Genomic DNA, 144,179 nt, shown 5'->3' on the forward strand with positions numbered 1-144,179 from the left:
GATCTCATCGGAAGCCTTTACCAAAGGCCGTTTCTGTGCCATGATGTTTCCTGAACCCAAACTGAGTATCATCTAATAAATTGTGATGGTCGATGAACTCAGATAATTGCCGGTTCATAATTGACTCAAATATTTTGGCCGGAAAAGGGAGGCAAGCAATAGGCCTGTAGCTAGCTGAGTCAGTGGGATCTAGAGATGGTTTTTTCAGTAATGGTTTAATTACTGCCTTTTTCCAGACTTCCGGGTAAATGCCTGAATGGAAAATGGAGTTACAAAGATCCGTGAGGGGAGGTGCAATGACCTCAGTAAGAGTATTCAATATCACGGGGGGACAAGGGTCAAACGGAGATCCGGACTTGATGGAGGTAACCAACTTACTAATAAGTTCATTTGAGACCGGACAGAAGTTGGTAAACTCGGGCCTAGGAGAAAGAAAATCAGGGGTAGATGAGCGTGTAGGGAGGGAAAACGATGAGTAGATCCTGGAGACCTTAGTAAAAAAGAAGCTGGCCAACGCATTGCACAGAACTTGAGAGGGTTCCGTCGGAGGGCCTGTATGGGGATTGGACAGGATGTCAACTACCTGAAACAGCTTTTTGACGGAATTTTGAGCTGATTCAATTTGGGACAGAAAAAAGGTACTTTTACATTTCACAATGTGTTTTTTGTATAGTGCCAAGGCATCTTTATAAGTCTGTCTATCAACAGGATTATAGTGCTTTCGCCACCGCCTTTCCAGGTTCCTACAGTGTTGACGCTGTAAGCGGAGATTGTCTGTGAACCAGGGAGCAGATGGTAATACCCTATTTGAAATAAAAGATTTAGTTTGGACCACATGGTTCACTGCATCAGAAATCCATTCCTGGTATCTGCTGGACGTTACTCTGGGATTAAGGGAAGCCTTGTACCGGGAGTCTACTAGAGTCTGGGAAAGAAGTGAGTCGTCGAAGTTTTTCCAGGCTCTAGAGCTGATGGAAATACGGGGCATAGGTTTGGAGAGATTGGATGTAGGCGGAATTCCCCCTCGATGCGGCAAAATTTGTTGCATGCGCAGAACGGACGGCTCCCGGCCATCGACGCAAACGCCCACCGTGACGTCGGACGGCCGGGGCCGTCTGACGCATCCAAAGGGTTAAACATACTCCAAACATTCATTTATTCATCCAGTCTGGCAAAACATACAGCAAACATCCAGTAAAACCCAGACTAAGACACAACAATATTCTGTGCTTGGGCAGTTTGTTCTGAGTATTTATGCATGTTTGGAATGTTAAGGTTTTCATTCTAATTATGTACATAATATTGGCCTCCATGCCTTTCTATAAAATCCAGTGTTATTGGTGGTTATTGGGATTGGTCTTGTGGGCAAAAGGTAACAATTCCATACATTCACTGCAGTTTAGATTAAGTTAGGTTGTGTATGACTATTGGGGGGTGGAGGGGGGTTAGAGTGGTATGTGAGTTCATGCAAATGTTTGGATGAGTTGATTGATGAGCTAGAAGAGATAAGGTATTATGTTGCAGGGTATGCGTTTCAAAAAAGGAGAGGTTGTGATTTTTAAAATGAGATGTAGACAATTTGCAGAAATACTTTGAGTTTAAAGTAAATATGTATGTAACTTAGAGACGGTTGTGTTCAAGAAGAGTCAGGCTTAACTTAAGAGGCTATGTGTAAAGTATGTGTGCAAAACTTCAAACAGTAAAACTGTGAAAACACCACACAAAAAGATACCACACCTGAATAGAAAAATAGAGCTCAATTTATTGAACAATATAAGACCAAAACGACAAAATCTAATAAGTAGAACAGGCGGTATGATTTTTTAAAGAATATATGCACATACAGTGCTTAAGAGCATAAAGCACCAACCAGGGCTATCTGGTCTTGCTTAACTGGGTCAAATCCAAATGTTCAGGCTTACTGCGATGGAGTGCGGGTCAGATACAGGGACCAGCCTTGTCCCACTGAAAAATTACCTTGTTGCGCTGTCGATGGGGCCCGATACGTGGAGCAGAGGAGGCGATGCATTGTCGTCACTCCCTCTGGATCGAGATGCGTCTGCAGACGCTTTTTCCGCTGTAGGCAATTCATCGTCATTGAGCCATGCAGCCAGTGATGCAATGTCCTCAAAGCAGGTGATGCTTCAGTGCAGAAGGATTTGTATTGGTTTCAACCAGCACAACAGTGGTGATGTGTGGATTTTGATTGTTGCAGCACAGGAAACCCTCTTCCAAGGGCCCAGCACTGGATTGGCACTACTTAGCAGGGCAACACTCACAGTTGGCAGGTACTGTAGCAGGGTTGTTGGAAGTCTTTGATAGCCCTGAGAATTGAGAACAGGAGGCAAGCCACCAAGGCCTTGTTGTCACTCCGGTTCTGGGGTTAAGAGGTGAAGGTCCTGTCCTTCTCACTCCCAGGCAAGGAGAGCAGCAGGGCGGACACACAGGGCAGAGCAGGAGCTATGCAGAGTGACAGTCCTTTCAGCAGCACAGCAGTCCTTCTTCCTGGCAAAGTATCCTCCAATCTAGAAGTGTACTGAGTAGGTGGTGTCATGGGTCCACTACTTTTACCCAGTTGTGCCTTTGAAGTGGAAGAGACTTCAAAGAGAGTCCCCAGGTGTAAGTGCGAGCTCCTCCCTCCCATCCTGCTCAGGATGGCCCATCAGTATGTTGATGGCCCATTATTCACACCTAAACTCCATTTGTGAGTGGCTGTCTGGAGGGAATGCACAAACCCAAGCTGTCACCCACCCCAACATATACAATTATAGAGAGGCAGAAGGCACAGAATTATGCCAACTTTCTAAAAGTAGCATTTTCAGACTTGCAACTTCAAATCAAACTTTACCATAAGTTGTGATATTAGATTGTGAGTCCAGAGACACCAAACTTGAAAAGACTATATTTCCCCAAAGTGTAATCAGGTAATCCAAATGTTAAACAATGGGAGAGATAGGCCTTTCAGTAGTGGAAAATGAATGTAAGCCTTTTTCACTACCAGGACATGTAAAACTTAATAGTACATGTCCAACTTTTTATATAAGCCTCACCCTGCCCTTGGGGCTGTCCATTGCCTACCTTGGGAGTTACTCAAATGTATCAACAAGGAAGGTTTGGGCTTGGCAAGATGTTTACCATGCCAGCTCGACATGGTAGTTTAAACCTGCATATGCAGGCCCTGCAGTGGCAATCCTAAGACATGTTTAAAGGGCTACTGAAGTGGGTGGCACAATCAGTGCTGCAGACCCACCAGTAGTATTTAATGCACAGGCCCTGTGCACATGCAGTGCACTTTACTAGGGACTTACAAGTAAATTAAATATGCTGATTGTGGATAAGTCAATGTTACTATGTTTTAAGTAGAGAGCACAAGCTCTCTAGCCCTGAGTAGCAGTGTTAAAGTGCCCAGAGTCCTAAAGACAATTATAATGAATTCAGCTAATGGGGAGGAAGAAGACAACAAGTTTGGTGGTCACATCGCACAAAGGGCCAGATCCAACACCATTAATTTCCTTCCAAAGTGACTGAAACGGAGCAAGTCTGCTTCCCAGTTTGATATGGATACACAAAGTGCCTCCGGCAGAACATACCTTGTGATCCTCTAGCCCTCCTGGTCCTTTCTTTCTGTTGCTGAGGGAAGATGCCAGATGTTTGGCATCGAATGCGGGTATAAATCCTCATGAAAAAGATGCTCGAGTGATATCATATCCATGGCTGGGGAACCAACCCAGAAGAGGATGTGGCCTACTGGCTAGAGAGGTCGACCTTGAAGCTGGGGAACCGGGCTTGAGTCTCGGCAAGGACACTCAACATCCTGTGATTCTGGGCAAATCACTTAATCTACCTGCGCCTAGCGAAATTAATGTGTCCATCCGAAACACAACTGGTGCTCATGTAAAGCGCTCTGATACCCTCGTGTTGAGTTTGCACTCTATAAAACTCCCAAAAAAGACACAAAAATTCTTCCAGCCCCATCAAAAACTTCTCTAATATCTTTCTGAATATTATGAATTGAATTGAAGGTTTCATCATATCAGGACATATCTTTAACAAAACCCAAAAAATAAACCATAAGCTTCTGCCCCTGCATTCTTACTGGCACGTTCAGCTAGCTTAGGGTCTATCTTCACTAACGTACTATTTCTTCTTTCCCCACATAGGGCCCCAACAGACATATTGATCTTTGCACCCACTGACGCATTTATGCCTGTATACTGAGATACTCTCATTCACACATGTCAAAAACTTTTGTCAATGGTCCCAACACATCCAGTAATTTGTCCTTTCAGCCTATAAGGCCCTTATCTAAGTCTTACCTAGGATCCTGGCCAGACTTATTAAAGGCCACTAACATTTTGGGATCCAATTCTGGTGTGAATGCCACCCTATTGTCCAACATAGGTCTTGGGCATTCTGACCTCAGCCGTATCTGTACCTCCTTTGGCATCTCAAGCCCAATACAATACCCAACATAGGGGCTGATTACTATGGCGGACGGACGCCATGGTGGTGGTGACCGGGACCGTCCCCAATACATGTGGCGGTCCCGCACACCCATTTAGGATGTGACCGCCACCATAGCAGTGGCATTTTGCACTTTAACGTTGCGGCGGGTGCTGCTGGCTGCAGCACCTGCCGCGATGTTCAAAATGCATGTTGTGCATTTGACTGCACTATGTGGCAGGCACCACACGGTGCCTGTCACTTGGTGAAGTGAAATGTAAGGGGGTACCATTGGTACCCCCAGTGCACAAACACCACCCCCAGACACAAGGGGAGCCCACAATGGCCCTCAAAACCAATCTCTGCCAGCCTCTCAATGGTGGTTTAACCACCACGGAAAGGCTGGCTGAAGACCTGCTAGGCACCACCACCATTTTATGGATGCAGACCACTCTGCCAGGCAATCGTAATAATTGCATGTGGGCGTTCTGTGGCAGACAGTCTTTGCGTCTGCCACGATCGCAGTCTGGATCCCCCCGCCATCGTAATGTGGCAGGGGGAAATTGCGGTCTGATGGCTGAAGGACCGCCACCGCATGGCTGGTGGTGGCGGTCCTTCCGCCATCGTAATGACCCCATAGTGTGTCACATACTTTGCTATAGACCACTGTGGTAATTAGGGATGTTGAATAAAAAGGGGATCAAACGTATGCTTCCCAAAAGGAGCGATCTTCAGCCACCTTTTTTTTCTCACTGCTGTCACTTTGGCCTCACTTTCTCCTGATCTGAAACATCCAGATCAGAAAAGCAACTTAGTTCTATATTACCACTACTTGATGTCTAATCAAAAGCCACCACTTTGTGATGCCTCTTTTTGGCCTTTATAGCCTTCTCTCCCAAGTCCATCTGATTTGACCTAGCAGGGCCGTCATGTCCTATCAAATTATGAGTCTTATCCCTTTATCCATGTGTTTCCTTTTTTGCGCCACCTTGAGCCCCTCCACAGATATGCTTGCCTTAACCTCAGTTTCCTCAACAGCCAAAGCCATTCTTCCTCAAATCCATTATTAGATTTCCATATGGTTGGAAGTCACTTTTCCAAGCTTAACCTTCTCATCTCTGATCTTACTGTCCACCGAATCTTCCATTTTGACCTAAATCCACCTTTAAAATAAATGTACTGTCGCTTTCAACCTCCTCCGTCAATCAATATTTTCTCCCTCAAAGTCCGTCTGTGTTGTCAATAATCTCCTGTACAATGGTCTTTCCTCTAAAATAAGCCTCTGTTCCCAAATATTGCCATCACATTGCTGTGTTATGCATACACCTGTACCTAGTTCAAAATGGCTGCCACATGCATGCATGTTGGATTACGACTGGAGAAGTGATCACGAATAGAGCGCACAATGCAGCCGCACCTTCACACATGCTCATCAAGCAATGCATTAAAAAGAAAACTCGAGTCACCAACAGTAAATTTTACTGAAATGTACCAAAAACAGTTAAATGCTCAGTAAGCAACTCCATATCCGAAAGCTTAATCTGTAAACAGTTTAACCCAAATATAAATCTTTGATTAAAAAAAAAAAAAAATTAACAAAATCTTTCATCTCAGTCAAAACGAAGTGTTTCTAACAGCCAAAACGAAAGCCCCACAGACTAAATGTGGACAGCTAATAAAACCACACTCATCCCTCCAAACCCATTTAATCGTTTGAATGTAGGCGGAATTCCTCCTCGATGCGGCAAAATTTGATGCATGCGCAGAACGGACGGCTCCCGGCCATCGACGCACACGCCCACCGTGACGTCGGACGGCCGGGGCCGTCTGACGCATCCAAAGGGTTAAACATACTCCAAACATTCATTTATTCATCCAGTCTGGCGAAACATACAGCAAACATCCAGTAAAACCCAGACTAAGACACAACAATATTCTGTGCTTGGGCAGTGTGTTCTGAGTATTTATGCATGTTTGGAATGTTAAGCTTTTCATTCTAATTATGTACATAATATTGGCCTCCATGCCTTTCTATAAAATCCAGTGTTATTGGTGGTTATTGGGATTGGTCTTGTGGGCAAAAGGTAACAATTCCATACATTCACTGCAGTTTAGATTAAGTTAGGTTATGTATGACTATTGGGGGTGGAGGGGGGTTAGAGTGGTATGTGAGTTCATGCAAATGTTTGGATGAGTTGATTGATGAGCTAGAAGAGATAAGGTATTATGTTGCAGGGTATGCGTTTCAAAAAAGGAGAGGTTGTGATTTTTAAAATGAGATGTAGACAAATTGCAGAAATACTTTTAGTTTAAAGCAAATATGTATGTAACTTAGAGACGGTTGTGTTCAGGAAGAGTCAGGCTTAACTTAAGAGGCTATGTGTAAAGTATGTGTGCAAAACTTCAAACAGTAAAACTGTGAAAACACCACACAAAAAGATACCACATCTGAATAGAAAAATAGAGCTCAATTTATTGAACAATATAAGACCAAAACGACAAAATCTAATAAGTAGAACAGGCGGTATGATTTTTTTAAGAATATATGCACATACAGTGCTTAAGAGCATAAAGCACCAACCAGGGCTATCTGGTCTTGCTTAACTGGGTCAAATCCAAATGTTCAGGCTTACTGTGATGGAGTGTGGGTCAGATACAGGGACCAGCCTTGTCCCACTGAAAAATTACCTTGTTGCGCCGTCGATGGGGCCCGATACGTGGAGCAGAGGAGGCGATGCATTGTCGTCACTCCCTCTGGATCGAGATGCGTCTGCAGACGCTTTTTCCGCTGTAGGCAATTCATCGTCATTGAGCCATGCAGCCAGTGATGCAATGTCCTCAAAGCAGGTGATGCTTCAGTGCAGAAGGATTTGTATTGGTTTCAACCAGCACAACAGTGGTGATGTGTGGATTTTGATTGTTGCAGCACAGGAAACCCTCTTCCAAGGGCCCAGCACTGGATTGTCACTACTTAGCAGGGCAACACTCACAGTTGGCAGGTACTGTAGCAGGGTTGTTGGAAGTCTTTGATAGCCCTGAGAATTGAGAATAGGAGGCAAGCCACCAAGGCCTTGTTGTCACTCCGGTTCTGGGCTTAAGAGGTGAAGGTCCTGTCCTTCTCACTCCCAGGCAAGGAGAGCAGCAGGGCGGACACACAGGGCAGAGCAGGAGGTATGCAGAGTGACAGTCCTTTCAGCAGCACAGCAGTCCTTCTTCCTGGCAGAGTATCCTCCAATCTAGAAGTGTACTGAGTAGGTGGTGTCATGGGTCCACTACTTTTACTCAGTTGTGCCTTTGAAGTGAAGGAGACTTCAAAGAGAGTCCCCAGGTGTAAGTGCGAGCTCCTCCCTCCCATCCTGCTCAGGATGGCCCATCAGTATGTTGATGGCCCATTATTCACACCTAAGCTCCATTTGTGAGTGGCTGTCTGGAGGGAATGCACAAACCCAAGCTGTCACCCACCCCAACATATATAATTATAGAGAGGCAGAAGGCACAGAATTATGCCAACTTTCTAAAAGTAGCATTTTCAGACTTGCAACTTCAAATCAAACTTTACCATAAGTTGTGATATTAGATTGTGAGTCCAGAGACACCAAACTTGAAAAGACTATATTTCCCCAAAATGTAATCAGGTAATCCAAATGTTAAACTATGGGAGAGATAGGCCTTTCAGTAGTGGAAAATGAATGTAAGCCTTTTTCACTACCAGGACATGTAAAACTTAATAGTACATGTCCAACTTTTTATATAAGCCTCACCCTGCCCTTGGGGCTGTCCATGGCCTACCTTGGGAGTTACTCAAATGTATCAACAAGGAAGGTTTGGGCCTGGCAAGATGGTTACCATGCCAGCTCGACATGGTAGTTTAAACCTGCACATGCAGGCCCTGCAGTGGCAATCCTAAGACATGTTTAAAGGGCTACTGAAGTGGGTGGCACAATCAGTGCTGCAGACCCACCAGTAGTATTTAATGCACAGGCCCTGTGCACATGCAGTGCACTTTACTAGGGACTTACAAGTAAATTAAATATGCTGATTGTGGATAAGTCAATGTTACTATGTTTTAAGTAGAGAGCACAAGCTCTCTAGCCCTGAGTAGCAGTGTTAAAGTGCCCAGAGTCCTAAAGACAATTATAATGAATTCAGCTAATGGGGAGGAAGAAGACAAAAAGTTTGGTGGTCACATCGCACAAAGGGCCAGATCCAACACCATTAATTTCCTTCCAAAGTGACTGAAACGGAGCAAGTCTGCTTCCCAGTTTGATATAGATTCACAAAGTGCCTCCGGCATAACATACCTGGTGATCCTCTAGCCCTCCTGGTCTTTTCATTCTGTTGCTGAGGGAAGATGCCAGATGTTTGGCATTGAATGAGGGTATAAATCCTCATGAAAAAGATGCTCGAGTGATATCATATCCATGGCTGGGGAACCAACCCAGAAGAGGATGTGGCCTACTGGCTAGAGAGGTCGACCTTGAAGCTGGGGAACCGGGCTTGAGTCTCGGCAGGGACACTCACATCCTGTGATTCTGGGCAAATCACTTAATCTACCTGCGCCTAGCGAAATGAATGTGTCCATCCGTAACACAACTGGTGCTCATGTAAAGCGCTCTGATACCCTCGTGTTGAGTTTGCACTCTATAAAACTCCCAAAAAAGACACAAAAATTCTTCCAGCCCCATCAAAAACTTCTCTAATATCTTTCTGAATATTATGAATTGAATTGAAGGTTTCAACATATCAGGACATATCTTTAACAAAATCCAAAAAATAAACCATAAGCTTCTGCCCCTGCATTCTTACTGGCACGTTCAGCTAGCTTAGGGTCTATCATCACAAACGTACTATTTCTTCTTTCCACGGATAGGGCCCCAACAGACATATTGATCTTTGCACCCACTGACACATTTATGCCTGTATACTGAGATACTCTCATTCACACAATGTCAAAAACTTTTGTCAATGGTCCCAACACATCCAGTAACTTGTCCTGACGGCCTATAAGGCCCTTATCTAAGTCTTACCTAGGATCCTGGCCAGACTTATTAAAGGCCACTAACATTTTGGGATCCAATTCTGGTGTGAATGCCACCCTATTGTCCAACATAGGTCTTGGGCATTCTGACCTCAGCCGTATCTGTACCTCCTTTGGCATCTCAAGCCTAATACAATACCCAACATAGGGGCTGATTACTATGGCGGACGGACGCCATGGTGGTGGTGACCGGGACCGTCCCCAATACATGAGGCGGTTTCGCACACCCATTTAGGATGTGACCGCCACCATAGCAGTGGCATTTTGCACTTTAACGTTGCGGCGGGTGCTGCTGGCTGCAGCACCTGCCGCGATGTTCAAAATGCATGTTGTGCATTTGACTGCACTATGTGGCAGGCACCACACGGTGCCTGTCACTTGGTGAAGTGAAATGTAAGGGGGTACCATTGGTACCCCCAGTGCACAAACACCACCCCCAGACACAAGGGGAGCCCACAATGGCCCTCAAAACCAATCTCTGCCAGCCTCTCAATGGTGGTTTAACCACCACGGAAAGGCTGGCTGAAGACCTAATTTGGCTAGTGGTGCCTGCTAGGCACCACCACCATTTTATGGATGCAGACCACTCTGCCAGGCAATCGTAATAATTGCATGTGGGCATTCCGTGGCAGACGGTCTTTGCGCCTGCCACGATCGCAGTCTGGATCCCCCCGCCATCGTAATGTGGCAGGGGGAAATTGCGGTCCGATGGCTGAAGGACCGCCACCGCATGGCTGGTGGTGGCGGTCCTTCCGCCATTGTAATGACCCCATAGTGTGTCACATACTTTGCTATAGACCACTGTGGTAATTAGGGATGTTGAATAAAAAGGGGATCAAACGTATGCTTCCCAAAAGGAGCGATCTTCAGCCACCTTTTTTTTCTCGCTGCTGTCACTTTGGCCTCACTTTCTCCTGATCTGAAACATCCAGATCAGAAAAGCAACTTAGTTCTATATTACCACTACTTGATGTCTAATCAAAAGCCACCACTTTGTGATGCCTCTTTTTGGCCTTTATATCCTTCTCTCCCAAGTCCATCTGATTTGACCCAGCAGGGCCGTCATGTCCTAACAAATTATGAGTCTTTTACCTTTATCCATGTGTTTCCTTTTTTGCGCCACCTTGAGCCCCTCCACAGATATGCTTGCCTTAACCTCAGTTTCCTCAACAGCCAAAGCCATTCTTCCTCAAATCCATTATTAGATTTCCATATGGTTGGAAGTCACTTTTCCAAGCTTAACCTTCTCATCTCTGATCTTACTGTCCACCGAATCTTCCATTTTGACCTAAATCCACCTTTAAAATAAATATACTGTCGCTTTCAACCTCCTCCGTCAATCAATATTTTCTACCTCAAAGTCCGTCTGTGTTGTCAATAATCTCCTGTTGAATGGTCTTTCCTCTAAAATAAGCCTCTGTTCCCAAATATTGCCATCAAATTGCTGTGTTATGCATACACCTGTACCTAGTTCAAAATGGCTGCCACATGCATGCATGTTAAATAGAGCGCACAGAGCAGCCGCACCTTCACACGTGCTCATCAAGCAATGCATTAAAAAGAAAACTCGAGTCACCAACAGTAAATATTACTGAAATGTACCAAAAATAGTTAAATGCTCAGTAAGCAACTCCATATCCGAAAGCTTAATCTGTAAACCGTTTAACCCAAATATAAATCTTTGATAAAAAAAAAAAAAATTAACAAAATCTTGCAACTCAGTCAAAACGAAGTGTTTCTAACAGCCAAAACGAAATCCCCACAGACTAAATGTGGAAAGCTAATAAAACCACACTCATCCCTCCAAACCCATTTAATCCTTTGAATGTAGGCGGAATTCCCCCTCGATGCGACAAAATTTTATGCGTGCACAGAACGGACTGCTCCCGGCCATCGACGCACACGTCCACCGTGACGTCGGACAGCCGGGGCCGTCTGACGCATCCAAAGGGTTAAACATACTCCAAACATTCATTTATTCATCCAGTCTGGCAAAACATACAGCAAACATCCAGTAAAACCCAGACTAAGACACAACAATATTCTGTGCTTGGGCAGTGTGTTCTGAGTATTTATGCATGTATGGAATGTTAAGCTTTTCATTCTAATTATGTACATAATATTGGCCTCCATGCCTTTCTATAAAATCCAGTGTTATTGGTGGTTATTGGGATTGGTCTTGTGGGCAAAAGGTAACAATTCCATACATTCACTGCAGTTTAGATTAAGTTAGGTTGTGTATGACTATTGGGGGGGTGGAGGGGGGTTAGAGTGGTATGTGAGTTCATGCAAATGTTTGGATGAGTTGATAGATGAGCTAGAAGAGATAAGGTATTATGTTGCAGGGTATGCCTTTCGAAAAAGGAGAGGTTGTGATTTTTAAAATGTGATGTAGACAATTTGCAGAAATACTTTGAGTTCAAAGCAAATATGTATGTAACTTAGAGACGGTTGTGTTCAGGAAGAGGAGGTAGACAGTGGATTTAAGGGAAGGAAAAGGCCATTTGAAAGGGAAAAAGAAGTGAGAAGCATACTTATTTTAGAAGGGTAGTTTTTCATGCTGAATCTTATGACTATAGTGAACGCTTTTTGAGACAGAATGCAATCTGAGACTGCAAGACTCTAAAAAGGAAATATTATTTGAATGTCAAGATAGTGTCTGTCCACTAGTAGGCTACCACTAGAACACATCTGCAGCAAGGAGAGCGGACCAGCTCATGGATGGGAAAAACAAAATATTGACAGGACACAAACATGTATACTATATTCTGCAAATGATATACTGAAGCAGATGACTTCTGATGTTCAGACTCAAGTTTGATTAACCATTTTAAATGCAAAGCGAAGTGGGATCGATGAAGGGCAAAGGCAACTTCCCCTAAAAGTGGAAGTGTATTGCCTGCATTCCTGTAGTTGGAAAGTGGTGATACAGACACTGAGGTGAGGAGCATGGTGATGGGTCTCCCTTTAGAATTTAAAGAATATTTTGTTTTCATGGGGCTGCTGATTACACTTAATGAATCACTACCTTTTGGAAGATGGTAGGGGTGGATTCAGAATAATTGTAAAAATAAAGTAAATGAAGATGTCCTGCTCTGATACAACCCTGTAAAACACCTTATCTCTGAAGGCCTAAAGCAACTTTATGTTAGGGGGTGTGACATTCTTATAATTTCCATTTGTGTAATTTTGACGAAATTAGAACAATGTATGCATAATTGCATGTATTCGAAATCCCTCATTTAGTGCTATATTTTAGTGTGAAATGCATTTACATGTCAATTTGTGAAGTGAAGATACATTTTGTGCTAATAAGTAGCTTAAAAACACATGCAGCGAGAATTACAGCAGCTTGCTTTCTGTTGTTTCTGTGCATTTGTGGTTTATTTTTACAGTAAATGTCACATTTGCTATACATTTTTACTGCAAATGATGTGCAATAACATGGTGCAACATTTTGGGAATTGTGTTTAACAAGCAAGCCAAAATTCCAGAAAGTAAGCAAATTACAGTGGCGTGATATACATTTCCCCAGGCCAACTGTATATGTGCATATGGCATGTTATCAGTATGATGAAGCCACCAGTTCCTCTTGATGACAGCACATGCCTCCATACCTCACAATGTACCCTTGATACAGAGACTTGAACTTTCAATTCCTCTCAGATTTCTTTATCAGTTCTGAATGCTTCGACTGTAAAAATCTGAAGCTCTTCAATCCACACTAAGCTACCTTGACAAGAATCTGGAACTTGGGATGTCTGCTTGGAAGTGCAGATATAATCACCTCACCTGTCATAGATGAGTCCACCTGCCCACAGATTAGGATAACTCCTTCATCCTGACATTGCTAGACCCAAAAGCTTTTGAGATAGTTTACCATAGGGGTACGCAAAATTGACATGTTTTGCTTTTGTGTAATTAAGCTTTGAAAATTACAAGTAATACACTAAATGCAAATCTACCATTTTTCACTATGTTCTAGCATGAAATGCATCCTCATGCCAATTTTTGGAACGAATATACAACTAAACGAAACACGTGAATGACAACTGCTTGTGCTCTGTTGTTCCTGTGTGTTTGCACTAAATTTTTACAACAAATCGTGTTTTCACTCTAAATTTGTACAGTGAATGACATTATTTCAGAAATGTTGCTTATCAAGCATAACAGGAAATTTCCAAAATTATGTGAGTTACACCTCAACCTAGAACCAGGAAAGACAAGGGAACTGAGAAGATACACTAACTGTAACACTGAACATGTCATATATCGGGTCATTTGCCATTGTAACCTAACATACATTGGCATGACGAATCGCAAGATCAAAACAAGGATTTGCGAACATCGCAGCACCATACGGTGCAAGAAAAATACAACCAGGATGACGAACCAGTTCCTTGAGACTGGACACAGGACTAATGACATGGGGTTGGTCATAGAAGCACTAGACCCCAATTTACCGAATATCCAGAGCCGCCTACTTGAGAAAGAACAGAGATGGATATGTCGTCTGTCCAGCCACATCACAGGCTTGAACGATAACATCCCCTAGAATAGTCATAGAAGAACATAGTTACCCTGTGGATATACCCAGACTTACGCATCACAGACTTGCGTATCAGATCCAACCTGCGGCCACCACATACCTTTCTTATTTGCCTCTTTATAAACTATGTCAATACTGCAATTCTGTGAGGCCAATATCTTCCTTATGACAATGTACCTTGCCTTAACAGGCACCACGTGTTTGGCCTCTCAGTCATTGGAGCTACCACACTTTACACCCCATAATGAGCTGCAACCATCATTGTCATACTCACATAGCCAATTTCACTTTTTGCTACATTGCCAATATCTGTATGCTCTACCATCTAGCAGAGGTGATATGCCATCTACTTTGCACCAAGCATCCTTTCCATAGCACGAGCACCGCAAATCGCACCATTCCAATATGGCCGATTTCATCACATTGCGCTATGGACACATCTGTGCCGCGCGCCCGATAACAAAGCATCAACATGATGGAAACATCCGTGCGCGCGCGCGTAATGACCTAGCATTCTACAATAACGCAGACGCACTGAGCCCTGCCCCTCTACCCCCATACCGGCACATAATCTATTGATCTCACCGGTATTTAAACCGAGCCTCCACCAGGCCCATTACCAGCCGGGACGACGGGAGACCGCATCAGGTTTGAAGGCGGGTTACGCTCTGAGCTCAAGTAAGGTTGCGCTGCTGTACCACTTAGAGACACACGCAAGGATTTACAATCCTCCTGCTCACATGCCTCTCACTCCGATATTTCTTGCTCCAGAGTCTGACATAGAAGCAAACTGCTCCCGAGCCCCGATCAGCTGCCTAAACTCGACCATAGTGTAATTATAACTCTCTCCAACAGCGTTGCCAATGGAAACGATCACCGCTTCCTTTTTTTAATAGCGCTTATTATTTAACCTGCGCGCTCCGCATGACGGTTTAGTGCCATTTTTTTCACGTGTGCGTTCACTGTCTTAACGCCCACGCACGGCACAGTCACCACTGTGGACAGCCTCCACATTAGCGCGCTCCAGCACTGTACATCACGGTGGCCACAGCCAATATTGTGACAACCGAAGGTTGCCAATCACCTAGTCTCCTCACCACGAGAAGCCTCACAGCTTCATAGCAATTCTAAGACTGGGTGTAATAATACTAGCTGCTGTACACTTCCGCATGCAGCATGCCCACCTTGTAAGATTCAGTGTACAAATCACCAGGTTGGTCAGTTTGCATGACCATAGCACTTAAGTTTGCATTTTATGTTGCTTAAAAATACAGTAAATATGCTGTTAATTTGTTATGTGTATATATATATGCTTAGTGCTGTTTCCTTTCCCACAGGTCCTTTCAAAGTGCCCGTAAGTACATAGACACTTAGTCCACACACCTTAGCGCGTGTGTAGGTACTTTTTTTCAATTTCCAAGTGGCACTACACACTTTGCCACTTACCACTTTCACGGTCCTGAAGAAAGCCCCTTTAACATTTCCCTGCGGGCTGAAACATGTAGACCTATCACATAGACAACTAATAGATAGTAAATTATTTTTTAGTTGCACCACACATAATTTTTAATCATATCCTGAGCCGCCGCTAATAGAAGTTCATAGGCAAGGATTCTAAGAGGTATTTTTAATTCATATCACATTACACACCTGCACCACACCAGCTCCGCTGTAATCAGGTGTTGTAGCACAACCGGGGAGCATTCGGCCACCCGGGTGGGACCCCAATGATGAAGTATGAAACCAGCCAGGCTGGTGTGTGAAGGGTCTTTTAAACAAACTCAGTGGGTCCTAAACACTGCCCAACTAGTGATTGTACCACACACATAATGGGTTCGTCCATCGTTGTTTAACGTAACTTAAGATTTGCAAAGGCCTAATCTCACCCCATCCACTTAATGAGCTATTGAATGGAATTCACTGGCAACGTCATTCACTCATTCGCTTCGTACCTATACACCAGACACCAATGTGGTCACATGGTCACCCCCAGCTCCCGGAAGATCTCTAGCACTTGTGGAGTCAGCCAAGGTTCCATCTTGTCAAGTCATCTTCAACTTCTACAAGGAGCCCATTAGGCTACATTCACAGATAATACCTTCAGAAATTACTTACCAATGATGTACAGCTCTACTTAAAAGTATTCTCCTCTTCAGACATCCAAAACCTGCAACTGTGGCTGCAACCTATTCAGATATGGATAGACAGCATATCCTTGTAGCTCACACGTACTGTGACTGAAAGATCGAAGGACGAAGGAGTTTAATGCAAACAGCTAGAATAGATGAATAGAAAGCACCTTTCTCTGTATTTGGTACTCATTAGATGTAATTCCGTGAATGAATACAATGAATAATTTATCAAAGGAACTCTCCACTTAACCAAATTATGCTACCACAAGTCACTGTATAGTGCAATATAATTCAAATATTCATATGTATCTGAAGTAATTTGAAGGTATATAGTCATTTTAGAGTTCTTTCATGCAGTGCTATAATAAATGTGTGTCACATATACCCTAGAATTGTCTTTTCACCAGATAAGTCACCAGGTTCACATGTTCAGAAATTAACCACCAAAGCAGTTCTAGGATCGCAATGATTATAATATTGTTCTAGACAGATCATCAAGATATTGATAGTTTTAAAAAATTGGTAGGTAGCATTTTAAATGCCCTGTAGCTGTTGTGTGACCCTGAGTTTTTTTATAGCAACACAATGCACCACAGAATGTCATGACACCTTTGAGCACTAGCATAGGCACGTATCTCTTAATTGAACACAACACAATCATTAGATACGAAAATCTGTTGATCACTTTTTATACTGACCATGTCCCTAAATACATCATCTGCATCAGGAACAGTATGTGATGCAGCTAGCAACTATCTTCCCAAAGAAGTATGGTGCAGTGGTAGACTACAAATGCAATGAATGACTCCTCCATTAACAGTATTGTAAATATGGGGAGGGCGTGGTTTGCTGACGATGATTGCGGCAGTGTAATTGATGAGCTCCTGGGCCTGGCAATCTAACTTCATTTACCACTGAGCTGAAGTATCTTGCCTCGCTGATATGCCTTGAGTGACCCTCAGTTGATGCGGCATGACCCCCTGACCACCAACACAGAGCTAAGTGCCCCCCGTTCGAATGAGACCTTGCCATGTGGCGACCAGGCCTGCTGCAGCTGGTTTATCCCGGAAGGGAGCATCGCTGCTGCACATTACAGGCCCTGACTATTGCCCTTCTCAAATCGTTGCTCGCCTTATCGCTGCACAATCCGTTGCCTGCCTGGTATGAGAGACAGGCCAGGGCTGTGAGTGGAGGAGCTGAGGGTGTGGTCCTGGAGGTTCTGGGTGGAGCCTAAGGCCATTGGGCTTGCCCTGTGGCGTTGGCCTAAAAGCCTCTTAAGAGAGGTGGAGGTGAGCCCCACAGCTGTTATACCAGGTCAGCGATCGCAGGCTCATCACCATGCCGCAGGCCATCTAGACACAAGGTGAGGCCGTACGGGGCCATGGTCCTGAGACACTCCACTACCCCGCAGCCTGAAGTTAATTGCTGCAGTGACCCAAACTATTGGCTGGATTCCTGAGAGGGTCTTTGGGCTCCATTGAAGTGTTTCCCTTTTCCAAACTTCTGGATAAAGCACAGAGATGCGTTTATGCCAGCAATGCAGCCGTGGGAGGTGTGGATGGCCCATTACAGCCTCATAACATACAACCAGACCCTTGCAGGCACTGAAGAGTGAACTCTTGGGGGGACTGCATCACATTGGGATTTCACAACCCTTCCCATTGTGGCTCATTCCCGCCACTCCGCGTCTGTCTCCCTAAGCTATCATCACACTTGGAAGTGTGGAGTGGATGGTCCCACAGCTTATTAAGGCCCTTCTATGTAAGCTATCACAACTCCTCCAAAATGGTCTCTTTGACAACCTACAGATGTTGTGCAAAGCGGACCTGGTCTGCTCCTCTACTCTACATTCCAGAACCCATAACCACAACTGAGATGTACGGGTCAGACTGTTGAGTGAACATGCTATCTTAAGCACAATGCTCTTTAACCTGGCTACACAACCGGGCAGGGCAAGGTTTTCCAGACAGTGATGGCACTGTGGTGGTGGGTAGCAGCCCACCCTTGGTGTAACCTCATAGCATAGCCCTATCCAGACAGCTATTACCGAGCCAAACTGGGGAGTGTCCCCTTATCACCTCATACTGTAATCTGGCGGGCCTCTTCTTATCAGTATCCTACCTTCTGTGCTGAGTTTGCCACAAAATCCCACAATTTCACCATACTAAGAAAGCACTGATTTGAGCGCTCCCTCTGCTGGCCAAAGTTCTATCTTCGCAGATAGTCGCAGCTCCTATTATAACTGAGACCTCTGCTACCCTGCAGATGATAAACAGTATAGGTGCTGGTCAGTGACGGTATCTCCTGACACTACCCTCATGGGGCTGAAACTCACATCATCTCATGCACCTGGGGTGGGGGAACAAGTGTCGTGCTCCTGAGTGGCTACTACGTACTGTGCTCTCTACCCACTTGTGGCTTGTCCATCCCAGGACTTACATTCATAGATATCCAATTGTCTGATTCACCTAAGGAAGTCCCCACACCACTACTCCATGCAAAAGCAGACACATTGACTCCATCTCCCTATACCACAAGAGGTGCCGCACTAGCCCCCTGGAAACCAGGAGTGGGCCTCCATTGCTTCGACATTTGTCAATCCAGTCATTAAGGGCAATGTGCTGCACAAGGGCCAAAACGGCAGACCCATCGAGCACTCCCATGCCCAATCTACGACATCTGACTGTCCCCTTATGATGACCCTGGAGGAATGCATCCCACCAATGGTAATGAGCCCATCCATATATAAACTGGATATTATACGACAGGGGAGTGGAAGGCCCTAATGCTACACAATAAATCAAGGATTGGCTCCACAACCGAGTAGCACCAACAGGCCTGACTGGGCTGTACGTGGTGGAGGGGGCACACCGTGTCCCTACAAAGATACCAACTCCGGTTACACCACTATGACCCAGATACTAAATTACAAAGACAGAGACGTGCTTCTTCAAAGAGAAAAAACACACCGATCCTCACGGATAATGCCCAGATCTCCATATTCCTGGATTATACACTTGCAGTTCAACGTAAAGGATCCTCCTTCCAAGTAGAGAAGCAAAAACTACACACATGTCCATTACATTTGCCCTGTTGTTCCCAGCAAGGCTCAGGGGACTCCACGGGCAAAAGGCTCACGTTTTTTAAACTCCTGAAATGGCATAGGATTGGTTGGAGTCACACTTCCCCAACTCCCAGAGACTCAACACATCACAATCCATGACATTCAACAAACCACATTGGCTGCCCACAACCGACGACAGTGGGAACTCACCAACACCCAAAGAGGCATAGTTCCAGCTCTGAAACAAACCCCGGAGGGTCAGAATGCGGCGCTGCTCTCAGCATCTTCCATCGGCATGAGCCGTCCATTCATCAGCCGTAGTCGAATCGGGAGGTAGCGCCACAATATTCCCTTCGTTCCCACCACAGATGATTGATAAACTGCTGGGTTGAACAATCTGTAAGTACTTTGTTCTTTGATGTTGCACAAGAGACTTGGGGTTTCATACAATATTAGTACTTTTGATTGCAACTTCAATGAATTTCTTTTTTCCCATCCTGAACAGATGGGCAGTTTTCCATTCTCACCACTACTACATACATTGTTCACACATGCTCAGTATTCCCATGCTAACTGTTGAATGTTACTTCCACCCTGAATGAGGCCACTCCTCCTCATTTGAATTTTGGCTATTAATTCTTATCTGGATGAGAATAAGCTGCATACTTCCATCTTCTTCATCTGGCTGTGTACAACCCTATGATGCACTCCTTGCATGGTTCACCGTCTTCATGGTGGCTTCCCATTATGTGGTGCTTCCTGATTTCACCTAATGCCAGAGCTCTGTGCCCTGGGTGATAGCAGTCTCAAGTTGAACCACCTCCGCTATCTGAAAGACACCTACAGGCTGTGTGCCATGTACCACAAGGACAATTGCATGAGATGCTTTGGTGTTTCTTGGTTTCTTTTGCAGTACTGGCCAAATACGTTTCCTACTCTGGACCTTGCATTGGGGTTTGTTCAATGTTTATGTTCCTGTTTATAGATGTATGACATTGTCACATGTGCTTTACAGTGATATGGCTACCAACTGCCTGGCTGTCTGATTCTGAATGCTTATGGTTTTTGTAAGTGATAATAGCTGTACCATTTAAGTACTACACTTGACATTACAACACAAACAAAACACAAACATACCGCCGAATTACAGTATTCAGGTAATAGAGGACTTACTAGACACCAGACCTAGACCTGCATTAGTTCCCACTGCATTCATCATTTTCTTACTTAAGATCACCCTAAGATCCAATTACTTTGTGTCAAACGGTGTATGTTATAAACAGTGTTCGGGCACGAGCATGGGAGCTATTTTTGCGCCGAATCTACTAAACATCTACATGGACCATGTAGAACAAAAGTTTGCTCTGAGTGACATGAACCTGTACCGCTCCAACATTAAATGTTGGAAGCGGTACATTGATGACATTTTCCTCATCTGGTCGGGGAGCAGGTCTGACTTTGATGACGTTGTTACTTATCTGAACAATATCCAAAAACACCTCACTTTTACCTCCACCATTGATAAGTCCAATATAGCCATCCTGGACCTCAGTATCCAACACAAGAATGAGGCACTTTACTCTTCTCTCCATGGGAAACCAACAGAAAGAAATACACTGCTTTCCTATAAAAGTCACCACCCCGTGCATTGAAAGACGGTCTTCCATTCGGGCAGTTTTTGCGCTTGAGCAGAAACTGCATGAAAAAAGACGACTACATGAAAGAGGCAGAGATTATGAAATCTAAACTGATCACTAGAGGGTACCCTAACAGGCTTGTTAGAAGGTCGCTCAAACGCGCCTGGTTCTGTCCCAGGGAGGTACTACTGGTTACTAAAGAAAAAGTCCACATACCAACCAGGTACGTAAACTGATAACAAAAAACTTGCACATAATAAAGAGCATAGATTCATCCATTGATGTCTTTATGTTTGCATTTAAGCGTGGCAAGAATATGAAAGATCATCTAGTCAGGTCATCCACGGAGAGTATTCCAAAGACACCCAGAACACTGACGACCGCGTGGGGCCTGCCTGAGGTCAAGGGCAACTTCAAGTGTGGCAACTGTGTGTCATGTACCTTCACTCCCAATACAAAAACATTTGAACACAAAAACATCAAACATACACTGGATTTCTTTGCCAATTGCAACACAAGAATTGTAATATATTGCATATTCTGCCCCTGTCAACTGCCTTATATTGGACAGACACAACAACCGATAAAAGCTAGGATTAGTCAACACCGTAGCCGCGTCAGACACTCTGTAGTCAACGCCCCATTAGTCAGCCACTTCACTGAAAAAAAACACACAGCAGATGACATAAGGTGGCAAGTCATAGACAGAGCCTCCATCCCAGAAAGAGGAGGAGATCTTACACAAATTCGGCAACGACTAGAATGTCGTTGGATAGAACGTACTGACTTGATAGCGCAAGGATTGAATACAGAGGAGGAGTGGTGAGGATTCGTCACTACACTGAGTAACTAACCTCATTAGATCTCAACTAGCTGTATAATTATACAGCACTGTGCTAATTTTTCCCAAACATGTAAATGTACCTATGGCTGGGTAAAACACAAACATGGCAAGTACAATACTGAAAATGGCATGCCAGTGGAAACAGGGAGGTATATTGAACATAACTCCTTGCCAGTACTACTGGTTGTATAACACATAGGCTTCACCACCGGGGGTGGTTAGAAAACACAATACAGGGCACTGGATTGTAACAAAACGTGTAGGAACTCCACCATACTTGTATAGAGTTGTAACCGGCTGTCATGTCACAATTATGCTACCGTACAAATCAGATTGAGCAGACAGTATTCCTGATATTAGAATAATTGTTCATACCTGTTAAACACTCTGCATGCAATCACTACAATGCATATCCAATAAAGCAATTGTTGAATAAGGAAAGCGAAACAATCCAATGTGAGCATTTCGGCATGTCGTAAACAATAAGCTCATATAAGATGAAGAAATTGTACATATTAACAGAATTACATGAGCATTGTATATGATATGACAATCACTTACAGTTGTAAAGTCTTGTGCACTGAGTGGGCCGTCTTACATGAGATATAACGTAATGTTTAGAACACGTAATTTAGTGTCTTGACGTCAAGTACCATTAATGGATTATCGTATGGTGTGCCTCACTGTCATACCAACATATACAGCCACTCTAGGCATAACTGTCTATCGTGTACCCTGAATGCCTCATCACACATGTATTATGAATGCTATAAATGATGTTCTTGACTATGTAAATAATGAGGAATAACTGTCCTGGCGTACAATTCCATACAATGGGCTAGCGCACAGTTGGTGAGCCCATTATACCCACCAAAAAGCATACCGTAGGCATTAGGAACACCTATCGTCTTGGCGTTGATATGAACAAGACATAGCACAGGCCATGTAAACGGCACACGACATCACTGTCCTTTAAAATAATGGGTGTTGGACACAAGTAAGCGCACATTAAAACTAGGACACCCGGCCAGTCCCCACACTCAACAGAATCATCAAATTCATTACGGTATAAATGTCCGCAATCTATAAATAATATTCACCCACAATACATACCCTTTAGAACTTGGATGGGCCTTACACACGCGTCAGGCAGCAGTCTGTTTTTTATTTTCATTACTGATAACAGAAATACAGATCTCATCCGTTGATCACACTCCACAGTCGGGTCTGAACATAGACTTTCAGCGGGAAGGCAAGCCAGTCTTTTTTTTGGTTTCAACCATGATAACAGAAATACAGATCTCATCTGCTGATCACACTCCACAGTCGGGTCTGAACATAGACTTTTGGCAGGAAGGCAGGCCTTTATAAATCCAGAGTAAGCATTGACCCCTTGTCATCGTACCTGAGCAGACAGACACACGCTGTCCTGCTACTTGGAAGGATTGCCAAAGGCTGCAGTTGACTCATTCTCCATAAGAGGTAAGCGGGCACGCGACCTGTTCTTGAATGCTGTCAGCGCGGTGCTATATCACGTTTTCCCCGAGCGCACATTTTTTAATGCATTGACCTCTTCTTTTGGACACCAAAGTGAGAATTTTCTCACCCTCCATATGAAAAAAGTATGGCCTTGTCGTGATTGACGACAGATGGAAGTATCCTGCTTCCATGCATGCGCTCAGAATCGTAACTCGGTAAGCACATATAGGCAGCATATCTTCAGGGCTGAATTGGGCTACCCACCTAACATTGCAACTGAAACCGGCAGCTGACATACTCCTAACTCCTGTCGGTTATAGTCCCACAACACAACAGTGATAAGGCTTCCGACAATGACACATTTACAGTTCACCATGACAATGTCTAGTTCATGGATGGGGGGCTGGGGGTTACTAGGTTGAACATGTCTTTGTTTGTATTTGTGGTTCCACCTCGAAAAATCCCCAAAAGTTATTTTAATGTTGTATTAGATATGCCTCTGTGATGTACGGTGCTTAATGGAACCTCTATTATTGCAGTTTAATATACAAATTTGAACTGCTGTGGTTTATCAGATACTGTTCACTGTGTCTATTAAGAAATGCAATAACGTTTTTAAAAAATATATATATATTGTAAATAGTTACATTGTACAGATGTATTGCAGTCACACCATCAGAATGAAAACATTTAACTCCAGAGGGCCCAGAATTTAAGTTAATTACACCAGGTGTTTCATCCATCTGGATCAGGATTCCTCTCCCTAGTTCAGCCATCTGATACATCATTGTCTTTCTTTCTTTGCTTCTTCTCTCTCTTTCCAAGCTTCAATAACACTGCCACCAGCCCCAACTACACATCAGGCATCAACATTACCCATATTATATGGGCAGGCAACAATCCTTAGACTCAATCAGAAGCGGCCCATCTTTTTTCCCAGCACTTTTCTTATTCAGGTCAAACAGCCAGGAGCTAGACATGCGCATGCTCCTGGCTGAGGATGTTGCCGCTCCAGTAAGTATGACCTCCTCAGCTCAGCAAAGGCCCTTAAGGCCCTCCCCCTGGTACTAGGGATAGCATCAGTGATTGACTTGGATCTGGGTGGAACATGTATGTATGAATGTATGTGTATTTGTTAGTGAGTTTTGTGAATGTGTTTGTTTGGGAAGGCATGAGTGTGAGTCATTCAACTCGCAGAGTTGGAAGAATTTGGTAACTTACGTTCCTGTCAAATTTTGCCAATTTACGCGTAGCGAAATTATTCTACCATTCGAGCCTCGCCATGTTGATGAGAACAACACAAGGCTCTGTAATGCGTGAGCAAGATTTGCCAACCAATAGCACAATTTCCTGTCCCCACAGAGCCTTCCAGTGCCATATTGTGATGCTGGTGATTGTGAGTGCCTGCAGCTGCTTCTTGAGTTGCTTCTCAAGTAGAATAGCAAGGAATTTAAATTTTTTTCATTTGGTAGTGGTGGGTGACCTAGAGTTGCAGTAGAGGCCTATTTTTTTAGACTCAGTTGTTTTAGCTTTTATAAGGGAAAAAGGTCGCACAGTTAAGTACACTTTCTCCATGTTTGTTAAATTTGCACTATTTCTTTATTTTGCTATGATGCTTATTCTGCCCATGGGTCATCCAACCAGAACTAGTCATTAGGTATATGAAACAACTGTTTCTGTGAAATATGTTGTTTTAAAAAATCTATTATTTAGGCCAGAGATGGTATTGGAATAATTGCAAAATGTGTTTTTTTTATTATTTTGTGTATTGTTTTCTATGAAAAGTGTATTTTGGTGGGGTAATATTTGATGCCTTGGGAGGGGTGCGTTGTAAATTTTTTATAGCTGACTTAATTTTTGATTTTGGCATTTGTGAATTAATGGTAGTGTTTTCTTCATTATTTGTCATTTCTGCTTTGTTTGGCCAGTGTGTGTGTGTGTGTTTGCCACCAGTAATTGCTTTTTGTTATATTATTTTATTTTCCCTGCACCGCCTGCCTGCTATAGCTCTCTTAGACAATGGGAGCATCCAAGCATTCACTTTTTAAAGGATTATTCCATGGTTTCCTGCACCCGCCTGCCTGCCACAGATGTCTCACCCTATAGGCACATAAGGCAAACCTTTAAATCTGTATGTTGTTGTTATCCTAATTTAAATATTATTATATGGTTTGGATTGGAATGGATACACGATTGTTTTTATATATTTGGGATAACCACTCTATTGACTGTTTGAATAGTTCAAACTGCAAAAATTCCAGCTTTCACTGAATGTTTTTTGTTTATTTGTTTAGGTGCACAAGAGACATCACCAACAGTACTGCCAGACAGAAGGCCAGCACAAAGTGACACCAACTATACCAATCAATCAATCAATCATCAATCAATCAATCAATCAATCAATCAATCAATCAATCAAGTGTCTTGTAAAGCGTGACTACTCACCCATAAGGGTCTCAAGGTGCTGGGGGGGAACTGCTGATCTGTTGAAGGTGCTGTGGTTCAGTCGAAGAGCCAGGTCTTGAGGTTCTTCCTAAATTGAGGCAGTGACAGTGATTGCCTGAGGTGGAGAGGCATGGTTTTCCATATTTACTGTGAGGTAGGAGAAGGATCTTCCTCTGTCTGTGGACTTGCAGAACTGTGGGACGGTGGCCAGGGCCAGATGGGCAGAGCGGAGGGTGCGTGGCTTGCAAGGCAGTGGTTGAGGCTCGCAGGTCCTGCATCATGTAGGGCTTTGTAGGCGTGTTTGAGGAGCTTGTAGGTGATTCTTTTGTTGACAGGGAACCAGTGGAGGTCTCTAAGGTGGTTTCCCTCAGGTGGCTGGAATGTGGATGTGGTGGGAAATGTTACAGATGAGTCTGCAGTTTCTTGGGGAGTTTCTGGGGGATTCCAGGGTAGACCTCGTTGTCATAGTCATTTCTGCTGCTGACAAGTGTATGGGTGACTGTATTTCTGAACTCGGTGGGGATCTTTCAGAGCAGGCATAGTGTGTAGAAGCAGGATGATGAGATGGCTTTGATCTGGTGGTTCATGATGAGTGAGGAGTCCAGGATGATGCTGAGGTGCTGTGTGTGGTTTGTGGGTGTGAGGGGGTCCCAAGAGATGCGGGCCACCAGGAGTCGTCCCAGGCTGAGGGGGTGGAGCCAAGATGAGGCTTTTGATCTTTTCTAAATTCAATCTATCAGGGATTTGTGAAGTGCGCTACTCAACCAGGAGGGTCTCAAGGTGCGGGGGGCTTGTCATGCAGCTCCTTCTCATCCAAAGAGCCAGGTCTTGAGGCTCCTCCTGAATGCTTGCAGAGTAGGTGCTCATCTGATGCTGAGCGGGAGTTTGTTCCAGGTCTTTGCCGCAAATTTAATAGTAGGCTCTTTCTCATGTTATGGCTCTGTGGATGCGAGGGATGTCAGCCAGGGCAAGATTGGCAGAGTGGAGGCTTCTCTTGGGTGCGTAGAAAGAGTCTCTTTCGTTGAGGTAGTGGGGTCCGGTGTTGTGGAGGGATTTTTAGGTGTGAGTGAGGGATTTGTAGGTGTGAGTGAGCAGCTTGAAGGTCACTCTCTTCTTATTTATTTATTTATTTATTTAGTGTTTTCTATAGCGCGAACATGACCCTGCGTAGGGTATCAGAGCGCTTTACAGCTGTATTTCGGTGAAACAGAACCATATACGTTACAAGTCATTAGATGCCTACCAAGTTTAGAACAGAACATTAGGCAACAAAAGATAATATATACACATATAGTCATCAGTCAACAATTGAATTACCAAGAGTAGTTTAAAGTCATAGGCTACATTTTGAACATGTATATACAAGCCCATATAAGGTTAGTGAGCGGCTAGCGGGCACATGGAATAGTCATGATAGGTTTGTACACAGTGACAAAGCTACTGCTCTATGTACTTATGGGAGAAATTTCCTCATATAAAATGCTTTTGCTTCCTTTTTGAATACCGTGATGGATGGAATTCTTCTAATGTTAGGGGGGATAGCGTTCCAGATTCTCGGAGCTGCCCCGGAGAATGCTCTATCGTAAGTTCTTTTCTTACAAAAACGAGCAGGTTTCAATAGTAGGTCTGCATGGCTCCTGGAGAATCGGCACCCTCCTGATAGCGTGAGTTTTTGTGCGAGGTAAACTGGAGTTTTGTGGTGTAATGCTTTGTGCGTGATGCATGCCAACTTGAATTGAATTCTTGCTTCGAAGGGCCGCCAGTTAAGGGCTTTCAAGTGAGGGGTGATATGGTCGAATTTTTTGGATCCAGATATAAGTCTTGTGGCAGCATTCAGACATGCTTTCAGTGGCGCTGTTGAGATCTTGGGGAGCCCGGCCAGAGTTGTGCAACCATACTCAATCCTTGATATGACCAGTGCCTGAACTGCTATTTTGATATCTGTTTTATTTAGGAATGGTTTTAGTTTCCGCAGGTAACTTAAATGGAAACGGGCGTTTTTTGCCATTGAGTTAATATGTGCTAACATGTTCAGGTTTTTGTCCAGAGTAATTCCCAGAGATTTAGTGGAGTCGACAATCTTCGGAGTACATTTTAGAGCAGTGATAGTGTTGGTCCATTCTACTATATTAGATTTGCTTTTTGGGGTGTAATCAATAGGAATTCTGTTTTCTGGGGGTTTAGCTTCAGGTGGTTTTCCGTTAACCATTGGATGGTTCTCAATAGTGCATGGTTCATGGTCTTCATCTCTTCTGATGATGTGACCTTGATGTACAGCTGGGTGTCATCTGCGTACATGTGGAAAGAAATGTTCGCTTTTTGTAGTATATCCGTTAGTGGTTCTACGTATAGGTTAAATAGCGCCAGAGATAGTGTTGACCCTTGCGGAACTCCGATATTGTTTCTGGTTGGGCCTGAGAGGGTTTGGTTGACTATGAATTTTTGCGATCTATTCTCGAGAAAGGATCTAAACCATTTTAGGACAGTTCCCTCTAGACCCATTCTGTTTTTCAACCGATCGACTATTTTTTCATGGTTCACCGTGTAGAAAGCCGACGACAGGTCCAACAGGATAAGGAGACATGTTTTGTTATGGTCGAGTGCCAGTAAAGCGTCATCTACTATCTGCAGAATTGCTGTTTCTGTACTATGGTTTGGTCTGAAACCAGATTGGAAATCATTTAAAAGATTGAATTTCGAAATATGAAGACTCAGTTGTTGTTGGACACATTTTTCCAGTACTTTGGCTAGCATGGGAATATTTGTTACTGGTCTGAAGTTGTTAGGATCAGATGGGTTCTCTGTAGGTTTTTTTAAGAGAGGAATGACTTGACCAGTTTTTAGGCAGGCCGGTATTTGGCCTTGTGACAATGAAGCGTTTATGACCTTTGTCCATGATGGGATTAGCAGGTGGTTTATCGAAGACCAGCACTTTGCCGGTAGGGGATCGTTGTAGTGATTATTAGGTTTAGTGGTTGACAAGATCTTCGCAATGTCTAGTTCGCTGAAATCCTGACCACTGAGCATTGTTTTTTGGTTTTTCTAGTTCTTGTTGATTCTGCTGTTCCACTGAGAAGTCCTTATCTCTTTCAATGTTTTCGGCTGCTTTTTTGAGCTCCCTCTCCAGTGCGTTGGCTATGTCTGTAAAGAAAACGGAGAAATCTTCACTGTTTAAGGTTGTATTTGTAATGGTTGGTGCCGATTTGGCAGATTTATTAGATTGTTCTTTTAGTAGATCGAATAATTTCCTTGGTCTGTTTACTGCATTATCCAGTTCTTTCCTGAAAAAGTCTTTCTTCAATTTTAGAATGCTTTTATTGTAAGCTTTCCTGGATTGTCTCAGTTGGGTTAAGTGGGGCGACGAAGGGTGTTGTCGCCATTTACGTTCTGAGAGTCTTAGTGACCTTCTTTCTTCATTAAGGGTGCCATTGAACCACAGGTTTTTGTCTTTGTCAGAGATTCTTTTTAGTTTAAGTGGGGCTATGTCCTCGATAATGCTTGACATTGTCTTGTTATAGTGCCGTGTGAGGTCATTGACGTCAACCATGCTCTTAGGAGGCTGCAAATCTATTTCACAGTGCTCTGCTGCATTTTCCAAGTTAATTCTTCTGGTGTCCCGGGTCCATTTTTTTGGTTTAATAGATTGTGCGGTCGATTTGGTTTTTCTGAAGGGAATTTCGAATGAGATTATGTGGTGGTCAGACCAATCACAAGGGGTGATTACAATTTTCTCGATCGCTTTCTCTTTTGCTAATATCCAATCTAGTGTGACAGGGAGCCAATGGAGGTCTCATAGGTTCTGGGTAATGTGGTCTTGTCATAGGATGTCGAGAACGACTCTGGCAGTGGTGTTTCGGATGGTCTGGAGTTTGCAGAATAGGAATTTGTTGATTCCGGCATAGAGGGCATTACCATAGTCCAATGTGCTGGTTATGAGTGCATGGGTGATGGCCTTTCTGGATTCGGGGGGATCCATTTGAAGGTCTTGTGCAGGATGCGGAGGGTGTTGAAGCACGTGGAGGAGACGGCACTGATCTGTCTGGTCATGGTGAGGGAGGAGTTGAGTATGATGCCGAGGTTTGGGCGTGGTCCGTGGGAGTAGGGGGTTGACAAGGGTGGTGGGCCACCAGGTGTTGTCCCATGTGGAGAAGGTAGATCTGAGGTTGAGGACTTCTGTATTCTCCGAGTTGAGCTTCAGGCAGCTGCTGCTCATCAAGGATGCAACATCTTTCATTCCTTTCTGGGCACTGAGTCTGGTGATGTTGGGTTCCTTGGTGAGGGATAGGATGAGTTGGGTGTCGTCGGAGTAGGATACTATGTTGAGTCCATGCTTTTTGACGATGGTAGAAAATGGGCCATGTCGATGTTGAAGAGCGTGGGGCTGAGCGATGATCCTTGGGGTACTCTGAGTTGACCTTGAGGCAGCTGTTCCTCATCCAGGTGGCGACAGTCTTCATCCCATCGTGGAAGTTCTTGGCGACTGTGGGTTCATTAGTGAGGAAGAATCAGCTGGTGTCATCAGTGAAGGAGACGATGTTGAGACCATGGCTCCTGACAATGGCTGAGAGCGGGGCCATTTTGATATTGAAGAGAGTGTGGCTCAGGGTGGAACAGTGGTTGTCTGATTCTCTGTGTTCGGCAGGTGAGGAAGGAGCAGATCCATTCCAGGGCGTTATCGTTGATGCCATTGTCATGCAGTCTTGTGAATAGGGTGCGGTCGGGGATGATATCAAAGGCAGCCGAGAGGTCCAGGATGACGAGGGCTGCAATTTCGCATTGGTCAAAGAGAGTGTAGATGTCATATGTGGGGGTCAGTAGGGTAGTGTCGGTGCTGTGGTTGCTTCGGAAGCCAGATTGGGAGAGGTCCAGTATGTGGTTCGCTTTGATGAATCTGGAATTTCGGCATTGATGGCTTTCTCAATCACCTTGGCTGGGAAGGGTAGCAGAGAGATGGGTCTGAAGTTTTTGGGGTCTGTTGGGTCGGCAGAAGATTTCTTCAGCAAAAGGCTGGTCTCAGCATGTTTCCAGTCTTTCGGGAAGGTGGCGTAGTTGATGGAGCAGTTGATGGTGCGGCAGAGTTCGGGGCAATGGTGGTGCCAGCTCTATTGAAGAGTTGGTGCCGTCAGAGGTCTGAGGGTGCTACAGAGTGGATACACTTCACAATCTTAATGGTGTTGTCAGTGGTGAGGCGAGTCCAGCTGAGCAGGGTCTGCTGGGGTCTGGTGTCGTTGGGTGCGGTGGTTGTGGGTGGGGTGAGAGAGTTTCAGGTATCTAGGCTAATGACGCTGTCATATATTTCCTCAATCTTGCGGCGGAAGTAGGTGTTGAGGTTGCTACTGAGGTCTTGGGAGGGTGGGTTGTCTGCTGTCTCTATGCTGGGTTTGGTGAATTCTTTGACAACGGCAAACATTTCTTTGCTGTTGAGTGTGTTAGTGTTGATCCTTTGTAGTAAGGCCGCTTTCTTAGTTGTTCTAATGAGGTGATGGTGTGCGGTGACAGTGGTTAGGAAGGCTGAGTGGTCTTCTGGGATCTTGCTGCTCCTCCGTCTCTTCTTGAGCCATCTACCCATGCGTCTGGACTCATGAAGGGCAGGAGAGAACCATCTGACTTCTTGGTGTATTGATTGCCTGGGGCTTTCTTCAGAGGAGCCAGTGTGTCAGCGCAGTTATAGATCCATTGGTGGAGGTTGTGTGCTGACGTATTAGCGTCCATGGATATCGGTGGAGGCATTTTGCTGAGGGAGATGGTGAGCTGTTCTTCAGTGACCTTGTTCCAGCTTCTGAAAAGGTAGAGGTGGGCGTGGTGTTATACATTGGGTTTGGTGAAGGAGAAGTGGATGCAGCGGTGGCTGGTCCACAGGAGCTTGGAGGTGTGGCAGAAGGTTGTCGCTGGTGAAGAAGATGGGGTCCAGCATGTGTCCTGCTCAGTAGGTTGGGGAGGTGAGCAGTTGTTTGAGTCTGACAGTAGTGAGGTTTTCCAGCAGTGGCGAGGTGTTCTTGTTATTGGAGTTGTCCAGGTGACAGTTAAAGTCATCGAGGAGGCTGTAGTCTGTGGAGGCAAGAACGTGAGGTGCGATGAAGTCGATGATGGAATCGCTGAAGGGTGTAAGGGGTCCGGAAGGTCTGTAGCTGAGGGTGGGTGGTGTGCAGATTTTCCTGGACCTGGAGGTTCTCCATGTTGGTCGAGTGGTTGTCCGAGTGGGCGGTGAGGCAGAGGGTGCTTTTGTGCACAATGGCGATGCCTCCACCCAGTTTGTTGATACAGTCCTTGTGAGGGATCTTGTAGCCCTCCAGCATTGCTGTGGTGATGTCTGGGGCGGAGGTGGAGTTCATCCAGGTTTCTGTGAGGAAGGTGATGTCGGGGTGGACGGAGCCAAGTAGGTCCCAGATCTCCACAGCCTGTTTGTGGAGGGAGCATGTGTTGAGCAGGATGCAGCTGAGGGGGTCAGGTTTGGTATTCGTTGGTCAAGCGATGGGTCGGATCAGTGTGCAGTGGCAGGCGAAGGTGCGGCTGCAGTTACAGCAGGAAAGTGGGCCCTGGGTGTCATTCAGTGGTGCCTGACAGCAGGTGGTGTGGCATTCGGTATTGAGGACATGGAGGGCGCTTGTGTCATAGCAGTGGATGGACCGAGAACCAGGGTCCATGGTGCTGGGTGCAGTCCAGGCATGGGTGGACTCAGACAGGCGTGCCATTGGTGTGCCTTCGGTGCACCAGCAGCGCAGCCGCACAGTGGCCGCCATTAAGTAGTGTGAGGGGTAGGGCTTGACAGCTGGGAGGCGGGAAAGCAGGAATCAGTGTTGGAGGGTACTGGGCCACAGGAGATGAGATGCAGGTGAGTGCCTGCAGGTGGATGAGGCCCTTGAAATCAGACCAGCAAGGGTCAGGGGCATCAGCTACATCGGTGGAGTTGTGCTGGACGGGAAGAAGTCCATAGCACTTGAGACCTCCTCTGCCTCCTTCTACTTGTGCAGCTAAGCGCCAACTCACAGAACTTGTGGATGGCCTCCAAGAAAGGTGTTCTTGCCAAGAAAGTGGCCATCGAGGAGGAGAAGAAGAAGCAGATTCCCAGTGCCACCACTGCCATGCCACCATTCACTTTTTTCAGGAAACTTGATGTGCCTGATGAACCATCCTCTGGGCAGCAAGCTGGGAGCAACACTCCCACATCACCACCCCAACCTAAGCCCAAGGCCATGTCTCTTAGCAAGGCAGCCGCAGTAATCATGGCGATTAGCAGTGAGTTTAAATTGGATTTGTCTCAGCCACAAAGTACCCAATCATCACAGGACACTGAACAAAGTGGACAATGGATACACAGCCAACAACAGTTCTTCCGGATGTAGGAGCAGAACAGTAGGTTAAGCTCCATGCTGAGCAAGATGTATCTCTTGAACCATTGGCTTCTCGATTTCCAGCAAGAAAAAGAAAGGGTACTCCACCATCTTCATAAGAACACACAAAATCCCAGGGTCTGGAAAACACAAAGGAGAGAAAAAAGAAAAAAAAAGAAGATACTGATAATATCGCACAGATCTAACTGTGGGATAATCCATTGTTAGGATGAAACCCCTCCCACACCGAAGGTGGCATGCTTCATCATTTGGGATTCTCCTCTCAGAGGAAACCTAGTTCCTCTGAGGGCTACAACCCCCTCTCTGAGAGGGAGGAGCGCAGGGATGTTTTAGAGAACTACTGTATCCGGATATACTAAATCCACTCAATGAAAGCAAGGTATGGGTGAGGGCGCAGCGCAAATGAAAACTTAATGTGATGAAGGAAGTTATAGTAAAACTAGCTAGAGATAATACGACACAACATTTATTCATTTATTCATATATTCTCGCTGCCAGGATTAAAAACAGTGCACCTGCGGTATGGATTTGAACCGCATGTGTCAGACGAAAAAGTGTGGTCAACATTTTTCAGCCATAGCAACACGTGGTGTGTCAAGGCTTTCGTCAGAACCCTATTGATGCTGCTGCTAAGTGATGTGTTTAATTATAACTAAATTCAGATACGGAACCAAAAGGCAATTCCAGTTCTTGTTCTCAGCAAGATGACTGTACCTGGTGGAATAAGGATACAGACATATGTGTAATAAAATCAGTGACTTACAAAAACATAAACATAAATCAAATGTAAGTGGGATCAACATAATTCCCTTCCTCACATGAAAACACCCTATGTGTGTATAATCAATAATACAAGCATAAATGCCTTACCCGTAATAACTGGGTAGAAGTTTTACCTCAACCTGGCAACAGCTCAGGAAAGGGGGCTCCACTCTATAAAAAAGTAAGTAGGGTGCACATATCAAGCAAAGTGCTGTTCATGCGTGAGATTATCACACCATATTTATAAAGGTGAGCAAACAGGAGTCAAAAAAGAGAGAAATAAGAAGCCGAATCTGAGTTCATTAAAGCTTCCTCTCAATCTCTGTAAAACAGATACTAGACACCAAATGCTAAACGATGGGGTTATGGTGTAATTTCAGACATTCAGATTTCTTTAATGAGGAACTTAGTCCTGAGGTGTTTGTAAGGACACACTACATGACAAGAAATCTATCTGGTAATGGTAAAGTCAAACAATATCACCCTTAAATCAAAGAGTACACAATAAAACTCATATGTCTTCCAGGACACAAGCCACTATCAAGTTCTGACACAAGGAGTAAAAACATGGATCGAGTCTCCCAACAGCAGTGTATGATCCTGCCCCACTCACCTATCCATCGGTACCCCAATCGGTACAGAGCCTGCGACCGGAGATGGAAAATGCCAAAAAGGTCGCGCCTTAAATATGGTATCAGGGGAAACTAACTCAGAACCCGTGTGTATTGCAATCTATCATTCAAGACAAGGCACATGTGTGTGGCACTAACACACTAATCTTATGCGCATGTGTAGAGCCAATAGTGCCTACCGGGAAATGTAATACAAGGTCGCTGTTTGACCTAATGCAGTGTCTCGTCAAATACGGAACACATTTAAGCAAAGTGACAGCAAACCAGCTGCTCTTAAATACAGGTTGCTCGCTGGTCGTAAAAAACGAGTAGATCTATTAAAGCCTTGGGCACAATAAATACCAATGCCCCCATGTGGACATATCGGCCCAGTTTAGAAACCGGGGATGAAGAAGTGCGTCAGCCCAGGAGTTAAGTCCTAGAGACCTCACAATTGGGAGTCTATAATTTTAGCAACAAAACCATACACTGTTATCAAAAAGCGGGAGACACCGTGAAGTTAGTAAAAACACCCCAGAACATTTCTTAGTGAAAATTTTATGTGATAGAGCAGTACATGAAGGTGGTTAGCTTGAATGCTCATTTGTATGTAGCCAAACTTGCCTGAAATGTATCAACAAATTTACAGGGTGAACAACTACTAGTGAACAGCGTGTGAATGCACAATATTCATTGGGGGGGAAGTAATTAGATGTGTAGTAGTCAGGATAACAGCGTGATAACTCACGTAGTATACCATTCTAAAACTGAATGTCACCACCTCTATAGGATGCTGTCAAAAACCTTATAGGGAAACCCAAGGGATCTCACCATTCAAACCCACACTGTCACTTTTAAACCTGTGAACCCATCGTTGCTCTCGCCTAAAGAGATATATAGAGATGTCTGTAATGTGGGTTGGAATGTGTGGTTTTTCTAACACTGGGAGTTCTACATAGGGTTTTAAGTGTACAGGAAGAATGGCGCTTGAAACTGGTAGCGGTGGGTTAGGTAAAATACAAGGAATTAGTACGGTGCTACAAGCTACAAGGTCAGAGGAAACCCAAAATAACCCCTGAAATGAAGTGGCAAGGGCCCACTTGGTAACTGAAACAAAAGTCCTGTGCACACCTTAGATACGTATTAATAAATGTCTATGAAAAGCATGGTAATGTTCAAGCAAGAATGGAGACAGGGTCAAAGATCAGTGAGCGTTTCTTTTGGGTGAAATGTATTTTAGACCTTCATCAGAAGGGAAACATCAAAAGAAGAATCCAGCCGACATGTGTTTCGTCAATCGGGCAGTCACCCGTGACTCTTCAGGGCTGGGGATAACAAAATAACATGATATAGTACAAGATAATAATTTCAAAAGGATTAATAGAACAGGAAGTGTAATGGCGCAGAAAAAACACCTCCATGTGAGTGGAAACCCTATAAGAGAAGTGAAAAGAACACAATAAAAAACAAGTGACTTCACGCAAATGGAAGATTACACCTGTGGTGCAGTGAGGATTCAAGCTCGGAAAAGGAGAAAAAGGGAAATAAAAAATCTCCTGAAACAAGTATATAACAACTGTAGAAAAATCATATGTAATTATTCCATATTGGAAATCCATAAAAGCGACAATGGTGCGGTGGCATGTGGGTGCGTGCAGGAGGCATCATACAATGAACAATCTACAGTCAATTAAGAGTTTGACTAGTAAACAAGAGTTACAAAACTGAAGCAAAAATTCAACTGGTCATTTAAACAGCAAATGTATAGTCACAAACGGCTGAACTCAAAATATTCTCGACATTCGCACTGGAAAGGTTCATGGTAAATGTTCAAAATAAAAACTTATCTAAACAACCGAAAATCTTTGAATGAGTGGCTTAGAGGCAGTCAAAGTTAAAGTGTTTCACTACAATAGTCATTTTATAGTCGTTATAACACAGGATAGTACATCAAGCGTAAAGGGAGAAAAACTGAAAGGAAGGTATAGGAAGAGGCGGTCCGGCTGAGGGAGAAGACATGCGCAGGAGAACATGCGACAGTCGGTCAGAAAAACGAGATTTAAATAAGAAAAAGTAAATACCTGAAATTTACATATAACGCAAGCAATCTAGGAGGAGAAAGGAATGCAAATCAAGAGGATGGATAATATGAGCCTAAATGTTACGGAGCGATAATATAGGGGGAAAAAAAGCGGGGGGGAACGCACTCACCGTTAGACCGGTGATATTTCCAACCCGGCCAGATCGGGTTAACAAAAATAAGGTGAGGCCAGTAGTGGCACACAAGGATATGGAGAAATGAAGGGAGGACCAATCCGTCACTTCCCTGGGTGGCAGCAACGATAATAGACGGGCGGGTTCAACTGTCACACGGGAATCTAACACAAGTGAAGAGGGAAAGTAACGATGGGGTGAAAATTGTGAAGATTAACCTCTCGTTTAGTCATAAACAAAGTGTGGAGCCTCTAAGCAGCGCTTACCTTCACAGTCAGGGAGATGTGGACACGTTGCTCTTTCCGGTTGCGGAGGGAGCAAAACTGGCTTGGACGTGTTTAAGAAGCAACGAAAAGCGGGAAAGTGAGGCAAATAGACTAGAGCACTAACCAGAATGTAGAAAGAAATGGAAGTGAGTGGAGAGAATAAGCTAGAGCACTAACAGGAAATTTAAAGAAAGCCGGAAGTAAGAAAAACAGCGCGAATCTGGAAAATAAGAAAATCAACAGGCTAGTGGATCGAAAGAAGAGAGGATAGTTTGTAAAAAGTGGATAGAAAAAAAGGGAGTTCATATATTTAGTGGAGGAGATGTTTAAAGAAAAGAAGGCAAGACGATTAAGTTTTAAATCATGCATATCTAGAAGAAAAACATATAGGTGATTTTATTACACATATGTCTGTATCCTTATTCCACCAGGTACAGTCATCATGCTGAGAAAAAGAACCGGAATTGCCTTTTGGTTCCGTATCTGAATTTAGTTACAATTCAACACATCACTTAGCAGCAGCATCAATAGGGTCCTGACGAAAGCCTTGACACACCACGTGTTGCTATGGCTGAAACATGTTGACCACACTTTTTCGTCTGACACATGCGGTTCAAATCCATACCACAGGCGCACTGTTTTTAATCCTGGTAGAGAGAATATATGAATAAATGTTGTGTCGTATTCTCTCTGGCTAGTTTTAATATCAATTCCTTCACGTCAAGTTTTCATTTATGATGCGCCCTCACCCATACCTTGCTCTCATTGAGTGGATTTAGTATATTTGGATAGAGTAGTTCTCTAAAACATCCCTGCGCTCCTCCCTCTCAGAGAGGGCGTTGTAGCCCTCAGAGGAACTAGGTTTCCTCTGAGAGGAGAATCCCAAATGATGAAGCATGCCACCTTCGGTGGGTGAGGGATTTCATCCTAACAAGGGATTGTCCCACAGTTAGATCTGTACGATATTATCAGTGTCTTCTTCTTTCTTTCTTTTTTCTCTCCTTTGTGTTTTCCAGACCCCGGGATTTTGTGTGTTCTTATGTATAGTATTGGGGATGTATTCCTGTGCTGGTCTTAAAAATTCTTCCTAGGACCCTCTTTTCCTAATTTACTGTACTCCGCCATCTTCTACAAGCCCCCCTTATGATAATCAGGACATGGATTAGACCCAGATGGGTCCAAGGCCTATTGCTAGAGATGAGGAAAAAGGAAAGTTCTTCAAAGCATTACAATTTTTGAAAGGGACTGTGATAAACATGAGCCAGTGATTGTCAGCATGGAAGTCTGCTCAGATGACACTGAGATTACCCCTCCAATTCATCCTGTTCAGCGGGGGCCTCGCCTTGTGATGTTTTCCCTGTTAGCAGTAACACAAGAACACTATTGCCACCACCATCAATAGGAATGTCCTTTTGGGAAACCCTGCAAAAAGGTTTCTGTCCACTGAAATATAAATCCCATAATATCTTTTGGGATATATATTTTGACAGATGGGATATCCACCACTGTTGTGACGGATTAACCCTTCCACTGTAATCTGAATCAGGCCTTTAGTTCCATCATGCAGCTTTCCCACAGAAGACACAAATGATTTCACTGCCTGCACTCACTGCAGCTCAGGATTACACTGTGCTGCAATTTTAGGTGGTGAGATGCTGAGGGCAGGGACTGGACTCGGAGGTGATGGGCTGGATGTCTGTCTCACTTAATCAAAACAGTTTTGTTATTAAGAAAGCACGTTGACTTACCACTTGTCCCTGCCACCACTGGGATTTCACCCTCTTCCTGTGATGCCAGCACCTCCACCGACATAATGCAGCTTTTAACAATACTCCATCCCTCTCATGGTATGAGGAACTCTTGAATTTCTTTATCAACAAGGACTGGGATTTACAATCACACTTTGGCGAATGTGGCAGCCTGCTAACTGATCTGACATCTTACCAACAAGCACCCGCCCCTCCCGATGCTACTTTTTCCACCTTTGATCCCATCTCACTGACGGACTCTTTGGCTGCCCTGTCCACTCTCAAATCAGGTTCTCCCAACGACCCTTGCCCGACCAAACGTTTGGCCAGCGCAGCTACAGTGATCAACCCCCACTTGAATCAGTTGATTAACACCTCAATGACATCAGCCTTTGTTCCTCCCTCCTGGAAGCAGGCGTTGGTCATTCCCCTTCTCAAAAAGGCATCCCTCAACCCCAATCTACCAGCCAGCTGCCGCCCTATTTCCTTGCTCCCTGCAGTGGCTAAGGTCTGTGAGAAAATGGTCGATAACCAACTGACCGCCTTTGTAGAACAGCATGGTCTCCTCCATCCTGCCCAATCGGGTTTCAGAACCTCCTACAATATGGAATTGGCACTGGTGGAAATCACTGAGGCCATACGTAAAACCTTGGATACTGGGGCAGGGCAGCTTTGGTCCTGTTGGATTTGTCGGACGCGTTTGATACAGTGCCTCACTTGCTACTCCAAGCCTGCCTGCAGAAGATGGGCATCACTGGTCCCACCAGAAAATGGCTAAACTCATTTCTGGATGGCAGAACACAGTAATTCTGGATCCCCCCTTTTATGTCAACTACCCAGGAGTTACGTACTGGGGTTCCCCAGGTGTCAGTTCTGATCCCGCTGCAGCTCAACGTTTATATGTCAATCCCCTCATCCAAATGACAGAGGACTTGGGCGCTAAAGTTGTTGCATATGCTGACGACACTCATCTTCTGTTCACCTGGGAGAAACATGAGTCATCATCTTCCCATGTCAAAACCTGTCTCACAGCAGTGTTCAATTGGCTCACTACCGCCCAGCTTAAATGCAACAAAGGATAAAACTGAGATTTTATTCTTTGGCAATGTTGCCCCTCTGTTTTGGCACACCTTCTGGCCAGACGAGTCTGCCAGGCCTTCCCCTCGGGGCCTCCCGGTCAAGAACCTCGGGATTTTGTTCTATGAAAAGCTTAGTTTCAGCAGTCAAATTAACAAACTGACAGAAACATGCTTTGGCATACTAAAATAACTCAGAAAATTCCTGCCTCTTCTCCCCTTAGCGATACCAAAGGGGATGACGGAGCGTTTGAGCAAATCAAAAACTCACCCCCAGTCAACTGATCTGGGTTTAATCCATCATCATTCTTTAGGTCACTCTACCACCCCAGTTCAGACATGGCCATATGCAAATCAGTCTGACCCTGTGCCTCATGGGAATCGTCCAGCCCGAACTGCCAAGCCATGTCTTCCCTGGACCGGAAACAAGCATCCTGGGACCGGTTACGGGTTCATAACCCTCATCAGCCAGGCTATCTTGAATCCAGTAGCAAAGTGAGCAAGGGACCCATGTCTGGGCATACCCTGCCAACTTAAGGCGAACAAAGCGATACCAAAGGGGATGATGGACGGAGCGTTTGATCAAAAAATAAACACTCACCCCTAGTCAACTGATCTGGGTTTAATCCATCATCATTCTTTAGCTCACTCTACCACCCAGTTCAGACATGGCCATATGAAAATCAGTCTGACCCTGTGCCTCATGGGAACAGTCCAGCCTGAACTGCCAAGCCATGTCTTCCTTGGACCAGAAACAAGCATCCTGGGACCGGTTTCGGGTTCATAACCCTCATCAGCCAGGCTATCTTGAATCCAGTGGCAAAGTGAGCAAGGGACCCACGTCTGGGCATACCCTGCCAATTTAGGGTGAACAAAGCGATACCAAAGGGGATGATGGACGGAGCGTTTGAGTAAATCAAACACTCACCCCCAATCAACTGATCTGGGTTTAATCCATCATCATTCTTTAGCTCACTCTACCACCCCAGCTCAGACATGGCCATATGCAAATCAGTCTGGCCCTGTGCCTTATGGGAACAGTCCAGCCCAAACTGCCAAGCCATGTCTTCCCTGGACCGGAAACAAGCATCCTGGGACTGGTTTCGGGTTCATAACCTTCATCAGCCAGGCTATCTTGAATCCAGTGGCAAGATTGCTGTGGTCTTGCAATATGCTGATGGCAAGCACCCCAACATTTGGCCTTATAAGTACAGGTGGCAGTTCCCTGGGCTATATGGCTGCGGTGGCCTGGAACACACTCTCATTTGACTTACGCAGCTTGCAGGATCCCAAGCAATTCAGAAGGAGACTCAAAACTTTCCTCTTTAACTGACTGTCTCTCCCCTTCTGCTGAGTCCTTTTTCACTGCCTTTCCACTCTAGGACTCGCACCGGGACACTCTTTTGAGTAGCTGTGCATGTTATAAGCTTATTAACATAACATAACATAACATTTTAGATAACAGATAGCCACCTATGTATTTATGGTGCTCAAGGTACAACAGCAATACCTCACTATAGTTAGGTGAGCTATCTATCAGTATCTTCTTTCATCGAAAGTAATCACTTTGGAATTGTGAGGTTTGTATTATTGTTTCACAACATTTTAAAAAACATGTAGTAATTGAGTCAACCAAAAAATGTTTTCTCCTAATGGAGGAATAGGAATAGGATTAGTTTTCAGGAATAGGGGAATGGCATAAGGTAAGGCTATGAATGGATAAGGGGTAGAAGGGAATGCAAATGATATATGGTGTTGGTTGTGGGGTCTCATTCCTGCCATGCTGCATTGTGATGGAAACTGCTAGTATACATTGGGGGTTCAGGACTCTAGCTCTGCCCCTGTACTTTTTGATTGTTAGGTCAAGAAAATCACCACCATGTTTGGTGACTAGCTTGCTACTTGGGCCTTGCTGCCCGATCCTACTTGTTACCAAAAATCTTTTCCCAGTTTCAGTACTACACAAAAAGACATGGAAGAGAGGGGTAAGGGGAAGCTTATGAAACAAGCATTTGGAATGCAACAGGTCTCGCATTTACGAGAGTTTGAGCTAGTGACATTGCAAATAACAATGCCTTTTATTTTTGTTTTCATTTTTAAAACATGAATAAAAGGCATTGCCATTTACAATGCCAATAGCTTAAACTCGCGTAAATGTGAGACCTATTGCATTGCAAATACTTGTTTCAACTAGGAAACTTCACAAGGCGTTCTGGGGCCTTGAGCCCTTCGAGTGCAGCACTGTGTGTGGTGAATAGACCACAGCTCTGAAGTCTTCACGGGAGACTGCGGTAGGGCAGGGTGGGTGTTCTGGTATGCTAAGTTCTGTTGTGTGAATAGCACTTTCCTCTCCCATATGATCTCTTCAAGGTGCTGTAGAGAGACAGGAACGAGGAAACAGGAGAGAGGAGAGGAGGTGGTCACATTATAAGGATGAAGGAAGAGGGTGCTTCGTGGGTAAAGTGGCCCCCAAAAACACTAACACCACACCGGACAGAGTGACGGAGCGCTGTGTGGGGGCAGTTTTAGGGGCGTCTGGCAGGTAGGGAGAGTGGGAAGAATATTGGGAGGAGAGGGCCTGGGGAACAGAGGGGTTTGTGGGGGAACAGAAGGTGTTGGGTTTTTTCAATTTAGTGAAATTGCGCCGGATTGTTTACACAGGGCTTATCATAACAGCATTTAGTCTGTTTATAAGCACTGCCAGTGTAAGGTCAGACAATAGGAGTGACGGCACTGTTGGGATCTAGTGATGTGTCCAGGATCACAGTGGATTAAACTAGGGTCACAGCTTGACCCCACTCTTTGGCAACCCAGGCAGGAGCCAGTAGCAACGGGGATACATACGTTTCTTGCAGATGCTGAGAGGTCCAGATAAAAACATCTACACAAACAAACTATTGTCAGATTCATTCGCTCAGAGCTCTCCGGGTCCATACACTAATAACTCGTCCAGTTCGGGTTTCTGTTGCTTCACATTCTTGCACATGTATCCCAGAATAAAAATCAGGATTACACGTAGCAGAATGCAAAACAAAAAACCTTGACTGGATAAGCTACTCAACCATGGACCCGGAGTTCTGTTGGACAGACTCGTGAAAACACCCCCCCCCCCCCAACTTCAGATATAGTCAAATTATGTTTAGCAAGAGGAAGAGCATTTCTCACACAGTAGCTCAGTGGGTTGTATGAATGCTTGCATAATTCAGTGCAACCTAACCTTTCATCGTTTTGAGAAGCTTGAAGTGAGTACCGCTGAGCTGGGCAGCAACAAGACCTTTTTTTTAGGTCTACCGGATAACTACAAGTCGGCAGGACATTATTTGTCATTAGTTCAACGGAAGCACACCAAGACTATGACTCCCAGAATACACCTATTTGTACGCTGTAGCTTAGGACTGGAACCACGATGCTTGGCAGACAGAGTATTCCTATGCTCTGTGTAAGTGACCCGTGTGAGACTATATCACCAGGAAATGGCATGACATAAAGCAATGCTCACAAAAGTGCAGCGAAGAAGACGTAATGCGGACTTCTGATCTGTGCAGCGAGTCGTGCCAGGTCAAGGTGCACCACAAACAGCAATGTCTGTTGTAAGAAGACAGCTCTTGTGCGACAATATGTTCTTTCTGAAATCCCAAACACAGGAAAGGTAAGATGGGAATTGAGGTGATAAATGAAGTGGGCCCTAGGCCCACATGCTAGGTGAAGGAGGACACAGGACACATAGTTGGGGATAGTGGGAATGGCCTCGAGCACGTGCGCTCGGCCCCTTTTATTGACAGCGTCACCTGACACAGTGACGTCTGTGGTGGGTGGGTGTACAGTGTAATACAGCAGGTCGGAGCACTAGAACGTGTCCATGCTTGGACACTACATCCCTCCCAATTTTTAATAACAAACCCAAACGTCAAAGTTCAACCTGGGGGAGAAAGAAAGATATACACAGTTGTAATACAGTGACCAAACTTCTGCAGAATCGCTCACGCTTCAGCTGCTTGGAGTCGCAGAAGATGTTCTTCCTGTCGCGGACGATGCTCTTCCTGTCGCAGACGATCACCAGTTCACTGTGGCACCAGTCATGGGTGCTCGATGGATCTAGTCTGTTTGACGGCTCTGCCTTGAAGTTGTTCTCACAGTCTTTCCTTCGCTTTTACTTTCTTGGCGACAAACGCAGTTGAGTTCTTGTGGTTTTACCGCTAGATGTTGCCGTTCGTCTTTTCGTCCAGTCCTTTTCTTTATCTGTGGCGTGTGTTCTGTTTTGCAAAACGGATTGGTTGCAAGACACCCCTCTCACCAGGATGCCTCTCTCGCAGGTGTTCCCCTGCCACGGGATATCCCTGAGGCCCTCTGGCTCGTCCTGAGCTGGGTGTACTGTGTCGTGTTACTCGCACGCCGATCCGTGTGGGTGCAGAGGAGACGACAAGTCTCACCTCGGGTTCTGCAGTCGTGCCTGGAGGGTAGCTGTTGGCTCCTGTCTTCGCACACAATGTCTTCATCCTCCTGGGACCTTTGCTGGAGGGCGGCTGATGACCATCTCTCGTCGCGGGGACGCTCTCTCACTGGCATCCCTGAGGCCTCTGCCCCTGGGTCACCACGGCTGGCGTTGTCCAGTGTCCGTGTGACCCCAAAGGTGGGTGTTTCGAATAGTCCGGCCTGCTCACCCCTGCAGATCCCAGGTGCGCTGAAAGCATCATCAAACAGATGGTCTTTTCTCCGTGCCACGGGTGTTCTTCAGGACTTGCGCACTGTGTTCTGACGCTTGTCACCTTCCTTGTCTTTGAGGTGTGAGTAGTCTTGCCACACTCTTCTCCTTCTTACAGTGGCAACCGTGCCACTCAGATCTTTCTTTCCCCTTTTTCCTTTAAGTGGCAGACGTGCCACTCTGATATCATCTTCCTTCCTGTAGTGGCAAACGTGCCACTCAGACATCTTCTTTTCTTGTCGTGGCAAACGTGCCACTGCGATTTCTTCTTTCTTCGTAGTGGCGGACGTGCCACTCTGGTCTCTTCATCTCTTCGCTTCACGACCTACTCTGGACCGTTCCTGTTCTCTTATCTGGCCAGGCTTCTCCATGCAGCGCGCGCACTCTGCACGTGTTCCCCCTGGTCTTGTCCTCGTCCGAGAACACTCTCTTCATCTTCCTCAGCATTCCGAGTTAGGGTCGTGACCTTCTCTTCATCTTCACCTTGTCACCAGTTACGTCGGTTGAAGTTCGTGGGGCCATGCTCATGGTCCGCTTCGGTCTTCTCCCTTTCACCAGTTGCTTTGGTTCTTCTTGAGCTTCTTTGGACCACTTGACGGTCCGCGCTGCCGATCACTGGCAGGATATCTTCGGTCTTGCGTCAGACCTCTTTGTGCGACTCCAGGCGAGTCGGCTTCTTTGGTGCGACCATGTGGCAGGTCGGCTGGGCCTTTGTGGTGCGACCGTTCGGCTGGTCGGCTTGACCTTTGTGGGGCGACCGTTTGGCAGGTCGGCTTGGCCTTTGTGGTGCGACCATTGGCTGGTCGGCTTGACCTTTGCGTTGCGACCGTTTGGCAGGTCGGCTTGGCCTTTGTGGTGCGACCATTTGGCTGGTCGGCTTGACCTTTGTGGTGCGACCATTTTGGCTGGTCGGCTTGACCTTTGTGGTGCGACCGTTTGGCAGGTCGGCTGGGCCTTTGTGGTGCGACCATTTTCTGCTGGTCGGCTTGACCTTTGTGGTGCGACCGTTTGGCAGGTCGGCTGGGCCTTTGTGGTGCGACCATTTTTGGCTGGTCGGCTTCACGAGGTGTGTCACGTCGTGTGAGTACCTGTGTCCGCTGCCTTGTCAGGCGCTGGTGCGTGCTACTCTTCGTACCGTCACGGTACATCTTCAGTGTAGCGTTGCTCCTAGTATCATGATTACTTGATGTGGTGGCTTCTTGGCGCCACTGGGTGTTGCTCTGCATCCATGGCCGCCAGTGTCGGATACTTGCTGCGCCCATCCTCTTCAGTGGGTTCCTCTCCTGTAGGCGCTGCAGTGTACTGTCCGCGTCCGGGGTACAACTGCGCTGAGTCCGTTTGTTCTCTTGAGGGTTCGCTCCACTTGATGCGGCGACAGCGCAGTCCTCGCTGGGGTGGATGTGGCTCGACACCGTTCTTCTTTCTTCCTCCTTGTTGCTGCGGGATGGCGCTGCATCCCTGTGGCACACCGTCTCTTCTTCCTGTGCTTCTGTCGCGTTCCTGTGCGTCTGGCACATTCCTGTGCGCCTCCGTCGCTCACCGTCGCATTCCCGTGTGCTCACCTTCGCGCCTCCGTCAGACCTTGCGGTACTTGCCTTGCTGCCTCTTCTCCCTTTCCGTCGGTCTCCTGTAGCTGCTGGACTTCCTTGGCTTGCTGTAGGCTTGTTGGTTTCTGTGTGCTGCAGTACCACCAGTGGCCACTGGGTGGCAGTGTTGCTTTTGTTTGGCTTCAGCAGCAACCTTCTGTACTGCCAGAACTCTATGCCTTGTTTTCCTTTTCTCAATTTCCCCAGGCTCCGGTAGAGTGCAGAGGGCTGGAGTGGGGCTGGAGCCAGGCAGACCAGTGAAAGGCAGGACCGGAGCTGGGCAGCAGGTAAGTCTTTATTACTTTACTTTCCATTTACTTAAGAGGCAGGGGGCACCGGCACTGACATTGCTAACAAGAGAACGATGAGGCATCACTGGCAGGCTGGATGAGAAATGCTCTGTCCTCACTGCGGGTAGGCTCCGCTTCATTTCTGCAGCTGCATGGAGGGCACAGGCATGTGGGCTGCGCAGAGGGCGAGGCAACACTCCTTGGGGCATGGTGCCATCGCGCACACAGTATAAGTTGATTTTCGGCGGCGCTGGCCGCTTGCTACTTGCAGTTGTAGGCGCCGACTGGGGGTCCCGCGAGGTGGGGCATATCTCCCATGGCCGGCGGCGGCCGTTCTTTGCCTTCTTGATCGCCCTCCCTGCCCGCGGCAGCTATATGCAGTCCTCGCGCGGCAGGGAGGGGTTAGGGGCCACTCGCAGAGGTTTCCTTTGCGCCGCTTTTACGGGCGTTTTCTTCATTTGTGGAGCGTTGTCAGTACCCTGTGCACCTCCCTCCCGCGGCAGCCTCGCTCCCTTCTCCATACGCTGAGCGGGCGGGGGGGGGAAGAGTAGACCCGGCGTGTTGTGCTGCGGGTGGGCTCCGCTTTCACTTTATGCAAATTCCGCCCCCACTGCAGCAGCGTCTCATAGCTCCCACGCTGCGGGTGGGGGGGGGGTCACGGCATACCTTCAGTCGGCGGGGTGAGCTCTCGTCCGGCTTCCTCGCACGGAGCTCCACTGCACTCTCGGACGCGGGGTGGGCTCCCGCGGACCGTGGCCGTTACTTCTAGTGCGGCTCCTCACCTTTTGGCCGGCGGGCCACTTTTCTCCCGCGGGTGGGCTCCGCGTGGTTTGCGCCACTTGCCGGGTCGCGGCCGATGCGGGTGGGCTCCGATCGGTCCGCTCCATGTTCGGGGCGATCCCCCACCGGGATCACGGCAGCCACGCGACGGGGTCGGGGTGGGCACCCGACTTCCTCGCTTTTCCCTCCAGGGCGGCCTGCCCGCCCGCCGGACTTCGCAGCGGTGGGTTCCGATCGGCTTCTTCGTGCCTGGGGCTCTGCACATGCCCTGCGGCGACCGGGCGCTTGTCGCCTGCTGGGAGCCGTCGCGCCGGCTGCCCTCTCCCCCTCGTCATCAGATGGGCTGCTGCACGCTGGGTCACAGCCCCCTCGTCGCCAGTGTAATGATGGGCCCTAGGCCCACATGCTAGGTGAAGGAGGACACAGGACACATAGTTGGGGATAGTGGGAATGGCCTCGAGCACGTGCGCTCGGCCCCTTTTATTGACAGCGTCACCTGACACAGTGACGTCTGTGGTGGGTGGGTGTACAGTGTAATACAGCAGGTCGGAGCACTAGAACGTGTCCATGCTTGGACACTACAGGGTCCACCGAAAGCCAGCCAGGTGCTCTTTCACATATCGACACTATGGGCAACATGTCTGCGCACCCAGATGAGCATGCTCTAATTATATAAACAACGAAGCGTGTTTTTATAATGACGATTACCCAGTGCCGTATCTATTCTCTGTTATAATGAATACCGTATATAGCTCAAATTTCAATCTGAATCGCCTCCAAGCACTGAATGTTGTGGTAAATGACTAATTTTATCAACCTCAGAAGGATGAAAAACTGATTGAGTCCCACTGAGATTCAATCTTTAAAACTTCAGTTAAGAGAAATTAGCAGTAGGCGCGTTGCTCCACTGGGCTACGGTGGCACTGTCTCAACGTAGTACTCCATGCCTCTCCTCTTGAAACAAGCATTACACAAGACCTATTGCATTACAAACGGGAGCGCAGGCTGGGTGAGGAGAGCGAGAAGGCACAAACAGCAGGGAGGGGGGAGTAATAGAACCTTATTAAAGAAAATAGTGCTCACATTCTAAATAACACATACTGTGCAACACTCAAAGTAAAGGGGCCAGTAGCCATGGAAGGAAACAAATGACGACATGGCCATGATTAGGAGGGACTAACAAGCCTAAAAAGGGAGCAGAAGAAAGATACAGACAGGAGAAAGTCAGCTGTGGAAACAGGAAATATAATAAAAAGACAGGAAAATATAAGGGCTACAAACAACACCCAAAATAAAAAATACTATATAAGTATATACTAGGGCATATTTTTAGTAGTGGGGAATAAAAATGACTTACAGGGGGCAGCAGAGCCATCTGCCTTGGCAGCAGCGCTCATGGTGATGGTACCTTTCACATCCCAGTGGTGCTGGTGGCAGTCTGACCAGATGCCCTCTTACTCTTGGGGGCTTAAGAAAGACGAAAAAAAACATTTTGACAGGCACCGTATTGAACATTTTATATAAAATAGCCTATTTGTTGTTTCATAATCCTAAACCTCAAACAATAACATTTTGAACTATTTATGCATTCCAAAGAATGAGCTGGGCTTCTCCATCCCCTTTTAATGAGTCAAGTCGGTCCCCCTTTGGGTACTGCACATCTGAGAGATTGGGACTATTAGCTACATAAAGCCTATGCAACACACTGATACATTACCATTGTAAGAGTGAGTGACATGATGGGTTGAAAATCCTGCCTTAAATCAGCCCAGGTGAGCACCTTCTTAGCTCAAACTAAAATAGAATCCTGGCAATATCATTCACTTAACTTTTACTCCCCTCCTAAGATCCTACCTCTACACTCTCTGTCAGGCTGGCACTATGCATCGCTACTCTATTAAGGGTATGTGTTGCTCTTGCTGCTAAGGATTCTTTCTGTGCAGGGAGGTGATCTTTCCTGCACAAAAAAGTCCAGGGTGCTGTGCCATATAGTGTGACACCCTTGCACTCCTGGGATCATGGATTTAATGACCCATTTGCTGTAGTGTTCTGGATGCTTTACCCAGAGCAGGTGTGGAGAGGCCCAGACAGGCTTGTTATTTACACGCCTTCAGTATACCGGTGGCCCACACACTGTGCAAAAGCAAGACAGCTGTCATTAAATAGGGCAGACATTCTGCCAAAAATTATTAGACCAATAATAAGAGTGCATGCTGTTGAATAATTGCAGTTCAAGTGTGTAACAGCTAGTAGAGGACAAATTGTAGCATTTGCAAGTCAAAATTAATCTGCAGAAAGTGTAAAGTGCTGAGATTAAAAGCAATGTAGAATAAATGCAGTCCAAAATATCTCAGGTCCCTCAACATTAACTTAAAATTTTCCGCAATTAGGTTTTTAAAACCAGTGTGTGATATTGCCCGCCAATCTGTAAGCTGCTTTTCCTTTTCTGATTTTTGGCACATGTGGCACAGGTCTGATAAACCAAGTAGATTGGCCCCACTAGAGCCTTGAAAAAGGGAAGTTCAAAAATGTTTCACAGCCCCAATCAGTTCTTTTTTTGAGTAAAAACTCTTTTCCATGTGGAACTAACCTGAAATTCAATCCGCATGCAGTGCAACTGCAGTTGGACACTTGTTATCATCGGACCGATTGAAACTCAGGGTAAAACATTTGAAAAAGTTCCCAACCCTGTTTTGAAGCCCAAAAAACAAACCATAGGAGTCACTTCCATGGCCCCAATAAACTCAGGGGAGTACTAGTAAACTCTCAATGTGTTAGGCAGAGGGTAACCGAAAAGTCTAGTCCAGGTTTATTTGTCATTGGTCAGCTGGGATTCCTCACAGGAATGTCTTCTTCAGTTTTATTATGTTCCTGGAGCCACCCAGAGGTTCAGCCTTTTGATCCTTGGAAATTTTTATGTCCCTGGATTTCAAGTGAAAGGGGTCCAACACCCTCTGGGCATTCTCACAGGTCACAGATGCTTAGTGCAGTAGTTGACCTTCCTGGTCAGTGTCACTGCTCTCCCCCATGCAGCTCCACCGGTAAGGGTATGCCCTTGAGTATGAGCTCCCAAGCTCCTCACGAGTAGGTGTTGAAGGCTCTCCTCCACCCACAGGCTCCTGGTTTTGCCTCATCCTTTGTCATCTAGTGGAAGTGCACCCTGCTCTTATGCTATTCCGTTCTGTTCTGTGTCCTCTGCCTTTTCTTTTGCCTTTTTGCTCTTCTGCCTCTCTCTCTCTCTATTGCCTCTTCTGCCACTTTCTCTCTTATTCTCTGTTTTTCTTTTACTTCTTTGACACTCTTTCTCTCGTTCTCCTCTGCCTCTTTTGCCACTTTGCCACTTAGTCTCTTTTGCCACTTTTTTCTCTTTTTCTCTCTTGCCTCTTTTCCCTCATTTCACTCCCTCTTCCCATGCTCCCTGCTGCTGCTGCCTTCGCGGCCCCTCACCCCCAGAGTGTCGCACCTGCATCTCAGCTGATCACCCTGACTCCTACTTAATGGTGGGCGCTGCACCGCCGCGATGCTGGTGCGCCAAAGGCAAGCCTGTTTGTGCCTGTCTGTGACCAGACTGCAAACAGCACCAGGAACCCTGGGCCTCCGAACCCCCGCCGCTACGACCCCTGCACCCTCCATGCTCTCAACCCTTGATGCAACAACAACTGCCAGCTGATGACACCGAGCAACACCCAAGGCCCGATCTCCTGCCAACACTCCCACCACACCTTCACCCACCTCTGGACCCCAGCAGCAGCCCCATGCCCACCATTTGCCAGCGCACACAAACAACTGAACTGCATCCTCCTCAAGGTACGTTCCCTGCACAGACATGCCATAGAAATCTGTGACATCCTCAACACTCACACGCCTGATGTCACCTTTCTCACAGAGACCTGGACCAATGCCAGCTCCACACATGACATCGCAAATGCCACGCCTCCATGGAAGACATCCACTTCCAGATTCAGACCAACCCCAGAAGGACAATCCGCAGAACCCTTGTCTACTGACCGCCTGGCCCCTGTGCTCCATTCACCAACATCATCACCAACCTCATCGCACACCACGCCATCGCCTCCGGAGACTACATACTACTCGGATATCTAAACTTCCACCTGGACAACCACAATGACCCCAACACCACTTCCCTCCTAGAAAACATCACCAATATAGGACTGAAGTAAGTTGTCACTGCCCCCACTCTTCTTCAGCCACACCATGGAACTCCTCCGGACTGACCACCACTGTATCCACATCTCCTTCAGAAACCCCACCGCGCACAACCACACATACCGCCTCTCACGCAGAACTTGGAACAAAGTCTCTGAAGAACACCTCACCTCCGCCCTCAACTACACTACGCCCCCAACTATGACAGACGCCATCTCCGTGGTAAACAACCTCTACCAATGGATTGCCAACAACGCCAACACACTTGCCCCCCCTCGAGAACACTAGAGAACAACACAACAAGAAAGCAAACTGGTTCACCGTGGCACTCCTAGAATCCTACCGCTCCTACTGACAACTGGAAAAGACGTGGAGAAACTTCAAAACTCCGGAAACACACACCACCTACAAAACAGCCACCACATCTCACTACCAACACATCAAATCCACAAAGAAGAACTTTCTCCAAGACAGAATCTTCTCCAACGCCCACAACTCCAAGGAACTCTTCTCCATCATCCAACAGCGAGACAGCAGACGTCAACCCTCCCAAAACCTCTGCAACAGACTCAGCTCCTTCTTCCATCTCAAGCTCAAGACACTGTACAATAACTTCGACAACCAAGACCTCTGCACCACTTCAACCACCATTCCCAGCGACGCCACCCAACAGACCCTATTCCCATGGACGCCACTCACAACAGACGACACCCTGAAGACCATGAAGAGCATTCACTCCTTCAGACCTGTGCCCGCCATGCATCTTCCACAGGCCCACCACAGCCATCGTACATGAGCTACGTCAAACCATCAACTGCTCTGTCAAGACCACTACATTCCCCGACAACTGGAAGCATGCCAAATCAACCCCCTACTGAAGAAACCCTCTGCAGACCCAAGGGACCTCAAGAACTTCAGGCCCATCTTGCTGCTTCCTTTCACAGCCAAGGTCATCGACCCAGCTAGCATACTTCATTGAAGCCAACAACATCCCAGACAACTCCCACTCCGGATTCTGCAGCAACCACAGCACCAAGACTGCCCTCTTCGCTGCCACAGATGACATCAGCGCCCTCCTTGACCAAGTCCAAATGGCAGCCCTCATCCTCCTGGACCTTTCAGCAGCTTTCAACACAGTCTCCCACCTAACACTAGCCACCGGACTTCACAAAGCCTGCATCCAAGGAAAAGCCCTAAACTAGATACGCTCATTCCTCACAGGCAGAACACAGAGAATAAGACTCCCACCCTTCCTCTCAGAACTCTACAAGGGAGGAGCCTCCAAGGGGGATGCTTGCCTGAGTAAGCAGCTCTGTCGTACCTGGGAGAAACGCTGGCGATTCCGAGTGTTGTCGCCAGACAAACTGGGCGAAAATGAGATTGTCGGGTCTCGGAAGGTATGCGGCAGACAACGGCAATAAAAGCGTATGACCCCCGTCGGAAATAAGGGTGAATTTTGCTGAGTTTCCAAGATCTCGGAGATCCCGAGGCTGCGAGGAAATGGTGCCGCAAAACCGAAACTGAAACCGTGAGGAGACCAAGCCAAGCAGAACGTTGAGCCCGAGACATTGGGGAAAATCAAAAGGCAAGCAATGCCACTACACTCGCCACATCACCCTCACCCTCATCCCACCGTGATCATAGAGGTAATACAGTAAACGAGTAGGAGGGAAGGAGCGACGAACTAGGGAGAGCGACCTCAGGGCACGAATTGACAAAGTGACTAAAGACGCCTGGCACTGCTCAAGAGTGGAGAAATGAGACAAGAGCACCCGACCCTGAACCAGACCAAGCGGCTTTGAATGCGCATTTAAGTGTTAAGCTATTCAAGTCGTGGAGCACAAGAAGGGAAATGGCAGACAATGCATAGCGAGCTAAACTGAAACTGAATCGCCGCCATTACCACACAGAGGAGAGACTGTGACCCTGGGCGCAAGAGAGTGCAAGGACCTACACAGATGTGCCGCAGAAGGAGCTCAGAGAACTGATACCCCACCCCAGGGAGGACCATCGCTATAGCGGGAGAGGAGCGGAGCCCAAAGAACCGGGTGAGGCGTACAGCGCTCACCGAACAGGTCTGCTCCCTGTTCACCCCCCGGCTTGGGGTGTACCTCAACTAGTATCGGAGGAGAACCCAGCCCACAACACGAGGAGCGCCACCGCTGGGAGAGGAGAGTGGAGAACCACAGCGCTCGCCAAACAACTCAGGATGCACCATCATGGTAACGGCTGAGCAGCGGAGAGCGGAGAAATGGGTGAGGCACTGCAACTAGAACCGGAGGAGAACTCGGCCGGCAACACGAGGTGCGCCATCGTTCAAAAGGAGGAGAGTGCAGAACCGCAGTGCGCACAGTACAGGTCAGGTCGGCAGCCTAATCACACCCCGGCAAAACCAGCCACTACCCTCAGAGTTTGTATGCTGCAATACAGTGAGTTTCCACCAAAACACCAACCCAACAAACGCCGCAAGTGCACCCTAAACAAGCACGACATACGGTCTGAAGAAGGGTGTGGGCGAACACGATCTTAGTGGGAGAGGAAAAGCTGAATGCAAGGGGGAGTTGTGGTCGAGTTGGAGCTGCCGGGCCTGGATCGGGGGTACGAGAGTGCGTGAAGATACAAGCTGAGGTGAGCGGTAACCCCCCACCCACCTCGGAGCTGGGAGCGAAAGCCAGTCTGCGGGTGTAGAGACTGCTGAGAGCGCTGCAAGAGTTGCAGCAGAGGTGGACGGAGAACACAAGGAGTCCTGGCTGCCTGGAGCGCATCACCACTCATAAAGGGTTAGACCCTTCGCCATCCCCCGAGAACATCCCTGGGTGCCCCCGACCCCCGGATGCCCTCTCGACACTCACCCCCTCCATACTCCCGGCCAGCTCTGGGAACAGCGTGCTGCCTGGCATCAGCCGCCCTTCTCCCCACTCTGAGTCCCTGGCACGGCGATTATCGAGCAGCGGAGCAACGCAACTCGCAAAATGGCAGTGGCGCCTGTTTGTACCAAACTCAGCAGCCGCCGACTCCCTTAACCTGTGGTGCTGTACTCCTCTGAAGATTCGGCATAGCGGGGGTGGGCCAAGAGCCGCGACAGAGAAGACCGGAGGTATGAGCTGCGGAACTAATGCCCTAGTGAATGCGCTCGCCAGGTGCATCATGGACTCTGACGGTAGGAGATCTCCATTCACTGACACAAGCGACTCCTATTCATAGTGGAGACATCCTGGGGGGTAAAATATTTATAAATGAAGACTGAGAGTTCGGGTGGCTGAGATGTGAAGCAGGGGCGCCCAGACACGGCTTGCCTGACTTCCACATGGCGCCCACCGCTAATAATTAAAGTAGCATGCAGGAGTGGAGATCAGGCGGCCAACTAGAGCCAAATTTCAGGGTGGGCTGAAAAAGATTTTGGGGGGGGCTAAGTCTTCCAGCCACAGGCAGAGTGGCTGTAAGAAGGGGTGAAAACATAACAAAAGCCTCATTAACGAGTAAATGGTCTTTTAAAGACCTGTGAAGTACTCGGGTGCGGCTACAATTAGATGGACGCCAGCCCGCGTGGCTGTCTCAGCTGGGCTGACACACATGACGGGGGGGCTGAAGCCCGGTGAGCCCAATGGGTGTTGCGCGCCTGGTGGCGATAGCTATCCCACTGGGAAACTGCCCCTAGGAGCGACCAACGGAGCTTGCAGACGGCAAGCAGTAGATCAGATGTCATTGGCCCTAACAAAAAAGAGTTGTGCTAGTCTGATGTGGACACGAGCTGACCCAGTGCTACAGTGCTGGTGAGGAGCACACACATTGTCCTTTTGGAGGGGAAAGTGCGACCCCAGGGAAATATTGGAGCGCCGCGCAGGATGGAACATCATCTGGGAGACTCCACAAATAAGGGGTGAAGGATCTTCCATCCACAGAGGGAAGAGGTGAGGGGGCTGCACGCTCTGACGCGGCATGGGCTGCAAAGACACAAAGCAACTGCCAATAACTCCAACAACACCACTCGGGAATGGATCTGAACCCATCCTCTGAGATTCCCCAGCGACGATGCCTTAATCGGAGGTGACATCCATGAGCGCCTTCATCAATCTCTATGGTGCAAGTGTTGCGCAAGCCTCTACATAGTGTCCCACTCAAACCAGTCTGAGTGCTGGTGTTACACAATAAATCTTACATAGGATTATTCAAAACCAACGGTAGATACAATCCAGGCAAAGTTCAGGAGCTTTGAAAATGGCAAGCCACACTTCTTCACAAATCCAAAAGAACTCGCAAAACATTTGAAAGAATCTGCAGTACAAGAAATGCAACCTTCTGCAGGGGCCTCTAATAAACGTAAGACTTTAACTATTCATGACCACCCTATACTTTTCTGTCCCTACTGGTTGATGTCACCTATCTTCAAAATGGCGCCGGTCAGACGATTTCAGGTTGACGCCATGTGTGGCCCACAAAAGGTGAGCAGAGGGGCCGACTGGACATCAGCCATTGTTTTCCTCCTCATCTTGTTTTTCAATGCTTATTGAATGGTTGGGCCCCGGAGGATCGGGATCGCCATCGGCGTAAATCCTGAGTAAACCCTGGAATTCGAGCCTATGAAACCAAGCTACTTGCTTCATATTGCTAAATATGATATAATATTATAATATTAATATAATATAATTGCTCCCCCACAGATTATTGTTTTTGGATTTTATCTTTTGCTTTTTGAGGTTTGTGTTTGTTTACCTATTTAATTTGCTCCAATTTTACGATGTAATCTGTTTTGCTACCTAATCTGCTCTTGATTTTTAATTCCTCCCTTGGTTATCCTACTCCCATATTTTATTGTGTTTGTTTAACTATTTAATTTGATCCATATTTGCACTGGAATCTGCTTTTACTATCTTATTTGCGCCTGACTGTATTTCCTCGCCTAATTGCCCCCTTGCTTAATTCATCTTATCTAACGTGCATGTATTACCTTTTCTACCCTACTGAACATCAATGATGTAATTCTGTTTTGCTATCAAATCTGCTTCTGATTTTATTCCTCTCTTGCTAAACACTACCCCCTTATCTTGCCCCCGATTTTTCGACCCCACACTCTCCCAGCGCCCCCTCTCCTCTCCTCCCCTACCCCCATCTCCTTTAACTTCCTTCTCTTTTCTCTGTCTCCCTCTCGCGCCCACCCAAAATGCCCTTTCACAGCACTGACCATCACCCTAAGGATCATACCCTCTCTAAACAAGGCCCCAACTCCTGGACCATTCTCTACCCCCCAAATCTCTCCAAACACGCAAGGAAAAATTTCAAACATAAACTCCTCATCCGCAACCGTTAAACACTCATTGTCGATAACTACCTCAGCCTCACCTCCCCCATTATTACCAACTACATCTTCTACTCCAAACGCCCTTCCAAATGGAAGAGCATCTTCCTCCAACACCTCCCTATCTCTAAATCAATCAATATCCCATATGGATTTAAAATATCCACCGCTCCCTCCCCAGCCTTTCAGGGTGATATTGATATCTCCATCTTCAAAACAGGTAATATCCTTATACAAGCCTAGCCTTCCCACCTCTTTATCTTTGAACACCACTTTAGCACTATGTCTCTCCTCCTTAACCATTCAGCGCCTAACACTCCTCCTCCCCAAACAAACAGTACCCCTCAAACCTCTTCCTCCCACCTTCCCCCCACTCTACCTTCACTCTCAACCTCCAAAAATTGACCTCACCATCTCCCTCCCTTGACCCCCTATTGATAACGACTACCCCCATCCCCAATAACCTACTTCTCGTCCCCCACTTATCTCTCTCTGTCCCCCTAACCCCCTTAACCCTTACTCCTCGGACCCCTCCTTGAATAACGGTAGCCCCAAACTCCTGTCACCTACTTATCATTCCCTACGCATGACCCGCCCTCCCCCTGTCCCCCAAACCTCCCTCCCCCTGACCAAACCACTCACTTACTCCACCATCTTTTCCCCGCAATCACCTATCACAACTCCTCACCCCCCTACCCCTACCAATCCCATACACTCTCTGCTCCTCCCCTTCCCCTCTACCCGCCCCCTCAGACTCTACCTACCCAACCCCCCAACCCCGCACCTCAACCCCCAATAAACACCCATCTCCCTCACACCCCCTCACCCCAACCCTCAATAATCACACATCCCCATCACACCAATATATTTGTTTCTCACTCGCTTCATGCCCTTTTATCCTCTCTGACCACATCACCTGCAGATTTCTGCCCCCTGTTTAACCTAACCCCTCCATCTCACTTAACAGATCCACCAGCCATCACTCCATACCTACTACCCTATCTCCCCCCTCACACAGTAGGCCTCCATCCACAACTAATCACAACCACTCCCTTTCCCCAGACCATTCTCCTCCCACCTCCCACGCCCCTTCATCACTTCCCTGTACCCGGACTACCCCAAGCCTACACAACACTGTACTCGTCCTACCTACTTTAACTTCCAAACCCCTCACTCCTCCCAGCCCCATCACCGCTCACCCCACACCATCTACCACATTTCACCCCTCTCACATTAGTCCACCCTCTGCAAATAACTCAGACCACGCACTCCTGAAACCTCCCCTCTCCTCAATTGCCCAGATCCTAGACAACATTGAATGTGACCTATCTAATTTGAACTACGGCATTTGCCCAACTCAGAAAAGACTTCTTTGTCCACAGCACCAGAACCCTCCCTCACCATAAAACCACCATCCTCCCTCCCTCAAACATCCCCAATAAAAAACACAACCTTTGGAGATAACTCCCTCTCCGATGCCGTAAGCATAGACCTCTCCGCACCTCGAACCATCTCTCCCCGTCTGACCTCGCCGACCTATGTAACTCCTACCTTACTAATCTGCCAACCACCAACCCTCCACTCCCTTATGCCCCCATCCCTGTTATCATAGGGACAAATAGAACCCCCTCCTCCCCCGCTTCCCCCAGACCACCACCTCAACTTTCGCTGATCCACTCTGGCCCACCCTCCATACCCAACCCCACATCACTGAAATGTATGTTAGTTAACTGTCGCTCCGCAGTCCTACACACCACGGAAATCTCGGAAACCATCCTGAGTGAATCCATTGATATTGCATTCCTCACTGAAACCTGGCGAAATGACCACTCAACGAGCATACTTGACCTTCTCTCCCCCCCGGGATCCTCTATTCTTAGAAAAGACAGGCCTAATAGAGTTGGGGGAGGGCTAGCCATTATCTTCAAAAAGGAACTTCAGATTTCCCTTATCACCAACCCAGGCTACTCCTCATGCGAGTACCTGGAAGCAGAACTGTTAACTCAAAACTCCCGCCCAATTCATCTACACAACATCTATCGCCCCCCGGGACCACCACAGCCCTTCATTGAGGACTTATCTGATCTACTGGCGCAATCAGCATTATCCAACTCAAAAAATGTCTTTCTTGGGGATCTTAACCTCCATTGGAATGATACCAATGACCCCACCATCTCCCTCCTCACTACACTTCTTGAAATCAACAAACTCAAACAACTCTGCCAATCTCCAACTCACACTAAAGGATCCATACTTGACGTCATTCTGTCCAACGATGATCTGACTTCCGTTACCAATATCATCCCCACTGACTGGTCCGACCATCACCTTATACTCTTCACCATTGCTACCTCAGCAAACCCCCCTGCCCCTAAAACTACCAGACCTAAGAAATTGACCAGAAACCTAAAAGGAATCCCCCCAGGAGTTCAACAATCGAAACTCCAAGCTCAACTTCTTCTCATTCCCCCCTCCCAAAATGCGAATGAGCTCACTGAACTATTTAGCAATACTGTTACAGATATTCTTGACCAACTAGCCCCGCCTAAACTCAAAAACCAAAGAAACACCCCCTCAAACTCTTGGTTTAATACAGAGATAAATAATGAGAGACGGGCACTCACACTGTCGGAAAGAACCTGGAGACACCATCCCTCACCCTCCCATCTGGCACTTTTCAGACATGCCAGATCCACTTACAAAAACACATCCTCAAGGAAAAGGCATCCTTCTTCTGCACTCAACTTGACCGTGCCAAAAACAGACCCAAGGAACTCTTCAAAATCATCTGAAATCAAACTTCCCCCGCACCTCCAAATATGACAGCCTCATCAGACAGATGTGAAGAAATTGCCCACTTCTTCTCGGAAAAAATTGCCAAAATGGACCAATCCTTCCTTCCCACACAACTATCCTCCAACTCCCAATCCAATCCAGTCCTCAGCTCTAATGCCTACTCCACATCCCCCTTCCAGACGACACACTCTCTCCTCTGCCCTCTATCCTACCGCTCCCCAGTGAGCCTCCTCACCCGCCCATTTCCATACCCCCCCACCTCTCCACAGGCCTCTCACCTTCCACATCTCCAGTAACCAACTCCCCTAAAACTTAAGAACAATGCCTCCTTGCTCAACTTTCTCCCCGTCACTGAGCTTGAAGTCCTCAATATAATTGGCAATCTAAAACCGTCCTCCCAAACAAAAGACCCAATAGCCTCCAACCTTGTCCCTGCCCTTATGCACATCATCACCCCATTCTGGACCAAAATCATCAACACCTCTCTCTCCACGGGCTGTGACCCCTCCTCCCTTCAGCTTGGTCAAATCTCGCCCATAATCAAAAACCCCAATGACCTAAATAATCTCCGCCCCATCACTAACCTCCCCCTTCTCTCAAAGGTACTTGAAAATGTGTCCTACTACAACTAGACAAACACATAGAAAATTTCAACCTTCTCGACCCCTTTCAATCTGGCTTCAGAAAAGGCTGCAGCACCGAAATGGCAATGCTCAATGTCATAGATGACATCCATCAATCACTTGACAATGGCGAGACCTGCCTTCTTATCCTTCTTGATCTCTCCGCAGCATTCGATACAGTCAACCATTCAGCCCTACTTAATGTGCTCAGGACCCGTTTCGGCCTTAATGGCATCTCCTACAAATGGTTCATCTCTTATGTACAACACCGTACTCAGCAAATCAAAATTCAAAACTGTCTCTCTACCCCCACTCCTGTCTCCCTTGGAGTCCCCCAATGATCTATTCTCTCTCCCTCCCTCTTAAACCTCTTTCTGGAACCCCTCACCCTCATTCTTAACCAAGCAGGCATAAATTACCACCTCTATGCCGATGACACCCAAATCTATTACAAGATTAAAACTCATGCTGACATCTTACACCTGAACAACACCCTTACCAAGATGCAAACCTGGTTCCATTCCAATCATCTCAAACTCAACCCTAACAAAACCAAAATCATTCTCTTCTCCCCCAAAAATAACCCTCTACCCGTTCAATCATGGATCCCTGACCTCAATGCACTCAATTGCTCACTCACCCTGTCCAACTCCATCAAATCTCTTGGCATCACTATCGACAACACCCTAACACTTAATGTTCACATCAAAAACTCTGCCAAAGGAGCCCTCTTCACTCTTCGTCACCTCAAGAAAATTAAACCATTCATACCCACCGATGATTTCTAACTCGTAGTTCAGTCGCTCGTTCTGTCACGTATTGATTATGGTAATGCCATCCTTAATGGAATCCTCAAAGTACACCTAGCTCCCATCAAAGCTGTGTTCAACCTTGCTGCCAGGCTCATCACGGACTGCAAATGCTTCGATCATATATCCCCGGCTCTCAAATCTCTTAAATGGCTCCCTATCGAAGGCAGATCTGCCTACAAAACCGCCTGCATTACTCATAAAGTCCTCCACCAAAACACTCTGCATTACCTCTCAAAGAAACTCCACACTGCGGGCTCCACTTGACCTCTGAGAAGCACCAACACCCTACTCCTAATCCCATCTCTGCATAAAAAGAAAGCTACACAATCTCGCTCCTTCTCTGGCAATGTCCCTATTATCTGGAATGCCCTCCCAAAAAACCTGCGCTGTAATCCCTCCTATTCTAGTTTAAAAAAAGAACTCAACACCCACCTCCTCAATTATTATTGGGGTTCCTAACCTCTGTCCTAATCCTGATTTCTTATCTATCACACTGTATTTGTTCAGTAATTATATACACTGTTCTCCTGTTTCACCATTTACCTAATTTCTTAAATGTATAGCTCCTCCCCCTGTTTATTTATCTGGTTTTGTATAATGCTCATGTTGTCTGTACTTTGTAAATTTTTGTTGCACTACCTTTCATATGCTTTTATACCCTATGTGCCTTATACTATCCTTATCTTGTAAAGCGCTCTGATACCTCTGGGTCTAGCCAGCACTGTATAAAACCTTCAACATAAATAAAAAAATAAACTGACAGACCAGAAGCAGAGTTCCCAAGGATCCTCCCTCAGCCCCACCCTCATCAACTTCTACATGGCCCGCCTCGCAACGATCCTCAGTAACCATGGGCTCAACATTGTATCCTATGCCGATAACAATCAACTCAAGATAGAAAACAATGATGGCTGGTACTCTGTACAAGAAACGTTTTGACAGGCACAGGCTCAACAGCCCTGTCGGGCAGAATTTGTCACTTTGGTGTCAACAGTATGCCCATCGCTCACACGCAGTATATTCTATTGCACTCAGAGGCAAGCCTTTTGTGTGCACCTAAATGAATTTAACACCTCTTCCAAGGCTGAGCAAACGCTGGGTGTTGGCACAGGCTAATGCTAATTAGACTGTGGCGGTCTAGGCAGGTAAAATGTAACTTTATACAAGATATTTTTCCTGAATAGTTATCGAACATCCAAAAGTGACATTGAATTGCATTTTAAATAACTATCAAAAATAGTGGTTACATTTTTTTTCAAGTTGCTCCCATTCAAAAATACACTATTAGTATTTTAAACTGTCTTTTGATTTTCTACATTTGCCCGCTAAGCCTGCCACACTGAAAATTACTTTGTAACTGAAGGGACATGGTAGCTGTTAGAAATGGGGGTCTCTAGTTGGCAAGGGCTTGCACCTTTGTCCAAATAGGGACCCTTCTTCCTAGTCAGGATAAGGGAGTTACACTCATAAAATAACCCCTGCTCACCCCCTTGGTAGCTTGGCACGAGCAGTCAGGCTTATCTTAGAGGCAGTGTGTAAAGCATTTGCACTTAACCAACAGTAATACAGTGTAAGCACTACAAACGGACACCACAACAGTTTAGAAAAATATCCAATATTTTTATATACTTAAGACAAGACCAAAACACTACACATCCACCATACAGTACTTAAAAATCTTCAGTTATCAATATAACCTTGTAAAACAGTTCCTTGATGTCGATAGCTCTGTCCGGGGCTATCACGGCGTCGTGAGTAAACAAATCCAAACAGTTCTGGCTGACCGCGGCGTCGAGGGGCTAGCTACGGTGTCGGGAAGACCCGCAAACAGTACCTTTCAGAAATGCAGGGCATCGATGACCTCTCGTTGAACACACGGTGTTGGTAGGTGTCGGTTCCGGAGGTCGGTGCAGGAGTCGTTGGGGCCCTCGAAGTCTCACACGTTGCAAATCGAACCCCTCTTTGTTGAAGTCAGGAGCGCTGACGTTGGCCAGCATCGGGTGCTGCGGTGCGAAGTGCAGCGGTGCGGCATGTGGTGCCCTCAGGTCACGGTGCGAGGAGCGGCTTAGTGGTGGTGTCAGATGACGTCGTCGGTGAGACCAGGGTGAGATAAAGGCGGTGCTCGTCACCGTGCTGGCAGGTCACGGTGCAAGCAGCGGCGTCATCGTGGCTGGAGCGCTGTCGTCGGCTGATGAACTGGAGTCGATGGCACGGGCGTCAGTAGGCCAAGGCTGCAGTGCGGGATGAGGGCAGTGCGTTTTGTAACTTTTATGAGCGGTGCTCTCGAACCACGGTGCAAGCAGCAGCGTTGATTCCGGCTTGGAGCGGTGGCGTCAGGGATACCAAAGCATCGTCGTGAAGCGAGGTGGTGCGGAGTGCGGTGCCCACAGGTCACGGTGCGACAGTGATTCGGTGGGGGCATCAGCAGGCGTCATCAGTGAGACCAGGTCGTGGTGCGGTGTTGCGGTGGTGCCCTCTGCGGTGCCTTCAGGACACAGAGTCGGCAGCGGCGTCGTAGACGGCATCGAGCTTGAAGTCTTTGCTGTTCCTGAGACTTCTTGAACAGGGGGCAAGCTCTACCACAAGCCCTTGGAGAAACTCACAAAAGTAGATTGCAGAATGTTCAGTCCAGTCCTTTCACTGCCCAAGTCAGAAGCAGCCACTGCAGGCCAACACAGCAAAGCACACAGCAAAGTGGTAGTTCGTCCTCACAACTTCTCCAGCTCTTCTTCTGTGCATTCTTCTTGATTCAAAAGAGTTCTGAAATGTTGGGGTCTGGGCCCCAATATTTATACTAGCAAATCCTTTGTCCTCTAAGGCAGAGGGTCATGTACCTAGTTAAAACCAGATCTGGGTGCATTCTGCCAGTGTGCACCTTCTTCCTTTGTCAGTGTGTGCCAGGGTCCTCAGAGGTACCACAGGAGGTGGAGCCAGCTTTGTGGAATGTAGGCACAGCCCTATTCAGACCCAGGTGCTACTCCTCCCACCCATCTACATGCAGATTGGTCTATTCAGCCCTGTGCTGACTCACCCTGTCTCCTGGAGTCTCCCCCAGCCCCTGTTACTCACAAACCAGACAGACAATACACAAGCTAGCAGGTCAGGCTGGATGGTTAGGTAAGAAAATACCTACTTTCTAAAAGTGGTATTTTATTTTCAAACACAAAATGTTAAAACCAACTTCACTAAAAGATGTATTTTATCATTCTGAGTTCAGGCATACTATACTCGAATTTTTACCATGTTCCCTGGGTCAGTTAGGATTATAGGATGTTATAATCAAACTGCCCATTCTGGCATATGGGGAACAGGTAGCCTTGCAACAGTGAAAAACGAAGTAGGCTGTAATTCACTATCAGGACATGCCATTCACACCAGGGCATGTTCTATCTTTCACATACAATGCACCCTGCCCACAGGGGTACCTTGGGCCTACCTTAGGGGTGACTAACATGTAGAAAAGGGAAGGTTTAGGGACTGGCAAGTGTGTGCACTTGCCAAGTCGACATGGCAGCCCCAGGCTGTACACAGGCTCTGCAATGGCAGGCCAGAGTTACACTTTACGGCCTGTTTGCATGGGTGGCACAATCCAGTGCTGCAGCTCACCAACAGCATTTGATTTATGGGCCCTGGCACTCACAGTGCACTTTACTATGGACTGATACATAAAATAATAGGCCAATCATGGAAACACCAATCCATAACACATTTTACACAGAGAGCATATGCACTTTAGCACTGATTGGCAGTGGTAAAGTGCCCAGAGTCCTAAAACCAACACAAACAGGTCAGGAAAAAATAGGAGGAAGAAGCAAAACGTTTAGGGATAACCCTGCAAAAAGGGCCATCTCCAACAGTAACAATAATCTTCTGAATGTCCCACTTTTAAATACCATGCACCTTGCATTATGGGCTACAAGTCAAACATAGGGGTGAGTTAAATATTTTAGGAGAGAGTTTTTATGTGTTAAGAAGGGCTATTTATTATAGGGCACACTATAGGTTTTTCACTGCAGCAATCAGGCTACAATGGTAGGCTTGCAGCCATTCTTTTCTTTTCGCTCTAGTGAATGGTATAAAAAGTGCTGCAGTCTACAGGTGACATTTAACTTTTCTTGCCATGGGTGTAGTTCCACACCAGGTAGTATAGCCTCATAGAAACGTCAAATACATCAATCAGAGATTATCAAATTTGTACATGTTTTATACAATGGGCACTGGACAGCAATGCGCCAATTTACAGAGTATAATAACAAGCAATAAAATCCAGCCAAAAATGGGGGAGACAAAACAAAAAGGAGCATTTTCTCCTGCAGTAGTGAAACATTTTAAATTAGTTCATAAATAATGGATACAAGTTCAAAAAAATGGGCATTTATTTCAGAAATTATGCTGTGAATCTGTAGGAGACAGCACTCCACTGTTGTTTCGGATTCTGATCATGAAGCCTTATTTAGGGTTTTACAAGACTTCTTGATGAGTGACAAAGGTGCAGAATCTTCGAGCAGATGAATATTAATATTATAGACCAGAGGTAATAAAAGTCAGGGAAGCCATGCTGGTTCTACAGCTTGAATATATAAAGATGTCATGTTTCTGCAGTTATAAAACATGAACATTAACAATGTAATGCCAAGCGGGGCACTGGAGAAGAACCAATTTTGTGGTCACTAGCATCAATTTTACATGACCAAAGTTGCAGGGATTGTGAAAAATCCAGACGTCATACAAGAACAATTTTAGCAAATGAGCCACCCCGATTCAACAGGTGAGTGGTAAGGGTGTAATATGCAGCTGGTGGTTCATTTTGGAGCGTATTTTCCGAAATACATGATAAAAACATGATATGGTAGCACATGTAAACTACAGAATGCATATTTTCCATTGAAATGGCCTCTTGAAATGGCCACTAAATTGTCATCTACCAGCAAGTTTTAGTGATAACCCTATATGGCACACACACAGTAAAGTGTTTTGATTTGTTTGATACTATTAAAATATTTGCTTACACCACACTTTAGAATTAAGACAAAAGCAATGTTCCTCATTTGTCATTTCCTTGATGCTAACATACTTTGAAATATTTTTACTGTTCGACTACAAGAATTTTTTATTTTGTTGTGTTATAAAAATGTGACATTTTACGACTTTTCCTTTCTCACTCCTTGTACCCGAGAACAATTATCACACAGTTCACAATTGTCCTAATTTGCAGTCAGAGAAATAAAGAAAAGTAAACACCAATCTCTATGTTAAAAGAATAAACAGCATATTGCCAGAAGACAATGACAGACATTTGGCCTCTGTCTTTAAAGGCACAGAAAGTGACACGACTAAAACAACATTTAAAGGCCTTTTTATTGTTCATTGACCTTCTGAACTCCAGCATGGTTATTTTGGTCGTACAGCATCACCTTCTGCACTGCTACTTTCAACGCAAATGGTGCAGGAGTGGCAATACAACTCACCAGTGGTGTAACAAAACTTGAGTGGGCCCCCTGCAAAGGACATGTCAGGGGCTCCCACGCTCTGGGCCTGTCAAGAACTCTCTGCCGCTGCCGTGCACAGTGCGCAGGCCCTTATCCCCCTTCCCCCACACCCTAGGGGTTGTAGGTCCTATTGTTACGCCACTGTGACACAGCTGCAGCGTTTTACAAACTTTACCGAGAGCTGACACTTATTGTGTAATTTACTAGCACAAAACATGAACAACACTGCTGTTTCTATGTGCTAGAAATGAATAATAATGTAAAGTATGCAGGAAAAGTAATGAATCTAATGAGTTACAGTCTAAAAGGAGTGCCAGATAATGTAGTTTTTGAAGCACTAACGTTGATAGTCAGAATAATACTAGAGGAAAGGCTAAAATACAAACTAAACGACAATATAGACATGCGTCGGCAAAGGCAATCATTTTGTTTTTTGTATAGTGAAAATGTTTTATTCATGTTCATTTGGAAGAAAAAAAACAGTTACCATATAGGTACCATGAGTACAGGATTTAGTCACACATAATCAGTGTTACATGACCAGAAGTAGTGCACAATATAAACACAGTAAGAAATCTGTTTTGGGGGGTCCTCGGTAACCCTGGGCGTAGTTCGTGAAGTAGCGCTACGCATAGCTACGCAAAGTAGCACTTCGCAAACTGGGTAGTACCCTGTTCGCACTGTGCAAGATGCCGTTTTCAATGATTGCACAGTGCAGACAAGCATCCGGCACTGTGCAATCATTGAAAACGGCATCTTGCACAGTGCAAGCTGTAGTTTTCTGCCGCTAGAGTAGATTTTTACTCGAGCGGCAGCTTTCTCAATGCGGACTGGTAGTTTCTAATCGCGAGCGGTCACTCGCAATGAGAAACCTGACCTCCCCACGTTGAGAATCTCGCCGGGAGGTTTATTTTCCACGCTCGCGATCGGCAACTCGATGTTGCTGATCGCGAACGAGGAAAAAGTCTCTCCGGGATGTCATTTTGCTTGCTCGCGGTCGCCAACTTGACGTTGAGGACCGCGAGCAAGCAAAAAATGACCGCTGCACTACGCTACGCGTGTTTGCACTGTGCTACATGCAATTCGCGTAGTGCGAAGTAGCGCAAACTTTGCAATCTACGCGAGCGTAGTGTAGTGCTTTGCCCAGGGTTAGTCCTAGGGTGAAAAGAAATTATTCGGCCCTAATTGAGATAACTGGGATATTTCACCCCAGGTGTCCTGGGGCTCCGTAATCAACAGTGCCACTAAAGTTCTTCCACCGAATCCTCCGTTTACTTATTACAGGATGGGTCTACCTGAAATGTGCAGTGGGCAACATGGTGCCCTCCTTTGGAGACTCAACAAGAAGGCTTGGATCTAGGTAATTCTTGCCGAGCCGAGGGGTCCATCTACATCTCCACATCAATTAATTGATTTTGTGACATTCTTACACCAGTGTGCCAAAAGGTAAAAAGGATAACTTTTCCAGTCTGCACGTGAGAAATTCCATTGAATTAATCTGCAAATTAAGTTTGTTTTGATATCTGTAACTTTTTTGACCTGATGTAGGCCTTCATCATGTGAAGTAGTACCAAAGGAACATTTCTTAAGAATATAATCTACATGATGATGTAAGGGGTCAATACATTGGAGGGTTTAAAACAGGAAACCTGCCACTTTTTTAAACATGTTCTGCATCAGCCAAACTCTAAATGCGACACTTACTAGTATTTAGCATTGAATGTGAGGTGTTTCTAAAGAGTTCCTACACTGATAATGAAAGGTTATCTCACAATATACCCGGTCAGCTGATAAATGGATGTTCACCTGTGTGGGTGCTGCTCGTTGTAGCTTTAGAAATGAAAAATCTCATATCTGATGAAGAAAAGATCTGTTTCAATATGGGGCAAACAATTTCTGAAAGAAATCTTCTTCAGAGCACATTGACACACAAAGCATTTTAGCAAACAGAGGAGGATCCCTTTTTTTGTTGTTTATCAGGAAAAATCAGAGCTATAGCCAATGATATAGCCAATGATAATACAGTTCCATTCATGGCCTATCGTTCTTCCTATGTTAATGCTTGTAAAGCGGTATGGTAAGATCTCCAATGAATTGTAAGCACATCTAAAGCAATAAAATACCCTCTGTCAAATTTGTAAAGTGGATTGCAAGTCACATCAGCAATCCTGTGACTTTTTAAAGGGACTCGGCCTTTGGCCCTATTACTTTTCTTCTAAGTTCCCACAAGGGCCTTATTTTAACCGAACTGCTAAGTTGAAGGCAGCTTTGCTTGGCACAGCCACACATAACAGTTATTTTGTGCCATGATATTATTTTAGAAATACCTGTACATTCAGTTTTTCTTCTTGGGATTCAGTCTGAACATTTTGTACAGGGTCAAACAACATAGTGCCCTGTTTTTCTGTGCTCAGTAAAACAACATCTCCTAACATTTTAGACAAAACACAGAGGCACAGCTGCTATTTTCCAAAAAGGCACTCCCTATCGTATAAACCAAGACATACCCTTTGGAAAACAGAGAGGAGAATTCTAGGAGAGGGGAAAGGTCTTGGATCTGACGCATCAGCCTTGTTCAATGTGAGATGTGGAGCACCTAACTACAAATGCCAGGTGTGGGGTCCAGTGCTAATCCCAGAGATCACAGATATATCCCTGTGCTCACGTAGCGAGGGTAGGCCTACACAGATCTATCATTGACCATGGTAGAGTTTTTCATTGTATACGGTTTGCTCATAATGTTGATTACTTTGTTTAGTTGTGTATGTTTTCTAATCACAGCAGAACTGCTTCATAATAGATAAAAGTAGTTTCAATAAATAGTTTGAATTTTCTTGTGTCATTTTTTGTTTATGTACATGCATGAGTGAGAAACAAAAGGCGACAATCTGATTCCATGGTTCCCTTGAGGACCATACAGTTGTGTTCTAGGTTGTAAAGTCACATGTTAAGCTGGAAAGGCTAGGAGGGCAGGTGAGCCAATGTGAGCTAGTCGGATTTGGGCCCATAGGTACTGATGTGGTATGGTAACTCAGGGTCTCATTACGATGGCGGAGGGACTGCCATCACCAGCTGTGCGTTGGCGGGCTCTCCGCCATCTGACATCGATTTACCCACTGCCCAATAAGGATGGCGGTGGGTACCCCGGCGGATGCAAAGTCTGCCCGCCACTTTACCGCCAAAGGCAATCGTACAGATTGCCTGGTGGCAGTGAAGGGTGCCTAAAATGGTGGCGGTGCCTAGCAGGCACCGTCCACCAAATTAGGATGTTGTTAGGAAACGGCCTTTCCATGGCAGTGATGCTGTCAAAGAAGGGCTATCAGGGATTGGGTTTGGGGGCCTGTTGCAGGCCCCCCTTGTTTTGGGGGGAGGTGTTGCTGCACTGGGGGGGTGCCCATTGTACCCCCTGCATTTCCGTGCACTGCGTGGCAGGCACCGCATGGTGCCTGCCACGTAGTGCAGAGAAATGCACAGCATCACATTTTAACATTGCGGACCGTGCTGCAGCCAACAGCACCATCCGCAATGTTAAATGCCCTGGATGCACCCGCCAGTATGGTGGGCACATCCTTGTTGCAGTGGTGGGACCACCGCACGTCTGGCGGGCGGTCCTAAACACCGCAACGATGCCCGCCATCGTAATGAGCCCCTTAGTCCCTACATTCTAATGTCCTGTGATCCCAGGCACAGGTCTGCTTGTAAGCAGAATCCCTGCATTCTTATGTTGTCACAGAAATTCTCATTGACTTTAAATGTATTTATACTGTACAACAAACATACTTTATGCCATATATTATGTACTTGAAATGCATAAGCTTAATATGGAGGCACATAACAGGATATTGAGGGTATGCACACACATGACTAGGAAGAAGTGTATAATTGGTATTGGGAGAAGACTCTTTAGCTGCATCCTTCAGGCAATAAAGGAGGACTGGATTCTAACATTGAGTTGATAATATGAGTTGAGAATAGTTCTAGTCTGAAGTTGCTGCTCCAGAGAAGGAGCAATACTGCCTGAAGAAAGTTCTAGTAGACTCCATCCGCACCGAAGTCCAGGTTTGAAGGTTTAGTGTGCCTCCGAAGACAGGCAGTTGAAAAGAGTGGTAGAGAGGACTGCTCAGATGTGTTACTTTGGTGCTTGGACAAAATATACATTTTGAAATATCACAAAGCAAAAATATTGGAAATAAAATATTGTGAAATGCAAATGTTGTGATGCATAAATATCGCTGTGAAAGATATTGTTTTGTGAGTTATTCTCATTTTAAATAATCTTGATGCTGTTAATATAGTTTTCAATAATAAATTGTGTTTAAAAATATATATTTTTAATTATTTGAATTTGTTTTTGTTGATATATTAATTGTATATGTAAATATTGTTTATATAAAGGTTATTGTTTTTTAAGTATAGATTGGAATTATTTTAGTGATTTCAAATTCTGTATTTTTATTAATGCTAATTTATAATGTTGGAGTGGGCTGTTAAGTTTATAGGGGGATAAGGTGGGAAGTCAATTAATAAACATGAATTATTTAACACATTTTATTTAATTATATAATTGACATTTATTATCTGAATTATGCAATATTGATTTATTTTCATTATACGTTATTTGTGGGCTGTTAGGCTTGCAGGCATGTAGAGTGGGACGTTAATTAAGTGATAATTAATTCATATATATGAAATTCATTTAAAATAGTTTTTAAATATGTATAATATGGAATACTGATTTTTTTCTACTGATATTTTTGTTGCAGGATGCTAGGTTTTTAGGACTATAGGGTGGTAAGTCAATGGGATAATTATTGATTAAGAATTAGTTAGTATTTGGCAATTCATTATTTAAATGTATTTGAAATATTTAAATTATGGAATACATATTCATTATAATTATAGTTTAGTTGTGTGCTGATAGATTTGTAGGGCTTTAAGAACAATATTATTATGTCCCATAGTCCCTACAATAGCAGTTCCTTCCATACAATGCTACACTTCTTTTGTTCTGAACATTTTATATAAAACACACAAAACAATTTTTAATCCCATTTATTAAGTCACAGAATTTTAGGGTGTGTAGACCTGCCATATGCTTTCTTCAGCAGTTGGTGAATGCTGAATGTTGAATTGATGTAGGATCTTTCCTGAGAATAGTCAGTTAGCCACTTAGCACTATGCATTTTGAGTGATTTTTACCTTCTTGATCAAATTATTGCACATTAATTATTTTCTTTGTATCATTACATGATTTTATATGTATTATTATTTTGTATGATGTTTAAAACTATTGTTTAACTATTGTTTTAATTGGACATATGTACTGCTTTTCCACCCGAATATAGGAATTTCTGATTCTGATTGTATTTTGTGTTTTATATATATCTATATTGTTAGGGTATTTAATAATTTATATGAAGATTTTCATATGTTTTCTACATTCATGGTGTTCCTTATATTTGTAATGTGTTTGAAGTGAAGCACTTTCCTTACTCTTGTTTAGAATGCAGTAGGAACAGTAAATGTAACCTCTTTGCAATTCAATATTTCCCTACTGTTGTGCTATTTGGAATGGTAGTAAAGATTTCACTCCTCCACAATTCAACGATTTCCCTACTGTTGTACAGACTGGAATGGGAATAGTAAATTGTACCCCTCCGAAGTCCAACACTTTCCCTACTGTTTTGCTGTTTGGAGTGGGAATAGTGAATTTCACCCCTGCAAAATCTAGCACTTTATCGATACTTGCACTGACTGGAGTGAGATAGTAAATTGAACCCCTCCAAGTTCAGTACTTACCCTAAAGTTTCACTTTTTAGAGTGGTAATAGTAAATTATATCCCTCCAAAATCCAACGCTTTCCCTACTGTTGAACAGACTGGAGTAGGAGCTGTTGCATAAACTAAAGCAGGAATAATATACCTAATATTTTTAGACTCGAATATTTTTCATAATGTTGGTTAAGTAGAGTTTATAGCATTCATCATTTTTTCGAATATTTTACAATATGTTTTTATTTTCCAATTTGTAATATTTTATTTATTATTTACATGTATTAATATATTTTTTAACCCTGTCGTGCTCTGCTTCGCCCACGGAGTGCACGTAGCGCTGCCTGCTTCGCCGTTTACAAAGTAGGCGTAGCAGGCAGCGCTGCGCACACGCCGCAGCGAAGCAGAGCTGCCCACCACCCGCCGTCCGCCCGCCCTCATTTTAAAATACTTTAAAGAACGTTAAAAGTAAATAAAACACCTTACCTGCAGTGCGGCGTCCCGGGGCACCCTCTTCCTGCTTGATGGTAACTTCTTCACACAAATGCGCATGCGCGGACATCCGCGCATTGCGCATTTCTCGCGAAATTTGTGAATGTGTAAATAGTTGTATTATACATATATATATATATAAATATACATACATTTCTATAGTAATACATTTAATCTAAATAAAAATGTGTTATGTGTGTGTCTATATCTATCTATCTATCTATCTATCTATCTATCTATCTATCTATCTATCTATCTATCTATCTATCTATCTATCTATCTATCTATCTATCTATCTATCTAGATATATAAATACATATCTATCTATATCTATCCATATAATCTATATATATATAAAGATATATAGATATCTCTATATCTATATCTACATATTTATCTATCTGTGTGTGTACCTATAAATATATATATTTCCCAATCGGTGCTCCTTCTGGATCGCTGGGACCCTTGGAAAGTGACCAGAAAGTTGCAAAGTGTAGATAAAATATATTTTCACATTGTAAATATTCATACAAACAAAAAGAATGTTACATATCTAGATATCAGATAGGTCCTACGTAACACAACATCCTTCTGGTCAGGCAAGTAAGGACATAAACAACATAAACTTTTAAAAGTCCTATAATGGAATAAAAAGGATCCATCATTTTGTTTAAATAGTTCAAGCCAAGTTTTCAGGATCCTAGGACTCATACCAGTGTCACATAGTCACAATCAGTTAGTTAAACCAAAAGAAAAAATACAGACAAACATCAATGACATAGTAAATAACTGAAGTTTAAGCAAAGCGGCCATTAGAGGACAAGCCCTGTTCCCAGCCACTCTGCAGTTGGTAAACAGCATCTAATCTAATAACCCACTACAATATTCCATCTATCCCACTGGTACCAGGAGAATTCATAGTGTAACCTTATGAAGTTTGTGCGTTCTCTAATCATGGGACGTTACAGGTTCCCTGCAGACAGCCCTTTCAAGCTAATATCTCAAGCCCTGTGTGGGTACCGTCCAGCGCAAAGACTACATTTTTAGAAAATCCTAATAGTGCCTTACGCCGTCTAGCTTGCATACTGCAATTATCCATTTCTTCCACAGCGGGGTGTATGTAGGGCAAAATAGAAAAAAGTGGTCTTCCATTTCTTTTGTCTGCAGACAGAAGAGACAATGTGCTGGTGAGGAGCCATGTATGAGTCAGAAAAGGGTGAACATTTATGGCTCAAAAACTGCTGTGTTGGACTCCCCCCTGTATGCTCAGACCATATTCGTAGCATAGCATTTTCCCAGTATATTTTTTTAAAGATTCTGTTTAGCACATTTAGCGGCTTCTGCTGGGCTATTCCACAATTCTCCCATTTTCATCCATTCACACTGCTTCTTAACGTGTCTCAACCACGAGGTGCAGATTGTCTATCACAGGAAATTAAATCTGTTGGAGATTCCTTATAGGGAGTTAACTCCAGGGTTGCCCACAGTATATCAGTGGCTTTAGGAAGGACACCATAAAGATGCAATTAAGTGCTAGATCCAATCTCAGGGGATCAAGGGGAGTACTCAGTGGTAAATTGAGAAGACCTCTGATTAATTTGTTCTCTTCAAGTGTGAGGGAGTTGTATTGACATACTCCCAGATCTCTGCCATATAGAAACATGGCGCCACCACTGTAGCTCTATAGATTTAGGAGCTAGTGACACCGCACCTCCTGCAGTTGCCTTATGTTTCCTTCTAATTAGGAGTGCTCTCTGTTTGAGCGCTATTTTACTCTTTCCAATTTGCATCCTCAATTCAAAGTAATCAAAGTGTGTCAACTGTTCTATATGGGAACCATCAAGCCTCATTTTTCCCCTGAAGGACCTGTATGTATTTATTTCCATACATTTTGTTTTTGAAGGGTTTATTTCTAGGCACTGTTTCTGCAGAAGGCAGCAAAGGAATCCAGTTCCGCCTGCAGACCCATTGGAGTTCGTGAAACATTAGAGTAATTTCTGCAAACATTAAATCAGGACAGATATTCCTGCAGTTTTGGGTGAATCACATTTGCATCGAAATACCCATATAACTACCCCATTGATATAGAGGCTAAAAAGTGTCAGGGCATGTACGCATCTCTGCTTGACTCGCCATTTGATAGGGATTCTGTCCACTAAGTCTGCTCCCATATTCCACCTCACATGTGCGTCTGTATTAGTATGAAGCACTCTAAGAATCCAGAATAGATCTCCCGTTAACTCATAGGCATCCAGCACTTTCCTTAAGGTATCCCTCGGTACCAGGCTGAATGCTGACCTCAAATCAATAAAGGCGACATATAGATGGTCCCTCTTTAAGGTGACTTGCTTCCAGCACAACACAGTGAAGCTAAATACCTGGTCTTGGTACTTTCTTTGTTCCTGAAACCTGCCTGTGTGTCTTCAAAGATATGGTTTTCAGATATTCATACTTGCAGCCTTGCGAGGGCTTGACTACAAAATAGTGTTTGGCTATTATCAAGTAGACTAATAGAGCTATGGTTTGATGGCAAGACTTTGCTCCCCTTTTAACAAATTGGGACTACGGCTGCTCTATGCCACAAATGGAAGTTTACTACCCATCATGATGGCATTGGCCAAATGATTCAGGTTAGGACCCAAACTTTATATATGTATAAAGTTAGGGTCCCTACCTTAATCATTTGGTCAATGCCAATACATATATATATGAAGGCAAGGTTCTCGTAGAGAATCCAGCACCGTCCACGAAACGGGGCTGGTGAAGTGTCACGGGTACGGGTCACGTGTAGTACTATTAGAAAAGGCACGCCTTCCTCTGGTTCAAAGGAAGAGCAGAGCTGCATACAGTGTTCTTTAGTCAAGAAAGTTTATTGTGGCAATGCGTTTCGACCAAAGAAGGTATTTGTCACATACAATTACTATTTGTGCACAACCAGCCATAGAAATAAACACTATGGTTATAAACAGTGAAAAAACACTCTAATACCACGTTGCATGGTCTGTGGGAAATGTGAAAAAAGACTGTTAATATTCATGAATTACAATGTGCATAAATGAATATGATATATGTTTAAAATAAACAGTTTCATATGTTCAATAACATAATGAAATATTTTGAAATTTCTGCAAAATAATGGTAAAATAATTCATGTGCAAGCAGATGGACACATAATCAGTTGCCAAATAGTCCCAGAGCTAGAACCAGCGCAACAGAGTTGAATTAAACACAATTGTGCATCACTCTCCGTCAAAAACAACACATGGTTGTCATTTTACTGTTACATTGTTGGTCACATGGTTCACCACATGTAAATACAAACAGCCTGGTCATAAACAATTAACATATTGCAGTCAAGTGACACTTTCATCCAGTTTAGACCCAGACCGGAGCAAGGATTCACCAAAGAATAGTGAGAGAAATGATGGCCAAGTGGCCTGTTGCAGAAAACAAAGATTCAAAACCGTTGTATAGAGTCTCATCTATATATGATAACAAATCCTCACTTTAGGAAAGTACCTCATAAGCCAATGTGTATGTGTAGCTCCTCAATCTCATTCAGGCCTGCAGGGTACTTGCTGCCGAGCAGAATTATCTATTCAGACTCCTTTTGCTGCAACCGCCTTTCCCTGTTGCCACCTCTGTCTGTTTTTTCAATCCTGTCAATTGTAGAGAAAACAAGAAGGTCAGCATTTTGTTGATGATAACTGGCCCAATGTGTTGCAACAGGGTATGTCTGGTCTAAGGTCTTTATAGCATGGTAATGTTCTGTTGGAGGGAAGATTTATTACGGGCCAAGGAAGCGAGGGGCGGTACTCAAAATATAATATACCAAAAATGGAGCTAAGTGAGCCTGTGAAAGACGCAAGACGCAGCCTTTTCCTTCGGGCACTCAAGGCACAACAATAGAACACATCTATATATAGCAAAGAATAAACACATAAATCAGCTAGCTTCCTAACCGTACTCTCCAGCTCAGAATTCCATGCCGCACACACAAGCCTCCCCAGTTAAAGAATGTCCTTAGCGAGACCAACCAGACAGAAAGAAACACTGAGAGAGGGAGTAAAACACAGAGGTCCTCACAAGCGCTCCTTTCATAAACCGTCACCAAAAGTCTCTCACGTCAGGTAGCTTAATACTCACCTGAGTGCCTGTACTCAGAGGCTTCGGCCAGAAAGGAGTCATGAGTGCTCAGACTGCGTCCCCTCAAACCCAGCCGTTCCTGCCCCCGTCTGCTAGCACTGCTACTCCGAGTCATGGCACCAATATGTTGGAGGGAAGATTTATTATGGGCCAAGGAAGCGAGGGGCAGTACTCAGAGCCCCGGGAGCCCCCACAGAACTGAGCAGGAGAGTGAGTCAGGGACAAAAGGGGCACCTTAATTTGAGCCGGGGTGCCTAGGAACGCTTGCTCCAAAAATGAAGAAAACAGACATATGAGACATAAAATTGGAGGCAGAATACAATGGCAGTTTAATGAGAAGATGCAACTTCAAAGAAACCGCAGAATAGAGGCATAAAGTACAAAGTACAGAATCCAGATAATCATACAGCTGTCATGATATTCTCTGTATCTCAATTAATGTACTGACAGAGAGAGAGAGAGAACACATCTATAAATGCATCATGAGAAACAAGTTACACCAAGGAAAATGTTACCTAGGAACACTCACGTTTACTCTTAAAGCAAGCATTCCTGCAATTACAATGCAAACAATTTAAATGCAAAAGTGAAGAATACAATGTTTAAACATACCATGACATTTCATATAGGTAAAATAAAACAAGATACTGCAAGCAAAGCAGAGCAAGACATTTTAAGCAAAGGACGACAAGAGCTCCTAGCTCTTGGGGGAAACCTGCACAACCTGTTATCTACATACAGACGGCGAGGTAGTCCGTCGATATCTGTGGGTGCTCCCTTTTTATATAATTTTGTGGGCTCCTTTGCACGCTACATCTACCTACGTATGCTACCCAAAAAGCTTCGTTTGCAGATTTTACCAGACATTTCGTCATTTACCCACTTAATGCTGACAATGGACCAAATCGCTTATCGTAAGTTTCATAGAGCAAGCAGAAAATAATGGGTATTGTACGGTAATTCAATATATTCATGTATAAAATCTCCTCTGTTCTTTAACTTGACGTTCTGCGGTTGCCACTTCCTTAAAAAACGTGAACCTGCCCAGGAAGCAAGTGCCAGTCCAGGATGCAGCCTACTGTATGTCGACAGCTTCAGGGGGATGTTGAACTCTGATACAGTGAACTGAGCACTCGGGTAGGGTGGGGGCTACTAGTTTGGAGCAGAAGGCCTCGCAGAAAGAGAAGCTGAATATGATTTGGGTCAGACCTGCCTTCCGACTGCTATACAGTAAAATGGCAGAACTATGGTCAATTTAACAAAGAGGCCTACATATTGAACAGAAGGGCCTACACAGAGGTTTTATGCTGGCTGAGTGGTATGGATGTCCCAGGGTATTTGTCATATAGTAACACAGGGCAGAACGGCCTGGGGCCCCCCATGATACAAAATCTACCCTCTCTCAGTTCTAAAATGCGTTTCTTGACAGGGCCTATTGTGCTACCCACATACCTAAGACCACAAGGGCAAACAAGTACATAAATGCAAAAATTGCTTGTACACATCATGAATTTGTTAATGTGGCTTTGATTGTCTGTGGCAATAGTGAATGTTTTGACATTGCTGCTCTTTTTACATGCCTTACATCTACCGCATTTTTAGAAGCCCTTGTGTTCATGTAACCAACCCTCTCTCGTGTTGTCTGCGCCTGTGTTGCTGTGTACCAAAATATCCTGAAGTGATTTGGGCTTCCGATAGGTGATCTGTGGACATTTACTGGCTAATTTACCTATCGTATGATCACTTTTAATCAAATGCCAATGGCGTGACAAGACCTTTCTGACCTCCTGGCTACTGTTCTTAAAGGTGGTGATAAATCGGACCGGTGCCTGGTCTCCTTTCTTTTTCTTCATGCTCGTGGGAAAGCTATCTCTATCTACTCTGGAAACTTTATCAAAAGCAGTTCTCAAAACATTTGCTGGGTAACCCCTGGCTCTGAAGAGACCCAACATTCTTTTCTTTTCTTCCTCAAAGCTGGTTGCCGTATTGCAATTCCTCAGTAACTCCACAGAAGGTATGCTCCACTTAAGGTTCAGGGGATGGTGACGATCAGCATGTAAAATGCTGTTGCCAGCAGGCTCTTTGCGGTACAGTCTGGTGTTCATTTGCCCCTCACTGACATCAACTCTCACATCTAGGAAGTCCATACATGGGGGCCCGTATCTTATGGGTGAAAGCTAGATTCAAATCATTGTGTTCTATGTATGATATAAATTCTTCTAAAACACATTAGGTGCCCTCCCAGATGATGAACAAATGGTCAATATATCTGGTCCACAATATGAAATGCTTAGTCCATTTCTCATTTGCGTCTGTCCACACACAATTAGTCTCCCACCACCCCATGAAGATGCAGGCACAGCTCGGCGCAAAGCAGCTGCCCATAGCAGTTCCAATTCTCGAAACCACAAATCCCTGAAAACATCCCAGTAACATCACTGTATGATCAACCTTAGAGATGGGTTTGTACCTGAAAAAGTATTTGAACACTTCTATTTTTAGGATGTCATCAATGCACGTGTAATAAAATGTCACATCCATAGTGACCAGTAGAAAGTTAGATTGCCGCAGTATGTTTTGCACCTTAGTAATGAAATCGGAGCCAGAACATACGATCTGTTGATCTCTTTCTTTAACAATTTCTCATACATGATCAGTTGTTGAGTTAGTGATTTTCATGTCCCAGCAGTGTCAGGTGATGCTTTCTCAAAAGTATCATTCAACTTAGTCTCATTCTCATTGAAAAGGCCCTTCGGCTCCTCCAGCCGCCTTCTCCGCACCTCACTCATAGTGCTCAGTTTCCCACAAAATTCAAAAGATTAAAGTCACCTGTGTCCTTCACAACAGGTCTTCATGCATTCAGTGTATACGATTCCCTGGCCCCCACCAGAGCCTTAAAATATAATTAATGATTTGACGTGAACGAAAACTCCACACAGTAACAATAGCTCGCGTGGCGCCCTTGGCGAATGCAATTCAGTATTAAAAATGGTGATAAATGCGCACACATCAATGGGAGTCTGCCCGGACAGCGGAAGGGAAATAATCACCGCTGGCGTGTCCACCGACATGCCCACGATGTTACTTACCCCTCTTGAACCAGCAGCTTCAGTGTTTGCTTCAGATAAGCAACTCTGTTGTTCAAAGCAGCACAGTATGTGTGTTGTAATATGATGTTATAGAATTCTGCCCATGTCATGGAATGTAGTGATGCATTGTACGTCATGAATCACTCTTTCTAGGTCTGGACATCTTGCTGTACGGTTAGTGCTGTTACTCCTGAATAAATCTCTTCCTCCAAATTGGTGTCAGGAAGATTTGTATCTACACTAAGGAAACTTAAGACTGTCATTGATTTCCTCAGAGACATGTTTGTATCTGAAGGTGTGCCTAAATTCTTAGTCATGGACATTGGGATGAAATGTGTATCACAAGAAATGTGTATGTTTCTTAAAGATCTTAACATAGTCCACCAGACGATGGCCCTGTATGCACCACAGGCAAATGGTTTAACTGAAAGCATGAATAGAGTGGTCAAAAGTTGTGCTCAATGTGCACTTGAGTCAAGGTTGTCCTTCAGCAATGTATTAAGGGATACATGGTGGGCTCACCATACTGCCCCTAATGTGGTCACGCAGAGGTCTCCTTTCGAAGCATTGAGAGGAAAGAAAGCTTTGTCTAAGTTAAACCCTTCATGGTTGCCTGCATGTAGCAATGTGGGTATTCCTGTTGAGGTGAGACGCTCCAGAATTGGTGATTATCAACAGAAATACAATTTGAGGTATGACTTTTTTTTTTTTTTGCAGAGTTTTATATAGCGCGAACTTGACCCGAATCTAATCAGGTATCAGAGCGCTTTACATAGCACCAGTTACGTTACATGAGGACACACATTCATTTTTTGTTAGGCACGGGGAGATTAAGTGATTTGCCCAGAATCACAGGAAGTTCAGCGTCATTACCGAGACTTGAACCTACTTCCCCAGTTCCGAGGTCGAGCGCCCTAGCCGTTAGGCCAACTCCTCTCCCCATGACTCTAGAATGCATGTCAGAGGTAAACTATGGTGTCATGGTGATCAAGTTCTGGTGAAGAATCCTAGACATACCTGTAAAGGGAATTCAGGTTTCATGGGTCCCTATACTATCATTGCCATCAGGAAAAACATTGTGAAAGTTGACACTGGTTGCTTGTGGAGCATGTCCAGGCTGGTCAGATATACTGGCAAATCTCTGAATGCTCATGCATCCTTTTCCCCTGGTGGTCATGACCCTTGGGATAAGAATACCCGTGACAGTGAAGCTGGTAGTTCTGCTGGAAGGTGCAGAAATGTGCCTGCTAAACTGAAGGATTATGTTTTATACTAATGCAATGTTTTTTCTATCCGCAGGATTTTACTACAATTATTTTGTTTTTACTCTCTTGCTAATTTAACGTGTATTCTCTTCTTTTGTTCTCTTTTAGCTAGTTTAATTATTTTTCTTTATTGTGAAGGGGATGTTTTATAATCTGATGTTATAGAATTCTACCCATGTCATGGAATGCAGTATTGCATGGTATGTCATGAATCACTCATACAAGGGCTGGACATCTTGCTGTACGGTCGGTGCTGTCACCCCTGAATAAATGTCTTCCTCCAAACTGGTATCAGGAAGATTTGTATCTACACTAAGGCAACTTAAAAACGTTCTTCGTGATGCTGGTCGGGGATGAAACTGACCCGGTGGCGGAGACCGGCAATTCAATGAATGGAAGTTTCTCATAGAAAATCCGTCCGCGTCCACCAAGCGGGGGCTGGTGCGGTGTCACATGTACGGGTCCTGTGTAGTACTATCAGAAAAGGCACATTTCCCTCTGTTCTTTCACTATTTATTAGGCCTGGGCTAAATTTCCGTTCCGCTTGCGGAAATTGCGACAATTTGACATTTTCGTGTTCCATGGAGAGCGCCAAAATGTCAAAATTTCCGCATTCCGCAGCTTAGCGATAAATTGTTTCTTGCTCGCGCTGTAAAATAATACATTCTAGCGCGCGCACGCGATCGCCTTACCTGAATCACCGCGTTCGCCGACAGGTTTTCCCGATCCGGTCTCGTTCTCCACAAGATGTTGGATTGTTGGTAGCCATTTGCGCTGTCTCGCGACAGTTCGCGCCCGCAGTAATGTCATTGGTCGCGCGATCACGTCTTTCTTTTCGCAATCATGCACCGCGAGAAGAGTGAAAACAAGATGGCCGCGCCCGCAAGCAACCGCATGGGTAAGTTGGCGAGCCGCGACCATGCAGAAAATACCGCGAACAGGCGGGAAAAAAACTTCTGCATCTTCGCGATATTTCCACGTGTTTGCGGAGATTTGTAACATTTTCGCGATAATTTGCGAAAGTCACTTTCGCAAATTCCGCCCACCCCTACTATTTATAACCCTAGAGGGTACTTCTATGGCTGGTTGTGCACAAACAGTAATTGGCTGTGACAAAGACCTTCTCAGGTGGAAACGCATTGACGCAATAAACTTTATTTACTAAAGAACACTGTGTGTGGTTCTGCGCTTCCTTTGGACCAGAGGGAGGCGTGCCTTTTCTGATATATATGTATAAATATTCAAACAGACAAGCGCTCCTTCTGGGTACCAGGAAAACCGTGGGAGGTGGCGCGCAAACTGGTGAAGCCACCGGTAATAGTCCGTGAAAATGAATGCGTAATTGGCGTGCTCTCAGGAACCAAAACCACAAGGAAAGCAATACAAAAGGGGATTTATTTTGTCATAAATTCAAACTTTGTGTCACGTTTCAACCGTCAAGCGGTCTTGATCACACAAATTAAACAGTGCATACAGAACGTCATAAGTACAAATTCGACATAGGTGTAGGACTAGTGCCTTGTAAACCAAGACATATCGAAATCAACAAAGGACTATACAAAACACAATGTGAGTGCCATCTTGGAAGAGTATGAGAAGAGAACAAGCCATATAATTTAAATCATTCTCTGCATGTAAAATGAAATGAAATCACTCTGTGTCCACAGCACTATCATGCATTGGTGCATCTGTATATTGAGACATTTCTGTAAATTGTACAGTAACGTTCAAAGAAGGATGTTTAAATTTTGTAGAAAACTTAAACTTAAAAAATGGCATAAACTTAAACCCAAAGCTTGATGTCTACAGATCCTGTCACATATAGACAAAGTGCATTTTTCTTAAGCCCTTAGGGTGCTCTGAATTAAATTGAACCTTCTTATTTTATGCGAGCATCATTATACAATTTTTATCCAATTTTCATCATAATTACTGACATTCAAATAGCCAGTTATGCATTGTGAAAAACAATTATCCAACAGAAATTGCCAATATTCAATTCATAATCAGTATTCATTTGGTATGACATTTATTGTACAATTCATTTAAACGTCAAATTCCATAGTTCGTGTTCAGTGTTGCTGTTCCCAATGCATTTCAGGAAACCCTTCGTCAGGGGAACACTATAAATGCAAAACAATACAACATTTCAAAATCAAAATACAATATGCTTTCAAAATAAATCTTAGAACTTTTTAGGACAGAGACCCATGACCCAGAACAATTTAACTAATCAGTTTCTGCATTCAAGCAATTGCTCACAAGATAGTGCAGTCCTTAATTACTGACGTGCATGACAACTACTCCATAACCTCATACCCATGCATGGAAAACCCATGCCATCAATGGTGACCAAATTAACATGTGCCTAATACCTGAAAACAATGTGCCTTGTGTAATACATGAACACCTTAACATTCTGCCTCTTGTGAAAATAAACACCTCTTAAAAACCAATATGCTTCTCACCTACCCGGTCTGTGATAGAGTTAAACTATCAAGAGATGTACTGAAACAAAAATTTGCTTGAGCAAGACCGCTTGACTGTTGAAGCGCGTCATATAGTTTGGATTTATGACAAAATAAATGTTCTTTTGTATCGCTTTCCTTGTGGTTTTGGTTCCTGAGAGCGCGCCGATTATATATATATATAATGTCCCTGTCAAAAAAAGTACATAGGCAGCACTATACATCCCGTTAAGAAGCGGATGTTAGAGCACATGCGAGCGATACCAAAGAGGGAAAGCACCTACCCTGTGGCTCGCCATTTTGAGAAAGCTCACAAACACAATCATGATCTGCTAATATTCTATTGCCTGGACCAAATCCCCAAGAATGAGAGAGGGGGAGATAGAGTCAGGAGATTGTGCTCACTTGAATCCAAATACATCATCGAACTTGGCACTATGGCTCCACAGGGTTTAAATAATGATGAAGAGCTGTGGGCTCATCTAGAATAATGGTTTCATCTAATGATGGAAACATAGTATGTATACTCTTCTACCCAATGCAGGTAGTGAGATGGAACAGCATGTAGAAAATATTCACGTATTAGGGTTTTTGTAGTAATAACATCAATTGGGTATTATGTATCAAAAGATGAGATTGCGAATTCCGCCTTGTGTCATGAATGGTGCGGGCAATGTGTGCGTAGAACTGCTTATACCTTTGCTATCTGTTTTCTTTAAACATCAGTATGAGTTGCCCATACAGGGCCTTATTAAAAGTCAATATAATTTGGTATAACTTGGTTACAATTGGTGTGACTATAACAAGGGCGGGAGAAAAAAAGTATACATGTACATAGGATACGAGTTGCGATATAAATGTTATGAAATCCCAAAAATACCATTCTCATTCTAAATTGATATAATATATTACATGTATGAATATCACACGCAACTGTCTATAATATAATGAGAATACAATGTATTATGTTGATTGATTATTTTCAAATCTTGATTTTTAATGGTGCTACAACAGACTTTAAGATGGCCGCCATGGAATTGAAACATTATACTTGAATTGGGCCATCTTTTATGTCTACCATTCGTTTAATGCACTTTTTTCACTTTAAAAATGGTGGTGCTTTAATTTACAAACTGACATTGACAAAACCGGAGTGATGAAACGCGGATGTCAGCGCTGAGGGGGGTTCTGCACGAATAAAAGAACATTCTATCACAAATTCTCGAGTGTGCTCCTGTGTGTGTCGGCTGACACAATTCTGGTTCACGACAGTGTTTTCATATATATATATATATATATATATATATATATATATATATATATATATATATATATATTATATATATAATAAGTCTCCTATTCATGGCGTGCTTCGGCATTTCCTTCGTGTGGATGTCAATGTAGCTGGACGCTCCGTTCCCGTGGTCCGCTAAGGTACCCATACACGAACTTTGTTTGTTGGATGTTAAATGATGGGAGCATGACCCGCCCGCACCCAAGGATTGCCTTAGAGTCACTCGACTGAAAATTGCAAATGCATGAAAGGAATTGGACTGCCATCTATGTGAGCCCACAGCTGTTAACAAGTGTCTATGTTTAAGGCTAATGAAGCTGAAACTCGTCAGATTTTACGAGTCCTGCCGCCCTTGAAACACAATAAATAAGTCTCCTATTTATGGTGTGCTTCGGCATTTCTTTCGTGTGGGTGTCTATGTAGCGGGACGCTCCTTTCCCGTGGTCCGCCGAGGCTGCCCTGCTGGGTTGGAGGCTCCCATACATGGAGAACTTTGTTTGTTGGATGTTAAATGATGGGAGCATGACCCGCCCGCACCCAAGGATTGCCTTAGAGTCACTCGACCGAAAATTGAAAATGCATGAAAGGAATTGGACTGCCATCTATATGAGCCCACAGCTGTTAACAAGTGTCTATGTTTAAGGCTAATGAAGCTGAAACTCGTAAGATTTTACGAGTGCTGCTGCCCTTGAAACACAATAAATAAGTCTCCTATTTATGGTGTGCTTCGGCATTTCTTTCGTGTGGATGTCTATGTAGCGGGACGCTCCTTTCCCGTGGTCCGCCGAGGCTGCCCTGCTGTGTTGGAGGCTCCCATACATGGAGAACTTTGTTTGTTGGATGTTAAATGATGGGAGCATGACCCGCCCGCACCCAAGGATTGCCTTAGAGTCACTTGACCAAAAATTGCAAGTGCGAGCAAGTGAAACAAGAGGGGCATTGGACCATCTCTTGTTGATTGAATACGAGATCAATATTTAAAAGGGTATAGTGGCAACACCAGCATGTTACAGCACATTGCGAACTGTGTTTTTGCACCACGTTGAACAGTTATGCACTTGCTGAAATTGATACTTACCTTTTGGTGCATTATGGGCATGAAAGGAATTGGACTGCCATCTATGTGAGGCCACAACTGCTAACAAGTGTCTATGATTAAGGTTAATGAAGCTGAACGTGTCAGATTTTACGAGTGCTGCCGCCCTTGAAACACAATAAATAAGTCTACTATTCATGGTGTGCTTCGGCATTTTTTTCGTGTGGATGTCAATGTAGCGGGACGCTCCATTCCCGTGGTCCGCCAAGGCTGCCCTGTTGGGTTGGAGGCTCCCATACACGGAGAACTTTGTCTGTTGGATGTTAACTGATGGGAACACGACCCGCCCGCACCCAAGGATTGCCTTAGAGTCACTCGACCAAAAATTGCAGGTGCGAGCAAGGGAAACAAGAGTTGCATTGGAATATCTCTTGTTGATTGAATACGAGATCAATATTTAAAAGAGGTATAGCGGCAACACCAGCATGTTACAGCACATTGCGAACTGTGTTTTTGCACCACGTTGAACATTTATGCACTTGCTGAAATTGATACTTACCTTTTGGTGCATTATGGGCATGAAAGGAATTGGACTGCCATCTATGTGAGCCCACAGCTCCTAACAAGTGTCTATGATTAAGGTTAATGAAGCTGAACACGTCAGATTTTACGAGTGCTGCCACCCTTGAAACACAATAAATAAATCTACTAGTCATGGTGTGCTTCGGCATTTTTTTCGTGTGGATGTCAATGTAGCGGAACGCTCCGTTCGCGTGGTCCGCCAAGGCTGCCCTGCTGGGTTGGAGGCTCCCATACACAGAGAACTTTGTTTGTTGGATGTTAGATGATGGGAGCATGACCCGCCCGCACCCAAGAATTGCCTTAGAGTCACTCGACCAAAAATTGCATGTGCGAGCAAGGGAAACGAGAGGGGCATTGGACCGTCTCTTGTTGACTGAATACGAGATCAATATTTAAAAGCTGTATAGCGGCAACACCAGCATGTTACAGCACATTGCGAACTGTGTTTTTGCACCACGTTGAACATTTATGCACTTGCTGAAATTGATACTTACCATTTGGTGCATTATGGGCATGAAAGGAATTGGACTGCCATCTATATGAGCCCACAGCTGTTAAGTTAACAAGTGTCTATGATTAAGGGTAATTAAGCTGAAACTCGTCAGATTTTACGAGTGCTGCTGCCCTTGAAACACAATAAATAAGTCTCCTATTCATGGTGTGCTTCGGCATTTCTTTTGTGGGGATGACAATGTAGCGGGACGCTCCATTCCCGTTGTCCACCGAGGCTGCCCTGCTGGGTTGGAGGCTCCCATACACGGAGAACTTTGTCTGTTGGATGTTAAATGATGGGAACATGACCCACCCGCACCCATGGATTGCCTTAGAGTCACTCGACCAAAAATTGCAGGTGCGAGCAAGGGAAACAAGAGGGGCATTGGAACATCTCTTGTTGATTGAATACGAGATCAATATTTAAAAGAGGTATAGCGGCAACAACAGCATGTTACAGCAATTTGCGAATTGTGTTTTGGCACCACGTTGAACATTATTGCACTTGCTGAAATTGATCCTTACCTTTTGGTGCATTATGAGCATGAAAAGAATTGGACTGACATCTATGTGAGCCCACAGCTGTTAACAAGTGTCTATGATTAAGGCTAATGAAGCTAAAACGCGTCAGAGTTTACGAGTGCTGCCGCCCTTGAAACACAATAAATAAGTCTCCTATTCATGGTGTGCTTCGGCATTTCTTTCGTGTGGATGTCAATGTAGTGGGACGCTCCGTTCCGGTGGTCCGCCGAGGATGCCCTGCTGGATTGGAGGCTCCCACACACGGAGAACTTTGTTTGTTGGATGTTAAATAATGGGAGCGTGACCCGCCCGCACCCAAGGATTGCCTTAGAGTCACTCAACCGAAAATTGCAGGTGCGAGCAAGGGAAACGAGAGGGGCATTGGACTGTCTCTTGATGATTGAATATGAGATCAATATTTAAAAGAGGTATAGCGGCAACACCAGCATGTTACAGCACTTTGCGAACTGTGTTTTTGCTCAGTCAAAAAAAGGAGAGGGGGACCAGGAGCTAGTTATGGTCCAATGTCCGTGCTCCACTCATGACAGTTAAATCAATGAGGACATTGTTCCCTGTTGGCGGTGAAACAAAAATGCCGATCACCTGCTCAACATAGGTGAAGATAGAGGGAAGAGTGTAAAAAGAGGGGGGGAGGAGAGGGGGATAGAGGGGGGATGAAAAGAGGCAAAGAGAAATATCCCCAGTCTCAAGGATCCACTCCTGAAGGGGAGGACTCTATGTAGCCTCTCGTAAGCCCTCACACACCCCGAGGGATGTCTTGCTTCATCATTGGGCTTGTTGTTGCTCCTCGTCGGGCCGGCGCTGCAATGCCCGACGGTCCCCCGAAGGGTCTCTCTATCGGAGGTCTTTTAAAGAGAAAAGCCGTCAGGTGAATGCGGTATGTGGGCAAAAAAGCAGTGAGGTGGATCCGAGAGGTAAGTGGTTGAGTGCGTGCAAGGTGTGTGGAGTAAAAATGCCTAGGGGTGTCCAAAAAAGTGAATTTTAATAATATGGAGCCTCTGGCAAACTAAAAAGACCAGAAGGTCACGGGGTCACTAATCAGCGCAAGGTGCTAATGTGACTTTAATAAAAGGTCGACATGTTTCACGCCTAGAATGCCCGGACGGGTCAGTGGCGTTTCATCAGGACCGTGGAGAAGTGAAAGGTAGTGCACGGTGAAGACGGGAGTGCCAGAGATTGGAAGGGTAACTCACGTCTAAGAAAAGGTTAAAAGAGGTACGGGGCTGCGGGGTACAGTGACCTGGTCAGCAAGGACAAGAAGAACGTACCAAACTAGTGTAACCTGCAGGGGAAATAAACGGGAGGGGAGAAGAGGGAAGGGTAGGGATGGGGAAGAGGGGGGGGTAAAAGAAGGAGGGAGGGGTGACAAGACACACATGAATGGTTTAGACAAAACTGGTACATATAAACACAGTTATCACGAGAGAGCACAGCAAGGACCTGTCTGTGACCCCGAATACCATTCGCATGGTGATGGTGCGGTCACCCCGGTGACCATGTCAACAGGAACGTACATAAGTGACGTGTCAGGCGTCCAGTATCAGTCTCATGCACATTCAGCTAATTCAATGGTAGAGTATCTCCCATGGGTTGAGGAGCGGTGCAAGGCGGGGACCAACACTCATTGAGAAAATTTCTGTATAAATCTCAACATTATAGCTGAGGTCAAAGGGAACATAGGTGAGGGTGGCAGTAGTGGCGCCAGAGAGAGCGGCACGTATGTTCGTGGACAAAGCCCAGGCATAGACAATCTATATGCAGCGGGCAGAAAATGAAATAAGAACACACCACATAGCCAGGTAACGGGCCCACTAGATTAAAGGGGGATGGGACGTGGCAGAACCTGACAGCTCAGACAGCGAGCGAACACTCAGTTAAACTAGCACTTGAAAAATAAAGTGTATATGCCAAGAAACGTGAAGATGTACAAATACATGAAATTGGTATAACGAAGAGCAAGGTGCCCCCATCCTTACCCTCGTATTTCTGAACGGGGCTGCATAGGATCCGCCGAGGCTGCCAGCGCCCTATTTGCTGGAGGGACCAAACAGAGCGTGAAAAGGTTAAGGGAGGGAACCCTGCGTGAGGGTGGACTGCGCATACATGATGGTCCCTGTAGGATCCTGCCTGCGAGTACTCACGGTTGCGTCGGGGGCCGGCTCAGTCAGCACCTACCCACTGCCAGCGGCTGCCTGGAGATAGTGTCCGTTGCCAGCAGGTATCAATTTAAGGCGTCGGAAAAGGGGAGTGAACCACTTCCTGTTCGAGGGCCGGGGGCTGTGCGCGTGCCGTGTCTTGCGCATGCGTGGGCGAGTGTGTCCTGGGGTGTGCGCATGCGTAGAGTGAAAAAGTGGGAGCAAGCGAAGTGCGCATGCGATATTGATTCCACATAGTGCCCTGCTCGTGGATGGTTTGTACATAAGTGATTCTAAAGGGCTTGTGGGCCCCAGATGTGCCCCGGATAGGGCCATAGCTGAAAAGGGTGGCATGTACAGGTAACCCGGACAGGGTGTGTCCCGCAATAAACAATGAGGGGACCACGGGCTCCTACTCCTGGAAAAATCCTAAATGGAGAGCCATAAGGATCCTAAAGGTACACCGGTGTAGGGAAAAGTGTCCTCCAGGCCACAGGGATGTATCCTTGCTTAATTGCAGTTCCCCCCTGTGTTTCCTATCACTCGCTCGTGTGTAATGAGGTGTGTCCACCGGAGCGAGAGTGTGAGTCAGTTGTGAGTTACAGTTCTACCCAGGGTATCTCGTCATTGAGTCCCTGCATGTTAGTACGGAGACGGAACACCCAACGTTGTTCCTGGCGTAATAAGGCTTGAGCATTCCAGAAGGGTCTGGACTCTAGTATGGTCCATGCAAGTTGTTCGCTGGTATGCCCATGGTCAAGGAAGTGGTTGGTGAGTTTCGTGGCTGTCCGTCCTCGACGGATGGTACTCTTGTGTTCGCTGATGCGGACTTTAATGGGACGTGAGGTCATGCCGACATACCTTAAGCCACATGGGCATGTAATGAGGTAGACGCAGTTCTTGGTGTTGCAATTAGAGTGTCCTCGTTGTTCCCATGTAAAGTTTTCCAGAGTGAGTTGCATACTGTGCGTGGTCGTAGAACAAGCGTGGCAATTTCCACATGGGTAGTGGCCTGACACAGGGGTCAAGTTCCACAGTGTGCTGTTGGGTTGGTCCTGTCTACGTTGCAGTGGTCGTGTGTTGACCAGTCTGTCACGTAGGTTCGCTGTTCTTTTAAATGCGAAGCGTGGTAATTCTAGGTTCAGTGTGTCGGTGTTCAGAATCTTCCAGTTCCGTTTTATGATCTGTTTGATTTTGTTGGACTGGGGTGTAAAAGTGGTGACGCATGTGATGGACTCGCTGGGTGTCTTGGTTCTGGTTTCCAACAGTGTGTCCCTGTGGTTATTTCGTGCTCTTTTTCTTGCGTGTCTGACTACCCTCTTGGGGTAGTGTCTGTCCAGGAGGTTTTCCTCAAGGTGGTTAGCTTCGTTCTCATAATCCTGACTGGTTGAGCAGTTCCGTCGTATGCGCAGGAATTGTCCGTACGGGAGGTTCTCCCGAAGGGCTTTGGGGTGGTGACTGTTGAAATCAAGGAGACTATTACGGTCTGTCGGTTTTTTGTGTAGTGTGGTCCTCAGGGTGTCGTCCTCGAGGATGATCAAGAGGTCCAGAAAGGGGATGGAGGTGTCACTCATAGTCCCCGTAAATTGAAGGTGTGGGTTCAGTCCATTAACCCATTCCAGGAAGGTTTCGCAGGATGTTCTGGTACCCTTCCAGAAGATCAAAATGTCATCTATGTATCGCTTCCATGTGATGATGTTGTGCTTGTATGGGTTTGTGTCTGGAAAGATGTGGCTATTCTCGAACGAGGCCATGTACAGCCCCGCCAGACTCGGCGCGAAGGTACTACCCATGCTGGTACCTTGTACCTGATGGAAGATTGAGGTTCTATACATAAAGAAATTCTCTTTCAGGGCTAGTGAGATCAGATCCATGATGAAGGCCACTGGTGTATTGGTAAGAGGTTCCATCCCTTGGAGTAGGTCGTTGACTACCTCAATGGTGGCGTCTTGAGGGATGTTGGTATACAGCGCCTCTACGTCCATGGTGAGGAGAAGGTCAATAGATTCCATATTTTCTTGGTTGATTTTTTCTATGAGATTGAGAACGTCTCGTGTGTCCTTGAGGTACGCGGTGGTGTTCTGTACCAGAGGACGAAGAAAATAATCGCTGAATTGGCTCAGTGGTTCCAGGAGGGAGTTGATGCCCGAAACAATGGGTCTCCCTGGAGGTGGGGTGACCCCCTTATGTATTTTGGGGAGGATGTAAAAGTAAGGTGTTCTGGGGTCATCGTTGATCAAAAATGCCGCTTCCTGGGGGGAGATCCACCCCTCTGTGCTAGCCTCGTTGACCAATATCCTGATTTTTTTAGACAGATCTTCTGTGGGGTCTTTGTTCAGTCTGCGATAGTATTTGGTGTTCCTGAGTTGTTTCTCACATTCAGCTTCGTAGTCAGTGATGTCCAAGAGGACAGTTGCGCCCCCTTTGTCTGCCGGCTTTATGATAATCGTCTCATCTCTTCTGAGTGATTCCAAAGCCTGGCGATTCTTGCTAGGGAGGTTGTTATATGTAGGCCCTTTGATAAGTTGAGTCGTCTCTTTCAGTACGGCCTTCTCAAAGGTAAGGACCTCTGGTGGTACCATGGAGGAGGTAGGTGTAAACTTGGATGGGGGTCTAAGGCCGGTGTCATCTCTGTCCTGAGGTGGTTTACCCAAAAAGAATGCCTGCAGTCGAATTTTCCTGAATAGTTGGTGTAGTTCCTGATTCATCCTGAAGTCGTCTTCCTTTGGGGTAGGAACGAAACCGAGGCCCAATTCGAGCGTCGAGGTTTCCTCTGCATTCAGCAGTCTCTTGGAAAGGTTGACAATCAAGGTCTTTGATTTGTCATGCTCCTGGTTTGTCGCTGGGGTTGCTGGTGTTGTGGTTGTCCGGCGTCTTGCCATTGGACCTGCTTCTGACCTCTTCTTCTCCCTCTGCCTCGCCCCCTGCCTCTGTACTGAAAAGGAGGAGGTGGGTTCGGGAAGAATGGTTGGGGGTAGCCAGGCTGGGCATAGCCTGGTTGTGGTCCGTTGAAGGCAGGATACCACATTGGGCCTTGGGGCGGATAGGGGAGATGATGGAAGCCATATGGGTTGGGTGGCACATGTTGAGGCGGTGGGAGAAGACCCTGTTGTTTCGTGGCTCTTCCCCAGCTTCTATCGCTTGAGTTACTGTAGGACGACTGCCCTGAGTGATTAGATGAAGTCGAGCCATTTTCCGAGAGGGCATCGTTGTCTGTGGTTTGATAGTCCTCTGTGATGTACGGGTATACTTTTTCCCTGTCGAATTTTTTGACATCTTTCTGGAGTTTTGTAATTTTTTGTTGTAGCAGGTAGTCACGGTGTTCATTCATCTCGCTATTGATCTCTGCGAGACGTGTTTTGTACGATGATATGTTGATCCCTGTTTTCAACCCATCCTCAGAGATCTTGATCTTGATGATCAGGGCTTCTGACAAGCGTTTTGCTGTGCTGATGATCAGAATGAGCCAATCACGAGTGCACTTCCAAGCAATCTGACTCCATTCCCTCTTGAATACCGGATCGTCTAGGAAGATGCGAGGGGCTGTTCGTACAATGAGGCCATTGGGGGCCGCATTAGCCCTAAGGTATTCGGTCATAATTTGGCCATGGAGAGTAACCTTGACCAGTGTTTTCTTAAGAGTTGTTAGTGAATTCCAGTCTCCTTCGGTGCTGGAACAGGCCATATTCCCGTCTGTGTCGAGTATAGACGGTGTTCTCAGAATTTCAGAGACGACGTCTTCGCCAAACGCGAGACCTAGGGTGTCCCCTATGTTAGGTGTTGACATGTTCACAATGTATTGGTGTGGGGCCTAAAGAAGGGGGGGGGGAGAGAGAGGAGAGGGGTGGAAAAAGAGAGAGATGAGATAGTAGATAGAGAGGTCCCTCGGCTGGGCCGCCGTGCAAATACTCAGTCAAAAAAAGGAGAGGGGGACCAGGAGCTAGTTATGGTCCAATGTCCGTGCTCCACTCATGACAGTTAAATCAATGAGGACATTGTTCCCTGTTGGCGGTGAAACAAAAATGCCGATCACCTGCTCAACATAGGTGAAGATAGAGGGAAGAGTGTAAAAAGAGGGGGGGAGGAGAGGGGGATAGAGGGGGGATGAAAAGAGGCAAAGAGAAATATCCCCAGTCTCAAGGATCCACTCCTGAAGGGGAGGACTCTATGTAGCCTCTCGTAAGCCCTCACACACCCCGAGGGATGTCTTGCTTCATCATTGGGCTTGTTGTTGCTCCTCGTCGGGCCGGCGCTGCAATGCCCGACGGTCCCCCGAAGGGTCTCTCTATCGGAGGTCTTTTAAAGAGAAAAGCCGTCAGGTGAATGCGGGTATGTGGGCAAAAAAGCAGTGAGGTGGATCCGAGAGGTAAGTGGTTGAGTGCGTGCAAGGTGTGTGGAGTAAAAATGCCTAGGGGTGTCCAAAAAAGTGAATTTTAATAATATGGAGCCTCTGGCAAACTAAAAAGACCAGAAGGTCATGGGGTCACTAATCAGCGCAAGGTGCTGATGTGACTTTAATAAAAGGTCGACATGTTTCACGCCTAGAATGCCCGGACGGGTCAGTGGCGTTTCATCAGGACCGTGGAGAAGTGAAAGGTAGTGCACGGTGAAGACGGGAGTGCCAGAGATTGGAAGGGTAACTTACGTCTAAGAAAAGGTTAAAAGAGGTACGGGGCTGCGGGGTACAGTGACCTGGTCAGCAAGGACAAGAAGAACGTACCAAACTAGTGTAACCTGCAGGGGAAATAAACGGGAGGGGAGAAGAGGGAAGGGTAGGGATGGGGAAGAGGGGGGGGTAAAAGAAGGAGGGAGGGGTGACAAGACACACATGAATGGTTTAGACAAAACTGGTACATATAAACACAGTTATCACGAGAGAGCACAGCAAGGACCTGTCTGTGACCCCGAATACCATTCGCATGGTGATGGTGCAGTCACCCCGGTGACCATGTCAACAGGAACGTACATAAGTGACGTGTCAGGCGTCCAGTATCAGTCTCATGCACATTCAGCAAATTCAATGGTAGAGTATCTCCCATGGGTTGAGGAGCGGTGCAAGGCGGGGACCAACACTCATTGAGAAAATTTCTGTATAAATCTCAACATTATAGCTGAGGTCAAAGGGAACATAGGTGAGGGTGGCAGTAGTGGCGCCAGAGAGAGCGGCACGTATGTTGGTGGACAAAGCCCAGGCATAGACAATCTATATGCAGCGGGCAGAAAATGAAATAAGAACACACCACATAGCCAGGTAACGGGCCCACTAGATTAATGGGGGATGGGACGTGGCAGAACCTGACAGCTCAGACAGCGAGCGAACACTCAGTTAAACTAGCACTTGAAAAATAAAGTGTATATGCCAAGAAACGTGAGGATGTACAAATACATGAAATTGGTATAACGAAGAGCAAGGTGCCCCCATCCTTACCCTCGTATTTCTGAACGGGGCTGCATAGGATCCGCCGAGGCTGCCAGCGCCCTATTTGCTGGAGGGACCAAACAGAGCGTGAAAAGGTTAAGGGAGGGAACCCTGCGTGAGGGTGGACTGCGCATACATGATGGTCCCTGTAGGATCCTGCCTGCGAGTACTCACGGTTGCGTCGGGGGCCGGCTCAGTCAGCACCTACCCACTGCCAGCGGCTGCCTGGAGATAGTGTCCGTTGCCAGCAGGTATCAATTTAAGGCGTCGGAAAAGGGGAGTGAACCACTTCCTGTTCGAGGGCCGGGGGCTGTGCGCGTGCCGTGTCTTGCGCATGCGTGGGCGAGTGTGTCCTGGGGTGTGCGCATGCGTAGAGTGAAAAAGTGGGAGCAAGCGAAGTGCGCATGCGATATTGATTCCACATAGTGCCCTGCTCGTGGATGGTTTGTACATAAGTGATTCTAAAGGGCTTGTGGGCCCCAGATGTGCCCCGGATAGGGCCATAGCTGAAAAGGGTGGCATGTGCCGGTAACCCGGACAGGGTGTGTCCCGCAATAAACAATGAGGGGACCACGGGCTCCTACTCCTGGAAAAATCCTAAATGGAGAGCCATAAGGATCCTAAAGGTACACCGGTGTAGGGAAAAGTGTCCTCCAGGCCACAGGGATGTATCCATGCTTAATTGCAGTTCCCCCCTGTGTTTCCTATCACTCGCTCGTGTGTAATGAGGTGTGTCCACCGGAGCGAGAGTGTGAGTCAGTTGTGAGTTACAGTTCTACCCAGGGTATCTCGTCATTGAGTCCCTGCGTGTTAGTACGGAGACGGAACACCCAACGTTGTTCCTGGCGTAATAAGGCTTGAGCATTCCAGAAGGGTCTGGACTCTAGTATGGTCCATGCAAGTTGTTCGCTGGTATGCCCATGGTCAAGGAAGTGGTTGGTGAGTTTCGTGGCTGTCCGTCCTCGACGGATGGTACTCTTGTGTTCGCTGATGCGGACTTTAATGGGACGTGAGGTCCCATTAAAGTCCCATTCGCGGGGTGACCGCACCATCACCATGCGAATGGTATTCGGGGTCACAGACAGGTCCTTGCTGTGCTCTCTCGTGATAACTGTGTTTATATGTACCAGTTTTGTCTAAACCATTCATGTGTGTCTTGTCACCCCTCCCTCCTTCTTTTACCCCCCCCTCTTCCCCATCCCTACCCTTCCCTCTTCTCCCCTCCCGTTTATTTCCCCTGCAGGTTACACTAGTTTGGTACGTTCTTCTTGTCCTTGCTGACCAGGTCACTGTACCCCGCAGCCCCGTACCTCTTTTAACCTTTTCTTAGACGTGAGTTACCCTTCCAATCTCTGGCACTCCCGTCTTCACCGTGCACTACCTTTCACTTCTCCACGGTCCTGATGAAACGCCACTGACCCGTCCGGGCATTCTAGGCGTGAAACATGTCGACCTTTCATTAAAGTCACATTAGCACCTTGCGCTGATTAGTGACCCCGTGACCTTCTGGTCTTTTTAGTTTGCCAGAGGCTCCATATTATTAAAATTCACTTTTTTGGACACCCCTAGGCATTTTTACTCCACACACCTTGCACGCACTCAACCACTTACCTCTCGGATCCACCTCACTGCTTTTTTGCCCACATACCCGCATTCACCTGACGGCTTTTCTCTTTAAAAGACCTCCGATAGAGAGACCCTTCGGGGGACCGTCGGGCATTGCAGCGCCGGCCCGACGAGGAGCAACAACAAGCCCAATGATGAAGCAAGACATCCCTCGGGGTGTGTGAGGGCTTACGAGAGGCTACATAGAGTCCTCCCCTTCAGGAGTGGATCCTTGAGACTGGGGATATTTCTCTTTGCCTCTTTTCATCCCCCCTCTATCCCCCTCTCCTCCCCCCCTCTTTTTACACTCTTCCCTCTATCTTCACCTATGTTGAGCAGGTGATCGGCATTTTTGTTTCACCGCCAACAGGGAACAATGTCCTCATTGATTTAACTGTGTTTTTGCACCATGTTGAACATTAATGCACTTGCTGAAATAGATACTTACCTTTTGGTGCTTTATGGGCATGAAAGGAATTGGACTGCCATATATGTGAGCCCACAGCTGTTATCAAGTATCTATGATTAAGGCTAATGAAGATGAAACGCGTCAGCTTTTACGAGTGCTGCCGCCCTTGAAACACAATGAATAAGTCTCCTATTCATAGTGTGCTCCGGCATTTCTTTTGTGTGGAAGTCAATGTAGCGGGACGCTCCATTCCCGTGGTCCGCCAAGGCTGCCCTGTTGGGTTGGAGGCTCCCATACACGGAGAACTTTGTCTGTTGGATGTTAACTGATGGGAACATGACCCACCCGCACCCATGGATTGCCTTAGAGTCACTCAACCAAAAATTGCAGGTGCGAGCAAGGGAAACTAGAGGGGCATTGGAACATCTCTTGTTGATTGAATACGAGATCAATATTTAAAAGAGGTATAGCGGCAACAACAGCATGTTACAGCAATTTGCGAATTGTGTTTTGGCACCACGTTGAACATTATTGCACTTGCTGAAATTGATCCTTACCTTTTGGTGCATTATGAGCATGAAAAGAATTGGACTGACATCTATGTGAGCCCACAGCTGTTAACAAGTGTCTATGATTAAGGCTAATGAAGCTAAAACGCGTCAGAGTTTACGAGTGCTGCCGCCCTTGAAACACAATAAATAAGTCTCCTATTCATGGTGTGCTTCGGCATTTCTTTCGTGTGGATGTCAATGTAGTGGGACGCTCCGTTCCGGTGGTCCGCCGAGGATGCCCTGCTGGATTGGAGGCTCCCATACACGGAGAACTTTGTTTGTTGGATGTTAAATAATGGGAGCGTGACCCGCCCGCACCCAAGGATTGCCTTAGAGTCACTCAACCGAAAATTGCAGGTGCGAGCAAGGGAAACGAGAGGGGCATTGGACTGTCTCTTGATGATTGAATATGAGATCAATATTTAAAAGAGGTATAGCGGCAACACCAGCATGTTACAGCACTTTGCGAACTGTGTTTTTGCACCATGTTGAACATTAATGCACTTGCTGAAATAGATACTTACCTTTTGGTGCTTTATGGGCATGAAAGGAATTGGACTGCCATATATGTGAGCCCACAGCTGTTATCAAGTATCTATGATTAAGGCTAATGAAGATTAAACGCGTCAGCTTTTACGAGTGCTGCCGCCCTTGAAACACAATGAATAAGTCTCCTATTCATAGTGTGCTCCGGCATTTCTTTTGTGTGGAAGTCAATGTAGCGGGACGCTCCATTCTCGTGGTCCGCCAAGGCTGCCCTGTTGGGTTGGAGGCTCCCATACACGGAGAACTTTGTCTGTTGGATGTTAACTGATGGGAACACGACCCGCCCGCACCCAAGGATTGCCTTAGAGTCACTCGACCAAAAATTGCAGGTGCGAGCAAGGGAAACAAGAGTTGCATTGGAATATCTCTTGTTGATTGAATACGAGATCAATATTTAAAAGAGGTATAGCGGCAACACCAGCATGTTACAGCACATTGCGAACTGTGTTCTTGCACCATGTTGAACATTTATGCACTTGCTGAAATTGATACTTACCTTTTGGTGCATTATGGGCATGAAAGGAATTGGACTGCCATCTATGTGAGCCCACAGCTCCTAACAAGTGTCTATGATTAAGGTTAATGAAGCTGAACACGTCAGATTTTACGAGTGCTGCCACCCTTGAAACACAATAAATAAGTCTACTAGTCATGGTGTACTTCGGCATTTTTTTCGTGTGGATGTCAATGTAGCGGAACGCTCCGTTCGCGTGGTCCGCCAAGGCTGCCCTGCTGGGTTGGAGGCTCCCATACACAGAGAACTTTGTTTGTTGGATGTTAGATGATGGGAGCATGACCCGCCCGCACCCAAGAATTGCCTTAGAGTCACTCGACCAAAAATTGCATGTGCGAGCAAGGGAAACGAGAGGGGCATTGGACCGTCTCTTGTTGACTGAATACGAGATCAATATTTAAAAGCTGTATAGCGGCAACACCAACATGTTACAGCACATTGCGAACTGTGTTTTTGCACCACGTTGAACATTTATGCACTTGCTGAAATTGATACTTACCATTTGGTGCATTATGGGCATGAAAGGAATTGGACTGCCATCTATATGAGCCCACAGCTGTTAAGTTAACAAGTGTCTATGATTAAGGCTAATTAAGCTGAAACTCGTCAGATTTTACGAGTGCTGCTGCCCTTGAAACACAATAAATAAGTCTCCTATTCATGGTGTGCTTCGGCATTTCTTTCGTGGGGATGACAATGTAGCGGGACGCTCCATTCCCGTTGTCCACCGAGGCTGCCCTGCTGGGTTGGAGGCTCCCATACACGGAGAACTTTGTCTGTTGGATGTTAAATGATGGGAACATGACCCACCCGCACCCATGGATTGCCTTAGAGTCACTCGACCAAAAATTGCAGGTGCGAGCAAGGGAAACAAGAGGGGCATTGGAACATCTCTTGTTGATTGAATACGAGATCAATATTTAAAAGAGGTATAGCGGCAACAACAGCATGTTACAGCAATTTGCGAATTGTGTTTTGGCACCACGTTGAACATTATTGCACTTGCTGAAATTGATCCTTACCTTTTGGTGCATTATGAGCATGAAAAGAATTGGACTGACATCTATGTGAGCCTACAGCTGTTAACAAGTGTCTATGATTAAGGCTAATGAAGCTAAAACGCGTCAGAGTTTACGAGTGCTGCCGCCCTTGAAACACAATAAATAAGTCTCCTATTCATGGTGTGCTTCGGCATTTCTTTCGTGTGGATGTCAATGTAGTGGGACGCTCCGTTCCGGTGGTCCGCCGAGGATGCCCTGCTGGATTGGAGGCTCCCATACACGGAGAACTTTGTTTGTTGGATGTTAAATAATGGGAGCGTGACCCGCCCGCACCCAAGGATTGCCTTAGAGTCACTCAACCGAAAATTGCAGGTGCGAGCAAGGGAAACGAGAGGGGCATTGGACTGTCTCTTGATGATTGAATATGAGATCAATATTTAAAAGAGGTATAGCGGCAACACCAGCATGTTACAGCACTTTGCGAACTGTGTTTTTGCACCATGTTGAACATTAATGCACTTGCTGAAATAGATACTTACCTTTTGGTGCTTTATGGGCATGAAAGGAATTGGACTGCCATATATGTGAGCCCACAGCTGTTATCAAGTATCTATGATTAAGGCTAATGAAGATGAAACGCGTCAGCTTTTACGAGTGCTGCCGCCCTTGAAACACAATGAATAAGTCTCCTATTCATAGTGTGCTCCGGCATTTCTTTTATGTGGAAGTCAATGTAGCGGGACGCTCCATTCCTGTGGACCGCCGAGACTGCCCTGCTGGGTTGGAGGCTCCGATACACGGAGAACTTTGTTGGATGTTAAATGATGGGAGCATGACCCGCCAGCACCCAAGGATTGCCTTAGAGTCACTCGACCGAAAATTGCAGGTGCGAGCAAGGGCAACGAGAGGTGCATTGGACCATCTCTTGTTGATTGAATACGAGATCAATATTTAAAAGAGGTATAGCGGCAACACCAGCATGTTACAGCACTTGGCGAACTGTTTGTTTTTGCACCATGTTGAACATTAATACACTTGCTGAAATTGATACTTACCTTTAGGTGCATTATGGGCATGAAAGGAATTGGACTGCCATCTATGTGAGCCCACAGCTGTTAACCCCTTCCATGCCCATGACGGAATGGTTCCGTCATGAGCATCGGTTGAGCTGTGCTCATGACAGAACCGTTCCGTCATGGCCCCGCCCGCGCTCGAACCCTTCAGCACCGCGGAGGAATCCGCGCAGCGCTGAAGGGGTTAACAAGTGTTTATGAATAAGGCTAATACAGCTGAAACGTGTCAGATTTTACGAGTGCTGCCGCCCTAGAAACACAATAAATAAGTCTATTATTCATGGTGTGCTTCGGCATTTCTTTCGTGTGGATGTCAATGTAGCGGGACTCTCCGTTCCCGTGGTCCGCCAAGTCTGCCCTGCTGGGTTGGAGGCTCCCATACACAGAGAACTTTGTTTGTTGGATGTTAAATGATGGGAGCATGACCCGCCCGCACCCAAGAATTGCCTAAGAGTCACTCGACCAAAAATTGCAGGTGCGAGCAAGGGAAACGAGAGGGGCATTGGACCGTCTCTTGTTGATTGAATACGAGATCAATATTTAAAAGCGGTATAGCGGCAACACCAGCATGTTACAGCACTTTGCGAATTGTGTTTTTGCATCATGTTGAACATTTATGCACTTGCTTTAATTGATACTTACCTTTTAGTGCATTATGGGCATGAAAGGAATTGGACTGCCAACTATATGAGCTCACAGCTGTTCACAAGTGTCTATGATTAAGGCTAATGAAGCTGAAACTCGTCAGATTTTACGAGTGCTGCCGCCCTTAAAACACAATAAATAAGTCTCCTATTCATGGTGTGCTTCGGCATTTCTTTCGTGTGGATGTCAATTTAGCGGGACGCTCCGTTCCCGTGGTCTGCCAAGGCTGCCCTGCTGGGTTGGAGGCTCCCATACACAGAGAACTTTGTTTGTTGGATGTTAAATGATGGGAGCATGACCCGCCCGCACCCAAGAATTGCCTAAGAGTCACTCGACCAAAAATTGCAGGTGCGAGCAAGGGAAACGAGAGGGGCATTGGACCGTCTCTTGTTGATTGAATACGAGATCAATATTTAAAAGCGGTATAGCGGCAACACCAGCATGTTACAGCACTTTGCGAATTGTGTTTTTGCATCATGTTGAACATTTATGCACTTGCTTTAATTGATACTTACCTTTTAGTGCATTATGGGCATGAAAGGAATTGGACTGCCAACTATATGAGCTCACAGCTGTTCACAAGTGTCTATGATTAAGGCTAATGAAGCTGAAACTCGTCAGATTTTACGAGTGCTGCCGCCCTTAAAACACAATAAATAAGTCTCCTATTCATGGTGTGCTTCGGCATTTCTTTCGTGTGGATGTCAATTTAGCGGGACGCTCCGTTCCCGTGGTCTGCCAAGGCTGCCCTGCTGGGTTGGAGGCTCCCATACACAGAGAACTTTGTTTGTTGGATGTTAAATGATGGGAGCATGACCCGCCCGCACCCAAGAATTGCCTAAGAGTCACTCGACCAAAAATTGCAGGTGCGAGCAAGGGAAACGAGAGGGGCATTGGACCGTCTCTTGTTGATTGAATACGAGATCAATATTTAAAAGCGGTATAGCGGCAACACCAGCATGTTACAGCACTTTGCGAATTGTGTTTTTGCATCATGTTGAACATTTATGCACTTGCTTTAATTGATACTTACCTTTTAGTGCATTATGGGCATGAAAGGAATTGGACTGCCAACTATATGAGCTCACAGCTGTTCACAAGTGTCTATGATTAAGGCTAATGAAGCTGAAACTCGTCAGATTTTACGAGTGCTGCCGCCCTTAAAACACAATAAATAAGTCTCCTATTCATGGTGTGCTTCGGCATTTCTTTCGTGTGGATGTCAATTTAGCGGGACGCTCCGTTCCCGTGGTCTGCCAAGGCTGCCCTGCTGGGTTGGAGGCTCCCATACACAGAGAACTTTGTTTGTTGGATGTTAAATGATGGGAGCATGACCCGCTCGCACCCAAGAATTGCCTTAGAGTCACTCGACCAAAAATTGCAGGTGCGAGCTAGGGAAACGAGAGGGGCATTGGACCGTCTCTTGTTGATTGAATACGAGATCAATATTTAAAAGCGGTATAGCGGCAACACAAGCATGTTACAGCACTTTGCAAACTGTGTTTTTGCACCTTGTTGAACATTAATGCACTTGCTGAAATTGATACTTACCTTTTGGTGCATTATGGGCATGAAAGGAATTGGATTGCCATCTATGTGATTCCACAGCTGTTCACAAGTGACTATGATTAAGGCTAATGAAGATGAAACCCGTCAGATTTTACCAGTGCTGCCGCCCTTGAAACACAATAAATAAGTCTCCTATTCATGGTGTGCTTCTGCATTTTTTCGTGTGGATGTGAATTTAGCGGGACGCTCCGTTCCCGTGGTCCACTGAGGCTGCCCTGCAGGGTTGGAGGCTACCATACACAGAGAACTTTGCTTGTTGGATGTTAAATGATGGGAGCATGACCCGCCCGCACCCAAGGATTGCCTTAGAGTCACTCGACTGAAAATTGCAGGTGCGAGCAAGGGAAAGGATAGGGGCATTGGACTATCTCTTGCTGATTGAATACGAGATCAATATTTTAAAGTGGTATAGCGGCAACACCAGCATGTTACAGCACTTTGCGAACTGTGTTTTTGCACCATGTTGAACATTAATGCCCTTCTGAAATTGATACTTACCTTTTGGTGCATTATGGGCATGAAAGGAATTGGACTGCCATCTATGTGAGCCCACAGCTGTTAACAAGTGTCTATGAATAAGGCTAATACAGCTGAAACGCGTCAGATTTTATGAGTGCTGCTGCCCTAGAAACACAATAAATAAGTCTATTATTCATGGTGTGCTTCGGCATTTCTTTCGTGTGGATGTCAATGTAGCGGGACTCATCGTTCCCGTGGTCCGCCAAGGCTGCCCTGCTGGGTTGGAGGCTCCCATACACAGAGAACTTTGTTTGTTGGATGTTAAATGATGGGAGCATGACCCGCCCGCACCCAAGAATTGCCTAAGAGTCACTCGACCAAAAATTGCAGGTGCGAGCAAGGGAAACGAGAGGGGCATTGGACCGTCTCTTGTTGATTGAATACGAGATCAATATTTAAAAGCGGTATAGCGGCAACACCAGCATGTTACAGCACTTTGTGAATTGTGTTTTTGCATCATGTTGAACATTTATGCACTTGCTTTAATTGATACTTACCTTTTAGTGCATTATGGGCATGAAAGGAATTGGACTGCCAACTATATGAGCCCACAGCTGTTCACAAGTGTCTATGATTAAGGCTAATGAAGCTGAAACTCGTCAGATTTTACGAGTGCTGCCGCCCTTAAAACACAATAAATAAGTCTCCTATTCATGGTGTGCTTCGGCATTTCTTTCGTGTGGATGTCAGTTTAGCGGGACGCTCCATTCCCGTGGTCTGCCAAGGCTACCCTGCTGGGTTGGAGGCTCCCATACACAGAGAACTTTGTTTGTTGGATGTTAAATGATGGGAGCATGACCCGCCCGCACCCAAGAATTGCCTTAGAGTCACTCGACCAAAAATTGCAGGTGCGAGCTAGGGAAACGAGAGGGGCATTGGACCGTCTCTTGTTGATTGAATACGAGATCAATATTTAAAAGCGGTATAGCGGCAACACAAGCATGTTACAGCACTGTGCAAACTGTGTTTTTGCACCATGTTGAACATTAATGCACTTGCTGAAATTGATATTTACCTTTTGGTGCATTATGGGCATGAAAGGAATTGGATTGCCATCTATGTGATTCCACAGCTGTTCACAAGTGACTATGATTAAGGCTAATGAAGCTGAAACCCGTCAGATTTTACCAGTGCTGCCGCCCTTGAAACACAATAAATAAGTCTCCTATTCATGGTGTGCTTCTGCAATTTTTCGTGTGGATGTGAATTTAGCGGGACGCTCCGTTCCCGTGGTCCACTGAGGCTGCCCTGCAGGGTTGGAGGCTACCATACACAGAGAACTTTGCTTGTTGGATGTTAAATGATGGGAGCATGACCCGCCTGCACCCAAGGATTACCTTAGAGTCACTCGACTGAAAATTGCAGGTGCGAGCAAGGGAAAGGATAGGGGCATTGGACTATCTCTTGCTGATTGAATACGAGATCAATATTTAAAAGAGGTATAGCGGCAACACCAGCATGTTACAGCACTGTGCGAACTGTGTTTTTGCACCATGTTGAACATTAATGCCCTTCTGAAATTGATACTTACCTTTTGGTGCATTATGGGCATGAAAGGAATTGGAATGACATGTATGTGAGCCCACAGCTGTTAACAAGTGTATATGATTAAGGTTAATGAAGCTAAAACGCATCAAATTTTACGAGTGCTGCCGCCCTTGAAACACAATAAATAAGTCTCCTATTCATGGTGTGCTTAGGCATTTCTTTCGTGTGGAAGTCAATGTAGCGGGACGATCAGTTCCTGTGGTCCGCCGAGGCTGCCCTGCTGGGTTGGAGGCTCCCATAAACGGAGAACTTTGTCTGTTGGATGTTAAATGATGGGAACACGACCCGCCCGCACCCAAGGATTGCCTTAGAGTCACTCGACCAAAAATTGCAGGTGCGAGCAAGGGAAACAAGAGTTGCATTGGAATATCTCTTGTTGATTGAATACGAGATCAATATTTAAAAGAGGTATAGCGGCAACACCAGCATGTTACAGTACTTTGCGAACACGGTTTTTGCACCATGTTGAACATTAATGCACTTGCTGAAATTGATACTTAACTTTTGGTGCATTATGGGCATGAAAGGAATTGGACTGCCATCTATGTGAGCCCACAGCTGTTAACAAGTGTCTATGATTAAGGCTAATGAAGCTGAAACGAGGCAGATTTTACGAGGGCCGCCGCCCTTGAAACACTATAAATAAGTCTTCAATTCATGGTGTGCTTTGGCATTTCTTTCGTGTAGATGTCAATGTAGCAGACACTCTTTTCCCATGGTCCGCTGAGGCTTCCCTGCTGGGTTGGAGGCTCCCATACACGGAGAACATTGTTTGTTGGATGTTAAATGATGGGAGCATGACCCGCCCGCCCCCAAGAATTGCCATAGAGTCACTCGACCAAAAATTGCAGGTGCGAGCAAGGGAAACGAGAGGGGCATTGGACCGTCTCTTGTTGATTGAATACGAGATCAATATTTAAAAGCGGTATAGCGGCAACACCACCATGTTACAGCACCTTGCGAACTGTGTTTTTGCATCATGTTGAACATTTATGCACTTGCTTTAATTGATACTTACCTTTTGGTGCATTATGGGCATGAAAGGAATTGGACTGCCATCCATATGAGCCCACAGCTGTTCACAAGTGTCTATGATTAAGGCTAATGAAGCTGAAACTCGTCAGATTTTACGAGTGCTGCCGCTCTTGAAACACAATAAATAAGTCTCCTATTCATGGTGTGCTTCTGTATTTTTTCGTGTGGCTGTCAATTTAGCGGGACGCTCCATTCCCGTGGTCAACTGAGGCTGCCCTGCTGGGTTGGAGGCTCCCATACACAGAGAACTTTGTTTGTTGGATGTTAAATGATGGGAGCATGACCCGCCCACACCCAAGGATTGCCTTAGAGTCACTCGACTGAAAATTGCAGGTGCGAGCAAGGGAAACGAGAGGGACATTGGACCATCTCTTGTTAATTGAATACAAGATCAATATTTAAAAGAGGTATAGTGGCAACACTAGCATGTTATAGCACTTTGCGAACCGTGTTTTTGCACCATGTTAAACATTAATGCCCTTCTGATATTGACACTTACCTTTTGGTGCATTATGGGCATGAAAGGAATTGGACTAACATGTATGTGAGCCCAAAGCTGTTAACAAGTGTATATGATTAAGGTTAATGAAGCTAAAACGCGTCAGATTTTACGAGTGCTGCCGCCCTTGAAACACAATAAATAAGTCTTCTATTCATGGTGTGCTTCGGCATTTCTTTCGTGTGGAAGTCAATGTAGCGGGACGCTCCGTTCCTGTGGTCTGCCGAAGCTGCCCTGCTGGGTTGGAGGCTCCCATACACGGAGAACTTTGTCTGTTGGACGTTAAATGATGGGAACACGACCCGCCCGCACCCAAGGATTGCCTTAGAGTCACTCGACCAAAAATTGCAGGTGCGAGCAAGGGAAACAAGAGTTGCATTGGAATATCTCTTGTTGATTGAATACGAGATCAATATTTAAAAGAGGTATAGCGGCAACACCATCATGTTACAGTACTTTGCGAACACGGTTTTTGCACCATGTTGAACATTAATGCACTTGCTGAAATTGATACTTAACTTTTGGTGCATTATGGACATGAAAGGAATTGGACTGCCAACTATATGAGCCCACAGCTGTTCACAAGTGTCTATGATTAAGGCTAATGAAGCTGAAACTCGTCAGATTTTACGAGTGCTGCCGCCCTTGAAACAAAATAAATAAGTCTCCTATTCATGGTGTGCTTCTGCATTTTTCGTGTGGATGTCAATTTAGCGGGACGCTCCGTTCCCGTGGTCCACTGAGGCTGCCCGGCTGGGTTGGAGGCTCCCATACACAGAGAACTTTGTTTGTTGGATGTTAAATGATGGGAGCATGATCCGCCCGCACCCAAGGATTGCCTTAGAGTCACTCGACTGAAAATTGCAGGTGCGAGCAAGGGAAACGAGAGGGGCATTGGACCATCTCTTGTTAATTGAATACAAGATCAATATTTAACCCCTTCAGTGCCCATGACGAGCTGGACTCGTCATGGGCTGCGGTGGCGCTGTGCCCATGACGAGTCCAGCTCGTCATGAACTCCGCCCGCTAATGGAAGGCGCGGCACTGGGCGGGGAAAGGGGCGGGCATGCAAGGGGTTAAAAGAGGTATAGCGGCAACACCAGCATGTTATAGCACTTTGCGAACTTTGTTTTTGCACCATGTTGAACATTAATGCCCTTCTGAAATTGACACTTACCTTTTGGTGCATTATGGGCATGAAAGGAATTGGACTGACATGTATGTGAGCCCACAGCTGTTAACAAGTGTATATGATTAAGGTTAATGAAGCTAAAACGCGTCAGATTTTACGAGTGCTGCCGCCCTTGAAACACAATAAATAAGTCTCCTATTCATGGTGTGCTTCAGCATTTCTTTCGTGTGGAAGTCAATGTAGCGGGACGCTCCGTTCCTGTGGTCCGCCGAGGCTGCCCTGCTGGGTTGGAGGCTCCCAAATACGGAGAACTTTGTTTGTTGGATGTTAAATGATGGGAGCATGACCCGCCAGCAGCCAAGGATTTTCTTAGAGTCACTCTACCGAAAATTGCAGGTGCGAGCAAGGGAAACGAGAGGGGCATTGGACCTTCTCTTGTTGATTGAATACGAGATCAATATTTAAAAGAGGGATAGTGGCAACACCGGCATGTTACAGCACTTTGCAAACTGTGTTTTTGCACTATGTTGAACATTAATGCACTTGCTGAAATTGATACTTACCTTTTGGTGCATTATGGGCATGAAAGGAATTGGATTGCCATCTATGTGAGCCCACAGCTGTTAACAAGTGTCTATTATTAAGATTAATGAAGCTGAACGCGTCAGATTTTACAAGTGCTGCCGGCCTTGAAACACAGTAAATAAATCTACTATTCATGGTGTGCTTCGGCATTTCTTTCGTGTGGATGTCAATGTAGCGGGACGCTAAGTTCCTGTGGTCCACCAAGGCTGCCCTGCTGGGTTGGAGGCTCCCATACACAGAGAACTTTGTTTGTTGGATGTTAAATGATGAGAGCATGACCCGCCCACACCCAAGAATTACCTTAGAATCACTCGACCAAAAATTGCAGGTGCGAGCAAGGGAAACGAGAGGGGCATTGGACCGTCTCTTATTGATTGAATACGAGATCAATATTTTAAAGCGGTATAGCGGCAACACCAGCATGTTACAGCACTTTGTGAACTGTGTTTTTGCACCATGTTGTACATTTATACATTTGCTGAAATTGATACTTACCTTTTGGTGCATTATGGGCATGAAGGAAATTGGACTGCCATCTATGTGAGCCCACAGCTGTTAACAATTGTCTATCATTAAGGCTAATGAAGCTGAAACTCGTCAGATTTTACGAGTGCTGCCACCCTTGAAACACAATAGATAAGTCCACTAGTCATGGTGTGCTTCGGCATTTCTTTCGTGTGGATGTCAATGCAGCGGGACGCTCCGTTCCCGTGGTCCGCCGAGGCTTCCCTGCCTGGTTGGAGGCTCCCATACACGGAGAACTTTGTTTGTTGGATGTTAAATGATGGGAGCATGACCCGCCTGCACCCAAGGATTGCCTTAGAGTCACTCGACCGAAAATTGCAGGTGCGAGCAAGGGAAACGAAATGGGCATTGGACCATCTCTTGTTAATTGAATACGAGATCAATATTTAAAAGAGGTATAGCAGCAACACCAGCATGTTATAGCACTTTGCGAACTGTGTTTTTGCACCATGTTGAACATTAATGCCCTTCTGAAATTGATACTTACCTTTTGGTGCATTATGGGCATGAAAGGAATTGGACTGACATGTATGTGAGCCCACAGCTGTTAACAAGTGTATATGATTAAGGTTAATGGAGCTAAAACATGTCAGATTTTACGAGTGCTGCCGCCCTTGAAACACAATAAATAAGTCTCCTATTCATGGTGTGCTTCGGCATTTCTTTCGTGTGGAAGTCAATGTAGCTGGACGCTCCGTTCCTGTGGTCCGCTGAGGCTGCCCTGCTGGGTTGGAGGCTCCCAAATACGGAGAACTTTGTTTGTTGGATGTTAAATGATGGGAGCATGACCCGCCTGCACCCAAGGATTGCCTTAGAGTCACTCGACCGAAAATTGCAGGTGCGAGCAAGGGAAACGAGAGTGGCATCGGACCGTCTCTTGTTGACTGCATTCGAGATCAATATTTAAAAGAGGTATAGTGGCAACACCAGCATGTTACAGCACTTTGTGAACTGTGTTTTTGCACCATGTTGAACATTAATGCATTGCTGAAATTTATACTTACCTTTTGGTGCATTATGGGCATGAAAGGAATTGGACTGCCATCTATGTGAGCCCACAGCTGTTGACAAGTGTCTATGATTAAGGCTAATGAAGCTGAAACGCGTCAGATTTTACGAGTGCTGCCGCCCTTGAAACACAATAAATAAGTCTCCTATTCATGGTGTGCTTCGGCATTTCTTTAGTGTGGAAGTCAATGTAGCGGGACGCTCCATTCCTGTGGTCCGCCGAGGCTGCCCTGCTGGGTTGGAGGCTCCCAAATACGGAGAACTTTGTTTGTTGGATGTTAAATGATGGGAGCATGACCCGCCAGCAGCCAAGGATTTTCTTAGAGTCACTCTACCGAAAATTGCAGGTGCGAGCAAGGGAAACGAGAGGGTCATTGGACCGTCTCTTGTTGATTGAATACGAGATCAATATTTAAAAGAGGTATAGTGGCAACACCAGCATGTTACAGCACTTTGCAAACTGTGTTTTTGCACTATGTTGGACATTAATGCACTTGCTGAAATTGATACTTACCTTTTGGTGCATGATGGGCATGAAAGGAATTGGATTGCCATCTATGTGAGCCCACAGCTGTTAACAAGTGTCTATGATTAAGGTTAATGAAGCTGAACGCGTCAGATTTTACGAGTGCTGCCGGCCTTGAAACACAGTAAATAAATCTACTATTCATGGTGTGCTTCAGCATTTCTTTCGTGTGGATGTCAATGTAGCGGGACGCTCCGTTCCTGTGGTCCACGAATGCTGCTCTGCTGGGTTGGAGGCTCCCATACACAGAGAACTTTGTTTGTTGGATGTTAAATGATGGGAGCATGACCCGCCCACACCCAAGAAATACCTTAGAATCACTCGACCAAAAATTGCAGGTGCGAGCAAGGGAAACGAGAGGGGCATTGGACCGTCTCTTGTTGATTGAATACGATGTCAATATTATAAAGCGGTATAGCGGCAACACCAGCATGTTACAGCACTTTGTGAACTGTGTTTTTGCACCATGTTGTACATTTATACATTTGCTGAAATTGATACTTACCTTTTGGTGCATTATGGGCATGAAAGAAATTGGACTGCCATCTATGTGAGCCCACAGCTGTTAACAATTGTCTATCATTAAGGCTAATGAAGCTGAAACTCGTCAGATTTTACGAGTGCTGCCACCCTTGAAACACAATAGATAAGTCCACTAGTCATGGTGTGCTTCGGCATTTCTTTCGTGTGGATGTCAATGCAGCGGGACGCTCCGTTCCCGTGGTCCGCCGAGGCTTCCCTGCCTGGTTGGAGGCTCCCATACACGGAGAAATTTGTTTGTTGGATGTTAAATGATGGGAGCATGACCCGCCTGCACCCAAGGATTGCCTTAGAGTCACTCGACCGAAAATTGCAGGTGCGAGCAAGGGAAACGAAATGGGCATTGGACCATCTCTTGTTAATTGAATACGAGATCAATATTTAAAAGAGGTATAGCAGCAACACCAGCATGTTATAGCACTTTGCGAACTGTGTTTTTGCACCATGTTGAATATTAATGCCCTTCTGAAATTGATACTTACCTTTTGGTGCATTATGGGCATGAAAGGAATTGGACTGACATGTATGTGAGCCCACAGCTGTTAACAAGTGTATATGATTAAGGTTAATGAAGCTAAAACATGTCAGATTTTACGAGTGCTGCCGCCCTTGAAACACAATAAATAAGTCTCCTATTCATGGTGTGCTTCGGCATTTCTTTCGTGTGGAAGTCAATGTAGCTGGACGCTCCGTTCCTGTGGTCCGCTGAGGCTGCCCTGCTGGGTTGGAGGCTCCCAAATACGGAGAACTTTGTTTGTTGGATGTTAAATGATGGGAGCATGACCCGCCTGCACCCAAGGATTGCCTTAGAGTCACTCGACCGAAAATTGCAGGTGCGAGCAAGGGAAACGAGAGTGGCATCGGACCGTCTCTTGTTGACTGCATTCGAGATCAATATTTAAAAGAGGTATAGTGGCAACACCAGCATGTTACAGCACTTTGTGAACTGTGTTTTTGCACCATGTTGAACATTAATGCATTGCTGAAATTTATACTTACCTTTTGGTGCATTATGGGCATGAAAGGAATTGGACTGCCATCTATGTGAGCCCACAGCTGTTGACAAGTGTCTATGATTAAGGCTAATGAAGCTGAAACGCGTCAGATTTTACGAGTGCTGCCGCCCTTGAAACACAATAAATAAGTCTCCTATTCATGGTGTGCTTCGGCATTTCTTTAGTGTGGAAGTCAATGTAGCGGGACGCTCCATTCCTGTGGTCCGCCGAGGCTGCCCTGCTGGGTTGGAGGCTCCCAAATACGGAGAACTTTGTTTGGTGGATGTTAAATGATGGGAGCATGACCCGCCAGCAGCCAAGGATTTTCTTAGAGTCACTCTACCGAAAATTGCAGGTGCGAGCAAGGGAAACGAGAGGGTCATTGGACCGTCTCTTGTTGATTGAATACGAGATCAATATTTAAAAGAGGTATAGTGGCAACACCAGCATGTTACAGCACTTTGCAAACTGTGTTTTTGCACTATGTTGAACATTAATGCACTTGCTGAAATTGATACTTACCTTTTGGTGCATGATGGGCATGAAAGGAATTGGATTGCCATCTATGTGAGCCCACAGCTGTTAACAAGTGTCTATGATTAAGGTTAATGAAGCTGAACGCGTCAGATTTTACGAGTGCTGCCGGCCTTGAAACACAGTAAATAAATCTACTATTCATGGTGTGCTTCAGCATTTCTTTCGTGTGGATGTCAATGTAGCTGGACGCTCCGTTCCTGTGGTCCACGAATGCTGCTCTGCTGGGTTGGAGGCTCCCATACACAGAGAACTTTGTTTGTTGGATGTTAAATGATGGGAGCATGACCCGCCCACACCCAAGAAATACCTTAGAATCACTCGACCAAAAATTGCAGGTGCGAGCAAGGGAAACGAGAGGGGCATTGGACCGTCTCTTGTTGATTGAATACGAGGTCAATATTATAAAGCGGTATAGCGGCAACACCAGCATGTTACAGCACTTTGTGAACTGTGTTTTTGCACCATGTTGTACATTTATGCACTTGCTGAAATTGATACTTACCTTTTGGTGCATTATGGGCATGAAAGGAATTGGACTGCCATCTATGTGAGCCCACAGCTGTTGACAAGTGTCTATGATTAAGGCTAATGAAGGTGAAACGCGTCAGATTTTACGAGTGCTGCCGCCCTTGAAACACAATAAATAAGTCTCCTATTCATGGTGTGCTTCGGCATTTCGTTCGTGTGGATATACATATATATTCACTGAAAATATCATAGGTTTCAGGCCTGATATAGTTAGGAATTAGCATTTAAAAAACCTTTGACATTCACTGAAAAAAACATAGGTTTCTGGCCTGATATAGTTAGTAATTAGCATTTAAAAAACCTTAGAAATTAACTCTAAAAAAACCTTAGGTTTTAGGGGTGTTATAGTTAGCTGGACATTTCACTCGTACAAAACCATTCAAATTTTTCTGATATAGTTTGTTGTACTAACTATATCTCGCACGCCCGCAATCCACTGCTGATGATGTCACATATTACATCATTCATGACATGGTCAGTGACATCACTGATGACATCTCAAATGACATCACTGATGACATCGCTGATCCAGTGAATGTGGTTTGGTTCGTTCTTTAAATATGTATTATATATAAAGCAATTTGCATTGAAACATGAGTGGATATATAAATATAAATATCTGGATGGAGGATTTATTAGCAGTGTGATTGACTGTTTACTTGACTAATTGATATTGTCTCACTGAATATATTGGATAGTGACTAAACTGTGTGAATATCTGTATCACTTTGTCAGTTGTTGTGTTAACTGCTTCTCCAGTTGGTTACTGGCTATGTGAAAGTCTATATTATTTATTGATTAGTTAACTGAGTATTTGTATGGGAGAGGTATAGTGGCAACACCAGCATGTTACAGCACTTTGTGAACTGTGTTTTTGCACCATGTTGAACATTAATGCATTGCTGAAATTTATACTTACCTTTTGGTGCATTATGAGCATGAAAGGAATTGGACTGCCATCTATGTGAGCCCACAGCTGTTGACAAGTGTCTATGATTAAGGCTAATGAAGCTGAAACGCGTCAGATTTTACGAGTGCTGCCGCCCTTGAAACACAATAAATAAGTCTCCTATTCATGGTGTGCTTCGGCATTTCGTTCGTGTGGATATACATATATATTCACTGAAAATATCATAGGTTTCAGGCCTGATATAGTTAGGAATTAGCATTTAAAAAACCTTTGACATTCACTGAAAAAAACATAGGTTTCTGGCCTGATATCGTTAGTAATTAGCATTTAAAAAACCTTAGAAATTAACTCTGAAAAAACCTTAGGTTTTAGGGGTGTTATAGTTAGCTGGACATTTCACTCATACAAAACCATTCAAATTCCTCTGATATAGTTTGTTGTACTAACTATATCTCGCGCGCCAGCAATCCACTGCTGACGATGTCACATATTACATCATTCATGACATGGTCAGTGACATCACTGATGACATCTCAAATGACATCACTGATGACATCGCTGATCCAGTGAATGTGGTTTGGTTCGTTCTTTAAATATGTATTATATATAAAGCAATTTGCATTGAAACATGAGTGGATATATAAATATAAATATCTGGATGGAGGATTTATTAGCAGTGTGATTGACTGTTTACTTGACTAATTGTCAGTTGTTGTGTTAACTGCTTCTCCAGTTGGTTACTGGCTATGTGAAAGTCTATATTATTTATTGATTAGTTAACTGAGTATTTGTATGGGAGAGTGAATGTGTGTGTGGTTCGGTGGGGGGTGTGTGACTGCCCAAAGATGTGTGAATAGTTGACTCAGTAGGTATATGAAGTTAAAACTACATGTTATAACAGTTGTATGAGTGAGTGAATATCTTTATGGGAGTGGTGATGAGCCAATATATGTCTCAATGGTACATGTCCAACAAACTAGAAAAATAAAAGCCAGTGTATGTGTCAGTTGTTGTATATAAATAAGTATGCATAAGACTCAGTGATTGTATGAGTGACTGTATGGATAACTGTATACTTGTAATAGTGATTTTATAAAACACTAATTATGAGTTACTATCTATATGAATAGATGAAGTGCTGTTTGTATAAGTGTGTAGCTAAGTAAATGTAAGTATGATCCATTGTTTGCATAAGTGAGTAGGATGACTTCATAAGTGATTAGGATGAGTGCTGGTGTGTAATGTCGATATAGGTGTATATTGGATAGTGTTTTATTGATCATTGACAGCGTGTATGAGTGAATCTATAGGTAAGTGATTAGATGTGTGTATAGATCTAGGAATCACTGAGTGGTGTTTAGAAACTTGTATTGGTGTGTCAATGGATTCAAATATGGCACTCTGTATTTTACAGTGAGTGATGAAAGGATATACTAGTGTATGATGAGGTGTATCTGATTGTCACGTGGATGATGTCATCAGTGATGTCATTTGAGATGTCATCAGTGATGTCACTGACCATGTCATGAATGATGTAATATGTGACATCATCAGCAGTGGATTGCGGGCGCGCGAGATATAGTTAGTACAACTAACTATATCGGAGGAATTTGAATGGTTTTGTACGAGTGAAATGTCCAGCTAACTATAACACCCCTAATACCTTAGGTTTTTTCAGTGAATTTCTAAGGTTTTTTAAATGCTAATTCCTAACTATATCAGGCCTAAAACCTATGGTTTTTTCAGTGAATTTCAAAGGTTTGTAAATTACAATTTTTAAATGTATTAATTGTTATATTTATTTTTTTGACACTGATTTACGACATTTTTTAAACTTTATTTTTAGATATTTTATTTTTTTAATTACCTTATAATTACATTATACATTACATTACAAAATATACTTTCTCAGAATTAATTACTTTAGTTTAAATACTTTGCAAATAGGCAATAGACTTTTAAGTAGAGTAGTTACAGTTGTTGCAATGGGCAACACAATTTCAAACACAATGCAATATTGAGCTCAATGTGAATTTCTAGTTAAATGCAATTAGTTACTTTATGGATTACTTTTCTAACCACAGGACTGGATCCTAGATTCAGTCCTTGGACATCTCATATAAACTGTTGAGTAAATGCGTTTTGGTTACAGTAGTGATTTTTAAGGAATATTATTGTATTTTAAAAGTTGACAGAAATGTTTTCACATAGAATCACCAATGTTATCCTACGGCAGAAAATTCACTTAGCAGGTAAGTAGTGTTATATTTACTTTTCCATACTCAATGGTGGATCCTGGATCCAGCACTAATGCATCTCCTGTAAACAGTTGAAAGAATGCGTTTAAGTCATACAGGCGCTTTTTTATGAATATTTTTAGTTTGTGAAAATAGACACTTAGAAACTTTTCTGGTGAAAATCAGACAATGGATTCCTATGGAAGGAAATACAAGTTATGGTAAGTACGGTTAGAATTACTTTTCAGGGTCAGTGCTGGGCTAAAAGATGCAGCACTGGGTTCTCTCCTGATAACAGGTGAGTAAATCGGAATTCGTTGTTCAGATGATTTTAGGGGAATATTTTAAAGTTCCAAAACTCCACACTTAGAAGAATTTCCAAGTGAAACCAGTCAATGTTACCCTATGGAAGGAAATTCATTTAGCAGGTAAGTAGTGTTACCGTTACTTTTCCTTACTCAGTGGTGGATCCTGGATCCAGCACTGGTGCATTTCCTGTAAACAGTTGAAAGAATGCGTTTAAGTCATACAGGCGATTATTTAGGAATATTTTTAGTTTGTGAAAATAGACAGAAACTTTTCAGGTGAAATTCAGACAATGGATTCCTATGGAAGGAAATACAAGTTACTGGTAAGTACGGTTAGAATTACTTTTCAGGGTCAGTGCTGGGCTCAAAGATGCAGCACTGAGGTCTCTCCTGATAACAGTTGAGTAAATCGGAATTCGTAGTTCTGCTGATTTTATAGGAATATTTTAAAGTTCTAAAACTCCACACTTAGAAGAATTTCCAAGTGAAACCAGTCAATGTTTCCCTATGAAAGGAAATTCACTTACCAGGTAAGTAGTGTTATCGTTACTTTTTCTTACTCCGTAGTGGATCCTGGATCTAGCACTCGTGCATCTCCTGTAAACAGTTGAAAGAATGTGTTTAAGTCATACAGGCGATTTTTTAAGAATATTTTTGTGAAAATAGACACTTAGAAACTTTTCAGGTGATAACCAGACAATGGATTCCTATGGAAGGAAATACAAGTTACTGGTAAGTACGGTTAGAATTACTTTTCAAGATCAGTGCTGGGCTAAAAGATGCAGCACTGGGTTCTCTCCTGATAAAAGGTAAGTAAATCGGAATTCGTTGTTCGGATGATTATTGGTGAATATTTCAAATTTCCAAAACTCCACACTTAGAACAATTTCCAAGTGAAACCAGTCAATGTTAGCCTATGGAAGGAAAATCAAGTTACTGGTAAGTATGGTTAGAAATACTTTTTAGGATCAGTACTGGGCTCAAAGATACAGCACTGAGGTCTCTCCTGATAACACGTGAGTAAATCGGAATTCGCAGTACATCCAGTAAGCGCCACAGAGCTGCGTAGCAGAGATATGTAAAAACGGGCACAGCCTGCACCACCTCTCTGCAACGCAGCGCAGTGGCGCTTCCTGAAAGCACCTAGAGGGCTACTTGTCCCCATGGTCCCTCAGGTTTTGTAGTGGAATATTTTCCCCAACTTAAAACGCGCCACAGGGCGTGTTTGCACACATCACGTCAGGCCCCGTCCCCTCCCTTCACCACTGTGTAAACGCGCCCTGTCACCGTTCTAAGTTGAGAGATTAAGTCCCCTTCAATTCTAAGGGTCCCTAGTGTCAAACTAGCCCACTAGGTACCTCCAGTAAGCGCCACAGATCTGCGTTGCAGAGAGGTGTAAAAAGGGGCATGGCCTCTGAACACCTGTCTGCTACGCAGCTCCCTGGCGCATTCTGGAGATACCTGTTGGGCTATTTGGCCCTCAGGGACCCTCAGTATTGAAAGAGAATGTATTCTCCAACTTAAAACGCGCCACGGTGCGTGTTTGCACAGTGGTGAAGGAAGGGGGCGTGTCCTGAGGTGACATGTCTGCAAACACACCCTGTGGCACGTTTTAAGTTAGAGAATTAATTTCTCCTCAATCCTGTGGGTCCCTGGGGACCAACTACTCCACCAGGTACCTCCAGTATGCGCCAGGAGGCTGCGTTGCAGAGAGGTGTTCAGAAGCCGTGCCCCTTTTTACAAAACTCTGCAACGCAGCTCCGTGGTGCTTACTGGAGGTACCTGGTGGGCTAGTTGGCTCCCAGGGACCCTCCGAATTGACAAGGAATTAATTCCCCAACTTAAACCGTGCCACAGGGTGTGTTTGCACACATGCGAACTCAGGCCCCGCCCCTCCCTTCACCACTGTGCAAACGCGCCCGTGGCACGTTTTAAGTTGGGGGATTAACTCCCCTTGAATACTGAGGGTCCCTGGAGTCCAACTAGCCCACCAGCTACCTCCACTAAGCGTCACAGAGCTGCGTTGCAGAGAGGTGTAAAAAGGGGCATGGCCTCAGAACACCTCTCTGCAATGCAGGCAGGTGAAGGTGGACATTCAACATCCTCAGGAGCATTGTCACAACCATCAGTAGTTGAAGTAATCACTGTTCCAGCTGTCTGTCAAAGCCGCGCACGGGAGTAAGGCTCTGGCATTCTAATTACAGTTCTAAAAATAGCGTTTTAACTGTGTTTTAACCCTTAAACCTTTTAACCTGCGAATACTTTATACAAACTTGCAATTCGTTTTGCTTTGCACTTTGTCTAGCTATTTTTAAACCACAGGTCTTTCCGATTGTGTGGAGGGAGCTGGTGGCATCTCAGGTTCCTCACTTCTGGTCTAAGGCGGGGGGCAGAGCTTGACGGTCAGCAGTCTAGTTACTGCTGCCTACTTAAGCCCATGACGTGCAGCGGGTGCACCACGGGCGTGCCAAGGGCAAGCCCATCTGCGCCTGGCCGTGCACCGGCCATGCACAGCGTCAGCCATGCTGCTGGCTTGGGGTCAGAATCCACAGAAAGCACCCATCACAAAGACACAAGGGAACAGCTCCTGCTGCTAGGTGATCAAGGGGGTGATTCTTCTGATCACACTATCCCGTTGCAGATGAAAACACCCCCTCAGATAGTAAAAGTGGACAGCCTCAAATGTGGACTAATCAATGTTAGATCCCTAGTGAAACATCACCAGGAGATATATATCCTGGTAGAATCCCTCAACCTGGATGCTTTGTTTCTAACAGAAACATGGACACGCCCCGACTCAGATGTTGAACTGGGGCTGGTATGTCCTCCATGCTATTAGGTGCTACACATGTCATGGCCTAATGGCAGTGGAGGGGGAGTGGGACTAATTTTTAAAGATAGTTGGAACTTCACCTAGACCACCATTGATGAAGCCGAGGGTATTGAGCTCCTGGGGTTCTCCCTGAAGGACTCTAAGGGCCACCTTTTCACAGGCATAGTATGCTACAGACCTCCTGGTCCAGCCAGCCCTCAACAACAGGCATTTACTGACATTCTTTACAATATGTAACTCAGTCACTCACTCTAAAATGATTATTCTGGGGGATTTTAATCTATGGGCTAATGGGAATTTAGGCCCAGCGCTCAAAGACCTTCTTCAATCCTGCGAGAATTTAAATTGACAGCTGCTGGTGAAGGAACCCACTCACCAAGGTGGCCACATTCTAGATCTGATTTTTTCTGAGGAAAACATGGCCACAGTGGAAATAATTCTACCTTTGTGCTGGACTGACCACTTCCTCCTCACATTTACAGTGTCCAACCATAGAAAGTGCATTAACTCTCCTGTTACGGGAAAATATCATCAAGGTAGGGAGTGGAATAAGCTACTAATGATAACAAAACAATCCCCATTATTTACTGACAAAGTTGACTTTGATGGAAGTAAATCGGTGGAGGATAACTACTCTAAATTTTGCAATCAGATTACCTACATTCTCGATCAAACCATCCCGATGAAAAATTTAAAAAACAAGCCGGACCTGTCAGCCCCTTGGTTTAATGAGAACCTAAAAAATCTAAGGAAGGGTTGCAAACAAGCAGAAAGAAAATTGAGAAAATGTTATGAGGAAGCTGACAAAATAGCCCTAAGAGTAACACTGGGTAACTACAAAGGAGAAATTGCTAAAGCGAAAGCAGAGTATTATGCAAACTCAATCTTAGAGGCATCCAACAAAGCCCGAAGGGTATTCAACATAGTAAATGACCTCTCTAAGTCTAACTGCATAAAAAACAAGATTATCGCGACCCAAGACCTATGTAACGGTCTAGCGACTTTTTTCGAGGAGAAAATTACCAAAATAATCAATGGTCTTGGTCTTTCAGCAGATGAGGCAAACGAGAGTGAAAGCGTAACCAGAGGGACAAAGGTGCCGCCAGTGATTGTGCAGGAGGAAGGGGCAAGGGAGCACAAGTCAGCAACTCTAGATCACTTTGAAACCCCTTTAGAGGAAGAATTTCATAGACTTGCTCTAAGCACTGCCTCAGGGTTCGCTATGGGCCCCATCCCTCACAGGGTATCAAAGGAACTTAGTGAGGAGCTCTTCACACAGCTCTGTCGAATCTGCTGCCAGTCCCTGAGCAGTGGGGTAGTCCCTGCTTGCAGGAAACAGGCATTTGTGACACCTCTGTAGAAAAAAGTCACGCTTGACCCCCTGTGCCCAAACAATTACAGACCTATTTCTCTTCTACCTTACCCTGTGAAAATTCTAGAGCGCCTGGTTAGTAAAACCCTCTCACAATTTTTAGAAATTAATCAAAGGCTGGAAGATGTACAATTTGGCTTTGGCCCAGGTCATGACCGAGACAGCTTTAGTCACAGCATTGCACAAACTAAGATTGCCAGCAGACAAATGTCAGTCGGCGATACTGATCTTACTGGACGTGTCTGCCACATTCGACACTGTCAAACATGGGATTCTTCTGAGGCGGCTCACGGAAATTGGGATAGAGGGCACAGCACTGACATGGCTCCAGTCATATCTCTCGAATAGACAGCAAGCAGTGGCCCTTCCCCCCTTTTTATCGAAATGTGGTACCATGCAGCAGTCCAATTCTATTCAATATTTATATGAGCCTATTGATTCCAATTATCAAATCTTAGAAAATCAATCTGGTAAACTACGCGGATGATACGCAACTCATCCTGTCTCTAGAGGGTAATCAGTCCATACCTCTCAGCAGCTTTCATGAATGCATGCAAAAAAAAAACTGCCAAATGGCTCATGGACAATTCCCTGCAGTTCAACAGGGAAAAAAACTAAATTCTCCACTGCACGGCCACGAAAGTTCCTCTTCCGCTCACGGCTAACTTCTGGCCCATTCCTACAGATAAGCCCCCAACACCTTCAGTGGCAGTACGTAACCTTGCAGTGGTTTTGAGGACAAGCTGGGCCTAGAAGCCTATGTAAACAAAACAGTGGGAACTTGTTTTTCCCTTATCAGAGCCTTGCGGAAGATACTCCCAATGCTACCAATGACAGCCAGGGCACTCGTGGTAAGAAGTGTTATTCTGAGTCGACTGGACTATTGTAACGCTGTGATACTGGGCGCTCCAAATTCTCTGATCATGAAACTTCAAAGAATCCAAACTATAGCCACTAAGCTAGCGCTGAAGAAACCACACAGATCTTCTGCATCTATGTCCCTCAAAGAGCTCCACTGGCTTCCAATTCCACAGAGGATACAGTTCAAATCACTGTGCGTTGTCTTCAAGGCTCTGCATGGACTCGGGACGACACAACTGCAGAAAACATTTGTCTGGTTTGCCCGGCAAGAAACCTTCGATCCTCTGCATCTGGTCTGCACACCCAGAGTGAGAACCACCAGATTTGGAGGAAGAGCATTCAGCTCTGCAGCAGCTCACTTATGGAATGAACTCCCATCGAATCTCAGGCAAATAGAAGACTTTTTACACTTCAGGAAGATGCTTAAAACCTGGCTCTTCCCAAGGGAGTAATGCAATCTAAGCAGTATAGTCTTTGTTGTGGTAATTTGTGATAAAAGGGGTGTAAAAGCAATCTCAGCGCCAAGATACCCATGGGGTGATAGTGCGCTTTATAAGAATACGTTACATTACATTACATTACATTACTCACTGTGACAAATGCCACATGCTCGCGGTTTTGAATATAACGTCGGTGGCTGCATACCTCGATGCAATGAGGAATCAGCATTGTTAATTTTATTTTTTGCTCTCAGTTAAACTTTCATGTTATTTAGAGACTGAAACCGGTTGCTTCTTCCCAAGTCCCTTCCCTCACTTCTTTTACTACCTTGTTTATGTTTGTTCTTAAAACAATTATACATATACATATATAACTGTTACAGATATTTTCCGAAAAAAATGGTTCTTTCTAGAACCACCATCTGGTCAAACAAAGAGCTAACTCTGTGCTTTTACTGTGTCAATAGTCGTATCAGTGCCTGTATCATAATTTGCCTGGGTGTGTAAGTGCCTGTATTGATGTGTGAATGGGTATGTTATTAGATATATGAGTGTGAGCCTGGGTATGTCAGTGTCTGTATCGGTGTTTGGCTGGATGTGTCAGTAGCTGTATAAGTGTGTGCATGGGTGTCTCAGTGACTGTGTCTGTGTGGGTGTGTCAGAGGCTGTATTAGTATGTGACTGGGTGCGTCAGTGCCTGTATCATTATGTGTATCGGCATGTTAGTAGCTGTGTCACTGGGTGTATGAATGTGTGCCTGCATGTGTCAGTCTCTGTATTGGAGTGTGGTTGGGTGTGTCAGTAGCTGTATCAGTGTGTGCCTAGGTGTGTTAGTGTCTGTAATGATGTGTACCTGGGCATGTCAGAGGTTGTATCAATATGTGGTTGTGTTTGTCAGTGGCTGTATATGTGTGTGAATGGGTGTTTGAGAGGCTGTATCCGTGTTTGACTGGGTGTATAAGTGAGTGTATTGGTGTTTGACTGGGAGTGTAAGTGACTGTATTCGTGTGTGAGTTGCTGTTTGAGAGGCTGTGTCAGTGTTTGACTGGGTGTGTCAGTAACTGTATTGGTGTATGAGTGGATGTGTCAGTGGCTGTATCACTGTGTGCCTGGGTGTGTCAGTGTCCATAATGATGTGTACCTGAGTGTGCCAGAGGTTGTATCAGTGTGTGCCTGGGTGTTTTGGTGGCTGTACCAGGTGAGAAGCTCTATTGATGTTGGGATGGGTGAGTAGCTGACTGTAGCAGTGTGTACCCGGGTGTGTCAGTGGCTGTATCAGTGAGTGCATTGGTATGTTAGTGGTTGTAATGGTGTGTGCAGGAGTGTTTCAGTCTCTGTATAGGAGTGGTACTGGATGTTTCAGAGGCTGCATCAGTGTGTGGCAGGGGGTGTCAGTGGCTATATCAGTGTGTGCATGGGTGTATGAGAGGCTCTATTGCTGTTTGGATGGGTGTGTAACTGGCTCTATCAGTGCTTGGCTGGGTGTGTGAGTGGCTGTACCGGTTGTGTGAGTGGTAATATTAGTGGCTGTATTGGTGTCTGCCTTGGTCTGTGCCCTGATAATTGAATCTTATGCAATAGCCCTGAAAGAGAAATTAGTAAAATACATTACTCCAGTAGATGATGCCATAGATCTGTATGAAAAGAAAAAAAATACAAATATGAGTTACTGTTATAATTTATACAATTGCACACTATTGTTACAATTTTAGTAATGTATAACTTCAAAATAAGAAACATTACTGATTATTTCCCATGCTGTAAGCCTTTGTTGTGTTATAATTAAGTGAGTGTGTATGTGAATGGGTATGTGAGTGGTTGTGTGGATGTGTGAGTGAGTGTAAGAGAGGTTGTATACTTGTATGAGTGCTTCTGTGGATGATGTAATCAGTGATGTCATTTGAGATGTCATGAGTGATGTCATCAGTGATGTCACTGACCATGTCATGAGTGATGGATTATGCGAGGTCATAGGCAGTGCATTGCGCGGTATAAGTTATAGTTAGCTCAGGTAACTATAACTGCTGAATTTCTATCGTTTTGTATGAGTGAAATTTGAGTCAAACTATAACGACCCTGTAACCGTTGTTTTTTCAGTAAATTTCCAAGGATGTTATAATCACCAGTTCCGCGGACTTGCAGAATTTATTTTATAACTTACTGTGCATATATACACCCCTCTATTGTAATTAACAACACCAGTGTAAACATATTTATACATATATATAAACCATCTTATACCTGTTTTTCAAAAGAGTTGCAGGTTTTATGAGTTTCGCAAATCTGCAAATTACAGACCAGATTCACAAATTCACTCAAATCTCTTTTGATTTGATACATTAAGACCCCACCCTTGCACATGGAAAATCACACCCACAAGCAGTTACTTCTCCTGTGAAGTCTATAAAATGAGGATTGAGAACAAATACTGCTCTGCTTTTACACAATGGCTGAAGCTACACCATCTATCCGACATGAGCATCCCCAACCTTTTGAGGATGAGGAGGAAGAGATACTACCTTGCAGTAAAGAAAGTGATATGTGGAAGCACTTTACTATACCTTCTGGGCAAAAGAAGGTAACAGCAAAATATGTCCAGTGCAATATTAGTATCAAGCAGTTATCCAGAGGCACTGCAAAGAAGTATTCACATGGGACAAGTTCCTTGTGGGAGCATTTAAAAAACAATTCATGAAAGGGTCTACAACCAGATGATGTGAGAAAAGGCAGGTACAGCCCGACAGTTGACCTCTACAGCAGCCTTGGGAGTACCGTCATCAGCTGCAGTCAATACAATACCAGCTGCCTGCAAAGAATTGAGTGACATGGTTTTTCACTGTGTGAAATGCTGCATGCTTGTTGCTGTAGAAATGTCTTCTGTGGGTGCATTCTTGGATACACTGAAGAAGTATTGCCCGTAATCCCAATGGATGGCATTTCTGCCGTTGAGATTACGATGCTCGTTTTCCGAGAGGCTTTCCTTTCCGGGCTTTCTGACATGGAAAGCCTGTCGTAAGGCATGTTTGGGGGTACTGAGCAGGGCCTCCTTCTGTTTGCGACCTCGGGTTGGGGGCTTCGGGGCAACTATGGTGCCCCCTGTTCATCCCTGCACCCTGTGGCAGGCACCTCACGGCAGGCACCATGTCATGAGTGATGTAATATGTGAGGTCATAAGCAGTGCATTGTTGGGGCTCGAGTTATAGTTAGCTCAGCTAACTATAACTGCTGAATTTCTCTGGTTTTGTGCTTGTGAAATCTGAGCCTAACTAACGCCCCTGTAACCTTTGTTTTTTTCAGTGAATTTCCAAGGTTTTTTACATTCTATTTCATTACTATAACCGCCTCGTAACCATTGTTTTTTCAGTGAATTTCTTAAGATTTTTTTAATGCTAATTCCTAACTATAATGTCTCTGTAGCCTTTAGTTTTTTCAGTGAATTTCTATGTTTTTAAAAGCTAATTGCTAACTATAACGTCCCTGTAACCTTTGTTTTTTAATTTAATTTGTAAGGTGTTTTTAAACTATATTTTTTAATACTAACGTTCATTTTTTTAAGTGAGCTTGTCAGATTTTCATATTTTCTTTCTATGATTGGATATTGTATATTATATTTATATAACATACCACTCAGTTTTTGATTTGATATGTGTTTATCAGAATGTACATTGATAACTGGTTGTATGTTTAACAATTTTTTGAGTCGGCTGTGGAGAATCTCTGATCAGCAAATGTATTTCACATACTGAAAAATAGACTTAAAAACATTTTTAAAATCAACTTTGAATATAAATATTTAGTAAAATATTGTTTTCACTTTTCTTTCTGTGATAATTTTAGGAGAAAACCACCATTACAAAAAAATCGCAGTGACGTCTGTAGTGGCGAAGAGTGCGTGTTTTGTGCAAAGTGTAAAACATATGTATAGACATATTCTACAGTATAGTTAACAGTAGAGCTTTATTAGTGTTCATTTCAAACTCATATTTTTGTAATGAGTTTCCAGAAAAATCATCTACAAACAAAAATGTCTGTCTTTGCGAAGACAGAGTAAGTCGCGATGACGTTGGTAATTGTGGATACCGCACGTTTTTCAAGAACTCTGAAACATATATCTCGAGGTATTGTGTACTAGTTTCAGTATAGCTGTTCACTATTATAATATTGAAAGTTCTGCTTTTCTTTCCATTTTTAAAGAACACTTTTTTAAACTTATATATTTGATTTCTGCTTTTGCGCGGTAACCGTGAAATGTCGGTCACCACGAATATCACATGACTGGGAAAGCAAGGAATATCATTGATTAATATACTTTTCAGCAAAATCAATAAGGAGTACATACCCACTGCTCCTTCTTCAATCTTTTTTCAGAGAACTTTATGCTGAACTGGTGGATCTATCTTGCTGTGCAGAGTTTTTGGCTTTTTCTGCTTCCAGAAATCGCAACACAGGAAGGAGATGGGGGTCAGCAGGAACAACAGCAGTACCACAATGTGGAGGAGGTGGAGGCTGAAGATTTCGAAGATGAGGGGCCTTCACAAAAGAGAGCCTGTGTGGCATGGGATTTTTTTCGAAAATCCCATCTGGGGAATCGAAAATTGCTGCAAAACTAGTGCAATGAACAATTTGCGACAAAACCCTCTCTAAAGTGACGAACAAAAAATATTCACGTGGGACATGGACCTCCATGTTATATCGTCTTGAAACCTATCATAGAAAATGTCTCCAACTGGCGATCAAGCAGAGGGAAGGTGGAGGACCATCTACATCAGTGTCAGTATCAACAATTCCCGGCCAGAAATTCCCTTTAGAGGTACAGACTATTACAGATATGGCTTCAGAGTTTTCAAGAATGGCCATGTACTGCATGGACTGTATTGTTGTTATAAGTGCTGGTGAGCAGTGTGTTACAGCTATTCGCAATGCTGCAAAACAGCATACATGCCAATTGTTTTCTCCTTTTATATTTTTTGCACATTTTTAAGTGCACATTTTTTAATTCCTCCTGTCCCAGTTACCGCTTTTGTTATTATAAAGGCTTCCTGTTTACGCGAGGGAGAAGTTGGATGTTTTCAATGGCGGACGCGTGAGTGCTGAGCTCCGCATCGGCTGCCCATTTATCCTGGTAACCGGACTCATCGAGGGCTGACCTGCTGGTGCTGGTTGCTGCCGCGACCTCAGGAGCACTGATAGGGGGCGGCGGCACCGCGAGCGGCTTCCCCTGGTTGCTGGAGCCCCGGCGGGGTGCTATGAGCGGGCAGGAGCCAAGCATTTGTGTGGGCTACAGCGGCCTCGCTCCTGTGCAACAGCCCGACTCTGTGTTAATGGTGGGCTGTGGCTGCAGTGAGTGAGTGGCTCAGGAGCGGCTTCAGAGGGAACACGTCGGACTGCTACAGGACTGCCGGAGCGGAGCTGGAGTCCCACAGGGCCGAGGCAGAACAAGGCTACTCCTCTACCCTGAGAACGCAGACTATGGCAGGGTGATACGTGTTCCGGTGAATATACAGGGCGCCTTCACCGCGGGGAAGGCCTGCCTTGGTGTCTTCAGGGGTCACTCCAGTGGAAGCTTATTCCACGCTTCTGTGTGGGGACTTTGATTCTACTTAAACCACCACATCTGATTTCGGCTCATAGGAGATACATGGACCAGTACGGGAATAGAGAGCTTCCTCGTTTAGATTGCTGGTCTGGTAAGAGCCTTTGAGGCAGCATGTATCTGGCCTTAATCCGGTTGCATTCTACGAAATTTAACTAAACAAAGCTTTAATCACTCAAAATTGCAGTTGAGCGCGAAGAGACTAAGAGACGGCTGTCTCGGGTAGAGAGTCTTTTGAACTGGCTGCAACTGGGGGGACAGAGTCATAAGGCTGTAAGGGTGCGAACAGGGAAAGGAGGGTTGGGACTGCAGAGGAAGTTCGCAGAGGGGACAATTGGAGTTGGGTGTTTGGTGAATTTGCTGGCACGTTACAATTATTGAAACATTGAAATACTGAAAATATTGAAAAGCAAGCAGTGGACTTGGACCCTGTGGAGGTGATTACAATGGGACTATGAGGACCAGTAGCCCCGTAGTTCTGTGCAGCTGTGTGCCTCTTCCTCCGTCCCCACCTACTTCTACTTAATTGCCTACACATACCGCGAAGCCCGGGCCAAGGGCGAGCCCGTTTGAGCCCATTAGAGACCGGAGGAGGCCGGGCCGTCCCCCCCTCCCTCTAACAACTATACCTAGGAGGCTTCGTTGCAACGGAAGGTAGGAGAAAGAGAGACATATTCTCCCATAATCTATCGACAAAGATGCCTGCAAATGAAAAAAGGGGGAGGAAGGTTGTTGGTGCTGGATATGTGACAGGTACATTGGACCAATTTATTACGAGAGCTTCTAATGTACTTGAACAGGAGATTGCCATAACTGAAAGGCGTCTTTCGTTGGATCCAGTATTTAATAAGAGCTCCTCCTTGGGGGGGTCTCCTGAGTGTTTTATCTCACGCAAAAGAGTCCCGATTGGCCCGCACTGCTCCGCCACAAACAATAAGTTGTGGTGACTTGGATGTGCTGAATATTGATGCTAATTCGGCGGGGCCACAGGTTAATTTGATTCCTGTTAATAAAGACATTGGATCGGATTTGTCTATAGGACCTGTGACTCGGGCTAAGGATATTCCAAAGACTAAATTGATAGCCCCAGAAAAGTCGTCCGGAGCAGTCCTGAAGAGGAAATGTGCAGGTATTCATCAAAAGGGGAAGAATGGAAAGGTGTAAAAATCTTATAAAAGTAATAATGGGGCTATACAGGATTCTTCTGCCAATGAAGTAGCTCAGCATAATAATGTGGCGGCAGGTACATCAAAGGTGGCCGATGCTGACATGAGAACTTCCGAAACAGAGGACTTTAATTGGCAGAGGATCGAGGGTCTCATGACTTTGTCCATGCAGCCACTACTAGAACGACTAACATGCATTGAAAATAAGCTGGACAAAATTGTAGGAACAATGTTGTCAAATGTGGATATTACTAGGAATACTATAGTAAATATTGATAGGCCAAACGTTCCACTGAAGGAGGGATTCGGGGATGGCGGGGGGTCTGCTGGACCTATCTCTACTCAGGAAGCTCAAGTAATGGCCCCAAGTGTTGCAAGGAAAGTAGGGGTAAATTCGAACAGCTCATCTGCACTACAGCTGATAATCGTGGGGACACGGGAGAGGGACTGTGAGGAAAGGCCCCGGGGAGTTTTAAGCACTCAAAGAAAGTCAACATCTGGCAGCAAATCCCGGGTAGGATGGTGGCCAAATCCATTCGGTCCCATTTGGAGCTCCCACCAGATTGTGCGCCCTATGTGGTAATACTGACGGGGGTGCCAGAATTGGATCAGGGGAAGTCCGAAACACACGAACAACTTAAATGTAAAATAATTCACTGGCTAAATTCTAATAGACCCCTTCCGGGTGAAGTCTATAGCCAGATACTGTGCGTGAGGAAAGTCAGCTGGGTAGGGAACCAACCTAAAAATGAAGTAGGTGATTGTGTCGTTGTAAATTTTAGGGACCCGAGAGCTGTAAGACATATATGTGCATGGCCGATTAGACCCATTGGCGTAACCATCAGGGCCTACAATTTAAACCATTTTTATTGTCCTTTTTATCAATCGCCCAACTGTAACCAACAAGAAGAGAATAGGGCTGGATACAACGGCTTACAATTTATGGTGCCACTCATTAATAGATTTAGCGGTCTAGATCTGGTAGATTGACTGACTCCCATGTCCACTAATAAGAATGTTAGGCTAAATCAAACAACTAGTGGGACTAAGGGAGGATGGATGCCTCTCCAAATTGCCCCACGTATCGAAGAGGGGCTGGCCTTGGATGGATGGATAGCCAGGAATGATTCAGGGGATACTGCTAGGGTAAGTGGAGATGGCAATCAGGGGATGGGTGCAGATACTAGACCTCCTTATTTAACAACTCAGGCGGTTGCTAGAGGCACAGTATCCCCAGTGGATGTGGGTAGGTTGACTGCCCATGAGGTAGAAGGGATGGGTCAAACTGCTACTTTAAATATTGCTGAAGAACCCACTGCTGTAGGGGACAACTTTGACCCAGAGCAACCTCAAATTGGGGCGGGTGGGAAAAAGGAAACAATAAATATCCTGTCGTGGAATGTGGCTGGGATTAAAAACAAATTGCTGTGCCCAGATTGGGGAGCTTTAGTGGAGGGAAGCGATGTTTGCCTATTCCAGGAAACCTGGGCTTTGGCTGATATATATTGGGGAGGGTATTCTACATTTAGTGTACCAGCAACCACGAAGGGTAAGGGCAGACCATCAGGGGGACTTAGCATCTGGGTTGGTACACATCTGGGGGCCCAGGCAGTCCAGATCCCTACTGTCGTTAGATGTACAGTGTGTCTTGCTTACTTTTTCAGAAAACAGACAAACTGCTTTTATAAACATCTACTCACGACCAACTGTGTGTGGGAGGGAATCTGGAACGATTGACCAACTTAGGCAGTTTATTCTAACCTTGAACCCATCAATTTCTGTAATTGTGGGTGGTGATTTTAACTGCCAGTATGAGCCCCTTACTGATACAACCCAAGATGGTCTAGATGATGAGAACCGGCACTGGCATATTCCGGAAACGCAGATTCCGGCAGTTAGAGATGGACTCCCCTGGTGTTGCAAATTAATTCTTTCACTCTTCTGTCCTCTTTTAGAGCTTGTAACAGGAGGACAAAGTCAGATAGACCGGGGCGTATGATCTTTAATAGGGAAGGCCACAATTCCATCCTGCATTATATCCTGGTCGAACTTAGAACTTAGGGAATGGTTCAGGATTTCATAATATATGATAGGAAAGAAAGTGATCATAATCCTCTGGTTATGATGTTAAAACCAGAGAGTCTGGGTATGTCAAATTCAATCCCAGATAAAAACTTAATTGGACCTCCGCTCCTATTAACTAATAACAGGCGGAGAGTCAAGTGGCCACAAATATTAGGCTCCCCGAATAAACTTGCGGATGTGTATCGAAGGTTTCTGCCTTCCCTGAGTGATATGAGTATGGTGCAGGATAAAGCTAAGCACACAGGGATTGGCGATGAGCCCTTGAAAATACACCAAGGGCTCATTCGAAATCTCTCTGATGTGTTTTACCCAGAAGGAAGGTCAAAGACGAACCCAGTTGTAGCCCAACGCTGGTTCAATGCTCAATGCAGGGAAGCCAAAAAGGACTTGGTCCTTGCGGTCAAGTCAAAGGATAAAACTAAGATTAAGTACTGTTGGTGCTTATATAAGCAGGCTATCCAGAAGGGAAAGAAAGAGTGGGAGGCGGATAACTGGGAAGACCTTAGAGTTGCACTAAAGTCCAAAGATTTTAAATCCTTTTGGACAAATGTTAGTTGTGGGAGCAGGGTAGGTAGATTGGCCAATGAACCAAATATAGCTGCATCGGTCTGGGAATTACATTTTGAGGCCCTGTAGCCCTGTATCCCCCCCTGAGTAATGATGAATTTGAAACCACTCTCTCATGCCTCCACCATGAGTATCGACTGGAGGGGGCCTGGGAGATTACATTGGTGGAGGTAGAGGATGCCATTTTGAAATTAGCTCCAAAAAAGGCCTCTGGACTAGATAAGATACCGGGAGATCTATACCGTTCTGAACCGAAAATATGGGCTTCTTATTTACGTGTTCTTTTTAATGTCGTTTTGAATGGTATGGATCCCCCGGAAACATGGCGGGGAGCTGAAATAGTTCCTATCTTTAAAAAAGGTTGCCCCCTTAAACCATCTAATTATAGGCCAATTAGCCTCATAGACGTGACGCAAAAATTGATCGGCAGAATCAATCTAAGTAGAATACAGAGTTGGATGGAGGATGGCGAGATTTTATCTCCGTTCCAGGCTGGTTTTAGACAGGGCATATCCACGGTGGATCAGTTATTTAGACTGCAGGTCCTATATTGGAAAACTGTAAAGGTAGAGGGTGGCAGCCTCTACATGATCTTTGTTGACCTGCGGCCAGCATTTCACTTGGTGCCCAGAAACAAACTGTGGAGGGTACTACAAGAATTGGGTTTAGCACGCTATCTCCTTAATGTTTTAATGAGACAGACTCCATAGTGGCACTTACGCCCAGGTAAGGTGTGGGAAGAATGGGGAATTATCAGGCCGCTTCCCGGTCAACCAAGGGGTGCGCCAGGGCTGTGTCCAGGCTCCCACCCTTTCTAGCCTTTATATAAATGGACTGGTTGATCACCTTCTGGGAGCAATGAATATAGATGCCCCGAGGCTAGCCACCGGTCGGGTGCCCACTCTGATGTTCGCGGACGACACTTTGTTGTTGTCCAAGACATCAACGGGCATCCAACGCATTCTTGATGGTTTTGACGATTTTTGTGTTTCTAGGGCACTAGAGATAAATCTAGATAAAACCAAGTTCATGATCTTCAACCCGCCGATGCAGACACGCCCGAATCCCGTCCTAGGTGGAACCCCGCTGGAGAGAGTGAAGACCTTTGAATATCTGGGTATAACCTTGGGAGAACACTTGGAATGGGATTCTCAGTTGGCTAAGGCTGCACTTAAGCTAACAAAGGTGGTGGGGGGGATCCAGAAGCTACATAGAGAGTCCGAATTTAAGCCTGCGGCTCCAGTAATTGAAATTTATAATATCCAGGCCAGATCGGCAGCTCAATATGGGGCTGAACTTTGGGGGCACCAAAAATCGCAAAACCTAGTCAAGGTGGAACATGCATTTGTGAGGAATATATTGGGTCTTCCTATAAGTACCCCATTGGTACCATTGCGTATGGACCTAGGGCTACTACCTATTGAGGAGGTTATGCCTTTACGCCCGCTATTATATTGGAAAAGATTGTGGTCCGTACCTGAGCTCGCTTGCTATAGAAACAAATTTAGGGAAATTTGGATTGTATTGAGAAACAAGAACATCAGGTGGCTGGCCCACATTAAGTTAATTAGCTGCAGGCTAGGCCTATCTGAGCTTTGGGTATCTCCGGAAGTTGCCTGCCTGGAGATATCGAAAGCTGACCTGAGTCGCTGCTATAAGAATTATAATTTAGCATCCCTTCATGCGAGTTCTGATGGGGGCAGATTGACTACTGAGTTCCTCCAGATTAAAGTAGAGTATAAATGAGAGGAATTCCTAGACATAATATTCCCTGCACTAGCACAAAAATTGTATATGCAATTTAGGCTAGGTACTCTCCCGCTTAGAGTGTTTTCTAGTAAGTGGGATAATACTACGGGCAAGGAGTGCCCTGCCTGTGGTTTTTATTTGGAAAATGAAATTCATGTTTTCTGTTTTTTGCCCAGCATATCAGGGTCCACGCAAGCACTGGCTAATTCGAATCTGTAGAAACTTAGGGTTTCGCCAGTGTGCACATGCACTTAGGGTGTTAAAGAAGGATACCCACCCCCCCATAATTTTTGCTGTCTCACGCTTTTTGAATGCAATATGGCACATACGGAGGAAATTGATTACTGAACCCAGTGCTGCGCACGAGTTTCTTGCTCTAAACTAATATAACGTTCGATAATGAATTTCAAGTTTAATCCTTGTTTTAATCGGCGTATAGTATTGTATGTATATGTAAAGTTGTCTATGTAATGTATTTTAAATGCTATTTTTATTTATTAACTTAAATTTTGTATTACATGTTTTTTATTAACTTTTATGGTCCTTGGTGGCCGAAATAAAGTTATCGAACAAACGTTATTATAAAATAAAGAAGAAAAAAGAATGAAAACTTTACAAAAGCTCTTAAAAAAATCAAAAACAAAAAAAAGGTTCCTGTTGGAACCCCCTTTTACAGTTAAAAAAAGATAAAGTGTGTATATATGTAGGAATGAGTGAATGCCTGGTGTATGGATGATTGAATGCATGGTAACTGGTGCATGGATGTTACAATGAGTGCAGCAGTGGTGCCTGAGTGAATATATGAGTGCATAAGTAGTACTTGAGTGATTGGATGAGTGCATGGGTAGTGCCTGGGTAATTGGATGAGTGCAAGGGTACTGCCTGGGTGATTGGGTGAGTGCATGCACAGTGTATGGGTGATTGAGTGAGTGCATGCATAGTGCCTGGGTGATTGGATGAGTGCATGGGTGATGCCTGGGTGATTGGATGAGTGCATGGGTTGTGCCTCGGTGATTGCATAAATGCATGGGTAATGCCTGGGTGATTGGATGAGTGCATGGGTATGTGTCTGGGTCATTGGATGTGGTCATGGCTAGTGCCTGGGTGAATGGATGAGTGCATGGGCAATGTATGGGTGAATACATTAGTGCATGGGTAGTGCCTGGGTGATTGGATCAGTGCATGGGTAGTGCCTGGATGAATAGATGAGTGCAAGGGTAATACCTGGGTGATTGGATGTGTGTAAGGGGAGTGCCTGATCAATTGCATGAGTGCATTAGTAGTGCCTTGGTGATTGGATGAGTGCATGGGTAGTGCCTGGGTGATTAGATGAGTACATTGGTAGTGGCTGAGTGAATAGATGAGTGCATGGGTAGTGCCTGAGTGAAAGAATGACTCTAAGGGTAGTGGCTGGGTGATTAGATGAGTGCATGTGTAGTGCCTGCGTGAATAGATGAGTGCATGGGTAGTGCCTGAGTGAAGGAAATAGTGCATGAGTAGTGCCTGGGTGATTGGATGAGTGCATGAGTAGTGTATCAGTGAATGGATGCGTGCAAGAGTACTGCCTGGGTCATTGGATAAGTGCATGGGTAGTGCCTGAGTGAATAGATCACTACAAAAACAAAAAAAGGTTCCTGTTGGAACCCCCTTTTACAGTTAACAAAAGATAAAGTATGTATATATGTAGGAATTAGTAAATGCTTGGTGTATGGATGATTGAATGCATGTTAACTGGTGCATGGATGTTACAATGAGTGCAGCAGTGGTGCCTAAGTGAATCTATGAGGAGTGCATAAGTAGTACTTGAGTGATTGGATGAGTGCAAGGATAGTGCCTGGATGAATGGATACGTGCTAGTCTAGTGCCTGGGTGATTGCATGACTGCATGGGTACTACCTGAATGAATGCATGACTCCATGTGCACTGCCTGGATGATTGGATGACTGCAAGTTTAGTGCCTGTGTAAAAGGATGAGTGCAAGTGGAGTGCCTGGGTGAATGAAATAGTACAAGTGAAGTGCCTACATGATTCCATAACTGCATTAGTAGTGACTAAGCGAAGGTATGACTCCATGGGTACCACCTGGGTGATTGGATGAGTGTCTGAGTAGTGGCTGGAAGACTAGATGAATGGAAGTGCAGTACCTGAGTGATTGGATTACTGCTTAGGTAGTGGCTGGGTGATCATTAAACAGTGGGAAAAAACAATCAGAGGATTCGTCATTTCAGTTCCTAATTTAGTATCATTCACTCTGGATCGTTGTAGCATGACTGTGACATATTTTCCATACCTTTGTAGAAAGAACGTTGACCTAGGTTCTGATCTGCAGTTTGGACAGGTCATATCTTGTTTGGCGTTTGTAGTTAAATTTTCAAAGGGCACAGCTTTACAATCTGGTCATGCCAAGTAGAGGAGTTGTTCTGAATTGATTTCAGTGCTAGACGTAAAATCACAATCTTCACAGTTATGGGTACATGTAAAAGTTAAACCAATTAATGAATTGAAATTCACATCTTCTTCGTCAAAGAGTCCTAGCTTTACCATTAGAAATTCTTGAGCATCCTGCTGAAGATTTTGAGAGAATACTATTGATCCAGTACAGTCGGTGAGTTTTCTTATTCCAGTAGCAGAATGTATAATACTTCAGTCACTTCTTAATTCTTCAAGTAAACTGCACAGTTATAAAGACATTCTTTTAGCTATGTTTTCTTTAATAGAATTTGTAAAATGAGGTAAATGGTATACTGCGTTTAACACTACCTTAGCATAACAGTTCACTCCAGATTTGCTATCATAATCATACCGTTCTATTTCCTCATTGTGCTGTAGTTTTCTTTTCTTTCCTCCTTGTTGTTTTTTATTTTTGATCATTTTTCTGTTCAACTCTGATAGACTGATTTGATATTTTCCACTTTGGACACAGTATTCTTTTTGAAACATAGGATATTGTCCTAAATGAAGAGCATATTGAGCTCTTAACCGAGTCTACACCTTTACACAGCTCACATCAGCACTACTTTCTTCTCATCAGAATCAATCAGAAATAAACCAGACAATGTTCTAATTCATGACAAAGCAACATATGAGATTCCTTCTTTGAATACACTACTAGCAATATTAACAAGACCTGTATCTACACTTCAGCTTCGCGATTTGTGAATAGTTGCTGCATGCACTAAAGACACTGTTCTTTCACAAGTAGGAATCATTGCAGTTTTTCTGTTAGTAGCAGTGTAACTCCTTAATGTTTCATGTTATAATTTGCTCTAATTTCGATGATCTCTTCTTTTTCCAGTTGCAATAATTGTTCATTGAATTTACTACACTCCTCAAGATTTGGCATCAAGCAAACAATAGGTTTCTCTTTCTTTATAAAATTATACATTACTTCAGCAGCTGAAACATTACTTGGAAACAAATTTTGATGAGGCCGATTTGTAATGCTGTCTTTCCCTGTTTTGTGAGGACTCCCACTATTATGACTTTGGTTATCTCCATAATCTGATGATTGGCGCATATTCCGGATTAACTCTTTGTATTGAAAGTTTTCCCAAATGTTTACATTTAGAATACTTCCTAGTGAATTCCTTGTTTCATTATGTAGTAGTTTCTTGAATACAGGTTGTCCTTTTATGGGAGTTTATTGTAACTATTAAGTGTTTTCCTCCAAAAAGAACACCATAGTCATTCTCAAATGTATAAAAGATAGCATTAGGTTAGACACCATGCTGACTTCATCAATAATTAGTAGCTTTAATTTCTTTAATACTCTTGCCACTTCATGACAAGCATCACCAGATAATTTGTTGTATTGTACTTTGTTGTCATGTTCAACAGGTGCCTTTAATAATCTATGAAGGGTATCTCCTTTAACATTATGAGCAGCTAACCCTGTTGGTGCAGTTAGTACACACGACAAATTGGAATCTGCTGTCTTCTGTAGGCAACATGTTAGTACTTTAATCAAGAAGCTGTTTCCAGTTCCAGCTTGACCACTTATGTACAATAGAACAGATTTATATGTACAACATGCACGCTTTTTTCTCATACAGAAATCCATGTTCCGCTTTACCTTTTACCTCTTCAAACATTTCTTTCTGATCTGCAATCAATTGATGTATTAGTAGTTCTAGATCCACAGTATCCTGTCTTACTTGCTGCATTACATTCTCCACCTCATTCATAGCTATTGCAGCTTCATTTTCAATGCTTGGCTGTCAAGAGGATCTTGACTTCGAGGTGCTGAACTTTGATTTCTCTGAAAACTCTCTCTTGCTATCTCAGCAGCAATTGTTTCTTCTTGTTCAATCTCTTCTCTCAACATTGAAGATACACTGGAAACACAGAGCACTCAATGCTGTCTTTCACAGCGTTGAATGAGTCTTTATAGTAGTCAAATTCTCCAGGTAGCTCACTTACAGTTTGTTATGGCTTAAACAACTGTAATAATGCTAAATAGAAAAACTCTTTTTTGTCTGCATTTTGCCAACTTAGCTTTCGATGGTTGATTAAATTTCCTTTGTTATGTCTCACCAAACATCCTTCACATCCAGCCACAGCAAATTTACCTTCATTTATGTTTTCACTGACATTACTTCTGGAAGTATAATATTGAAGTATTTCATAGAGACACATCCTTTCCAGATGAGGACTTCTTCTTGGATAGTATGTATCCAGCATGTTACTCTTCAGAATATCTGAACTGTGTGGCTCAAATTCTGCAAGAAAGCATTTTCAAACTAAAACTGTGCAATTTCTTCAGCAGAAACCTCCTCCCACATCTCCTTTATCTCATTTTTCTCTGACTTTGTCATATAAGATGTAATGTACTATGCAACAGCAACTGAGTTGTCTGCAAAAACTGTACATCTATGTTTGCATTCCACAAATTCAGAATCACAGGGTTGTTGTCATTAATGTACTTGGAGGCCTCTGTTCTTCTTAGGTTGTTTGTATTTGTCGGTGATTTCCTTTTAATTGTATGGACTGCAGACAAAAAGCTCTTGATTTTTCCTTGTGAGATGAAAGGTCGTGGGAATTTGAAACGAAATCTTGAATAAATTTCCCTTTTGCTCTGTATTTTCACTGACAGTATTTTCCGCACCTATAATTTTTGAATCATAGAATGTGTTGTCTTAACATTTTTCTACTACTCTCCTTTGGGATAAAGCAAGTAACATACTGCTCAATAAAAGACAACACAGACTCATCACTCTATGTTCCAAACTTTGGGGCATCTTTTACGCCAAAAGAAATCAATCACTTCCCCCAAGAGAAGGTTTTGTTTTGTTCAAGATGAAATCTATGATTAAAATATCTGCAAACATTTGCTGGGTCAAGTGAGCACAGTTCTCCTGGCGTAGTCAGATGAATGTTTTTATATTTGAATTTGCCTCCTACAAGAATTTTAGGAGACCATCCCATGCATATTCAGCAAAACTCAGCTTCAGGAACCAAGTAGGTGCTCCAAGGTTCCTCAACTTGCACTTGAGTTCACCATGATGATGATACCAATATTCATTAGTCCAACGCTGACATGCCATTAGGTTTATTGAATTGTATTCCAAGTGTTCATCTTTTCCTTGAACTTTCTCCAAAAGTTCTCTTGTGGATATATTCTGCAAATTGACTTCTGTTTTTAGAATATGATTCACAGCATATGAGAGGCCAGACAAGTCACTCTCAAATAATAGGTGAAATATAGATGGAATACACTGACGAAATCTAGGATCTTCTAAAAAATGTCTATTACATCTATATTCAACTACAGGTATTTGCACAGGCCACTCATCATACCTGCCACCTACTCCAGTAGGAAAAAGATATGGGAAACACTGAGCTTCTAAACCTTTTTCCCACAAACTTAATGGAGCTCCTTTTGCCTGCTTCATTTGAAACAGCTCAATGGCATCACCAATAACCTCTTTGGAATGCAAAGGGTTGATGCTGTAATGTTCATAAATTTCTTCTGTTCTGGACTGATCCACCTTCTCAATCTGACCTGTTGATGGAAATGTCTGATCTTCCATATGTGTGATATCTTGCAGGCTTACCACATTTCTATAGTAAACATTGTTTTGTACCAGATATAAAGGCATTTTTTTTTACTTTGGTAACATCTATTAACTTCTGCCATTTCTTCTTGTTCTTGGTAGGCACACCATTCACAAGAATTACAAGTCCTTCCTCTAAATCTCTATCTACTCCTACAGTTTCAATGTTGTTCTTGACATCTAATGGCAAATACACTACTCTACCTTTTAGACCTTTTTGCAGCTGTGTTGGTGGTAACTTGCCTGTCTTTGGCTCCATACGTACTATAGCCTGAAATGGATGTATTGTTTGGATAAGAATGGAGTCCTAAATATTTAAACCTTGAGATGCTTATAGAATGGGAACAGGTTCTAACCTGTTATGCACAGCTCTAGCAGGCATTTTACTATCCTCTAATTTATTGTGTCAGTACTTACATATAACTTCTCGTGTGGACAAGTTAAAGCATTCTTCTACAAATAAATACAGTGCAAGCTTTTTTTTTCACTTATTAAATATAAGTCAACAGTCTGTGTTTGATTCTTGTTGTGAGTGTGTTGACAACATAAACAAACATACTCTGTTTTTCAGAACATACTGTCTTAAATGTGTAATCTCTTCTTCAAAACTATCAACTGTAGTACTTGTATCCTGTTCTGCAGCTCCTCCTGCTATCAATTCTTCAATTTCCCTACACTCTTGTTCTGCACCAAAGAAACAAAACTGCACATCATCACAAACCTTTCCTACCTCTGCCACAGTACCATGCACAAGTGTCCTATTCATGCTGCCTAAACATAAAGCAGGAGTTTTCACATAGTACAGCCTCCTAACTGAAGTTTGCATTGTTGAGTGGTGTACAGCTAACATTCTAAAATGATGAAAAGTGCTTTAGCAGACTTTCTTTGATAAACAAGCTAGTGAGTGTCCCTGAAAATCTGTATGCTTACTTAGCTTGCATGGATCCAAACCTTGTAAAGTACTTATTTTGTGTTTTAAACTTCGCCTTGGACATATATGTGTGAATCTTCTTAATATATCTATGGATTACTGTCTAATGCTACAAACACTATACAATTGCATTTGTATACAGTGGCCTGACTATGCCTTCCTTGTACCTCTTCTGCAATACCTTCTTCTACATTTCTAAGTACCATCACCTCTTTTGCCCTAGGACAGTCATTCTTCATTTCATAACTTCGTCCTCTTTCATCAATAGCATGAACTAGTCTTTTACCCTGGAGATAGCTTTCTTCATTAAAGAAAGGTTCTGTTCTAGACGTATATCTCCATTCTCCACTAAAACCTCTACAAAAGTTACTCCTATTCACTGATCTTTTCTTCTGGTTTTGTCTCCTCATGCACAACACGATTTTGTCAAGAGTCTTCATTCTATTTATAATTAAAATGAAAAGCTTCCTCTTCAAATAAAAGGCCTTATCAACTACTCTCCCAGCTCATTCTTTCTGTTTCAGTGTATTTCTCCTTCTTCTATACTTTTTCAAATTTCTCAGTAGATTAACAACCACTCTACTATGAAACATCCTGGCCCTGATTTCCTTACACTGCTTCTGTCTCCTGATTAAGGTGTGTCCATCTTTGTCACAATCTTTTCTGTTCTTGGAAAGTACCCTTTGTCTACTCTTATTGTTTCTCATAGTCATGATTTTATTTTCTTTATTATGTAATCTTTCCAAATGTCCACATATATTTTTAAGAAATGACTTTGTCGTCTTACTAGTAGCTCTTTTTTCTTTCACCACTTTTTCTGCATTTTGCCCCTTTTGCAACTCATTTCTGCATACATACTGTAGTTGCTTCTGTTGCTTTTTCATCTGAGCTTTTGTAGGCATTCTAACTATGTCTAATTATGTAGATAATGTTCTGTAAAAATAAAGTATATCATTATTTTTACCCTAGCCAATGTACCAATTACTTTACAGTTTTCATGTTATGTTGCAGCTTTAAATCTACAGATGAACCTAGATATACTACTACATGCACTTACTTCAATATAACAAACCCAGTGCAAAACACAAAACGTTATTTATTAGTTACCTTTTAACATTTTAGCACCCTGTCGTACAACAAAGCTACAGGATATCTCACTTCTCCCTTGTACATGGTAAAAGACCACTTTATCCCATTTGTAGTAAATTTTAAAATGAACATCAAGCCAAGGGGGTGTATGTACAAGCCCTATGGGTGCAGCACTTTTTTTGACACACCAGATGCGTAATGTGGTGCTCCATATTTAAAAGGCCACATAAAGCCACTCTGTATGGCTTTTCATGGGCTTATAAATACAGGCCCTTTTTATGCAGCACTTTACGTTAAAGGAGTGTGCCTGTTGGTGTTCCCACGCAACACCCATGGATTCTGCCGCATTCCCAAATTTTAAATTAGTAAACCTGGGAATGCTTCAGATTCCTATGCCTTCTTAGGCGAGGTTGTGGGAGGCACCACGAGGAGAAATACTTTTATTTCTCCTTGTTTTTTCTAGGGGTGGGCGGAATTTGCGGAATTGCGTTACGCAAATCTCCGCGAAACGGTAAAAAATCTCCGCGAACACGCAGAAATTCCGCGAACACGCGGAATTGCTTGTTCGCGATGCTTTTTTCCTGTTCACAATTGCTGTTTGCGTGCTCGGGGAGAAATATCACGCGAACACGCATTTTGAGATCGCGAACAAGCAAAAATTTCGCGAAATCGCGGAAAGCAGACTTTTTAGCAATTTCGCGTTCTCCGCGGAACGCGAAATTACGCAAATTCCGCAAATTCCGCGAGCGGAACGGAATTTACCGCCCAGGCCTAGTTTTTTCCTCTTTCTTTACGTGCTGAGAGAACTACCTCTTGTGATTTTTGTACAGGAAGGTATCCCTTCCTGCACAAAACGAATCATCCCCACAACCAGGCACCCTTGCACCATAGTGCAAGGGTGCCTCCTTTGGCGCACGGCAGCCAGTTATGTGGATAGTCCAGAACACTAGAATATTCTCTAGAACACATGATTGATTCCAAAATTGCAATGGACATCCTTTAACTCCAATAAACAATTCCTTGTTTAAAAACTGTCACTGAACTTTACTCACCTGTTGGTTATGGTCACTCCACTGGGATCATGAGGCACAATCTTTTTCTTATAAATGTATATGTAAATAGTGTCAATACCCAGCAAAGTTTATTTTTTTGTATAATTGTCTATCTTTCATTAACTTTGCTGCAAATTAAAAAGCACTCGCTTCGACTAAAGTGAGCGTTGAATAAGTAATTATGTTGGGCTGTTTCTCTCTAGTCATATGTGATAACCGGTAGTCATTAATTAATTAAATGTAAACTGAGGAAGCAATTGAGTTTTTGAACATATTGACTGTATCAATAAGCTGTTTTTGCTTAATTCACTGCAAGATAGTAGGAACTTGCTGAAAGCAAAAAATCCTTTGACTTAAATGAGTTCCTTGTGAACAATTGTGCCTAAACTGACCAGAACAGGGCTGAGCATCAAACTCCATTATATTGTTGTAAATATGACGGATCCTTGTTCTTAGAAAGTAATGCAGCACAACGCAGCCAAATAGCTTGCAACTCCGCGCTGCATTATTGTCTTGTAAATTTAGCCCCAAGTGTAGAAGTACATACAGTGTCTCAACACTGTACATCGGAAACAGCTATTTGCGTGCCTTTCTACCACTGTGTCATTGGTGTATTTAGTATCTCAGTACTGTTCTACTTAAATGTATCAGATATAGATTTTGGGAAACGGTGCATATAACAATCTGCACATTAATCTCTATCAAAGCATATAGCTCTCTAATTCTTTCAAGTACATGCAAAGAGTGTTTCACAGCTTGCATATATAATTCACCAGATGGTTGTAAAAGACTACTTATTCTTCACTAAAACTTGTAAATACATGTGTTTGTGGTTGAATACATGAATACTCCCTGGATGATTTAATTGGTGCTTAGATAGTGCCTAGGTGGTTCTCTGCCGATACAGGTAGTGCCTTAATGATACCCTGAGTTTATGAGAACTCCATGGGTCGTTCCATATCTGCATAGTTACTGCCAGCGTGTTTGCATGAGAATGTCACTACTATCTGGGTCTAAGAGCAGTAGTCTGGATGTGTGAACATTCTATCAAAGAGAATGTCATGTACATCCTTTAATTTTGCCCCCTGAATTCCAGTCCTTGTAGGAGGTGGTTGCTTTTCAAATGATTAAGCAGGTGCGCTACTCAGACGTAGTCGCTTGATTTTATGTGACAAATCCCAACAAGTATAACATACCGCCATTATAAAGGTCCCCGAGCCAAAATTAAAGCAGGCAGACTTTAGGCTTAATCATGGCAAGACTACTCCATTCTGATTAAACCACTTTGATGGCCCTGTAGAGTAAATTTCCGTCAGAGGCAGACCTCCAATTCAGCCCACCTAATTTAGATGAGTGGAATAAGAGGCAGTTTTCACTACCACCCTCCGAAAGGAAAACCTTGGCGGCATGGGGCAACGAAAACTGTTAAATGCTCCTCTCCCATGGTGAGAGGAGCATTTTCTTTTAAAAAAGAAAATCCCTCTTTGGGATTTTCTTTTTGAAAATTAAATAGACAACCATTTGGTGCAGTGCTCCGTCAAGCTAATGCAGCCCTGTGCCAAACTGTACACAGCATTGACAGGAACTGGAGTGACAGTTTGGAGGTCATTTCCATAGTATGTGGGTGACACCTCCATCGGAGCGACAGAGTAATTTACTCACTCTACCCGATGAAGAAATGGGCTACCTGCCTATATATACAAATTAGGCCTTATTCAGAAATGTATTCTACAAAATGTGATTCTTGTCAGAATTTTTACTCACTGTTAGAACTGTTATTCTTGGATCTGATATTCTTGGTGTGATATTGCCCCAGAATTTTTGCCTTCACAGCCTGTTTTGGCTGAAATTGTTTTGTTGGCCTAGCTCCCTGTAGAAGAAGTTCTGTCAGAGGCAGACCTCTAATTCAGCCCACCTAATTTAGATGAGTGGAATTAGAGTCAGTTTTCACTACCGCCCCCTCCCCTCCGGCAGGAAAACTTTGGCGGCATGGGGCAACCAAAACTGTTAAATGCACCCCTTGCCATGGGAGAGGACTCCCATGGTGAAAGGAGCATTTTCTTTTTAAACAGAAAATCCCTTTTTTAGATTTTCATTTTGAAAACAAAAT

This window comes from Triturus cristatus, chromosome 9, assembly GCF_964204655.1.
Source record: "Triturus cristatus chromosome 9, aTriCri1.1, whole genome shotgun sequence".
NCBI classification, from domain to species: Eukaryota; Metazoa; Chordata; class Amphibia; order Caudata; family Salamandridae; genus Triturus; species Triturus cristatus.